General features: G+C 44.0%; 6 protein-coding genes, 1 long non-coding RNA gene and 1 pseudogene across 11 annotated transcripts in view; 1 reads left to right on the forward strand and 7 right to left on the reverse strand.

The window, feature by feature from the left end:
* chrnd (cholinergic receptor, nicotinic, delta (muscle)) overlaps positions 1-5333 on the reverse strand; it is an 11602-nt gene extending 6269 nt beyond the window's left edge. The window contains exons 1-2 of the mRNA XM_064949909.1: positions 5261-5333; positions 4401-4546 (exon numbers count right to left, since the gene is read on the reverse strand). Of these exons, the coding sequence (XP_064805981.1) occupies positions 4401-4546; positions 5261-5318 (204 nt within the window). The 5' untranslated portion in view covers positions 5319-5333. The remainder of the gene's footprint in view (positions 1-4400; positions 4547-5260) is intronic.
* A 6868-nt stretch (positions 5334-12201) lies between these two features.
* Positions 12202-15305, reverse strand: LOC135523188 (protein CIP2A homolog L-like; annotated as a pseudogene).
* Positions 15306-22316: 7011 nt separating this feature from the next.
* LOC135523189 (SH2 domain-containing protein 1B-like) lies at positions 22317-32217 on the reverse strand. The gene is made up of 4 exons (XM_064949910.1): positions 31773-32217; positions 23779-23842; positions 23527-23695; positions 22317-23392 (listed from the first exon to the last, which is right to left on the reverse strand). Exons 1-4 carry the CDS (start codon positions 31910-31912, stop codon positions 23352-23354), a joined length of 414 nt encoding a protein of 137 aa, XP_064805982.1. The 5' UTR covers positions 31913-32217; the 3' UTR covers positions 22317-23351.
* A 10858-nt stretch (positions 32218-43075) lies between these two features.
* LOC135522787 (lipase member H-like) lies at positions 43076-49096 on the forward strand. The gene is made up of 11 exons (XM_064949380.1): positions 43076-43332; positions 45354-45459; positions 45565-45847; positions 45954-46062; positions 46167-46268; positions 46396-46485; positions 46561-46728; positions 46872-46961; positions 47077-47185; positions 47269-47442; positions 48219-49096. The coding sequence occupies exons 1-11, from the start codon at positions 43281-43283 to the stop codon at positions 48301-48303; spliced, it is 1368 nt and encodes a 455-aa protein (XP_064805452.1). The 5' UTR covers positions 43076-43280; the 3' UTR covers positions 48304-49096.
* Positions 43481-46711, reverse strand: LOC135522788 (uncharacterized). The gene is made up of 3 exons (XR_010452724.1): positions 46543-46711; positions 44166-44224; positions 43481-43784 (listed from the first exon to the last, which is right to left on the reverse strand). It is a non-coding gene; the product is annotated as an uncharacterized LOC135522788 (long non-coding RNA).
* On the reverse strand, positions 48978-63759 carry LOC135522786 (BCLAF1 and THRAP3 family member 3-like). Its single transcript, XM_064949379.1, has 11 exons — positions 63583-63759; positions 62986-63030; positions 62120-62842; positions 60606-61682; positions 55474-55643; positions 55223-55328; positions 55038-55104; positions 54800-54933; positions 53850-53964; positions 53606-53720; positions 48978-51146 (listed from the first exon to the last, which is right to left on the reverse strand). The coding sequence occupies exons 2-11, from the start codon at positions 63018-63020 to the stop codon at positions 51133-51135; spliced, it is 2556 nt and encodes an 851-aa protein (XP_064805451.1). The 5' UTR covers positions 63021-63030; positions 63583-63759; the 3' UTR covers positions 48978-51132.
* Positions 63760-66245: 2486 nt separating this feature from the next.
* LOC135522789 (MAP7 domain-containing protein 2-like) lies at positions 66246-83639 on the reverse strand. Of its 5 annotated transcripts, XM_064949384.1 has the most exons (16): positions 83472-83639; positions 80349-80457; positions 78891-79010; positions 76550-76685; positions 74995-75084; positions 73622-73711; positions 73250-73368; positions 73042-73163; positions 71434-71630; positions 71055-71193; positions 69994-70174; positions 69577-69681; positions 69432-69489; positions 69046-69190; positions 68681-68970; positions 66246-68539 (listed from the first exon to the last, which is right to left on the reverse strand). In XM_064949384.1, exons 3-15 carry the CDS (start codon positions 78945-78947, stop codon positions 68688-68690), a joined length of 1722 nt encoding a protein of 573 aa, XP_064805456.1. In that variant the 5' UTR covers positions 78948-79010; positions 80349-80457; positions 83472-83639; the 3' UTR covers positions 66246-68539; positions 68681-68687. The 5 variants fall into 5 exon arrangements, with proteins under 5 accessions (XP_064805456.1, XP_064805455.1, XP_064805454.1 ...); XM_064949383.1 differs by lacking the exons at positions 78891-79010; positions 80349-80457; positions 83472-83639 and having other exon boundaries at positions 73250-73344; positions 76550-77064; XM_064949382.1 differs by lacking the exons at positions 78891-79010; positions 80349-80457; positions 83472-83639 and having other exon boundaries at positions 76550-77064.
* A 5677-nt stretch (positions 83640-89316) lies between these two features.
* LOC135521665 (eukaryotic translation initiation factor 1A, X-chromosomal-like) lies at positions 89317-95883 on the reverse strand. The gene is made up of 7 exons (XM_064947349.1): positions 95760-95883; positions 94392-94475; positions 91461-91564; positions 89920-89970; positions 89731-89812; positions 89417-89508; positions 89317-89322 (listed from the first exon to the last, which is right to left on the reverse strand). Exons 1-7 carry the CDS (start codon positions 95881-95883, stop codon positions 89317-89319), a joined length of 543 nt encoding a protein of 180 aa, XP_064803421.1.
* Positions 95884-108485: the final 12602 nt, after the last annotated feature.

Raw genomic sequence — 108485 nt, forward strand, 5'->3', positions numbered from 1 at the left:
AAACACGAGCAATGGACATTAGACCGGTGGAAATCTCTCTTTTGGTCTGATGAGTCCAAATTTGAGATTTTTGGTTCCAACCGCTGTGTCTTTGTGAGACGCAGAGTAGGTGAACGGATGATCTCCGTACTTGTGGTTCCCACTGTGAAGCATGGAGGAGGTGGTGTGATGGTGTAGGGGTGCTTTGCTGGTGACACTGTGTGTGGTTTATTTAGAATTCAAGGCATACTGAACTAGCATGGCTACCACAGCATTCTGCAGCGATAGGCCATCCCATCTTTTATTTATTGTTATTTCACCTTTATTTAAACAGGTAGGCTAGTCTCATTTGCAACTGCGAACTGGCCAAGATAAAGCGTAGCAATTCGACACATACAACAACACCGAGTTACACATGGAATAAACAAAACATACAGTCAATAATACAGTAGAACAAAAGAATACAAAAAGTCTATATACAGTGAGCGCAAATGAGGTAAGTTAAGGAAATAAATAGGCCATGGTGGCGAAGTAATTACAATATAGCAATTAAACACTGGAATGGTAGATCGGCAGAAGATGAATGTGCAGGTAGAGATACTGGGGTGCAAAGGAGCAAAATAAATAAATAAATACCAGTATGGGGATGAGGTAGGTAGATGGGCTGTTTACAGATAGGCTAAGTACAGGTGCAGTGATCTGTTAACTGTTCTGACAGCTGGTGCTTTAAGCCAGTGAGGGAGATGTGAGTCTCCAGCTTCAGAGATTTTTGCAATTCGTTCCAGTCATGGGCAGCAGAGAACTGGAAGGAAAGATGACCAAAGGAGGAATTGGCTTTGGGGGTGACCAGTGAGATATACCTGCTGGAGCGTGTGCTACGAGTGGTGCTGCTATGGTGACCAGTGAGCTGAGATAAGGCGGGGCTTTACCTAGCAGAGACTTGTAGATAACCTGTAGCCAGTGGGTTTGGCGACGAGTATGAAGCAAGGGCCAACCAACAAGAGCGTACAGGTCGCAATGGTGGGTAGTGTATGGGGCTTTGGTGACAAAACGGATGGCACTGTGATAGACTGCATCCAGTTTGTTGAGTAGAGTGTTGGAGGCTATTTTATAGATGACATCACCGAAGTCGAGGATCGGTAGGATGTTCAGTTTTACGAGGGTATGTTTGGCAGCATGAGTGAAGGATGCTTTGTTGCGATATAGGAAGCCGATTCTAGATTTAATTTTGTATTGGAGATGTGAGTCTGGAAGGAGAGTTTACAGTCTAACCAGACACCCAGGTATGTGTAGTTGTCCACGTATTCTAAGTCAGAGCCGTCCAGAGTAGTGATGCTGGACGGGTGAGCAGGTGCGGGCAGCGATCGATTGAAAAGCATGCATTTAGTTTTACTTGCGTTTAAGAGCAGTTGGAGGCCACTGAAGGAGAGTTGTATGGCATTGAAGCTCGTCTGGAGGTTAGTTAACACAGTGTCCAAGGAGGGGCCAGAAGTATACAGAATGGTGTCGTCTGCGTAGAGGTGGATCAGAGAATCACCAGCAGCAAGAGCAACATCATTGATGTATACATAAAAGAGAGTCGGCCCGAGAATTGAACCCTGTGGCACACCCATAGAGACTGTCCGAGGCAGTCAGGCCCTCCGATTTGACACACTGAGCTCTATCAGAGAAGTAGTTGGTAAACCAGGCGAGGCAATCATTTGAGAAACCAAGGCTGTCGAGTCTGCCAATAAGAATGTTGTGATTGACAGAGTCGAAAGCCTTAGCCAGGTCGATGAATATGGCTGCACAGTAATGTTTCTTATCGATGGTGGTTATGATGTCGTTTAGAACCTTGAGTGTGGCTGAGGTGCACTCATGACCAGCTCTGAAACCAGATTGCATAGCGGAGAAGGTATGGTGGGATTCGAAATGGTCAGTAATCTGTTTGTTAACGTGGCTTTCGAAGACCTTAGAAAGACAAGGTAGGATAGATATAGGTCTGTAGCAGTTTGGGTCTAAAGTGTTTACCCCCTTTGAAGAGGGGGATGACCGCGGCAGCTTTCCAATCTTTGGGAATCTCAGACGATACGAAAGAGAGGTTGAACAGGCTAGTAATAGGGGTTGCAACAATAGCACGAGCTCAGAAGATAGATGGGGGGCAATCAGTTTACATATAGTATCGAGGGCACAGCTGGGGGCAGAGGGAGGTCTATAGCAAGCGGCAACAGTGAGAGACTTGTTTCTGGAAAGGTAAATATTTAGAAGTAGAAGCTCAAATTGTTTGGATACAGACTTAGAAAGTAATACAGAACTCTGCAGGCTATCTTTGCAGTAGATTGCAACACCGCCCCCTTTGGCAGTTCTATCTTGGCGGACAACGTTATCGTTAGAAATGGAGATTTCAGGGTTTTTGGTGGTTTTTCTAAGCCAGGATTCAGACACGGCTAAGACATCTTAGGGAGTAGGCTTCTAATGTTAACATGCATGAAACCAAGGCTTTTACGTTTACAGAAGTCAACAAATGAGAGCACCTGGGGGGTGGGAGTGGAGCTAGGCAATGCAGGACCTGCATTAACCTCCACATCACCAGAGGAAAAGAGGAGAAGTAGGATAAGGGTATGGCTAAAGACTATACGAACTGGCCGTCTAGCACGTTCAGAACAGAGAGTAAAAGGAGCAGGTTTCTGGGCACGATAGCATAGATTCAAGGCATAGTGTACAGACAAAGGTAAGGTAGGATGTAAGTACATTGGAGGTAAACCTAGGCATTGAGTAATGAAGAGAGAGATATAGTCTCTAGAGATGTTTAAACCAGGTGATGTCATTGCATATGTAGGAGGTGGAACAACATGGTTGGTTAAGGCATATTGAGCAGGGCTAGAGGCTCTACAGTGAAATAAGACAGTAATCACTAACCAGGACAGTTCCAAGAAGCTCTAGGTAGCTAGCAGGCCGATATTGTAGCCCAGGAGTATGCTTCGGCGGTAGCACAGGAGCCCTGGCCGGGCTAGCTTCAAGCTAAATTGGTGCTTGCTCTGGGATGGAAACGCTAGCCAGGAGTAGTCATCCGGGATTGCGGTTAGCTAGTTGTGAAGATCCAGATGAAAATGTTCAGTTTGCGGTAGGAATCCGTGGATAAAAATAACAGGTCCGTTATGCTCTGGTTAGAGTCACATTGTTCGAACTGGCGAGAGCTTTCCGAGCTGAAGGTTAGCTGATGACCGCTGGCAATGGTTTGCTGACTGATATCTGGTAGTTAGCTGGCTAGCTTCAGTTGAGGGATTCCAGATCCGAAGTAAATATAAATACTTTAGGAAAAAAAAGCAGATCCACGCCACATTGGGTGAGGCTGGTTGCAGGAGAGTATTTAGATGATGAGGTTTAGCAAAATATTTTAAAGGATATGCGATGAAAAATACGTAAAACGATATATACAAGGGACACGACAGGACAAGGACGTCTGACTGCTACGCCATCTTGGATCATAAATTGGGTTGCACTTTGTGGTGTAACGAATGTATTTGGGAGAAGGAGAGGAGGACCAAAGTGCAGCGTGGTACGTATCCATTATACTTTTAATCCAGAATGAATACACGAACAAAAACAACAAAACAATAAACAAACAGTTCTGAAAGTTGCAACAAACACTAACCAGAAAATAACTACCCACCACCCATAGTGGGAAAACAGGCTGCCTAAGTATGGTTCTCATTCAGAGACAACGATCGACAGCTGCCTCTGATTGGGAACCATACCAGGCCAAACATAGAAATACAAAACCTAGACTACACAACATAGAATGCCCACCCCAACTCACGCCCTGACCAAACTCAAATAGAGACATACAAAAGGAACTACGGTCAGGATGTGACAAGTGGGACTCGCATTTGTTTTTCAACAGGACAATGACCCAACACACCTCCAGACCATGTAAGGGCTATTTGACCAAGAAAGAGAGTGATGGAGTGCGGAGGCAGATGACCTAGCGTCCGCAATCCCCCAAGCTCAACCCAATTGAGATGGTTGGGATGAGTTCGACCGCAGAGTGAAGGAAAAGCAACCAACAAGTGCTCAGCATAAGTGGAACTCCTTCAAGACTGTTGGAAAAGCATTCTGGGTGTAGCTGGTTGAGAGAATGCCAAGAGTGTGCAAAGCTGTCATCAAGTCAAAGGGGGGCTATTAGAAAATATATTTAGATTTGTTTAACGCTTTTTTGGTTGATGATTCCATATGTGTTATTTCATAGTTGTGATGTCTTCACTATTATTCTACAATGTAGAAAATAGTAAAAATAAAGAAAAAACCCTTGAATGAGTAGGTGTGTCCAAACTTTTGACTGGTACTGTACATCCATGAGGATCAGACTGGGCTATTAATAACACACACACATATACACACACACACAAACACATCGACACACACACACAGAGTGGTCATACCAGAGAGATGAGGTTAGAGAGTGTGAGGGCGATGTACACAACGACAGCTTCGCCCTGTTTTTCTACGGGCCGGAGGTCCTTGTTGTAAGCCTTCTCCTTGAACAGATGTTGAATCAACCGCTCTTCCTCATTCCTGGCCAAACACTCTGACACACACACACAGAAGTCAATGCACAGATACATTCATTACAGGCTTGGAACAGCAATATTCATAGTATTAAATAATAGGGTACTTGTATTAAAAAGCCCACATAGTAGCCTCAATCCAATGGAGAGTAGCCCTTTACTGCAGTCAAATGACCTAGTGGCCTCATGGGTTGAATATTATTCATACTTTTCATATTTAATAAACATAAATAAATCAAAGAAACAAAGAAAATCCAGTGTTTCTATGTCAGTTTTGTTATATTTCAGTCTTATGTGACATATAGTATATAAAGTGTAATATTGGGATGCAAACTCAAAATGTAATACATTTCAACTTTGTATGTGACATGGTACAGGTGTCTTCTTTGTTAAGCCCATAACCATGTGTGTGAGGTGTATACTTTTGTTTCATGGTAGATTTGTTTAAGACGACCAAGAAACACTGTGACTCTGATTTAGCCCACTGCAGTAAAAGGTTTTAAGAAGTCTTGGACATTGAACCAGTGTGTGTAGTAAATCACAGGCCTAATACTGGTCATAACTCACTTTTAGGCTACAATTAGGCATCGGCTACAGAAAACATAGTCCACTTTCAATAGAACATGTTGAAGGATAAACGTTATTTTGGGAATAAATAGTCCTAATTGAACAAAAACAATATATCCAAAATGCTCACAAGGAAAAAATAAAACGTTACACTTCAACGGACTTACCTGTTACAAGGACCGCGAACAGAACCAGGGCTCCCGGTCCCAATAAACGGCAGTTCATGGCTGTTCGGCACCGGACAGACTCTGGAACTTAAAAAAAGTTATCCATTCTCTCCTTGTGCTCGTGATGTGACCCCCGGAGCCATGAGTGGCGGGAACAGGTGGAGACAGGCCGGGGAAGGCATGCAATCCCCCACTTCCGCCACAGAGATACAGGATAGGGGGTAGGGTGTGTGAGAGACAGAAAGTATGTAAGGGGACACAGTACACGTATGAGCTTTGCTTCACTAATGTGCGGCCTTCCAGGCAATGAATTTACAGAAATGGTTCCTGCATTACAGATACATTCATTGAGGACTGCAGAATATAAAGAGCAATTACAGGCCTACTGGGTCCCTATACAGTACTGTAGGTGTTGGATGGGTAAGTTGGATGTGTATAAAACTCCTTCATTTTAATGTACCTCCCTGTTGAGCTTTGTCTACTACATAGGTCTGGACTTTGTCAGGTTCTGGTTGCTGGTTCAAACCCCACTCCAGTTGTTCCCACTACAGGAGAAATGTAGGAGTTTTGATCAAACAATGAATACACTGATCATCTGACCAGTCAATATTTATTTCAATATCAATACAGTGGACAGTAAAACAGCGACAGCCCACTGGGCACACACTGGTTGAATCAATGTTATTTCCACGCAATTCCAATGCAATTATATTGAACCAAAGTGGACTAGACATAGAATTTATGTCCGTGCCCAGTGGGAGGACTTGACATTAATGTCTTTAGACGCTTGTCCCACATGCAGAACAGATTTTTTACTTGGCCGAAAGCTGAAGTCACTTGTCCCAACAAGAACAAAAGGTATGTAACACTATTGGCTAAAAGGGTGACTGAAAATGAGTGAAGTACATAGGAGGGATCTGAAAACATATCTGTGCTTGCCCATAGAAGATGTTAAAAAAGTTCTAAATAAATAAATCAAAATACAGCTACACATTTGGGGAGGGATGAGAGGAATCATGATATTGAACAAAGATATTCAGGGAGTGGTTGAAATTTACACAATTGTTACCCAGAGGAAAATGTATGTTTTTTACATTTCAGTCAGGGGAGGGTTTAGTATTTTTTATTTAGTCCACAGGAGGGTCATGTCATTTGTAATCGATTAACAAACCTAACGCAATGGTACATCTAAGCTCTGGCAGTAGCACTAGGGGTGTGTCAGAAATATGTTTATCTATTTTCACAACCAATAATGATCAGCGCAGTGCTGGTGTAACCGGTGTTGCACCGCGGGAGCTCCTCTTTGTGTGTGATTGATACCAAAAGACGAGGACGTTGGAGGTCAGGTTGTTTTAACGTATCAGAGTTCTCTCTAAAGCCTCCAAATGAAATGACGAAACATTTGCAGAGCACAAATATATTCTGCCAATATCATCCTAAAAAGTACAATAACAATTGAATCTTGACAATACCATCCCATGAAATTCACAAAGTATTTTAAAAACTGTTACACTGGGTGGCACGAAAGGACTGGGTTTTGATGAAGAAGCAAGTTGTGGGTGTGTCGAGGGTTGGTCCCTCACATGCCAATCAGAACGTGCTCCATAGCTATACAGTACATGTGGATGCTTGAAGTTGTGTTTTATTATTGCCTTGGAAAAAACTCAAATTCCAATGTTATTCTGTTATAGTTTTTAAAATATCCAGATCCATCCCATCTTTGCTAAATATGTTAAATGTAACCTGTTCGCAGTCATCATTGTTCGAAGTATTTGGACTGGCTTCAGTGTAGAACTATATACATAGCATTAGCACTGATATAGGGGCTAGGCCTACTGTAAATTACATTATGGCTGAGCATGGACATGCCAAACATTGTCAATAAGCAAGTTAAAGAGATAATAATTCTAATCAAATTCTAAACACCACAACTTGTTTTAAATAGGCTATGCCTAAATACACTTCCAGGCACCATAATTGCTCCCTGTGGGCAATCATGGAGGATTTTAAACACATCTAAACTTTTCACAGTAGCTGGACGGATCCAATATAAAGCGAAAGGGAGAATGTCCACTCACCTTTATACTGCTCCCACATAAAAACAATTATATATTGGAACCAGAGATCGCGTTGCCACTTCTCCAGAAGTTGCATTGCATGTGTACCATGGATGTTCTCACCATAAAACCAGGACCATGTGGATCATTCTAATCAGTTTGGTTTTATTTTTATTAATAGACAAAAAACAAGCAATCTGTTATTTTTTTCCATCAACAACAACAATAAATAAATACATGTCAAATGTAATGATATAATAAAATCGGCAGGATAAAAAGACATGACGTATTGCTTTTGAACTAGAATTCATTATAGTAGGCCGAGTGTAAGGGAAGCCTATGGAGGCATTTGGGTTTTAAAAATGTGAAAGGAGAAACAAGCAATTGTTACAGGGAAAATAACTTCTAAATAAGAGGTTTACCGGTATTCACCGAGGTTCTCATCTGATGTCATCTTTTTGTTTTGATGGGCATATGTAGACTACAAGAGTACACCACATCAGTCACTGGCTTCATCAAAAAGTGCATCGACGACGTCGTCCCCGCAGTGACACTACGTACCCCCACCAGAAGCCATGGATTACAGGCAACATCCGCAATGAGCTAAAGGGTAGAGCTGCCACTTTCAATGAGCGGGACCCAGAAGCTTAAAAGAAATCCCGCTATGCCCGCCCGACGAACCATCAAGCTTGGCATCCAACCGCAAGGCGCTACAAAGGGTAGTGCTGACGACCCAGTACATCACTGGGACCGAGCTCCTTGCCTTCTAGGTGTTATATACCAGGTGGTGTCAGAGGAAGAACCTCAAAATTGTCAGACTCCAGCCACCCAAGTTATACCCTGTTCTCTCTGCTACCACACAGCAAGTAGTACCGATAGACCAAATCTGGAAGCAACAGGACCCTGAACAGCTTCTACCCCCAAGCCTGCTAAATAGTTAGTTTAATAGTTAGCAAAATAGCTACCAGGACAATCTGCATGGATCCTTTTTGCACAAACTTTGACTCGTCACATACACTGCTGCTACTGTTTACTTTCTGTCACTTTATTCCTAGGTTTATGCACATATCTACCTCCATGACCTCGTACCCCTGCACATCGACTATGTACAGTGTGAAAACGGCACACTTCCGCATTGTTGCGCTGCTTGTTGTGACTTGATACCTACCAAACTTTTCATTTTTTAAACTTTAAATAACCTTTTAAATCAAAACTCTGCATTTTACACATCTTCCAACATCTTAGTTTTTTCCTCGCTTAACTTTTTCACCCCAGACGGACGCTTTAGTACCAGGACACTGACAACCGAGCCTGGCTACCAAGAGCTCAACATACAACGCTCTCTATAGAACTACTAAAGGAAATAGCTTTTTTCCAGTGTGTGAGTGCGACTCCAGTTGTTGGACAGTACATGCTGTAACTGTATGTTGTGTATTCCCCACGACTACAGACACTGGGGATACGCCCGACACAGCTCTGAGGCTACACCAAACGTTAACACGCAGCCGGGCAGGTGCGTAGCAAGAAACAGCCGGCAACCTGCCACTGACAACTGACCCAGCCATCACCTGCCTCCCTTCTCTCTCGCTCTTCACATTCAACGAGACAGACAACACAATTGTGCGAGGTGCTGGTAGGGGCGGCCATGGAGGGTGCATCTAAGTCCCCGGCGGCGTGGCAAATGTTTGTTCCCTTGGACGGTCAGCTTTCAGCAGTGAAAACTCCTTTGAATCTGATGGTTACTCGCGGACTATTAAGTGTATAATCTGCGACATGTTCGCAGTAGTCACCGGGAAAGGTCAGATGTATACCTTCATTTGTGAAAAAAGGAATTGAACTTGATGCAGCTAAAGAAAGGATTATTATTCTTCATGAAGAAACACCTGGCCGTGCTGATTCTCCAGTTTCAACTGTTCTGCCTCGGCTATGGAATCCTGACCTGTTCACCGGACGTGCTACCTGTCCCAGACCTGCTGTTTCGGCTATGAAAAGCCAACTGACATTTACTCCTGAGGTGCTGAGCTGTTGCACCCTCGACAACTACTGTGATTATTATTATTTGACCATGCTGGTCATTTATGAACATTTGAACATCTTGGCCATGTTCTGTTATAATCTCCACCCGGCACTGCCAGAAGAGGCCACCACTCATAGCCTGGTTCCTCTCTAGGTTTCTTCCTAGGTTTTGGCCTTTCTACCTTTCTAGGGAGTTTTTCCTAGCCACCGTGCGTCTACACCTGCATTGCTTGCTGTTTGGGGTTTTAGGCTGGGTTTCTGTACAGCACTTTGAGATATAAGCTGATGTACGAAGGGCTATATAAATACATTTGATTTGATTTGAAATACAAACTTTGACCAAGCGCCTGAATAAGGATCGGCATCTTTAAATGATTACTATCAAAGAGAATCATAATGGGACTCCAGGTGAGCGTAAATGGCTGCTCATTGTTGGACTCCAGGTGAGCGTAAATGGCTGCTCATTGTTGGACTCCAGGTGAGCGTAAATGGCTGCTCATTATTGGACTCCGTAAATGGTGATTGTTGGACTCCAGGTGAGCGTAAATGGCTGCTCATTGTTGGACTCCAGGTGAGCGTAAATGGCTGCTCATTGTTGGACTCCAGGTGAGCGTAAATGGCTGCTCATTGTTGGACTCCAGGTGAGCGTAAATGGCTGCTCATTGTTGGACTCCAGGTGAGCGTAAATGGCTGCTCATTGTGGACTGGACTCCAGGTGAGCGTAAATGGCTGCTCATTGTTGGACTCCAGGTGAGCGTAAATGGCTGCTCATTGTTGGACTCCAGGTGAGCGTAAATGGCTGCTCATTGTTGGACTCCAGGTGAGCGTAAATGGCTGCTCATTGTTGGACTCCAGGTGAGCATAAATGGACGTGTGTCGGAACCAGAAAGAAGAAGAATCATTCTCGGCGCATCTGCCTTCTTCCCCCGATTCATGAAATCCATAATTTGCTAGATGACAGATGACATTCATATTCTGACAATTTCTGAAACTCACTTAGATAATACCTTTGATGATACAGTGGTAGCAATACATGGTTATAAGATCTACAGTGAAGACAGAAATGCCCAAGGCAGAGGTGTGGCTGTTTATATTTCTGTAAAGCTTAAGAGGATCTCGTGTTAAATGCTATTGAAGTAATATGGCTCCAGGTTAATTTGCCTCACCTAAAGCCCATTATTGTGGGAAGCTACTATAGATCACCAAGTGCTCACAGTCAGTATCTGGATAAAGTGTGAAATTCTTGATAATGTATGTGATATAAACAGAGAGGTACATTTTCTGGGTGATTAAAATTTTGACTTGCTTTCATCAGGCTGCCCATTCAAGAGAAAGCTTCAAACTGTAACTAATGCCTGCAAGCTGGTTCAGGTTATCAATCAACCTACCAGGGTAGTTACAAACAGCACAGGAATGAAATCATCAATCGATCACATCTTTACTAATGCTGCAGACATTTGTTTGAAAGCAGTATCCAGATCCATCAGATGTAGTGATCACAATATAGTAGCCATATCTAGGAAAACCAAAGATCTGAAGGATGGGCCTAATATAGTGTTTAAGAGCTCATACAATAAGTTTTGCAGTGATTCCCATTGTTGATATAAAGAATTGTTGGTCTGTGGTGTGTAATGATATACTTGGATGTATACCAGAACCTGAACTTACCACATTTATGGAATTGCTCACCCCAGTTACTAATAAGCATGCACACATTGAGAAAATGATTGTAGAAACTTAAATCCCTGTGGAATGATGAGGAATTTAAAAATGGGATGGTTGAGAGGGATGACGCGAAAGAAATGGCAAATAGGTCTGGCTGTACAACCGATTGGCAAACGTACTGCAAATTCAGAAATCATGTGACTAAACTGAATAAAAAGAAGAAGAAACTACACTATGAAACAAAGAGAAATGACAAAGAATGGTAGTAAAAAGCTTTGGAGAACCTTAAATGAAATTATGGGCAAAAAGGCAAACTCCGCTCCATCATTCATTGAATCAGATGGCTCATTCATCACAAAACCCACTGATATTGCCAACTACTTTAATGATTTTTTGGCAAGATTAGCAAATTTAGGCATGACATGCCAGCAACAAACGCTGACACTACACATCCAAGTATATCTGACCAAATTATGAAAGACAAGCATTGTAATTTTGAATTCTGTAAAGTAGGTGTGGAAGAGGTGAAAAAATGGTTGTCTATCAATAATGACAAACCACCGTCTGACAACTTGGATGGAAAATTATTGAGGATAATAGCGGATGATATTGCCACGCCTATTTGCCACATCTTCAATTTAAATCTACTAGAAAGTATGTGCCCTCAGGCCTGGAGGGAAGCAAAAGTTATTCCCCTTTTTACTGGCTCAAATAGCCAACCAATCAGCCTGTTACCAACCCTTTGTAAACTTTTGGAAGGAATTGTGTTTTACCAGATACAATGCTATTTTACAGTAAACAAGTTGACAACAGACTTTCAGCACGCTTATAGGGAAGGACATTCAACAAGCACAGCACTTACATTTTGTTAGAATTCAGTGCAGCTTTTGACATTATCGATCATAGTCTTGAGTAAAGCCAGTGTGTCTATGTATGCGGATGACTCAACTCTATACACGTCAGCTACCACAGCGACTGAAATGACTGCAACACTTAACAAAGAGCTGCAGTTAGTTTCAGAATGGGTGGCAAGGAATAAGTTAGTACGTACACATGGATTTTGTGTTGTAGATATGTGGTAGTAGAGTAGGGGCCTTGGCAGCAGCTAATGGGGATCCATAATAAATACAAATAGCCAAGATATTTATTATTACTTTTATCATTACATGTTATTACTTTTCTATATTTTCTTTCTCTCTACATTGTTGGGAAGGGCCCGTAAGTAAGCATTTCACTGTTAGTCTACACCTGTTGTTTACAAAGCATGTGACAAATAACATTTGATTTAATTGTGCTTGTTTATGTTTGTGTTCAGTCCCTCACGCCAGTGAAGGAAAGTCTGGGAGAGGCGTGGCCTCAAACAGTAGACAAAGCCCGGTCTGAACATGTTCTTAGTGATTGAACGTGAGAGCCAGAGAGAGGATTGTGACCATCCTCTGGTCCTACAGGGAGAGAGATTTAACGTGTCAATCATTTAGCTCAGCTCCACAGGTGTGTGTGTGTACCTGAAGTATTCTGTAGAAGCTGGTCTCCATGTCTTTCACATTCTGTCTCAGTTTACTCATCAACTCCAGAGTCTTCAACACCGTCTCACCACACACTTGACTGAAACACACACACACACATAATTTTGAGTCCATCTCTTTGGTATGAGAATGCCTGATGCCTGTGTTGATGCATTTGCAGTCGTGGCTGGTGAGGGGGTCATTGTTATGGCAACAGGAGAGCAGTATTTGAACCTGAGAGAGACAGACCTGGGAGCTCACCTGATGAGACACCATGCTACACACAATCCTCATTACACAGCAGTGGAAGAATTAAGGCTGATCACGCGCACACACGCGCGCACACACACACGCACAGACCAGTCCCCCCATGTAATTGATATTTAGTAGCAAGCTGCTGGTGTGTGTGGTGCGTATGCAGTGTGTTCTGAGCTGGCTGTCTGGTGTGGCTGGGTCCCGTCCCTGTTGTAGACCCAACTTCATTAGAACCAACAACTCAACGAAGCCCAACACACGCACACAACCTCAACCCAACCCCTCCTGAAGAGAAACACATAAGAAAGGACAAAGAAAAATCACTTTGTATGTACATACAGGAGTTATCAATGATTTAGACTGGATGATGAAGCTATGTAGATACAGGCTTCCACTTTTAGTTCTGTACGTCCATGTTGGGTTGCCGTGCCTCCAGTAGTTCAGTCAGCAGCTGCAGCGCCTGTAGACAGCATGACTCCTCCCCGTCAGCCAGAGAGCTGTAGCCATTGGATGAGAGCTAAGCCCGGCTCTGTTTTCTGGCCTGCATCTAGGCCCGCCCCCTGTCCGCGACTTGCAGCTCGGAGCCGTGGGGCGGCGGGACGGAACACGACCTCACACAGCAGAGACCTTAGGCCTAACCAACCACACAGAGCCAGGAGCAGCTCCAACACCTTGGCAGCAGAGTCCAGGTCTTTGATATGTAGCGGACCCAACACCTGGGACACGCACACTGAGAAGTGTTCATACCTACAGAGAGGAAGGAGAGACATAAACAACATCACTTTTATTGTTTTATTAAAGTGTGTGAGTGTGTGTTTGTGTGTGTACCTGGTCAGGTAGTCAGCTATCTTGGGGTTCCTCAGTAGGTCCACCAGTAGGTCAACAGAGTGGTTCCTGGTTAGGGTTCCGTCGCCATTGACGCCGTTGGGGCGGCAGCGTAGCCTAGTGGTTAGAGTGTTGGACTAGTAGCCGGAAGGTGTGTTGGGGTCTCCTGCCAGCTCCACTGAAGGTTGCAAGTTCAAACCCCCGAGCTGACAAGGTACAAATCTGTCGTTCTGCCCCTGAACAGGCAGTTAACCCACTGTTCCTAGGCCGTCATTGAAAATAAGAATTTGTTCTTAACTGACTTGCCTAGTTAAATAAAGGTAAAATAAAAAAAATAAATTGACGATGATGTTGAAGATCAGCTGGAATGTCAGGTGGATGTTCACAACCAGAACCAAAGATAGAGAAAACATTGGTATGTATGTGTGTGTTACCTACTCCCCCACCTCCTCATTGAGAGTGAGGCTGACCAGTATGGGGAAAGCTAACACCACCACTGTCAAAACTGTTGTCGGCCAGGAAGGTAGTCAGGGTACGGTAGAACGCCTTGACATTACTCCGTAGGAACCCACCCACACACAGGTTAATCAACGTACAGTAGAACTCCTTCACATTACAACATCAAAGAGTAGCGAGAAGGAAGAAGAGAGGATGAGTACTACAAAAAAAGAGAGAAAGGGTGGACAGGCAGTGGTAGAGAAGATGAAGAATGTTCCTCACCAGAGCTTTGATGTGAGTCTGTACCGACAGGTTGTAGTGACACAGGTTAGCCATCAGACCCAGGCACAGCATGGTGATGTGATCATTGTGCAACGGGCTGGAAGGGGGGGGACATAGGAGACTAAATGAATACTTTCATGTACAGATTCATATCTGCTATACTATAGAGTGGAAAAAGAGAGGAGGGGGAGGAGGAGGGAAAAGAGGAGAGGAGTCAAGAGGTTCTCACATGTTGGTCATGAGAAAGTCTGCGTTCATAGATTTAGTTGGCACAGTGGATTATCCGGGTGTTGTACATGAGCCTCTGTAGCACCTGTACACACACACACACACACACACAGAGAGTTACTACAGCAAAATCTGAACACATTACATCCTACAGCCATGTTCCTCACCAGAGCTTTAGCTTCGTGTAGCTTCATCGTTCTCCAAGACCAGGGTTCATGACCACTGGTTTAATCTATTTATGTCATTTTGGTGACTGTTGTCTTACCTGTAGTACCAACAGCTCCCTGGGAGTGCCACTGTGGTAGTGGATGATGGAGGCCAGAGTGCTGGTCAGGTTATAACTGCTCTGGAGAACATCTCTGCTTTCATCAACACAGGCTGGGAGAGAGAACACACACATCATAGTATAGCTTTAAGACAAGGTCAATCACTTGTCAAGACATTATAGGACAGAAATGCATTGGGAACTCATCAGAACCAAGTTGGACCAGTAGATAGATGATGGTTCCTGTGAGTGCAGGGATAGTGTTGGGGTCTCCTGCCAGCTCCACTGACACACTCACTGGGCAGCACCTGCCCGATGACAACAGACAACCGCACTGCAGTCCTGACAGCTCCTACACACCTTGATTCATATCTTCCATTTTGTGTGCTTCGCCACAGTGTAGACATGTTAAAACTGACCTCCACTTGTTTCTGCAGTAGGGCAGTGGTATGGGCCGTCCTATTGTCTCTGTACTGGTGGATGGCCAGCAGGAGAGACTTCAGACATGTTGTTATTTATGTTTTATTTAACTAGGCAAGTCAGTTAAGAACAAATTCTTATTTACAATGACGGCCACCGGTGAACAGTGGGTTAACTGCCTTGTTCAGGGGCAGAACGATAGATTTACCTTGTCAGCTGGGGATTCCATCCAGCAACCTTTCAGTTACTGACCCAAAGCTCTAACCACTAGGCTACCAGCAGCCCCAAAACAACAATCCTGACCTCAGTAGCAGATAGGATCAACTGGCTGTATGATACTATTCATCAGCTTAGCCAAAAAGTAGAGCTAGCTACATTTTTTTTTTTATCTAAGTGGCTGAGCTACAGCTGATAGCTAGCTTGCCAACTTGTTAGCTGACGTTAGCAAAAGGACTTTAGCTAGGAAAGGAGCACACATTTTTCAGACAAGACGATGCAAATTATAACATTGTGACAATTATTTAAGTAACTTAAACACACATACACCCATATATTCACTAATTTGCTAAGAAAATATATTGTACATTCAGTTAATTTAACTCTGTTCGCTTCTACTTCCTCACGCTTTTAATTTTGAATAGCGGAACAGTCCATGAGGTACAACTCTTTTTGCTTCTACTTCCTCCCGCTTTTAATTTTGAATAGCGGAACAGCCCATGAGGTACTGAAGATGGATCACAGCCCATTCGTGCAACCAAATGGTAATTGTCTAGACAAATTACACAAATGTATGTATTCTGCTACTAATAGAATGATATCAAACCAAAGTAAAGGGTTGTTTAAAAATAATTTAGATAACAATTTAAATAATTGCTGTAAAAAAGAAACCAGCCTTAGAACTATCATCACCCCCTAGTTTAGCACACTCTTTCAAGATTCTAAGTATTATGTAGGCAGGTGCCATGCAAGACATGACCGAAATGCGCAAACAAGGCAAGTCGGTGCCACGCTGTGCTGCTCGGTTTCCTTAATTAACTATAATAAGGATAAATCTAATTGTGGTAATGGAAAAATTCACTAATAAAAAAACACTTCCGTGTTTTCTATAAGGAATTCAAGCAGTACATTCTTTGTCACGTTCTGACCTTAGTTATTTTATTATGTCTTTGTTTTAGTATGGTCAGGGCGTGAGTTGGGTGGGTTGTCTATGTTCCTTTTTCTATGTTTTGGGATTTCTGTGTTTGGCCTGGTATGGTTCTCAATCACAGGCAGCTGTTTATCGTTGTCCCTGATTGAGAACCATATCAGTTGTTTCTCTTTGTTATTTTGTTATCTCCGTGTTCATTTTAATAAACATGGACACGTACCACGCTGTACCTTGGTCCTCACCTTCTTCCACCCACTACGGCGGTTACATTCTTCTAATAAGAAAGCTGCTAAAACAATCTATATGTGTGTATCTTTTAAGGTCATTATATAATCTGTCATTTTTTTCGTGGTATCCAATTGTTAGTAGTTACTGTCTTGTCTCTTCGCTACAACTCCCGTAGGTATACTTCTTGCATGTTTACTGTTTTTTCTATTTTTTTTCTGAATTTAAAAAAAAGAAAAAATTAAAGAAAAAAAAGATTAAAATAAAGTTGGTGCCACGCACTTCTATAGACCCCTTTCAATCAGCCACTAAAAAATGTCACTTTGGCTAGCTTTTGCTACAGCCTTATTCAATGAGCGTTAGCATTCTAGCTAACAATTGCTGCATACAAAATAATTATTTTGCAAATATCACAACCAAAATATAATATTAGAGACTGTTCAAGCAAGAATCAAAACATAATTGTAAGTGTATGAGAACCCTAAAGGGTTATTATGTTTAGAAGTAATATAAATGTAAATCTAGGCGAAGATGGCGATGGCTTTCTTACTGTCGCCAATAGTCTGCTAGCATCTGAGCATGAAGTCAGTGTGTTGTATACTGGAAAGGGGTCTATAGAGTGCCACATGAGTCATAATACCCATAAAACCTACCGGTCAATCAGGGAAATAGTTCCAATCATTTTTCCCATAGGGGATTTTAGAAACACTTCGAATAAGGGATGGGTTTCGTGTAGGCTTACCCTGATATGACATTTTGATAACTGTGTAAATCTCTCTAGGACAAGGTGACTTTTATCAATATTATAATGAAACAGCAGGGAACAGGTCTCGAACCCTCGACCTTCTAGCCCGAGGTCCGGCGCGATATCGACCGCATGCTTGTGCGGCAGAGTCGATTTCCGCGCTTATAAACCCAGGGTCGTTACACTATATTTGACTATATTATATTTGACTATATTTAACCCCCAAAAATGAAACGCTAATTATCTGCTAATGTGGCAATCATATATAACTACTAATGTCATGATGATCTGGACGAGATTGTCGAATCGAGGCAAAGGTAAGAATCTCTGGATTAACTATCTAATGTTAGCTAACTGTAGTAATGAATAAATTGGCTATATTTCTTTAGATGGACAACTCTGTGAATTGCCTTGTGCAAGTTTTAAATGGACTCAATACATGTGTGTCAGCTAGAGATGATGTGCAGCAGCTTGCAGGGATTTGTAGTTTTGCATGACGTCTACTTTAAAAGAGATTTACGTTATCAAAAAGTCACGCCAGGGTAAGCCTACACAAACACAGCACTTATTTGAAGTGTTTCTAATTCCTATATGGGAAAAATTAGTGATGTAAAAATTATTGGAACCATTTCCCTGTTTGACCGCTATGTTTAACGGGTTTTATGACACCACCACTGTGGGGCTTTATGGCTTGAGCAAAGACCGTACAATATGAAGAAAGGCTTAAAATTGCTTCTCCAATAGCAATCCCGCTTGTAAACCGTTGTCATGGCGACGTTGGCTAGCTAATGCTGCATTCAAATCAAATGGGAACTAGGAAATCTCCGACCTCCGACTTCAGTGAGTTCAAGACTACTGGGACTCAGTGAGTTCAAGACTACTGGGAACTTGCAAAAAAAAAAGAGCTCAGACTGGATTTTTTTTTTTGAAAGGTCATCCAACTCGTGCCTCTTTCCAGATCTCAGACTTTCCGACCTGAAGATCACTGACGTCATGATTTGACCACGTATTTTTCCGAGTTCCCAGTTGTCGTGAACGCACCATAAACTCATGCATAGAAAAACGTAATGGAGTCCAACAGTTGTCTTGCGCCGTACTGTCCATGTGCAGCCTGTCAATTCGATATCCTTTTTTGACAAAAATGAACACTCCACAGTATTTATGCAAGTAAAGTCATAATTGTTTTCTTTTTTTATCATGAAAGCTGTGATGGAAACAGGTATCCATAATAATTTCATTTTGTATACTAGCCTACCAGCACAGCCCACCTGCATTGTATCCGCAAGCTGTTGGCTAGAGCGCATGTGCCAAGTCCAGAGTAGACATTTGCTATTCAATTACAGTTTTTGTGACAGATCTATAGGTAGAGTTGAAAATGTGATGGAAACACATTGAACTTTAGAACTGTATTCGGTACATGAAAACTTAAGTGAAAATGTACATTTTGTGTGCACTATGTCATCGCACACTGACTTTTATCTGCAACAAGCGTGTTGGGTGGAAACACACCACTGGTGGAAAAATGTGCATATATTCTTTATGCAGATACTAGAATATTTGCATGAAAATCTGTCGCCAATTGGATGGAAACCTAGCTAGTTTGTCACTTTCACGAAGTTGGAGTAATAACATATTCAACTACTTATGACGATAGCTATGTTAACATGAATGTGCACAGAGAATTTTAGGTCAACATTTCGAAAGTTCGCATTGAAAATAGATGCAACAATTGCTTGCTAGGGTACGTCTCCATTGAACTATATTGTGTCAATAAATACAGCTGAAAGTCATGTCACTTATATAAAAAATATATAAAAATATTCAAAAACCTATAGAGGCAATTAAAAATGATTGAAGTGTTTCCATTACCCATTTAGACAAATTGCGCATTAATAAATTGGCGACAGCCTGATACGCCCTTCCACTGATCTGTTTTATGTCTCAGGTAGCCAACAAAAGCCAGCATGGATGGAATGCAATAATTGACTAATATTTGCCATATTCAAATAATGTTTTTTTAATGTATTGCCAAGGTCCATGGTGCCATGATGAAACTTTCACTCCTATAGATCTGAAATAATTGGAAGATGAAACTTGCCAGCCAACCAGAACAGCAAGGCAAAGCAATTCAGGCATTCTTGAAAGTTAGGACAATCCTTGTCCTGCAAAGAAACATTGTTTTTTATAGTTTAACAATGTTATTGTTAGCACTAGGCATTTAGAATTAAATATGGAGTGGAGTTTATAGTTACGCGATAACATTAAGTTCAAAAGAATTTGGCAATCAGAATTTATTAAACAAAAAAAAACACAGTTTCCATCATAATTTGTCGCAATAACGGAAGTTAGACAAAAGAAAATCTACCCCTGTCTAATGGATATCATCTTTGTCGAGCTATAGAAAATGTATCCTACAGTGCCTTCAGGTCTCTCCAGAGATGTTCGATCGGGTTCAAGTCTGGGCTCTGGCTGGGCCACTCAAGGACATTCAGTGACCACTCCTGCGTCGTCTTGGCTGTGTGATTAGGGTTGTTGTCCTGTTGGAAGGTGAACCTTCACCCCAGTTTGAGATCCTGAGCACTCTGGAGCAGGTTTTCATCAAAGATCTCTCTGTACTTTGCTTCGTTCATCTTTGCCTCGATCCTGACTAGTCTCCCAGTCCCTACCGCTGTCCAATCAATTGAAGTTAACACAGGTGAACTCCAATCAAGTTGTAGAAACATCTCAAGGATGATCAATGGAAACAGGATGCACCTGAGCTCAATTTCGAGTCTCATAGTAAAGGGTCCGAATACTTATGTAAATAAGATATTTCTAAAAACCTGTTTTCGCCATGTCATTATGGGGTATCGTGCGTAGATTGCTGAGGGAAATGTTTTATTTAATACATTTACAGTAAGGCTGTAACGTAACAAAATGTGGAAAAAGTCAAGGTGTCTGAATACTTTCTGAAGGCACTGTATATCTGCTGTTTCCATTATCCATGTCTCAATGAATTTTTTTGCTACATTGCTTTTGTTGAACAAACCTGGGTCAATGGAAACTTGCTTAATGGCTTGAATCTAGGTTGTGCCTTTAGAAAAAGGAACAACTAAGGAAGAATTCTTCACTTCTTTCATTGACTTCTCAAACCCCAAACCATTTGGTCTTTTTGCATGCATTTCCGGAAGTCTTGTGATGTTGCATACTTAGAAGCTCTGTGGTTTGTGCATTTCAGTTGGTCATGACATGGGTGGCCCAATTTGCATACAGGGGGGTGGAAACTGTGGTTGGACAGCATTGGAGTATTGTCGCGTCAGTAAACCCAGAAAAGTCAACAGGCCTGTAAATATCATTATTTGGTCAACCACGTGCAGCCATTTTCTTCTAATCTTATTTTCTTGTTTCCATTCTCAGTAGATAAATTCAGGCAAGAAACATTATTAGTGAGACATTTTATCTTTCACACAAAATGTTCCTATTGGCTTGGCAATATTTACACATAAGTAGATGGTAATTTCCATTAAGAAAAATTGGTGGGACTTGCTTCAACTCTTTACAAGTATTTTTGTGTTAGTGGAAGAAGTTTAAGCAGTTAAATATAGTCAAAGTTAAATTTAATAAAATAATTGGTCTGATTACTTTGATACACTACCCTATCAACCTTATTACTTTGGATTGTGGGGCAGTTTGAGCACATATTTCATCACAAATAACAACACTTTGACTACTACACTTTCAGACAGTCTCCTGCTAGAGTACCACAGTATAGGCAAACTGTAATAGTAGAGTACAGAAAACAAGGAGGCATTGTTGAAGTTTCAAAGAAATTAATCAACTTTATCTCAAGAATTTATCCCTTACTTCAAACATATGTTAATTATTAATCAAATGATAAATCTGTTAAAAGATAGTTATTACTGGATAGATAAATAAATGGATAGATAAATAATGGGATGGAGGGTTGAAGAGATGAAAGGAGGTTAAGTTGGACTGATTGGTATGATAAAGGAATGAATGTATGGTTGAAGGTTAGGATGGTGTGTGTGTCTGTCTGTTTTTATCTACAAGGCATTGTTGGGAAAAGTGTTTAAGGTAATTGATTATTCATGTCAAAAGTCACAATATTTACTCATTGTCTCATGCTTAGAATGTGGTCTCCAATTGTTATCATTTGAAAGTTCCATGGAAGTTAGCAAAATTAGTTAGAAGTAGACCAAGATGTCATACCCTCAATTTTTTTTTGTCTAAGTTATGGGGAAATTGATCAAAGTAGCGGACTTGTGTCAAAAGCTACATTGTTTACAGTGAATATTGAAGTCATGATTTTAGAATGTTGAGGAAATGCCATGGAAGTGGATGGAGGACAAAAAGAAGCCCAAAAAGTTCAATAGTTTAAAAAGTATAAAATATTTATAAAGTCAAATATTGTAAGCAACTCAATGCAGACAAGTCCGCATGTTATAAAGTTTGAACGGCGTTTTCTAGCCAAAACGGTGTAAGAGGAGTAGCGTGCAGAATAATTATAAGAAGAAGATGAGTCGCAAGTCCCACCTAATTAATTAATATATATTTGGTTATCAGGGGAGTATTCATTACGCATATTCTGTTGCAAAATGTTTTGCATGCTGCAAAGTGTTTTGCAATAGAAACCGTTTCTCGACACAAACCATTTTGCAACGATAAAAGAGAGTGCATATTGGACAAATTCAGGTAGGTCTATTCCCGTTTCGCTCCGTTTGCCTCCATTAAGTTTTTAGACGGTAAACGGTTTCCATTGCAAGACGTAATGATTACACCCCAGTGTCCTCTGTTCCAGGGAAGGCTGAAAGTGAAACACACTGTCTACAGCAGGGGACCTTGCAGAGAGGTGAGAAAACAAGTGTGACAAAAACAAGTGGATGTGTGTGAGCATGAGTGTGTATGTCTACGTAGCCCAGACTGAGTAGTCTTATCCAGAGTAGGCCTAAATCTTTACAAGTAAATAAACTCTATTCGGAATGCCATAGTGACAAAAATATATTAATGTTTCTATGGGATGTTTCACACACTCCATATGTGCACTGATAGTATTCACTCACAAGATGATATATACATATTATACATACACTGACTCTCACAAACCCACATACATTTAGATACACTACATTCGCACAACACATACACGCATACTGACGCCACACACACACATATGCTGCTCTGTTCTTTATTTCACTCTTATTATTATCTATCCCGATGCCTAGTCACTTTACGCTGCCTTTATGTACATATCTACCTCAAAAACCTTGTACTTCTATACATTGATATGGTACTGATACTGGTACTCCCTGTTACCCCACTCTCTGAAGGTGTCTCCGGGAGAGTGGATTATGCAAAAAACTCATTTCCAATTCACACATGCGTATTAATACACACCTGTAGATGTGTAAGACAGGACAAATATAAGCACCCAACAAAATATTATTTTTATGATATAGCTTCATTCGTGTTTTTTTCTTCCTCTTGTGTTACTATATATTTTATAGTATATAAATATATTTTAAAAAATTGACTCAGCATAGTAGGAAAGGGCTCATAAGCAAGCATTTCACAGTAAGTCTACACACATTGTATTCCATGCATGTGACAAATAAAATTAGATTTGAACTTCCACTTCAACAACCAGACAAACACTATTCTCTCTGACAATCTTCTGTATCCATAGCACACAGAACAGCACACAACACATTGCATAAGGAAGGGGCGGACTGAGACCAAAAATCAGCCCTGGCATTTCTAACACCAGCCCATTTTTTTCCTTAGAGGCCCCAATTACAGTATTAGCCAGATAATGATAATTTACCTAAAAAGAAGAAATGAATTAGACAGGCCCTATGGGTTAACATTTGACCAGCTCATCTGGCATTTCGAGCAAATGGCAGATGACCAATCCGCCCATGGCATCAGGATTTAAAAAAAAAAATAAAAACCTGCCTGCGGGCACCACACCTAGATATTTACAGGCTCATAGATGATGTAGGTCAGGGGTGTGCTGCTGAATCAAGAGGGCAGGACAACAACGTAGTCTGATGCATCCACATCTAGACAAGAGAGGGATAGAGAAAGGACAAGTAGTGAGTGGGTATTTAAGGATGATAACGATCTGGACATCTGATAAAGGTCTGAAAAAAGTCAGTGACAGATGGAAGTGAAACTAACAGACAGTGTTACTTACTTTCATAATCAGGCACCTCGTCGATGACATTGGGGGCGGGAAGTTGTAGCAGTGTCTTCCGCTTGACTGAGTGGCGCAGATGCTGAGCCAATCCCTGCCCCCGACGCTTATAATGGCGGACCAGCTCCTTTAACGTCTTAAAGAATTTCTCCTCTACACCAGACGCTGTCTACACACAGACAGACAGACCATCAGAAACACATACAAACGTAAGCGCACACACACACACACACACACACACACAGGGTGTACCTGCAGGGTGTAGCTTCCAGTGTGGGTCTGGAGGATTCTGTAGGTATACACCACCTTCTTTTTACTGCAGAAACACAACACACAAATAGAGCAGCAGTCAAACGTTTGAACACCTACTCATTCAAGGGGTTTTCTTTATTTTTTGCTATTTTCTACATTGTAGAATAATGGTGAAGACAAACTATGAAATAACACATATGGAATCATATAGTAAACAAAAAAGTGCTAAACAAATCAAAATATATTTTATATTTGAGATTCTTCAAAGTAGCCACCCTTTGCCTTGATGTCAGCTTTGCACACTCTTGGCATTCTAACAACCAGCTTCATCTGGAATGCTTTTCCAACAGTCTTGAAGGAGTTCCCACATATGCTGAGCACTTGTTGGCTGCTTTTCCTTCACTCTGTGGTCCAACTCATCCCAAACCATCTCAATTGGTTTGAGATCGGGTGATTGATTGTGGAGGCCAGGTCATCTGATGCAGCACTCCATCGCTCTCTTTCTTGGTCAAATAGCCCTTACACAGCCTGGAGGTGTGTTGGGTCAATGTCCTGTTTGAAAAACAAATGATAGTCCCACTAAGTGCAAACCAGATGGGATGGCGTATCGCTGCAGAACGTGCCTTGAATTCTAAATAAATCACAGACAGTGTCACCAGCAAAGCACCTTCCTACTACATGCTTCATGGTGAGAACCACACATGCGGAGATCATCTGTTCAAGTACTATGCGTCTCAAAGACACGGTGGTTGGAACCAATAATCTCTAATTTTGTCACGCCCTGACCTTAGAGAGCCGTTTTATTTCTCTATTTGGTTAGGTCAGGGTGTGATTTGGGTGGGCATTCTATGTTTTCTATTTCTTTGTTTTTGGCAGCTATCGTTGTCTCTGATTGGGAATCATACTTAGGCAGCCCTTTTCCCACCTAATGTTGTGGGTAATTATTTATTTTCTGTGTGTGTTTGTGTGCGCCACGGTTGCATCACGTTCGGGTTTCTGTTTACCTGATTTTTTGTGTGAAAGTTTCACTTTATTAAAAGATGTGGAATTACATGCACGTTGCACCTTGGCTCATCTATGACAGGGAGTTTGAAGACAGTGAACGTGACAAATTTGGACTCATCAGACCAAAGGACAGATTTCCACCGATCTAATGTCCATTGCTCGTGTTTCTTGGCCCAAGCAAGTCTCTTCTTCTTATTGGTGTCCTTTAGTAGTGGTTTCTTTGCAGCAATTCGACCATGAAGGCCTGATTCACGTAGTCTCCTCTGAACAGTTGATGTTGAGATTGTCTGTTACTTGAACTCAGTGGACTGCAATTTCTGAGGCTGGTAAATCTAATGAACTTTTCCTCTGCAGCAGAAGTACCTCTGGGCCTTCCTTTCCTGTTGCGGTCCTCATTAGAGCCAGTTTCATCATAGCGCTTGATGGCTTTTGCGTAATGACTGACCATGTCTTAAAGTAATGATGGACTGTCATTTCTCTTTGCTTATTTTAGCTGTTCTTGCCATAATATGGACTTGGTGTAGCGATGTGCGCTGAGAGTCGGGAAGAAAGTACAGTGAGTGAATATTTAATAAAGAAACGGAACATAATACAAAACAAGAAACACTAACAGCATACAGACATGAAACAGAAACAACATCTGGGGAATGAACCAAAGGGAGTGACACAAATCGGGCAGGTAATTAAGGAGGTGATGGAGTCCAGGTGAGTGTCATTAGGTGCTGATGCACGTGACAGGTGTGCAAACAGCAGACTGGTGACCTAGAGTCCAGAGAGGGAGCACACGTGACACTTGGTATTTTACCAAATAGAGCTATCTTCTGTATACAAACTCTGACTTGTCATAACACAACTGATTGGCTCAAATGCACTAATTAGGAAAGAAATTCCATAAATTAACTTTTAATAAGGCACACCTGATAATTGAAATGCAATTCCAGCTGACTACCTCATGAAGCTGGCTGAGAGAATGCTAAGAGTGTGCAACGCTGTCATCAAGGCAAAGGGTGGCTACATTGAAGAATCTCAAATATAACATATTTTTTTATTTGTTTAACACTTTTTTGGTTAGTAGATGATTCCGTATTTGTTATTTCATAGTTCTGATGTCTTCACTATTATTCTACAATGTAGAAAATAGTACAAATATCAGGGCACCATCAGTACAGAGCTTGCTCAGGATTGGCAGTAGGCAGGTGTGAGTGCATCTGCACGCACAGTGAGGCAAAGACTTTTGGAGGATGGCCTGGTGTCAAGAAGGGCAGCAAAGAAGTCACTTCTCTCCAGGAAAAACATTTGGGACAGACTGATATTCTGCAAAAGGTACAGCGACTGGACTGCTGAAAAGTTATTTTCTCTGCTGAATCTCTGCTTATTTTCAATAACTGCAGTTGGTCAACTGCCTGTTCAGATGAAGAACAACAGATTTTTACCTTGTCCGCTCGGGATTTGAACTTGCAACCTTCCGGTTACTAGTCCAACACTCTAACCACTAGGCTACCCTGCCGCCCCTTTTCCAGCATGATGGACCACCTTGCCATAAGGCAAAAGTGATAACTAAGTGGCTCGGGGAACGAAACATATATACACTGCTCAAAAAATAAAGGGAACACTAAAATAACACATCCTAGATCTGAATGAATGAAATATTCTTATTAAATACTTTTTTCTTTACATAGTTGAATGTGCTGACAACAAAATCACACAAACATTATCAATGGAAATCAAATTTATCAACCCATGGAGGTCTGGATTTGGCTGATCCAACTTTGATGTAATGTCCTTAAAACAAGTCAAAATGAGGCTCAGTAGTGTGTGTGGCCTCCACGTGCCTGTATGACCTCCCTACAACGCCTGGGCATGCTCCTGATGAGGTGGCAGATGGTCTCCTGAGGGATCTCCTCCCAGACCTGGACTAAAGCATCCGCCAACTCCTGGACAGTCTGTGGTGCAACGTGGCGTTGGTGGATGGAGCGAGACATGATGTCCCAGATGTGCTGAATTGGATTCAGGTCTGGGGAATGGGCGGGCCAGCCCATAGCATCAATGCCTTCCTCTTGCAGGAACTGCTGACACCCTCCAGCCACATGGCCAACCGCACCAGGGCCAACCACACCAACATATGGTCTCACAAGGGGTCTGAGGATCTCATCTCGGTACCTAATGGCAGTCAGGCTACCTCTGGCGAGCACATGGAGGGCTGTGCGGCCCCCAAAAGAAATGCCACCCCACACCATGACTGACCCACCGCCAAACCGGTAATGCTGGAGGATGTTGCAGGCAGCAGAACGTTCTCCACGGCGTCTCCAGACTCTGTCACGTCTGTCACATGTGCTCAGTATGAACCTGCTTTCATCTGTGAAGAGCACAGGGCGCCAGTGGCGAATTTGCCAATCTTGGTGTTCTTTGGCAAATGCCAAACGTCCGGCACGGTGTTGGGCTGTAAGCACAACCCCCACCTGTGGACGTCGGGCCCTCATACCACCCTCATGGTCCTGCTGCTGGGTTGTTGCCCTCCTACGGCCTAATCCACATCTCCTGATGTACTGGCCTGTCTCCTGGTAGCGCCTCCATGCTCTGGACACTACGCTGACAGACACAGCAAACCTTCTTGCCACAGCTCGCATTGATGTCCCATCCTGGATGAGCTGCACTGAGCCACTTGTGTGGGTTGTAGACTCCGTCTCATGCTACCACTAGAGTGAAAGCACCGCGAGCATTCAAAAGTGACCAAAACATCAGCCAGGAAGAATAGGAACTGAGAAGTGGTCTGTGGTCACCACCTGCAGAACCACTCCTTTATTGGGGGTGTCTTGCTAATTGCCTATAATTTCCATTTCACAGAAGTGTGATTGACTTGGACTTACATTGTGTTGTTTAAGTGTTCCCTTTATTTTTTTGAGCAGTGTATTTTGGGTCCATGGCCAGGAAACTCCCCAGACCTTTGTCCCATTGAGAACTTGTGGTTAATCCTCAAGAGGCTGGTGGACAAACAAAAACCCACAAATTCTGACAAACTCCAAGCATTGATTATGCAAGAATGGGCTGCCATCAGCCAGGATGTGACTCAGATGTTAATTGACAGCATGCCAGTGCAGATTCCAGAGGTCTTGAAAAAGAAGGGTCAACACAAATGATTCAAATATTGACTCCTTGCATCAACTTCATGTAATTATCAATAAAAGCCTTTGAAACTTATGAAATGCTTGTAATTATACTTCAGTATTTCATAGTAACATCTGACAAAAATATCTAAAGATACTGAGGCAGCAGGCTTTGTGAAAATTAATATTTGTGTTATTCTCAAAACTTTTGGCCATGACTGTACATGGCCAAAAGTAGGTGGAAATCCCTTCAAATTTGACCCACACCCATTGCTGACAGGTGTACAAAATCGAGCACACAGCCATACAATCTCCAGAGACAAACACTGGCAGTAGATATATAGCAATAAAATCTGTACCATAGAATAAGAACAAGTTAGAGGAAAAACTAAAAGAACTGGAGGAACTTATTCAAGAAAGAAGATATTATAACAAAGCGAACTGGATGGAATATGGGGAAAAATGCACCAAATTATTTTTAAATCTTCAACATAGCAATACTCACACAAATAATTGACTGAAACGTGTTACAAATGACGGAGTCACCCATGTTCACCAAATTACATATTGAAAGAAGCAAAGTAAGCAAAGTACTTTAAGCATATGTTTTCCTTTCATCTCCACTAGCCAAAGTTAATTGTAAAGATTTTTTTTAATAATGTAAAATTAACAGCTATACAGAATGAATCATGTGAATGCCAAATTACAGTGGAGGAACTTCTTGATAAAATTAAAGTATTTAAGTCTGGGAAAAGTCTAAGGATGGATGGCATACCGGTTGAGGGCTACCAAACCTTTTCTGATGTACTCAGAGGACCATTATTAGCATGTTTTAACCATTCCTATAAAAATGGTATATTATTAGATACTCAACTAGGTCTGATTTCATTATTACTGAAACAGGACCCAAGTGGTAAATATAAAGATCCAGTCCATTTAAACAATTGGAGGCCCCTTACACTTCAATGTTGTGATGCAAAAAAATCTAGAAACATTTATAGTGCATAGAATTAAAAAGGTATAGTCGTATATTATTCATCCTAATCAGACAGGTTTTTTTACATGGACAATAAATTGGAGATAATATAAGACAAGTACTGGAAACAGTAGAACACTATGAAAAATCTGTGAAACATTGCCTGGTATTCATAGCTGACTTTAAAAAGGCTTTTGATAAAGTACGACTGGAATTTATATATGAATTCCTGGATAATTTCAATTTTGGAAAATCTCTTATACAATGGGTTAAAGTTATATATATAGTAACCCTAGGTGTAAAATAGTAAATAATGTATATTTCTCAGAAAGTATTAAACTGTCAAGAGGAGTAAAACAAGGTTGTCTACTATCGGCATATCTATTTATTATGACATCAAAATGTTATCTATTAAAATCAGATCCAATAATACTATCAAGGGCCTAGAAATCCAGTGCTTAAAAAAGGTGTTTTCTTTTAAATCCACAATTTGGATCCCTCCACAGCCTCATAGAGGATCTAAATACATTTGCTAACCTTTCTGGATACAATCAAATTATAATAAATGTACCATATTGCGTATTGGATCAATAAAAAAATCTAACTTTTACATTACCGTATAGTTTACCAATAAAATGGTCTGATGGTGAAATGCGCATACTCAGTGTTCATACCCCGAAAGAAAAAAATGCTCTCACTACAATACATTTTTATAGTAAGTTAGCAAAATAAATAAGATCTTGCTACCATGGAAAGGAAAATACCTGCCCATTTGTGGACAAATCACCATGATAACTCTTTAGTCATATCCCCGTTTACCTATTTGCTTATGGCCTTGCCTACACCTAGCAAACAGTTTTTTGAATTAAATGAGTAAAAAATATTCCATTTTATTTGGAATGGCAAGGCAGACAAAATTAAACGGGACTATTGATACCCATGTCACACTTGTAGCTAACAAAAAATATATGTAAATATATGCTCTATTGTAAATATATGTATCTATGTCTATGTAAATATATGTGTAACAGTATAAATTTTAAACCGTCCCCTCGCCCATACCCAGGAGCGAACCAGGGACATTCTGCACACATCAACAACAGTCACCCACGAAGCGTCGTTACCCATCGCTCCACAAAAGCCGCGGCCATTGCAGAGCAAGGGGAACTACTACTTCAAGGTCTCAGAGGAAGTGACGTCACCGATTGAAACGCTATTTAGCGCACCGCTAACTAAACTAGCCGTTTCACATCCGTTACATACGCTCTATTAAAAATGACAACCAACTAATTGCAGCATTACTGCAAAAATGGAAGAGGCAAGTGGAAGGGGGAGAAAGTAAGGCAGTTGTCTGTCTGCCCTACATTAAAGAGCAAAATTGGTTAAAGAAATTTGTGATAAATAAAAAAGTATACCAGCTTATACCACTAAAAACAAACAAAAGATAACTATTGTAATATATACTGTATCCGTAAAATGTATATAGTATATATAAGCTGGAAGTAGAAGCTTAGTGTTGTTGTCCACTAGTTTACTCCAATTAGGGGAGTGGTGGCAGGGTTAGGGGAAAATAATATAGGACTTTTTTTTCTTAAAAAAAAATAATATTTTAATATATTTACAGAAAAAATATATGGGAGATTGGAAATGATGGAGACAATTACAATTACATACATTGTGGAAGCCACAATCTATATGTAACAAAATAAAATAATAAAAAATAGAATGACTTTCAACATGGCACCGTTATAGGATGCCACCTTTCCAACAAGTCAGTTCATCAAATTTCTGCCCTGCTTGAGCTGCCTGGTCAACTGTAAGTGCTGTTATTGTGAAGCTGTTATTGCCTCTGGAAGCAACGTCAGCACAATAACTGTTCATTGGGAGTTTCATGAAATGGGTTTCCTGGCCAATCAGCCACACACAAGCCTAAGATCCCCATGATCAATGCGAAGCGTCGGCTGGAGTGGTGTAAAGCTCACCGCCATTGGGATCTGGAGCAGTGGAAACGCATTCTCTGGAGTGATGAATCACGCTTCACCATCTGGCAGTCCGGTGGATGAATCTTGGTTTGGCAGATGCCAGGAGAACATTACCTGCCCGAATCCATAGTGCCAACTATAAAGTTTGATGGAGGAAGAATAATGGTCTGTGGCTGTTTTTCATGGTTTAGGGTAGGCCCCTTAGTTCCAGTGCAGTGAAATCTTAATGCTACAGAATACAATGACCTTCTAGACAATTCTGTGCTTCCAACTCTGTGGCAACAGTTTGGGAAAGGTTCTTTCCTGTTTCAGCATGACAATGCACCCATGCACAAAGTGAGGTCCATACAGAAATGGTTTGTTGAGATCGATGTGGAAGAACTTGACTGACCTGCACAGATCTCTGACCTCAACTCCATTGAACACCTTTGGGATGAATTGGAATGCTGACTGTGAGACAGGCCTAAACACCCAACATTAGTGCCCAACTTCACTAATGCTCTTCTGGATGAATGGAAGCAAGTCCCTGCAGCAATGTTTCAACATCTAGTGGAAAGCCTTCCAAGAAGAGTGGACGCTGTTATAGCAGCAAAGGGGGGAACAACTCCATATTAATGTCCATGTTTGACGAGCAGGTGTCCACATACAATTAGCCATGGAGGGTAGGGGGCTGTACTGATCATCAAGTGTGTAATGTGTAAGGTTAATTGTTACCCTTCTTCCTCACTCATTTTTTTTATAGATGTCACAGGGGTTCCTGGCTTTCTCCAATGAGTACTAACTAGTGTTCCCTAAAGCACCAAACCACCCTGCAATATTAAAACTAGGATGGATTCTATAAAGCATTTATAAAATGCTTGGATGATGGATTGATGTACATTAAACGTCCTACATTTCTGTAAAAAGAACAAGGAGTGTAATACTCACTAGACACACAGACACATGGCTCCTTGGATTGTTTCGCTGTCTCTGATGAGGTAGGCTCCATCCTTCCCCTTCTTCCCCAGCAGATCCTCACAGTCCAGTTTACTGATTGCCCCGTGGTACATCAATGGAGGCGATTCCATTGTAACTATCCCAACAGCGGGGCAACGGGGTCAACACCCTCCCTCTCTACCGCTCTTCCTGTATCAGTCCAGGCCTGGTCCTCCCACTCTCCTCAGTCAGTCCTCACCTCTTCTTTTGATACTCTTCCCTGCTTCTTCACTCCACTCTTCTCTTTCTCGTCTGTCCTCTCCTCTCCCTGTGTTCTCTGTCTCCTCACCACAGAGAGAAGCTAGCAGAGGTAGCGTTGGTAAAGTTACTCTCTGATAATCAATCAACCAATCTCTCCATAATCTGCAGTGAGAGCAGAGACAGACACAGACAGAGAACACTCTTCAAAGGTTCAATATCTCACAGACCCTCTTTCAAACACGCCTCTGCGGCCGCACGATCACAGGAAGTGTGTGTGAGAGAGAGAGAGAGAGAGAGAGAGAGAGAGAGAGAGAGAGAAAAAAAGGGCAACCAGTGAAGAACAAACACCATTGTGAATACAACCATATTTATGTTTATTTATTTTCCCTTTTGTACTTTAACTATTTGCACATAATATGACATTTGAAATGTCTTTATTGTTTTGGAAATGTTTACTGTTAATTTTGATTGTTTATTCCACTTTTGTTTATTATTTACTTCACTTGCTTTGGCAATGTTAACATATGTTTACAATGCCAATAAAGCCCCTTGAATTGAATTCAAAACTGAATTGAGAAAGAGAGAGACATACCCTAACCCTCTTCCTCACCTTAACTTAATTATTCTAACCTGTTATGTTAATTCTCCTAACCTACCACCAGGTTAGATAATCAGTGTTGCTGCTAGTCACTCTCGAAATAACTCAGTTGCTGGACAGTAGCTCATACTTCGTTTTCCAATGTTTACAGACTGATTAACCTACTTCTATTCAACCAGAGTCAGAATGCCCCGTAACCAGTGTTGGGGGTAACACGTTACTTTTATGAGTAACAGAGTAATGTAACAAGTAACATTATTACAGTTACTTTTTCAAACAACTTGTGCGGAAAAGGATACTGATAGCCGAAAAGTTCAACTGGCACAATCATCAGGTTGTGTGTGTGTGTGTGTGTGTGTGTGTGTGTGTGTGTGTGTGTGTGTGTGTGTGTGTGTGTGTGTGTGTGTGTGTGTGTGTGTGTGTGTGTGTGTGTGTTTGTGTTTACAAAAAATAACTGTAACCAATTGCATTACCAGCAAAAATATTGTAATCAGATTACATATACTTTCTGTTTTCTCAATGACATTCAATTTTGTATTAAAATAAGTGCAAGTTTATGTTTATTCCACCTGAGCTAGTCTGACCACAAGTCAGAGAGCACTATATGATGACACCCCAAATGTGTTTGATGGATCCTTTGGTTAATTGGTTAATCCAAAAGTTATATGACTGATTCCAATTTTGTGCAGGTAAAGGTGTGTGTGTGTTGGGGGGGATTCATAAACATGCGCTGAATACAACAGGTGAAACACTTACTTACAAGCCCTTAACCAAAGATGCAATTTTAAGAAAAAGACACCCCCCCCAAAAAAAAAGTAAAAAATAATTCAAGAGCAGCAGTAAAATAACAATAGTGAGACTATATACAGGGGGTACTGGTACAGAGTCAATGTGCACGGGCACCGGTTAGTCGGGGTAATTGGGGTAATATGTACATGTAGGTAGAGTTATTAAAATGACTATGCATAGATAATAAACAGAGTAGCAGCAGCGTAAAAGAGGGGGGTGTGCAAATAGTCTGGGTAGCCATTTGATTAGATGTTCAGGAGTCTAATGGCTTGGGGGTAGAAGCTGTTGAGAAGCCTCTTGGATCTAGACTTGGCGCTCCGGTACCACTTGCCATACGATAGCAGAGAGAATGAATCAATCAATCAAATTAATTTATAAAGCCCTTTATACATCTGCCAATGTCACAAAGTGCTATACAGAAACCCAGCCTAAAACCCCAAACTGTCACATGGGATTACGCTGGAGAGACGAAGCAGGTACGGGGAGTCAAACATTTAGTATAGAACGGACATGGAACGAGACAGGAACAGCATCAGCAAACGAGTAACACAGAAAAAACAAACAATTAATCCAGCAGCAGGGAACAGAGCAGGGGAACTGACAAATATAGGGGTGGTAATAAACAGGTGATGAGTGAGTCCAGGGGAGTTCAATACCGCTGATGCGTGTGACGAGGGAAGGCAGGTGTGCATAATAGATGGCAGGAGTGCGTGATGCAGGGCAGCCTGGCGCCCTCTAGCGTCAGGTGCGGGAAGAGCGGGAGCAGACGTGACAGTACCCCCCCTCTAGGGGCGCCACCCGGCATCCCACCTGGGCGAACCGGCCGAGACATGGGCGCTGGGCAAGCCGGTTGGGGCATAGAAGCCCAACGAACCGGCAGGAGCGTGGGAGCCTGGCGAGCCGACTCAGGCATGGAGGCAAGACGCTTGTCGATCCCGCTGCAGAGAGGGAGCCCAAAGATCCGGTGGAGTGTGACGTGGGATGGAAACCTGACGAGGAAGGCAGGTGTGCGTAATAGATGGCAGGAGTGAGTGATGCAGGGCAGCCTGGCGCCCTGAGCCGCCGGGGGGGGGGGGCTTTTCCCCCCCAAGGGGCACCACCCGGCGTCCCACGTGGGTGAACTCGCCGAGACATGGGCGCTGGGCAAGCCGGTTGGGGCGTGGAAGACCAACGAACTGGCAGGAGCCCTCAAGCGCCAGGGGGGGAAGAGCGGGAGCAGACGTGACACGAACAGCAAGCAATGCAGATGTAGAAGCACAGTGGCCAGGAAGAACTCCCTAGAAAGGAAGGAATCTAGGAAGACAACTAGAGAGAAACCAGTCTCTGAAAGGTGGCAAGTCCTCTTCTGGCTGTGCCGGGTGGAGATTGTAACAGTGCATGGCCAAGATGTTCAAACGTTCATAGATGACCAGCAGGATAAAATAATATAATCACAGTGGTTGTAGAGTGTGCAACAGGTCAGCACTTCAGGAGTAAATGTCAGTTGGCTATTCAAAGCCGAGCATTCAGAGTTCAAGACAGCAGGTTCCGTAGAGAGAGGGTTGAAAACAGTAGGTCCGCGACAGGGTAACACGTCCGGTGAATAGGTCAGGGTTCCATAGCCACAGACAGAACAGTTGAAACTGGAGGAGCAGCACGACCGGGTGGGAGAGAGAGAGAATTAGAAGGAGCATACTGAAATTCACACAGGACACCGGATAAGACAGGAGAAATACTCCAGATATAACAGACTGACACTAGCCCCCCGACACACAAACAATTGGTGCATAAATACTGGTGGCTGAGACAGGAGAGGTCGGGAGACACTGTGGCCCCTTCCGACGATACCCCGGACAGGGCCAACCAGGCAGGATATAACCCCACCCAATTTGTCAAAGCACAGCCACCACACCACTAGAGGGATATCTTCAAACCACCAATTTACTACCCTGAGACAAGGCTGAGCATAGCCCTTGAAGATCTTCCCCACGGCACGAACCTGAGGGGGCGCCAACACAGTCAGGAAGATCACGTCAGTGACTCAACCCATTCAAGTGACGCCTTCACACGTCTGGGCCAGACTACACTCAATTATAGGACCTACTGAAGAGATGAGTCTTCAATAAAGACTTAAAGGTTGAGACCGAGTCTGTGTCTCTCACATGGATAGGCAAACCATTCCATAAAAATGGAGCTCTATGGGAGAAAGCCCTGCCTCCAGCTGTTTGCTTAGAAATTCTAGGGACAGTAAGGAGGCCTGCGTCTTGTGACCATAGCGTACTTGTAGGTATGTATGGCAGGACCAAATCGGAGAGAGAGGGAAAAGCAAGCCCATGTTATTCTTTATAGGTTAGCAGTAAAACCTTGATATCAGCCCTAGCCTTAACAGGAAGCCAGTGTAGGGAGGCTAGGACATATGCAGAGCCTTGGTCTGACGCCATTAAAAGGCAATTTACCACCTTCATGAGTGCAGTCTCAGTGCTATTATGGGGTCTAAAACCAGAATGAAGTGTTTCATATACATTGTTTGTCTTCAGGAAGGCAGTGAGTTGCTGCGCAACAGCTTTTTCTAACAGTTATGAGAGGAATGGGAGATTCAACATAGGCCGATAGTATTTTTATATTTTCTGTGTCAAGGTTTGGCTTTTTCAAGAGAGGCTTTATTACTACCACTTTTAGTGAGTTTGGTTCACAGCCGGTGGATAGAGAGCCGTTTATTATGTTCAACATAGGAGGACCAAACATAGGAAGCAGCTCTTTCAGTAGTTTAGTTGGAATAAGGTCCATTATGCAGCTTGAAGGTTTAGAGGCGATGACTATTTTCATCAATGTGTCAAGAGATATAGTATAAAAAACTTGAGTGTCTCCCTTGATCCTAGATGCTGGCAGTGTTATGCAGACTCAAGACAACCAAGCTTTGGAAAAATATGCAGATTTAAAGAGGATTCCATCATTTGCTTTCTAATGATCATAATCTTTTCTTCAGAGGTACATGAATTAATCACTGCTGAAGTGAAAGCCATCCTCTCTTGGGGAATGCTGCTTTTTAGTTAGCTTTGCGACAGTATCAAAAATATATTTCCGATTTTTCTTATTCTCCTCAATTAAGCTGGAAAAATAGGATGATCGAACAGCAGGCTCTTCGATACTGCATGGTACTGTCTTTCCAAGCTAGTCGGAAGACTTCCAGTTTGGTGTAGCGCCATTTCCGTTTCAATTATCTGGAAGCTTGCTTCAGGGCTTGAGTATTTTCTGTATACCAGGGAGCTAGTTTCTTATGACAAATGTTTTTTGTTTTTAGGGGTGCGACTGCATCTAGGGTATTACGCAAGGTCACATTTATTTCCCCAGTTAGGTGGTTAACCGATTTTTGTACTCTGACATCCTTGGGTAGGTGGAGGGAGTCTGGAAGGGCATCAACAGTAGGAATCTTTGGGTTATCCGAGAATTTATAGCCCAGCTTTTGATGATCCTTGGTTGGGGTCTAAGCAGATTGTTTGTTGCGATTGCAAACGTAATAAAATGGTGGTCCAATAGTCCAGGATCATAAGGAAAAACATTAAGATCCACAATATTTGTTCCACGAGACAAAACTAGGTCCAGAGTATGAGTGTGGCAGTGTCTAGGTCCGGAGACATATTGGACAAAACCAACTGAGTCGATGATGGCTCCGAAAGCCTTTTGGAGTGGGTTTGTGGACTTTTCCATGTGAATATTAAAGTCACCGAAAATTTGAATTTTATCCGTCATGACTTCAACGTGCGTTGAAGATGTCGTTCCCATAGCAACGATTAAAACATTTCCTAACCAGAAACCGTGGATTGATGGCAGCATTTGCGTGAAACTGAAAGCGCGAACCACTGCTTTTAATCAGGGCAATGTGTCTGGTAACATGACCGAGTACAAAGAGTGCAGCTATTCCCTCCGCAAGGCTATCAAACAAGCTAAGCGTCAGTATAGAGACAAAGTAGAATCTCAATTCAACGGCTCAGACACAAGAGGCATGTGGCAGGGTCTACAGTCAATCACGGACTACAGGAAGAAATCCAGCCCAGTCACGGACCAGGATGTCTTGCTCCCAGGCAGACTAAATAACTTTTTTGCCCGCTTTGAGGACAATACAGTGCCACTGACACGGCCTGCAACGGAAACATGCGGTCTCTCCTTCACTGCAGCCGAGGTGAGTAAAACATTTAAACGTGTTAACCCTCGCAAGGCTGCAGGCCCAGACGGCATCCCCAGCCACGCCCTCAGAGCATGCGCAGACCAGCTGGCTGGTGTGTTTACGGACATATTCAATCAATCCCTATACCAGTCTGCTGTTCCCACATGCTTCAAGAGGGCCACCATTGTTCCCGTTCCCAAGAAAGCTAAGGTAACTGAGCTAAACGACTACCGCCCCGTAGCACTCACTTCCGTCATCATGAAGTGCTTTGAGAGGCTAGTCAAGGACCATATCACATCCACCCTACCTGACACCCTAGACCCACTCCAATTTGCTTACCGCCCAAATAGGTCCACAGACGATGCAATCTCAACCACACTGCACACTGCCCTAACCCATCTGGACAAGAGGAATACCTATGTGAGAATTCTGTTCATCGACTACAGCTCGGCATTCAACACCATAGTACCCTCCAAGCTCGTCATCAAGCTCAAGACCCTGGGTCTCGACCCCGCCCTGTGCAACTGGGTACTGGACTTCCTAACGGGCCGCCCCCAGGTGGTGAGGGTAGGTAACAACATCTCCTCCCCGCTGATCCTCAACACTGGAGCCCCACAAGGGTGCGTTCTGAGCCCTCTCCTGTACTCCCTGTTCACCCACGACTGCGTGGCCACGCACGCCTCCAACTCAATCATCAAGTTTGTGGACGACACAACAGTGGTAGGCTTGATTACCAACAACGACGAGACGGCCTACAGGGAGGAGGTGAGGGCCCTCGGAGTGTGGTGTCAGGAAAATAACCTCACACTCAACGTCAACAAAACTAAGGAGATGATTGTGGACTTCAGGAAACAGCAGAGGGAACACCCCCCTATCCACATCGATGGAACAGCAGTGGAGAGAGTAGCAAGTTTTAAGTTCCTCGGCATACACATCACAGACAAACTGAATTGGTCCAGCAAAAGGTGGCGCTACAAAGTATTAACTTAAGGGGGCTGAATAATTTTGCACGCCCAATTTTTCAGTTTTCGATTTGTTAAAAAAGTTTGAAATATCCAATAAATGTCGTTCCACTTCATGATTGTGTCCCACTTGTTGTTGATTCTTCACAAAAAAATACAGTTTTATATCTTTATGTTTGAAGCCTGAAATGTGGCAAAAGGTCGCAAAGTTCAAGGGGGCCGAATACTTTCGCAAGGCACTGTATCTTCAACCACCAACTTAATATCCTAAGACAAGGCCGAATATAGCCCACAAAGATCTCCCTCAGGGCACGAACCTGAGGGGGGGCGCCAACATGGACAGGGAGATCACATCAGGGACTCAACTCATTCAAGTGACGCACCCCTCCTAGGAACGGCATGGAAGAGGACCAGTAAGACAGTGACTTAGCCCCCGTAACAGGGTTAGAGGCAGTGAATTCCAGTGGAGAGAGAACCCTATTACGGGGCCTGAGTCACTGAATTACTGGTCCTCTTCCATGCCTTCCCTCGGAGGGGTGCGTCACTTGAGTGGGTTGAGTCACTGACGTGATCTTCCTGTCTGGGTTGCCTCCCCCTCTTGGGTTGTGTCGTGGCGGAGATCTTTGTGGGCTATACTCGGCCTTGTCTCAGGATGGTAAATTGGTGGTTGAAGATATCCCTCTATTGGTGAGGGGGCTGTGCTTTTGCAAAGTGGGTGGGTTTATATCCTGCCTGTCTGGCCCTGTCCGGGGGTATCATTGGATGGGGCCACAGTGTCTCCTGACCCCTCCTGTCTCAGCCTCCAGTATTTATTCTGTTGGGGGGCTAGGGTCAGTCTGTTGTATCTGGAGTATTTCTCCTGTCTTATCCGGTGTCCTGTGTGAATTTAAGTATGCTCTCTCTAATTCTCTCTTTCTTTCTTTCTCTCTCTCGGAGGACCTGAGCCCTAGGGCCATGCCTCAGGACTACCTGGCATGATGACTCCTTGTTGTCCCCAGTCCACCTGGCCATGCTGCTGCTCCAGTTTCAACTGTTCTGCCTGTGGCTATGGAATCCTGACCTGTTCACTGTGATTACTATTATTTGACCATGCTGGTCATCTATGAACATTTGAACATCTTGGTCATGTTCTGTTATAATCTCCACCCGGCACAGGCAGAAGAGGACTGGCCACCCCTCAAAGCCTGGTTCCTCTCTAGGTTTCTTCCTAGTTGCTGGCCTTTCTAGGGAGTCTTTCCTAGCCACTGTGCTTCTACACCTGCATTGCTAGCTGTTTGGGGTTTTAGGCTGGGTTTCTGTACAGCACTTTGATATATCAGCTGATGTAAGAAGGGCTTTATAAATACATTTGAAATACAGTTGAATAAAACGCTCATCGTAAATAAGGATATTTAGCACGCCAACAACCACTCATTCGGATTTAAAATCACATTTAATTTTCTCACAAATAGTTTAATATTTAATCATATACGTTTTACAACATTTAGATGTAAACCTGACAACTGGAACGTATACATTTTTTAGAGTTACTGATTTTGACATGATTGTTTTTAAGTAGTTCCCACCATTTTCTCACATTATTTAGGTTAGAATTATTGTTTCAATGTCTAACCTTTTGATGTTACAGTATTGCAAAATCTCTCTCTGTGGTAATAACATTTTTAACTTCCATTTCTGCAGAGTGGGAGAGAGAGTTCCTGCAAGGTATTTACGACTCTGTTGTTAAGTCATAAAACTCTGGTGGGAGGGAGGGTCTGTCTATCTGTCAGCTCTGTGCGGAGCTGATCTGGCGCCCATGATCCTCATCCAAGAGGGAAAGTCATGACAATACAATACCCCATAATGACAAAGCGAAAATAGTTTTTTTGAAAATGTTGCAAGCATGGGTTAGACCACTGAGCTACAGCCTAGTCTTCAAATCTGAGACCAGCACCACCTTGGTCTTCCCATTCACCACAGGACTGGATCAGCCCACTGAGATTATTATTTCAAAAATGACATTAGAAAATGTTGTACATATATAATATAATCATGTTGATAGATCATATCATGTTGTTATGTAGTGCAGAGATGGGCAACTTTGATGGAGGTGGGGGCCAACAAAAATCAGAACTGATCATGATGGGCTGCAGTGGCTCGCAGGTCTGCGTACCCACATCCACCCATGCAATCAGAGCTGGATCTTTCGGGGGTCCTAACTTTATAACTAATTTCCTGCAACTCTACAAATTTTGCCATAGGGTGGAGAGAAGTGTTTGTAGTTTTTAAAACGATATCTGAGTGAGAGTGACTAACAAAATCAATGGGGGCCACCCGGTCGGTATTTTGACCATGATTACTACAAGTTTAGATAGCTAGCCACTGTACTAATTTACTAATCTAAAAATATTTAGCTGACATGGGCTAATTGAGTTACTGTAAGTGACTGACATAACAAGAGAAAAGCTGCTGATGCAAAACCACATAAAAAATGTCACCTTGTGTATTGCACTGTTCTAACTCTCAACAGCAAGTTGAGACCCCAACTGAGTCCCCCCCCCCAAATAAATGGAAATGGAATCACGGCCTACAAAAGGGGTGGGTGATGTTATAGGGTGAACTACAACACACAAACACACCGTTTGTTTGAGTGGTTATCTCATGCTCTAGTTCCCCAGAGAGGTTAATATTCTGAGAGGTTTAATCTCTGATTACCTAATCACCTAATGATACTAATCACTGACTAACTAACCATAGAACATCCACTGAGGTTAGAGGTTAGCCTCGCTATGACCTGCTGGATAACTCTCTGACCTGTGTGTGTGTGTATCCGTGTCTCTGACCAGGGCTGACCAGATGGTAAGATCTTGAAGGAAGGCCGGTAGGCCCATAGACCAACCACTTAGCCAGTCTATGGTAAGTAAGCATTTAAATGTTAGTCTACAGCTTCTGTTTACGAAGCATGTGACAAATGCATTTGATTCGACACACACAGTCGCCTACAATCTCTCTGTCTACAGTGTTATCCAGTCATAGCCAGATGACAGAGTGGCCTCAGCCTGGCTCTTCACCAGGGTTATCTTAATCCAGAAGGTAAACAGAATGACCTGGTAGTGGCCTCAGCCTGGCTCTTCACCTAGAGAATGATCAGGACCTGACTCTTCAACTGGAGAATAATCAGGACCTGGCTCCCCACCTGGAGAATGATCAGGACCTGGCTCCCCACCTAGAGAATGATCAGGACCTGACTCTTCACCTAGAGAATGATCAGGACCTGGCTCCCCACCTGGATAATGATCAGGACCTGACAATTCAACTGGAAAATGATCTGGTCCTGGCTCCCCACCTGGAGAATGATCAGGACCTGACTCTTCACCTAGAGAATGATCAGGACTTGGCTCCCCACCTGGATAATGATCAGGACCTGACAATTCAACTGGAGAATGATCAGGATCTGACCCTTCACCTGGAAAATGATCTGGTCCTAGCTCCTCACCTGGAGAATGATCAGGACCTGGCTCCCCACCTGGAGAATCAAGGTCCTCAGGAGAGTAGCTCTTCAGGAGGAATGCTGGCTGACCCTGCCCTAAACTTGGTGGTCTAAGACTCCATAGACCAACCGCTTACCCAGTCCATGGTCCAGATCATCGCCCCCCAAAGTCTACAGAATTAACAGAAGGCCACTGCATTGGCCCCTGAACTAAACCATCTCAACTGGTATTAGCCTGCACAATTGAAGTTCAACTAGATGGGAAACTTTGAACCAGGCAGCAATGGGACATACAATAAGTATTTATAAGTATACATTACAAATGTGTAAGTATACATGTCCTGCAGCCTGGACCGTTAAGAAAAATTCTCAGAGGTAACCAGGGAAATGGGCAGGGTTGGACAGCTTCTGATTTGTTGCTTTTGATGCCTCTGCCCTGTACTCTGCCTTTAAATTATATGTATTTAAAGCCCATACTGTACTTTTAATGCTGTAGTCAGTAAATAGTGGGTATAGGCAGGGCTGGTTAGTGTTACCACAGCTCTGATGCTATTAATAACCCTGCTCATGTGGAACTCCATAGGGAGATGCTCCTGTCAGAACACAGCTGCCCCAGAGAGCACTCCTGCCTGGTGCCGGCCAACGACAACCAGGTCCTCACATGTATGGGAGAGTTGCGATTGATGGAATTGAGTACATAGAGGCAGATTGTATGAGAGAGGGATGGAGAGAATAGAGAATAGAGCATAAAGGAGAGGCAAGGAAGGAGAGATGGAGAAAGACTGATTAGGAGGTACATGGTGACTCAGTGGAAACAGAGGAGAATAATAGTAAGTGTCATGTCTCGAGCCTTCTCTTTCCCCTCTTGCAGTACAAGTCAATAATGCTATATTAGCACTAAATATTACCAAAGACAAAAAAGTATAGGATACAGTAGGAATAAAGAAATACGGTTAGAATGACTATTATATACTGATGTATTTCGTCTCTCTCCTTCCATCGATCCTTCTCCTCTGTGTACAGTGAGATGTGTAATGAGTGGGGTGTTGTTGGCAGTGTGTTTGTATTTTGTTGGCAGTGAGCGTGTTGCTCTACTCAAGAGTTTTATTGGTTCACCCAGATACCAACACACCTAGTCACCTCAACACCTCTCTCTCTGCTCTGGTCAGTTAGCTCTTCCCTCCCCTGCTCCCTCCCTCCCGCTCTCTGTATTACTAAGAGCTCCCATTCTTTCCTCTCTCAGACAAACCTCCCTCTAGTATCTCCCTCCTTCTTTCCCTCTGTCTTGGTTCTAAGGATGTTACTCTGGCAACTCCTCGGTTTGGTGGGCTCCCTCATGCTCTGTAAAGGTAAGATTCATATTTCCATGATCAAAGTGTGTGTGTGGGTGTTGAGCTAGTTGTGTGAGGTCTGCCTGTTCTGACCCTATCACCCCTCTATCCCACAGTTTACAGAGAGAGAAAAGTGTTGTTTTCTGTCTCACATCTGTTAGCACAGTGTTTCTCCAACCTCTCCCCCGGGACTTCCAGCCGTTCCATGTATTTCATCTATTCCACAGCTAGCACACCTGATTCAACTTGTCAACTAATCATCAAGCCCTTGACTAGGTGAAACAGAGCTGAAAAAGCTAAAAAAAATAATATAAAAAAATAATAATAATTAAAACACAGCACACTGCTGCTCATGTTCCCAGGTGATTTTATTATAAGAATGTTTTTGACACGTAGGTCTTCATCAGGCATCCACATCCCAGGTTGGGGTGGAAGGTCCTATATATATGGGCAGTACTCAGTGACACTTCCTGAAACAGGAGGTACAAATATATAACATAAGTGCACAATATCAACATTGTGCACAATATCAACATTCATCAAAATATATGACCATACACCAGGAATGTGATCAATATTTACAGTAAAAATATATACACACACACAGAATATTCAATTTGGGTGAAAAAGTACACAAATCATTTGAACATTTTGGAACTATAAAAATGGTTTTAAGTCGAATTAAGGACAAGAAGAGACTGTGGATGCAGAAAGATTCCCTTTGAAGAAGTTTCCTCTCCGTCTTCCTCCCCTCCATGACATCTTGACCATTTCTATTCCAATGTATCTCAGAGAACTAACAGGATGTCCAGCTTGTACAAAATGAACAGCAACGGTTTTTTTTGTCTCACCTGTCCGTATATGCGGCGGTGCTCACTGATCCGCGTCTTAATGCTTCTACGGCTTTTCCCTATGTCAGACAGACCACAGGGACATTTCAACATGTAAACAACATTGGTGGGCATGTAGGTGATCAGGCCTTTGATCTTAAATCTTAGTCCTGTGCGGGTGTGGTTAAATGAGTCACATTTCTACATGAAACTGCATTGAGCACATTGTCCACATTTGGAATTAGTTCAGAGCTACAACAAATTTGTTAAAACAACGGGGGTCGCTGAGGAGTTTTGAGAACCACGGTGTTAGCAGACTCCAGGTTTCAGACACCATTCTACACTCCCTCCAGAACAGACTCAAATAACTGGCATGTATGTGCCTTCTCTTCCCCAACTATCCCTGAGTGGAGAAATTAGTGTGCAGTGTGTGTGCATGGACGTACGTGTGTGTGTGTGTACTTCTGTGAGGTCACGGGTCATGAATTGAGGACAGGAAGATTGTTGAGAAAGGGGATTGGGGCCACAGAGGAAGATAGAAAGCTGTGACAGGATGAGCTGCTTTTTTATAGCACCGTGATCCAATTGAGAGTAACAGCAGAGGACAATCCGCTAATTAGAGAGCATGGATCACCACTAAAGCCGCTAGCATGACACTGGGAGCTAGCCTACATGCTAACACTAATAACCTGTGGTTTGAACGTTAACATGCTACATGCTAATGCTACCGAATCATGACACTCAATGCTACATGGTAAAACTCATGATGCAGTCTTGTGGTTAATGCTACATGGTAAAAGGCTAAAGCCCCTAGCGCCATACAGTCAAAGCCTGGCTGCAGTCATGGAGGGACACTACAGTATCACAAAGCAAAACAAACCACAGAGGAGGATAATTTTCCAGAGCAAGGTTCAGACCGGCACCTTTAACCTTTCACCTGTGACAAAGAACAGTGGCTAGGGGAGGGGGAGAAAGTGAGACAGAATGGTAGGGGTAAAGAGGTCAGAGTTAGGCCAGTGCTTATCTATCTTTTATAAATGCAAATCTTCGGTATTCACTCTGTCTTCATTCACCAGCTGTCTGCTCATGTTTAAATGCATAAGGAAAAAAGAATGTGTTGGGGTTCACAGTAAGATCAGAGAATGACCTGATGCTGACCTAGCAGGGTATCAATGAGCACATGTACACATCCTCCCCTTCTCTCCCCAGGCCAGAAGAATGGTGTAGGTGAACTGTGTGATGACTTTACAGACCTGGACTTCCATGAGTGCTTCCTTGGGACCACCCTGAATGTTAAGCTGCTGCTCTACACCAAGTAGGTTAGAGTGTGTGTGTGAACATGAATGTGTGTGTCTGCGGTTCGGTTAAAAAGTAAAAATGACACATTTTCCACATAAAAGCATTCCCCTCCTTCCACTAGGTCTAACCTGCGCTGCGGCAGAGAGGTGAACCACCACCACCTGTCCTACCAGCCACTCTTCAACTTCTCCCTGCCCACGGCCTTCGTCATCCATGGCTACAGGCCCACTGGGGCCCCTCCGGTCTGGGTGGATCACATCGTCCAGCTGCTGTCTGAGCAGGAGGACATGAACATCCTGGTGGTGGACTGGAACAGAGGAGCTGCTAACCTTAACTACTTCACTGCTGTGGCCAACACCCGACAGGCTGCCAACAACCTCACCGGCTTCATACTCAGCATGCAGGTGTGTGTGTGTGTGGGGGGGATATTGCTTGTTTTCTGTGACTCATTAATCAGTTGTTCTATGAGTCTTGTGTCAATGTTGCTAATTGTTCACTGTGTGTGTTTAGGAGGAGGGAGCGCCTCTGAGTTCAATCCACCTGATCGGGGTGAGTCTAGGAGCTCACCTAGCTGGGTTTGTAGGAGCAAACCTGAAGGGCAAGATTGGCCGCATTACAGGTAAGAGAGAGAGACTGTTTGTGACTGAAAAGCTACTATTTGATTGATTGACTTAATTTATTGATGCATTAATGAAATGTATTAATTGATTCATTGTTGTCCAGGTCTGGACCCAGCAGGGCCCATGTTCACTGGAGCGACTGCTGAGGAGAGACTAGACCCTTCAGATGCCATGTTTGTAGACGTACTACACACTGACATGAACTGCAAGTACTGACATGCTGTGTGTTTGTGTGGGGGGGCGAGGGATTCTTTAGGTGTTTTTTGTGATAAGTGTAATTTCATGTCCTTTATTATCTGTAACTTTGGGATCTTCCTATTTGTTTCATGTAGCGTTTGGTCTCAGAGGTCAACATGGCCATATTGACTACTATGCCAACGGAGGATCTGATCAGCCAGGCTGCCCCAAGACCATCTTCTCAGGTGAGACTAACACACACACACACACACACACACACCATAACTAATGTTATAACTCACAGCTTTTCTCTTTCGTAGGGAAGTCGTATTTCGTGTGTGACCACCAGCGCTCTGTGTTCCTTTACCTGTGTGCTCTCAACCGGACCTGCAGCCTCACAGGCTACCCTTGCTCCTCCTACAGCGACTTCCTGGATGGGCGGTGTCTGCAGTGTGAAGCCTTTAAGCCCGCCCCCTGTCCCATGCTAGGTGAAAGGACAACCTTCCAACTAAACCCAGAATCTCACTCAATCTGTAAACATGGGAAAATTTGTTTGTCATCAAATCTTCTATCAAGTAGTTTGATTGCCATACCAACCATCCTGAATGATGTATCCATGGTTACCCCGCAGGTTACGACATCAGCAGGTGGAGGGATACTCTGTTGCGATTGGGTCAGACCAAGGCCTATTTCACCACCACTGCCACATTACCTTATCAAAGTAAGTCCCACACCCCCCACTATCAATCAGTGATTAACATACATAATGCTTCTATAGCAGTGATTTCTCAAATATGAATTGTGTGTGTATAACAGTGTGTGTCCTGTGTGTGTAGAGACCAGCTACAGGGTGGACATGGTGACATGGAACCAGTACCTGCGCTGGGGAGTCGTCATCCTCAGACTACACAGTGGCAGGAACTTCAGTGAGGCACGCATAGACCGGTAAGTCTCACACACACAGATACATGACAGTAAGACCTCTAATTCTCTATCCCACTTACCCTCTCCATTCCTCTCCTCCACAGTAAGCGGTTCAAGTTTGAGCAGTATACCTCCACACGTCTGTTGGTCCAGTTTGATGAGGACCTGCAGCCCGTCCAGAAGATATCCCTCCGCATCGCAAGCGGCAATATGATAGGCCCTCGCTACAAAATCAGACTACTCCACATCCGCCTCACCCCCCTGGAGCAACCCGACAGGTGAGACCCCCCCACACACACACTTTTCCCTTCTGCCTCTCTCCCCAGTCATCCTCCCTCCCTCCTCTCTCCCCAGTCATCCTCCCTCCCTCCCTCCCTCCCGTCTTCCTCCCTCCCTCCCTCCCTCCTCTCTCCCCAGTCATCCTCCCTCCCTCCCTCCTCTCTCCCCAGTCATCCTCCCTCCCTCCCTCCTCTCCCCAGTCATCCTCCCTCCCTCCTCCGTCATCCTCCCTCCCTCCTCCCTCCCCAGTCATCCTCCCTCCCTCCTCAGTCATCCTCCCTCCCTCCCCAGTCATCCTCCCTCCCTCCCCAGTCATCCTCCCTCCCTCCTCCCTCCCCAGTCATCCTCCCTCCCTCCTCCCTCCCCAGTCATCCTCACTCCCTCCTCTCCCCAGTCATCCTCACTCCCTCCTCTCCCCAGTCATCCTCCCTCCCTCCTCAGTCATCCTCCCTCCCTCCTCCGTCATCCTCCCTCCCTCCTCCCTCCCTCCTCCCTCCCCAGTCATCCTCCCTCCCTCCTCAGTCATCCTCCCTCCCTCCCCAGTCATCCTCCCTCCCTCCCCAGTCATCCTCCCTCCCTCCTCCCTCCCCAGTCATCCTCACTCCCTCCTCCCTCCCCAGTCATCCTCACTCCCTCCTCTCCCCAGTCATCCTCACTCCCTCCTCTCCCCAGTCATCCTCACTCCCTCCTCTCCCCAGTCATCCTCACTCCCTCCTCTCCCCAGTCATCCTCCCTCCCGCCTATCTCTAACTATACCTCTCTCTCATCCCTCCAGCCCGCTGATGTGTCGCTATGACATCATCATGGAGGAGAATATTGAGGTGGCGTTCCGCCCGCTGCCCTGCGACCCTCGCCTCTGAGCCATCCCCGGAGACCGCTCCCCTCACACACGCAGAACCAAAAGGGGCAGAAAGTTGACCGCATTCACCCTCACACTGCCCGTCTTGTCTAGCCAAGCTGCGGGATTACAGGCTTTGGCATACCAGGGGTGTCAAACTCATTCCATGGGGGGCCTAGTGTCTGCTGTTTAGGTCTTGAATTCTTACAAAATCAGTGACCTTAATTCAAGGGAGGAGCGAATACCCGCAGACACTCGGCCCTCCGTAGAACAAGTTTGACACGTCATAGAAGGTGGAGACTAGGTGGAGCCATCACCATGTTTCTGACTGCTGTCCAGTTCTTTCAGATGATTTCAGAGGGCCTTCCAATTGTTCTTTGGGAGGACAACAGAACACTGGTGGATCATACAGACATTATTGAAGTCATTAATAATGATGCTGCTCAGTGGGATTTATCTTATGAGGGTTTTTTGGACTGCTCTCGCTCTCTGCCTTACGAAGGATGGTCATGTTGCTATGACATTTCTGTATGTTAATGCAGACAGAGGGCATTCATAACCTGCTATAGCCAGTCATAAGCTCTTATAACTTCAGTGTAGCACCTGATTTGTGTGGGAGTCAGCATCTTGTCCATTTGTATTGCAACTCTGTCATTACTGAGCAGCTGAAAAGAAAAAGACTTGAAATAATGGAAATTGATTAAAAAGTCAAGATGTTTTTATTGTGTAAAAGTCTATGGTACTGTGGTGTAAAGACATTTTTTATGGACTTTGTATTTCTACCTACATTTGAAATAAATGCTGTGTGCGTTTCACTGTGATCGTCTGACTGGATTCTCTGCCAGATCCCATATCACCCCTGCTTGCTCTTGTGGGGTTAAAGGTTAAGGCCTGCCTGTGTTTCTGCTAAGCACTATCCCAACTTGATATCCACCTGTAGAGCTGGGCATCCTCTTCCCCAGTCAGCTCTGGTTAGTCCAGCGGGGCATCAATCCACGGTCAGTCTCCACTGACCATAGAATAGCAGTCTGACCTATCTGTAACTACCTAAAAATTTGGCCTCGGTGGAAGTAGGCACCTGTTAAATATCAGCAAGGATCACCTCAGTACCTGACCTTAGGCGCTCACACACAGGTGTACAGGTGAGAGCAGTGGGGAATACCTAGTATTAATACAGGTAATGACCAAATTGTCTGTAGTCATGTAAGATGCATTTTTACTACTACGCTCAAGAGGGACTTTTACTACCTTACACTAACACGCTTGCCAACATGGTTTTTGAAGTAATCTATTTGATTTTTTCCCCCCTTCTGTAAGCAATGCATACAGCCAACAAAAAGCAGCGTTCACTTACTCAGAATATACTTTATGAATGAAAGGACCAATGAATGAATTTGGTGGCTCCTCACTAACAGGATGTTCCCCTTCTGGCTCAGGGTCCTCCCCCCCTGCATTATGACATCACTTCCCCACAACACTACTTTGTCAGGAGACTTTACATGTTCTGTTGGCCAGTGTCAGTACAGGTGTAGGTCAGATAATGGAAAAGGTGCCAGGTAATCAAGCAGCAGAAAATAAGAGATGCCGGTTCTAAGGTCAGGCTGTCTACGTGTGTTATAATATACTCCACATACTTTTCACATGACCAAAAGTATGTGGACACCTGCTCATCGAACATCTCATTACAAAATCATGGGCATTAATATAGAGTTGGTCCTCCCTTTGCTGCTATAACAGCCTCCATTCTTCTGGGAAGGCTTTCCACTAGATGTTGCTGTGGGGACTTGCTTCCATTTAGCCACAGGAGCATTAGTGAGGTTGGGCACTGATATTGGGCGATTAGGCATGTTCTAATTCATCCCAAAGGTGTTCGATGGGGTTGAGGTCAGGGCTCTGTGCAGGCCAGTCAAGTTCTTCCACACCGATCGACAAAGCATATCTGTATGGACCTTGCTTTGTGCACAGGGGCATCATCATGCTGAAATAGGGAAGGGCCTTCCCCAAACTGTTGCCACAAAGTTGGAAGCACAGAATCATATAGAATGTCATTGCATGCAGTAGCGTTAAGAACTAAGGAGCCTCGCCTGAACCATGAAAAACAGCCCCTGACCATTATTCCTCTTCCAAAGTTTACATTTGGCAGTAGGCATTTGGCCAGGTAGGGTTCTCCTGGCATCCTCCAAACCCAGATTCCTCCGTAGGGCTGCCAGATGATGAAGCATGATTCATCACTCCAGAGAACGCATTTCCACTGCTCCAGAGTCCAATGGCGGAGAGCATTACACCTCTCCAGCCGACGCTTGGCATTGCACATGGTGATCTTAGGCTTGTGTGCAGCTGCTTGACCACGGAAACCCATTTCATGAAGCTCCCGACAAACAGTTCTCGTGCTGACATTGCGTCCAGAGGCAGTTTGGAACTCTGTAATGAGTGTTACAACTGAGGACAGACGGTTCTGTGAGCTTGTGTGGCCTACCACTTCACGGCTGAGCCGTTGTTGCGCCAAGACGTTTTCACTTCATAATAACAGCACTTACTTGACCGGGGCAGCTCTAGCAGGGCAGAAATTTGACAAACTGACTTGTTGGAAAATGTGGCATTCTATGACAGTGCCATATTGAAAGTCACTGAGCTCCTCAATAAGGTAATTCTACTACCATTGTTTGTCTATGGAGATTGCATGGCTGCGTGCTCGACTTTATTCACCCGTCAGCTACAGGTGTGGCTGAAATAGCTGAATCTACTAATTTGAAGGGGTGTCCACATACGTTTGTATATACAGTTGGCCTGGTCACTCCTCTGAGCTCAACGGCTAACCTCACATAACTCCAGGCTACATCCAAGAGTCCATTCACCAGTTGGCACCTGAGAGGGCGAGAAAGAGAAATTAATACAGGTGTTAAGTTAAAAACTACGCTATGGTTGTAATGGTCCCATTAGTGGACAAGATGACTGGCTAAATGGGAGGATTTGATTCGCTCAGGGTCAGACATGGAAATTAATGAGATCTAGGAACCAGATGAACAGACTAACAATGTAACCAGACAGGAAGGTAAACAGAGTCAAGACCCTGATGTAGGAATTACATAGTCAATCAATCAACCAACCAACCAGTGATCGATTGAGGTCACTTAACATGGTTGGGAAGTTCTGCTTGTCTGAACAGGTCTGTGTGTTATAACAGTCTAACTTCTGTGTCCTTTTGAGTACTTTTGTGAAACATCACAGTTGAAAAATATATGGCAAATAGAAATCCAAAATGGATGGTGTTGAGCGATAGATGGGAGGGGTTGAATGGAGCTGAAGAGGTGGGACTAATAACAAGATGAAATAGCACAGTTACAAATAGAAATCAAACTGGATGGACATCAGAAATAAAGGAAGGACTAAAAACAAAACAAAATATAACTATTGTAAGATAGATTGTAAAATGTGTGTAATATGTAGAAACTGAAGGTAGAAGCCTAAATGTTATTGTTTATTAGTTTACTCCAGTTGGGGGAAGGGTGGTAGGGTTTGTGGGGAATAATAAAGGTATATTCTTTAAAAAAGTATGTATGTCAGTTAAGGTATGTATGTATATATACACTGCTCAAAGAAATAAAGGGAACACTAAAATAACACATCCTAGATCTGAATGAATGAAATATTCTTATTAAATACTTTTTCTTTACGCAGTTGAATGTGCTGACAACAAAATCACAAAAATTATCGATGGGAATCAAAATTATCAACCCATGGAGGTCTGGATTTGGAGTCACATTCAAAATTAAAGTGGAAAACCACACTACAGGCTGATCCAACTTTGATGTAATGTCCTTAAAACAAGTCAAAATGAGGCTCAGTAGTGTGTGTGGCCTCCACGTGCCTGTATGACCTCCCTACAACGACTGGGCATGTTCCTGATGAGGTGGCAGATGGTCTCCTGAGGGATCTCCTCCCAGACCTGGACTAAAGCATCCGCCAACTCCTGGACAGTCTGTGGTGCAACGTGGCGTTGGTGGATGGAGCGAGACATGATGTCCCAGATGTGCTCAATTGGATTCAGGTCTGGGGAAACAGGCGGGCCAGTCCATAGCATCAATGCCTTCCTCTTGCAGGAACTGCTGACACACTCCAGCCATATGAGGTCTAGCATTGTTTTGCATTAGGAGGAACCCAGGGCCAACCGCACCAGCATGGTCTCACAAGGGGTCTGAGGATCTCATCTCGGTACCCAAAGGCAGTCAGGCTACCTCTGGCGAGCACATGGAGGGCTGTGCGGCCCCCCAAAGAAATACCACCCCACACCATGACTGACCCACCGCCAAACCGGTCATGCTGGAGTATGTTGCAGGCAGCAGAACGTTCTCCAAGGCGTCTCCAGACTCTGTCACGTCTGTCACATGTGCTCAGTGTGAACCTGCTTTCATCTGTGAAGATCACAGGGCGCCAGTGTCGAATTTGCTAATCTTGGTGTTCTCTGGCAAATGCCAAACGTCCTGCACGGTGTTGGGCTGTAAGCACAACCCCCACCTGTGGACGTCGGGCCCTCATACCATCCTCATGGAGTCTGTTTCTGACCGTTTGAGCAGACACATGCACATTTGTGGCCTGCTGGAGGTCATTTCGCAAGGCTATGGCAGTGCTCCTCCTTGCACAAAGGCAGAGGTAGCGGTCCTGCTGCTGGGTTGTTGCCCTCCTACGGCCTCCTCCACGTCTCCTGATGTACTGGCCTGTCTCCTGGTAGCGCCTCCATGCTCTGGACACAGCAAACCTTCTTGCCACAGCTCGCATTGATGTTCCATCCTGGATGAGCTGCACTACCTGAGCCACTTGTCTGGGTTGTATACTAAGTCTCATGCTACCACTAGAGTGAAAGCACCGCCAGCATTCAAAAGTGACCAAAACATCAGCCAGGAAGCAGAGGAACTGAGAAGTGGTCTGTGGACACCACCTGCAGAACCACCCCTTTATTGGGGGTGTCTTGCTAATTGCCTATAATTTCCACCTGTTGTCTATTCCATTTGCACAACAGCATGTGAAATTTATTGTCAATCAGTGTTGCTTCCTAGGTGGACAGTTTGATTTCACAGAAGTGTGATTGACTTGGAGTTACATTGTGTTCCCTTTATTTTTTTGAGCAGTGTATATATGAATATGTACAGGTGTGTGTGTGTGTATACCAAAAAACGATATGGGGGATTGGAAATGATGCAGACAATTACATTACTGCTTCCATCAATCTTTCTGCAATATTAAGCTGTTCCACAAAGAAAAAAAGAAAAAGCTTGTGTCTTTGTTTTGAACTCACTATATATTTATGTTTTGGGGTGCTTACTGACCGTTAATATTGCGGTTCTGTTGCCTTATTGGTCCCAGATGGTTGCCGGGGAGATTAGGAGACCGGTTGTTCCGCCGCTGGCCGCCCATGTTTTGTCTAATTATGCCTCCTCTCCTCTGAGCCCGAGAGTTAGCGCAAGAGAGAGAGAGAAGTCAGAAGCCTAAGAGATATTTCAGAGAAAGATACAGATCCTTTCCACTGTTCCACCTACTAAATGTGAACACATACATGCACACAGTTCTCACCATTTCTCCAGGCCACCTCCCTCCTCTCTGTGGTAGGCCTGGCCAGCCTGAAGAGAAGCCATCCTCTTCCTCCTGAACCTCCTCTTCCCCACTACCATACTCCTCATGAAGGTCACTGTGACAGAGGGTGTGAGAGGGCGGGAGAATGACGAGACCGTGAAGTGTAAAAACGCACCCTTCCTCTACTTCTTGAGGTCATCACTGATCTGACAGATTGGGTGAACACAAGGATCCATAGATCAGTGATAACTCCAAAAAAGGAATCATTTTCGTACTCAAACAAGGCAACTGTAGACATGCCGTCCCCCATGAATGACGCAGCCCCCCGGCCAATTAGTGACAATTCAAACTAGAATATACTGATAGTAACAAAACATCTGCCCGTTTTAGCGCCACCGTGTGGTCGACATTAAAGTTCTTGCACATGTTGAGTCTTGACAGTGTTTGCAACCTGTTGTGACTGATTTATATGCAGCGGCCATGTTGTTTTAGGTACTAGTCTGGAAAATATTTGTCCATAGATGCCACATACTGTATCAAGTTTCATGCAGATCGTTCATTCGGTGTCAGCGTAGCGTTTTAAGTGTTTTTCACAAAATTCAAAATGGGGGAAAATCCATCATGGCAAACTTGGGACCTATGTACCGAATTGTATGACTTTAGGTCAAATGAGGTGAGGGGCGTGACCTTTTAAAGTTTGCATTTTCAATCGCTTATTATAGTGCCACCATCTGGCCAGTCAGTGTAATTTTGTAAATGTCAGATCTCTATGGCAAGACGCATCATTCACTCAAGTTGTTAAAATCACAACAGTGCAGTCTGAAAAATCTTGTGACGAATGTACGAGCGTACTATAGTAAAAAGACAGATCCACTGTCCGCTTCCCGATTTCATTGTGGAGGACCACAAACCCCATCATGGCTTCACTGTGTTTTAGTGTGTAGTAGTACCTCCCAGCGACCAGGGGGCGCTGTGAGAGCCTGCCTCCAGGGATGGTGATCTTCACCCCTTCCAGCCGCTCCTGTCTCCTCCTCTCCAGGTCATGTCTCAGGTCTCCTGGGTCACTCACCGCCTGCTGCTGCTTCTGATCTCACACACACACATTAATACACCATCAATAAATCCATCAGCCAATGAATCCATCCATCGACATATCAATCATTCCCCATTTAAAAACATGCATTGTACCTGCATGCGGCCAACTTTGGAGAAGAGAGGTTCCATGTCAGGCTCTGACAGACTCATGTTGAACCGCCTAGTGAGGAGAGAAGGAATAAAATATAGATACAGTTTATAAACAGCACATTGAAGACTTAAAACAAAAGCCATGGCTCTTAGAGTCTCATCACCATGGTACCCAGGCGTGTGTGTACCTATTCAGAGTAGGCCTCTCTTCCTCCTGCTCCTCCTCAGGCAGACCATCTTGGGCGCCACAGAAACGCTCGGTCAGCTTTACACTATCACCCCTAAAGTAATGTTCTGGAGAGGGGGAGAGAGAAATATCTTTAGGTTCTGTTTAAATGTGTGTGAAGGAGCGTCTATGGGCTGTGCATGTGAGTACAAGTGACTGTGTGCACGCACATATTTGTGTTGGGTATAGTATTTCTGCATTTCGCGTCCTAACCTTTGACCTGGTGCACCAGGGTGATGATCTCCTGGGCAAAAGTCCCAGAGTGCATTGTGGACTCCCGGTAAGTCCCAGAATGCTCTAGCATGGGTAGGAAGTCGAGGCGCTGGCGGCCCACATTGACCAGATCCAACGACAGCTGGCGGTCTGAAGAGTAGCACAGCTGGCTGTCGGGTAGATGAGAGCGAGATGAGCAATGGAGAGGAAAAAAGCAGTAGTCCCTTTACCCTCTTGGATCAGGCCTGAAAACCAGGGCTTAACTGTATTGGACAATCAAGGCTAATTAATAATAGTACTAGTAGCTGGTTAAATAGAGCGTGTACAGCTGTAGCGGGTTAATGGAGCATGTACAGCTGTAGCGGGCTAATGGAGCGTGTACTGCTGTAGCTGGATAATGGAGCGTGTACAGCTGTAGCGGGTTAATGGAGCGTGTACAGCTGTAGCGGGTTAATGGAGCGTGTACAGCTGTAGCGGGTTAATGGAGCGTGTACAGCTGTAGCTGGATAATGGAGCGTGTACCGCTGTAGCGGGTTAATGGAGCGTGTACCGCTGTAGCGGGTTAATGGAGCGTGTACAGCTGTAGCTGGTTAATGGAGCGTGTACAGCTGTCGCTGGATAATGGAGCGTGTACAGCTGTAGCTGGATAATGGAGCGTGTACTGCTGTAGCTGGATAATGGAGCGTGTACAGCTGTAGCTGGATAATGGAGCGTGTACAGCTGTAGCTGGATAATGGAGCGTGTACAGCTGTAGCGGGTTAATGGAGCGTGTACGGCTGTAGCTGGTTAATGGAGCGTGTACAGCTGTCGCTGGATAATGGAGCGTGTACAGCTGTAGCTGGATAATGGAGCGTGTACTGCTGTAGCTGGATAATGGAGCGTGTACTGCTGTAGCTGGATAATGGAGCGTGTACAGCTGTAGCTGGATAATGGAGCGTGTACAGCTGTAGCTGGATAATGGAGCGTGTACAGCTGTAGCGGGTTAATGGAGCGTGTACCGCTGTAGCGGGTTAATGGAGCGTGTACAGCTGTCGCTGGATAATGGAGCGTGTACAGCTGTAGCTGGATAATGGAGCGTGTACTGCTGTAGCTGGATAATGGAGCGTGTACAGCTGTAGCTGGATAATGGAGCGTGTACAGCTGTAGCTGGATAATGGAGCGTGTACAGCTGTAGCGGGTTAATGGAGCGTGTACCGCTGTAGCTGGATAATGGAGCGTGTACCGCTGTAGCTGGATAATGGAGCGTGTACCGCTGTAGCTGGATAATGGAGCGTGTACCGCTGTAGCTGGATAATGGAGCGTGTACAGCTGTAGCGGGTTAATGGAGCGTGTACAGCTGTCGCTGGATAATGGAGCGTGTACAGCTGTCGCTGGTTAATGGAGCGTGTACAGCTGTCGCTGGATAATGGAGCGTGTACAGCTGTCGCTGGATAATGGAGCGTGTACAGCTGTAGCTGGTTAATGGAGCGTGTACAGCTGTAGCTGGATAATGGAGCGTGTACAGCTGTCGCTGGATAATGGAGCGTGTACAGCTGTCGCTGGATAATGGAGCGTGTACAGCTGTCGCTGGTTAATGGAGCGTGTACAGCTGTAGCTGGTTAATGGAGCGTGTACAGCTGTAGCTGGTTAATGGAGCGTGTACAGCTGTAGCTGGTTAATGGAGCGTGTACTGCTGTAGCTGGTTAATGGAGCGTGTACTGCTGTAGCTGGTTAATGGAGCGTGTACTACTGTAGCTGGTTAATGGAGCGTGTACTGCTGTAGCTGGTTAATGGAGCGTGTACTGCTGTAGCTGGTTAATGGAGCATGTACTGCTGTAGCTGGTTAATGGAGCGTGTACTGCTGTAGCTGGTTAATGGAGCGTGTACTGCTGTAGCTGGTTAATGGAGCGTATACTGCTGTAGCTGGTTAATGGAGCGTGTACTGCTGTAGCTGGTTACTGGAACATGTGGAAAGGGTGTGATTTAAGTAACAACTGTAGTTTGGGACAGCAGTCATTTGTTCTTAATTACATTTGCTGTAGGGAGTTAAGCGGTTATCTGCTGGATCTCTTACATAAATATAATATAGCTTAATATTGTACTGAACAACCTTACCTTGACCAAAGTATCTGTAAAACACACTATACTTACCTTTACATTGTAAAGCTTTAGGAAAAATGGCTGATTAAGTACACCATCTACAAGAGCTGTTGGTTTGAATTATTTTTAAGTCCAAATAAGGCCTATAGGAGTTTGAAACACAACAGGAAAAGAGACATTTCTCATCTGCAGGGATGTATTAGCGAAACGCTGAATGTCAGTTGAGATAACGGGTGGTAACGTAAATGCTTATGCTATAAGCGTAAAAGGTGTGTAAATCGCCCTGCAAAAAAATGTAAAAGTGAACAGCATTTAACCTCGACTATATCCCTTACTACTTCCTGTGCCAGTGTGAGGTCGTGTAAAGGACACTGGCATGGGTCAAAGGTGAAAGTTCATGCTTCTTCCATTTTTTTCACTCTGCATTTCTCGTCAATCAACTTCTGGATGTTAGCCTCTTGGAGAAGAAACGTTCTTAGAGCTTGATGATTCTTACTGCATGAGAAGTCCACGAGTACCACTGTCAATAGTGGTGGTACAGTTAGTGGAATAGCTTCTAAGGGTCAAACCAAAAGCTTTATTTTCACATGTTAAGCCCCAACGTCGTTTTCACTCTTCATCGTGGTGGTTATCGGCAGACATTCATCAAGCACTGCTTTTCTGACCGGACATCATCCTGATCATCACCAGACCTTCACATTGCCTTCTGCTCTTCTCCACTCTTGCTTGTGTCTACTTGTTGGTCACCCAAGCCTTCATTTCATGCAGAAGGTAGATTACGCAAAGTGTTTAATGACTGTGCTTCTCTATCCACTGCCTTGGATTCTCCCTTGTCTGTTCACCTCCCTATGAGTTAAGCTGTAGCATCCAGTCTTTACTTGTCGTCATGCATCAAGCGGTGAACCCTGGTCTGGTAGAACTCAAAGCGAGTTGTAGTATGAACCGGTTGCTTTAAGGCCAACATCGTTACTTTGGATTGTCCTTCAGAGATGAGATCAACTCAGTGCTGTGCTTTCACTTTCTTTGAGTGGACAGTTCTGTTAAAAGGAGAGCAGATTGAAACACACGGTGGTCAAAAAAGCCAAGTAGATAAGAGGCCAGGCATCCGAGGATCTGTGGCGTAAACGTTATGGGAATGTTGGATCGATTTTGGCCTCAGAATTAAAGGTTTTGTGATGCAGTGGTTGCATCGAGTCCCTGTCTATTATTAAGATAACCATTTCTCAAACTCCTTTAGGCTTTGACACTCAAGAGCATCATGGTTGATGAGGGTGAGCAATACCAGGCTTGAGGTCGCTTAAAGTCTTTGGAAAGCTTCACAGTGGGAATGAGTCCATCTCGCATGAACCACTTTGGATGAAGAAAGAAAATTGTCAGAGAAAAAAACCTGCCCCTTTAACAGATAAAGTATAATGATCCTCTAGGAGCCTGCGGGATACAATACACACTCAATGATGGAAAGAACATGTTGACTTACCTTTAAACATTGATCTGAATGAAAGACAAAAGTTGAAACTATTTAACTGTCTTGACTAGAGCTGGTGTTTTGGTGTATGATCTTGCAGAACATGAGAAGGGGAACTGCTTATCGCAGTGACTAACACTGAAACACTGTGCTTCTGAAATAAGTCATTTCACAGGGGTCTTTCTCTGATTAGCTGATCAAGAGTTCCCGGGTGGCACAGCGGTCTGAGGCACTGCATCTCAGTGGTAGAGGCGTGACAACCATGTTCGATCCCAGGCTGTATCACAACTGGCCATGGTCAGAAGTCCTATAGTGCGGCACAGAATTGGCTCAGCATCGTCCGGGTTGGGGAGGGTGTAAACGGACTTGCCTAGTTAAATAAAAGGTAAAAAAAAGAAGAAAAAAAAGAGCTGATCATTCCAAGTGTTTCAAGGCATTGAAAACAAACATGGTGTTTCCAAATGGATGTTCCTGAAGTTCAGGGCACTTTCCCCGCCCAAATGGTCTTCAGTCAGCCCCAGACCAAGAAATTGATCCGGCCATGCAGTGGGTCAGTGACTGACATCTTATCAGGCTCACCAACACAATATGTATATGGGCAATCCTTCACTATAACAGGGAGATGCTTCTGCAGTTAGCGCAGTTCGGTTAGCAGCAAGACCTTTCCATTTTGTCCAGTAAGCTGTAGAGTGAGTAGCAGAAAGGTCTTCTCCACTCCTCTTCATCCAGTCTTAACCTCCCAGAGGTCCTTCAGCACGTTACACCATGCAGGCTCCTTGCTCTGTATAATTCCCTTGTGCTTGTTAATATCATTTCAGTTGTGCAGGATGAGATGGGTCTGATGACAGTAAATCTTTGCAAACACACAGCTGGTGTCTCTTCACACGTCAGCTGGTTGGTCTCTTGGTTGTCAGGGCTGCTCTTAGGGAAGTTGCAACCACTCCCTTTGTGAGTTGCCAATCATGTTGAATTGGATGAAAGGGGGATTTCTGAAGAAATGATGAGGAAAACCTCTGCCTTGAGCAGTGCGAGAAGTAGAATTTCAGGTCCATTAGGTTATTCAGCCGATAGGTAGCCTTCTACTCAGAAGCTGGCCTTCTTCTGTACCATCGCTGTTCTCTATTGTTGTGAAGCTGGTCTGACATTTTCTGCTCCTCTGGATGAGCAAGGAACACATTTTTCAGGAGATCCAGAATTTGTTCTTAACTGCATGCTCGGAGTTGCTGTCAAGAATTGATTCCACCTTCATATAACGCATTTGAGAATGTGACGGACAACAATGTGAAATGGCCACTCTGCTGAAAGAAGGCTTTGGCAATTCTCCATGTTTATCACTGAGTGATGCCCCACACCATGAAGGATTAGTTTGACCTAGGTATAGAAATTGCATCCCATCACAGTAGAATACTTTCCTTGTAGAATCCTTGCTTTGTACAATCGAGACATCAGTTTGACGAATCTTTCCTCCTCTAGCTGTCAATATTCTCAGGGCTTCTGACTATGTCTTCCTGCAGTCGAAAGCAAGCGCTAAAAAGAAGCATGACCTTTCACCCTTGACCCCTAAACGTTGCTGCCCGAAACACCTTACCTGTTCTGGCCCATTGTGCGCTTCATGTCCACTTTGATGGTGAGTGTCTCCTCCTTGCCGGCGCCTATGCGAGGCATTGCCATGTCGTTCTGCTGCTGGTTCCAGTTGGGGTTGAGATCTCTAAGCTGAGGTTTCCTGGGTCCCATCCTGCACCGTGCCGGTGGCCAGCCTCCTCGTGGCCCTTGTCCCCGGTCCTGCTCCCAACGGGGCTCCATGTCGCTCTCTTCTGCCCAACCGGGCTCCTCCTCTCTGGGCTCCATGTCCCAGTCATCTCCCCTGGGTTGGTACCTCTGGTGCTCCGGAGGGGAGTGCTGGGAGTTGGCACCCCGTTGTTGGTACCCCTGCTGTCCCTGGAGGAGAGGCTGGGGTTGGTTCCTGGAGGGCCCCATCTGTCTCTTGCCACCCCGGGCTGGGGCCTCCCTTGCCCCACAGAATGTACTGTTTCTGGCCTTGGGATCCGTGGGACTACCTCTATCCTGGAAGCCTATAGGCCTGGCTCTCCCCTGACGGTTAGGGCTTCTTTTGGACTCATGTATAGGCCCCCTCCTATCTTCATGGACAGGGCCCCTTTTGGACTCATGTATAGGCCCCCTCCTATCTTCATGGACAGGGCCCCTTTTGGACTCATGTATAGGCCCCCTCCTATCTTCATGGACAGGGCCCCTTTTGGACTCATGTATAGGCCCCCTCCTATCTTCATGGACAGGGCCCCTTTTGGACTCCCGTATAGGCCCCCTCCTCTCATGTGCAGGCTGGCGCCTGGCATCCTCTCTAGTATTGGACCTGCTGCCTGACTTCCTGAACCGCTCCTCAGAGGCTCGGACCCGGTTGTGATGATGACTGAATCGGTCGTGGCTGTGGCTCCGGTTGCGGTCGGGGCCCCTGTGGTTGTGGTACGGTTCTGGCCCGCCGCTGTTCATAATACCATGTTCATGCTCCACGATGAGGGCTTTAGGCCCCCGGCCATTGTGGCCCCCTAGGGGGCCACTGCGCCCCAGTGGCCTCCCTCCTCCGTACCCTTCCCGGGGCCTCTCCAACGAGGGGCGGCGCTCCCTAAACTCTGTCTCCCTCCCGTACCTGTGTCGACATAAAGAGCAGGTGACATGGTTCAGCACTGACAGATGACATACAATTACGCCGACTACAGCTAATAGTTGGATTGATTTGTAATGTAGCTTTTGATTTATTTAGGAAAAAATGTATTATAGGAATAGAATTTAAGGGCCAATAGATCACAGGCTCGCACAGCCTCTAGATTGCAGCGGGTAATAATAGTAACGTTTTCAACTATGTCATGTACTTAAGTGGTTCTCGAGGATCACAGAGACAACAACATGCGATGCATTTTAAGCCATGCAATTAAATCTACAACTCCTATCTCGCTACACTATTGCAGAAGGGACATATTAGCAGTGTGAAGTTTGCACTTAGAAAAACAGGAAGCTGGGTTCTCCTCTCCAATTTTCTTCAGGCTTTTGGCCATAAAACTCCAGCGGAACACTGTTCAAATTTACCCAGGATTCACCGGTTCAACAGTTTCCCTCCGGTTCCGGTCAGAGATGGTGCTCCACTCTCTTTGCATGTCGTCTCTCTTCCTGTCTCTATAGGAACCGGGAGAATCTCCACCCTCACCCCTCCTCTCCCACTTCCCCCCGCCCTGAACCCTCTCCCTGGGGCTGCGGTCCCTGGACCTCCCCTGGCTCTGGTCCCCCTCTTCTCTCCTCCAACCTGCAGAGGGCGCTCTCTGGTGGTGGCTAGGACTGTAGTGAGTGTGCTGCGGGGCCAGTGATGGCAGCCTCTCTCTGGGTAGCCTCTGCGGGGAGGGGGGCAGCTTTACTTCACATCTTTGGAATTCTTCTTTCACTCTTCCTCTGCCACCCCCTCCTCCATCATGGGGGGAGAGCCTCCTGCGCTCGGCGTAGCCCAGCTCGTGGGGGGGCGGTTGGGTCCTGCAATGGTGGAAGTCCTCTGGGGGGAGGTGTTGGTCAGGCCCGTGGAGACGTGGGGAAATAGGTCTTCTGTGGCCCTTTGGCCGAAGGCTCCCTCTAGGCATAGGTCTTCTGTGGCCATCTGGGTGGATCTCGTCCATGAAGCGGACCCACTGGTCCTCGTGAGACTCTCCAGGGTTGCGGTTCTCTTCCCAGGGCAGCCTGCCCAGGTCAGCCAGAACCTGCTGGGGGTCGAAGTCTGGGTCGTCCCAGGGGAACCTCCGGGCATCTTGCCTCCGTGGACTGCCTCTGTAATAACACAAAAAACAATAATACATTTTAATTGTAAAGCACACTTCATACAGTGTGCTGAGTTGAGCCAACATTGTGAAGGAAATGTATTGACCCACACACTGGACTAGCACGTCAAATGAAGTGTGCAAGGTATTCACCTGTGAGAATAATGTGGCGATCGTGGCCTTGACATTCTCTCCACCCTGAGAAATCAGTGGAGAAAGAGTATGAATGAGTAACATACTGAGATAGTGAAATGACCACCACAAACCGTTCCCTAGCCGTGACACCATACACCATCATCAGATGTGTTTACATTTTGGCAGTTGATACAGCAAGATAATACCACCAAGACTCCGGTTATGAGTCTCCTTCTTTCCCATGTTGCTTAACTTAGGGCAGGCAACAAAGGGCTTGAAATGTACAACACTCGCATTAACACAAGCATTTCGCTACACTCGCATTAACATCTGCTAACCATGGGTATGTGACCAATAAAATTTGATTTGACCAAAGCCACGTTACGCTAGCTATCTAGACCAGGCTAAAAACCAACTTGCTACGAAGAAAACCACTGGGGACGATGAGAGCAGCTCAAAATATACCTTCTTTTTTTTACAGTGCAGTGGTTTACTGAAGACACAAATAGCTAAACATCTGAATGGTTAATTGGGGACCATGTTGTCGTTGTAGCCAACTAGCTAGCTAACTAGCATCGCTAATATTGCAATGTAGTAAGCTAGCATGGCACTTACCCGATTGCACGTTTCTGTCGAAATGAGAAGATACGAACACCAAAACACCAGTCTCGCACACACGATTACACTACTAGCTAGACAGAAGTAATACGTAGTTATGTTACGTTTGATACCGGAGCACCGATGTATGCGTCGAAATCGCTAAGCTGCAGATAGAACAATGAGACAGATATTTCACCGGATGTATAACTGTGAAGCATCCGCTTGGCGTTTTGAGAGGACGCCAACTGGCGGGTGTTGTGCCGAAAATCCCCCCACATTGCTGCGACTTGCTTGCTAGTTGAGATATCTGCTCTTCACTCAGTTGTCCGTTTAAACTACATTTCACTGATCTTAGTAGCAGAAATCATTTTTGTCTGCAGTTTTCGGTTTGTCGATTTGTTTCAAGTGTATGTGGCGGTTCTATCTTGTATGGCGCCCTGGGCGAACCCCCCGTTCCGTATTGTATTAGTCTATAAATAAATCTCTTTGCCAAAATTCGTCAGCTCTCCCTTGTCTTATTCGACTAGTATTTTGAAAGCACAATGATAATAATTCAGCCATAGTTGTTCGACTCTAGCCACAAAATTAAGGAAATTAGAAGGGGTGGATTTTCTGCACAACACCTGTTCCGACAGTGGGAGAATGTGAAAGCGATAGATTTTGACAGACATTCCCACTTTCTCATCCATGAAACATTTGATTTCGATACATTTTTCTTGTTGCCAAATCTAAAATATGTTTTGAACAAAGTTTCTATTTTTTTACCATTGCAAACGTTTTTAAGAATCACGTTGTTTAGGACAAGGTAGGCATTCCCTGGCGAAAATATGCAGATAATGCTAGAACGCGTCAATATAATATTGCTAGCTCGTGCTTGTTCTGCCCACTATGACTCATTTGCTCCCGTTGGAAATGACAAGCAGTGGGTCTATCTTAGTTAGTTGTAAAACATTTTAGGTTAGCAGTGTATTGATTCCTGTAGCGCTTTTTCTTCCATTGGGTTTAACGGCGGTTGGCATCCAACGTTAATGGCGCATTACCGACAACAGCTTTAGCTTTATTATTTATTTAACTAGGCAAGTCAGTTAAGAACAAATGAGTGTTTACAATAACGGCCTAACCCGACCAAACCCTAATGACGCTGGGCCAATTGTGCACCGCACTATGGGACTCCCAATCACGGCCGGTTGTGATACAGTCTGGAATCAAACCTGGGCCTGTAGTAGACACCTCTAGCACTGAGATGCAGTTTCTTAGACCGCTGCGCAACTCGGGAGCCCCAACTGGATGGGGTAAGGAACGATAAACAAAGAAGCGGGCAATGGAGAAAAACGACATCATACAAAATACAGAAAATAGACACGTCAACAAACAAAACCCATCCCACTTCTTCAATTACAGTCCATTCCAAACTACATTCCTACACAGGCTCAGGGGCATGTAATGGCGGAACATTCACTGACAGGATTTCTCGCAAGGCCTCGGCTGTGAAATCATGATGACCCCAAAAACGTTAAGCAGCATTCAATTCCAATTTTTGCAGACTTCTTATTCGCTTGTGCTGTAGTTTACGACCATTGCGATAAATAATACAGAAGCACGTGATCAATGACGTCCAAAACGTCTTATTTCAAGTCACCTTTGCACACAAAACATCCATTACGTTTTTCAAGTAATTGTCTTAGAGGCCGTTTTTTTCCATCACGCAAAGTGCTCGTGTGCAGGCATTATGCGCGCTTTTAAAACGGATCTAGGAACATGGCAACAGCCAGAAACGCTGTATGCGAATGTGAGTAGATTACATTGAAAACAACGTGCTCATAACTCCAAAAACATCAACAGCACATCTGCCTTTGACACTGGAAGTAAGCGTGAATGTTTCCAGAAACTCTATGCAAGTTGTTTCTTCATAGCCCAAGACTAGGGGTGTACTCATTACAGAAACCGTTTAAGAAGCAAAGAGCAAAACAAGAGTTTTTATTGGACCAATTCTGGTAGGGCCTGTCCGATTTCGTTCACTTTCCTTCTGTTAAATAAACATTTTCTAACAGAATCAGGCAGAATGAATACACACTAGGTGTGTCCCATAAAGATACTTTACCTAGAAATAACCTGTTTTTGCATGGACATTGCCATTGAGGGCTTCCACCATTTTCTAAAGTAGTCAACAGGGGGTGGTGATTCCTATGGGTTGGGAGGGATCAGCCAATGATCAGAACATTGGCTTTTTCTTCAAATTGGGTTAACTGGTTTGAACATGGCTTTAAGCTATATCACTGCCAATCGAGTGGCCACAGTCAATTAATGACACACACTATTTGGTCCAGCGCTGCAGGTGGCAGTAAATCACCATTATAAGCTTTATGCTTTTTCCAAACACAATCGAAGAAGAAAATGTACTGGAGATGGCCTCAATGGCGCTGCCAGTGCTCTCACAGATCTAATAATGGGAAAGATACAAAGATGAGTCGTCTAACTAAGTCTATGGTGTGTCCCGTATAATTTCGAAATAAACCTCACTGTAAAATAATTTATTTTTCACAAGACATATTTCCTTCCATTACTCTATTCTATATCCCATATCTTTCTAAATATGTTTTACATCAAGGTGTACCATGTGAGACGGACCAATGCAGAGGTATCTGTTTGTGCCATTGATTGATAAACAAAGTCCCAAACATGGCTTGATGATGTTTTATTGTTGTTTTTCAGCAGTTAGAACCATGCACCACATCTACAGTTATATATTCCGCCAAGCTGCAGTGACATCTGTGTTCAGTGACATTTAGTGAATAATATTCTGACCTTAAGTCTTAAGTTTAACTACATTATCCCTTAGGATACAATGAATGTTAACAGCCTCTGAAAGCATGAGATAATGAGTACAGAAAGAGAGAGGAAGAGAGATGGACGGAAATACATGTTAACTAAATCAAGAGTCCGATGCACTGAAGACAGCAAAGATAAGTGGACATTCCAGGCCTTTGCCTACTCTAGTCCAGTAATTGAGATACAGCATCATTATTACAGCCATTAATGCACACAATTCAGAGTGTTCCCCCTCACAGGGTTAGCTGGGTCATGAGGAATGATTGACACCTTACACTGCCCTTCAGGGGGAACTGAAACAGAGATGGAATCAGCGAGGAGAGGGAGCGCACATGCTGAGCTACACCTTACCCCAGAGCAAAGCATAGGCAAGAGTTACAGTAGGACCCGAACCAGACAGTTACAGTACAGCGAGAATGTATGATTATAGAATTCACAGCAGTAGTAGACAGCAGACTGTGAATTGTCCTCTGTAGTGAGATAAATCTCTATGAGGTAAAGCCACAGTCATAGTGAATATAGCGGTTGCACACCAGAGTCTGTTACAGAGTTGACTGACTGAGTGAGTACACAGACTGGTGAGATACTGTAGGACAGGGTTCTCCAACTTTAGTGCTAGAGAACTACTTGCCTGGCTATGCAGGCTTTTGTTTCAGCCCTGTCCCAAACCCACTTGATTCAACTAATCACCGTCTTCAGTATGAACCAAGATCAGTGGAATCAGGTGTGAACGAAAGCCTGCACACGCAGTAGCCCTCCAGGACTGCAGGTGAAGACCCCTGCTGTAGGTTGACTGGTAGTTGCAGCATAAACAGTCCAGTTCAGAGCAGAGGCAAGATAAGGAGAGCAGTGTTTCCAAAGCAGAGATGAGTGTTTTCAGAGCTGTTACACAACCACACCGTGCACACTAACTACACCACAGCTAGCGTACACACAGCGAGCCAAAAACACGCCACATCTTTTCAATATCCCCCAACCCTGTAAATAGCTAAAAAATATGACACCATTCACAGTTTTCATTTGTTTTTGCAGAGATTATATTCAGAGATGCTCCAGTCTTCCACATGTGTTTTGATGCACCACCGTGGAGCGGTGGTGGACAAAAGCATATCAACTGAGGCCAGACTTTTGTCTTACTATATCATCCACATCTGTAGATGAGTAGGTTTCTCCAGTTGCAGGAGGTTAACATATCTAGACTGGCTAGCTGAGTTCTAAGAACCAATAGTAGTCGAATGGACTCCTGAGTCCTGGCAAACAGTAGTGCAGCACATCAGTGGTGGTGGGATATAACCTTCCACCACTAGAAACACTGACAGACAGAAACTCCAAACAAAGTCGTTACAACCTGACGTTGTAACGACTGTTGCCACTAACCACTGATACAGGGTCAAACTATATTTTAATCTCCCCAATAGTTAGTTATTGAGGGTTAGAAAGATCTGTTCCTAGATCTGTGGTTAGGGGCAACTTCTACCTAGAGCTAGTTAACAGCTGTGTGACTATAGTATATACAGGAGGAGGAGAGGTGTTCTCCAATGAAGTTGCTACAGGGTCACATGATCAGTGTTAACCACATAATTAATGCTACAGGAGGATAACACAACCATACTATTACATCATCCTCCTCTCAACACTGACACACCTTTATGCACAATATCATACAGCCAGGACACAGAGAAAAAGCTTTACTTTACCGGGAGAGTATTAACTGTGTGTACATGTCAGTGTGTTTGAAGGGGGAATTCAGCGGTAGATATGTCGAGGAGGTTGGTGGCACCTTAATTGGGGAGAATGGCTCATGGTAATGACTGGAGCGGCATTAGTGGAATGGTACCGAATACGTCAGGCACATGGTTTCAAGGTGTTTGATGCCGTTCCCGGACATTATTATGAGCCGTCCTCCCCTCAGCAGCCTCCTGTGGTTGAGTTGTATAGATGAGGGCGAGCCATACATTGAGCGGTTGTTGTTCTCTGTGGAAGCCGGGGGTGCATGGGGAGGGTCTCTCCCCTAAAGAGGGGTGAGGGCGGAGGTGCAAGGAGCTGGTCTCTCTCTGATGGGGGAAGCAGGAGGAGAGGAGAGACCCCCTTGCTGCTCCTAGCTCCTCTTTGCACCCAACAGCTAGTTGTCCTACCCAACGCCCTGGAGGAAGAGGAGAATGAATATTAGAGCAGAGCTGTACAGTGTGTGTTCGTTTGTGAGTTTTTAAAATTTAACCAGGCATGTCAGTTTAGAACAAATTCTTATTTACAATGACGGCCTTCCCCGGGCCAAACCTGTTACCTGGTTACTAGATGTCTAGTTTGCCAGGGCTAAGGTTGTGGAGAAGTTGGGCAGAGCTTGGGGAGGAGCTAGTGAAGGAGGAGGGGTTATAATCCTGTATCAGCAGGTTCTTGTTGAGGTCTCCCAGGGCTGCAGCACTGCCGGCCTGCAGCATGGGGTAAAGGGACGTTTCTGGCTGGGCGGTGAGATCCAGGAGGTGCTCAAGGGTTTGGGTGTTACTCATGCTGTTTAACCCATCGCTGATGGGAGAGAACTCTTGAACGCTACCCAACTCATCCCTGGACACTGGACTGGGGAGACACACAGTATGAAAAATGAGTGTTAAGAATTGGGGACCTGTGTGTGTGTGTGTGTGTGCAGCTCACCTGACGTCCATAGACTGCACCCCGTCAGACAGCTCGTCCCCTCCACAGCTCTTACTCTCCAGGGGTCCCAGCGTGATGATGGGGGACTCTTCCTGATCCAACTCCCTGACATGTCCTGCCTGGCCCCCGTTCACGTCACACACACCTGAGAGAGAGGAGGGGGTTAGTCACACCATATTAATAGTAGCTCAAAACCTTAATGCATTAATGGTCAAGAGTCATATATACTGTAAGGCAAACAATACAACCCAACATACCCTCCTCTCCACCACATGGGGGAGCTGTAACCCTGACCGGTTCACTGTCTGCTGAGTCACCCTGCAGACAGTACACCCTGTGTATGTGTGTGTGTGTGTGTGTGTGCGCACGCTCTTGTTTGTATATACCTGGGCATAAGGAGTCCGTCTCACTCTTACGTGTCCTCTTCATGATCTCCTCAATCCGCTGTGGACAAACACACACACAGGAGTTTAGGAAAACAGCTTAAATGTCAGCGTTCGGGGGAGGGGGGAGGGGGGTAGGTGTGCTAACCTTCTTCCTCTGCAGTCTCTCCTGCTCCTCCTGTACCTGCAACAGTTCTCTCTCCTGCCTCTTCCTATCTGTCTCCCTGTGAGCACGCAGACACGCCTCCTCTCTCTGCACACAAACACAAGGAAAACATTAATGCCCTGAACTGATAAGAACTAAGGAAGCTGTGGGTCAGACATAATGTGGGGTCAGATTGCATGAGATCAGCAGAAGTAGGGAGGTTATTCAAGGCTAAAAGCACAATGTATCAGACAGACCAATATATATATAAACCACATGGATTTGAAACGGCTACCAACATGGTCTTGGAGATATGTATATTTTTATTGACTATCTGTCATTAGACATCTTAGACAGGCCTACATGCTGCAGTAATGCCTCTTTGGTTTGACATTTAACCCCTGAGACTTAACCCCTGACCTCTCGGTCCAGCTGATCCTGCATGTCTTTCCAACGTCTCTCCTTTGTCCTTCTCTCCTCGTCCTCTCTGGTCTTCCTCTCCTCTTCCCATCTCTCTCTCTCCTCCTCCGCTTGTTGCGCCTCTCTTGCCTGCCGCTCCAGTGCCTCCTGCTCTCTCCTCTGCTCCTCCTCCGCTCTCAGCCTACACACACACACACACACTCAGTGAGAAAACGCACACACCTTATACACTCTAAATACCCACTTCCTTCTTGCCAGATGCTCTATACCAAGGATCATCAACTAAATTCAGCTGCGGGACGATTTCTTTCTGGAGTGGATGGTCAGGGGGCCGGAACATCATTTCAAATAATTTGTTGTCCACAAATTGGCCACAAGATATAATATCTGGCTAAAACATATTCATTTCAAACCTTGCTTACATTTATATACAATCACATATATATTTCTATTATGTGTTGAAATATTTTGGAACAGTTTTCCAAAATTACAATCACTTGGAGATGATTTGCTGGTGTTTTGACATTCTTTAATGTCCTACAAAAAATAGTTTGTTTGCTTTTTTGCTCAGAAAACATTGGGAGGCAAATAAAATCACCCGCAGCCTAAATTCAGGCCACCAATTGGGGAGCACTGCTCTATTCAAATACTCCACATGGGCTTCCCGATTGACGCAGCAGTCTAAGGCACTGCATCGCAGTGTTTGAGGCGTAACTACAGACCCGGGTTCGATCCCAGGCTGTGTCACAGCCGGCCATGACTGGGACGCCAATGATGCGACGCACAATTGGCCCAGCGTTTCCCAGGTTAGGGAAGGGTTTGGCGGCCGGGATTTCCTTGTCCCATTGCACTCTAGCGACTCCTTCCGGGTTAAGCGAGCAGTATGTCAAGAAGCAGTGCGGCTTGGCCAGATTTTGTTTCGGAGAATGCGTGGCTCTCGAAATTCGCCTCTCCCAAGTCCGTAGGGGAGTTGCAGCGATGGGACAAGACTGTAACTACCAATTGGATATCACGAATATTGGGGAGAACAAAAATAAAACAAAAATACTCCACACACACACCTCTCCTCCTCCTGTCGTAGTTTGTCCTCCTGTTCTTTCTGTATTCTGGCCAGACGACGCCTCTCAGCCAACAGTCTAGAAGCCTCCTCCGCATCCAATGTCCCGGCAACGTTCCTGCCTGTGGGCGTACCTGGAGACTCTGAGAGGAGAAGGAGGGAAGCAGTGGGGGAGAGAGACAGAGATGACTTGGGGTACAGCAGACACTGATGAAAGCAGTTCTCTGAAGCGTTCTGTTCTCTCCTCTCGTCTAGGGTGGCTCAGGTTACAGACCTCTCTCTCCATCCACCTCGCTCTCCTCTCAAGGGCAGAGCATATCAGTGGTGAATTCTGAGCTCACTGATCATCTCCCTAACTGCTCAAACACGCACACACACCTTACCTGCCGCAAGGTCTCTGCTGGAGGACTTGGAGGTCTTCTTCTCTGGTGTGTCCAGCTTAGAGGACTTCCTCTCTAGGTTTCCATGACCCCTGGCCTCCTGGTTGCCCTCGGTTATCGGGGTTCGCTGGCGGAGGGGGGAGGGAGGATACTGTCCCGGAGAGCAGGGGGACTGGGCGCGACTCTTAGTTGACCTCACCCTGTAATAACAATCAACTTTCATTCAGTGGTGAGTATTCATGGGTGCCAAGGGAAGCCAGGCTTCCCCAAATATTTCACCAATAAAAACAATACATTTCGAATCTGAATCTCACCGGAGAAATCATCCAAGTGAGGGAAACAGTGCCCCTCTGTCTCAGTATGTATAGCCCATGTATCTGATGTTGTCTAGACCAAAAGAGTATAACATTTTGCTGCAGTAGCATTTGATTGATTGATGCCTTCCTTGATAAAAAACATTAGAAAATAATTAGCCAATCAGCATTGAGCTGAGCTCAACTGTGGGTTGTCCTGGTGCAGAAAAACACCCCAAGGGAGGCCAGTGTGGATTTGGCTTCACCCCAATCCTAAGCAAAACTTCCTAAGCAAAACATAATTTTCAATGTGTTTCTGGTCTGCTTGTGTTGACGTCCTGCAGTAGCTATCTTGCTAAATTGTCCCTTTCCTAAGCCATGGATGGAGATGTGGATTTGGATTGTGGTTTTGACTTAATCCTCTGTACAGGCCAATGATTATGACGGTGATTCTGATCTAACCATAAATTAACATGTTGTGCCACTGGCCTGCTGATTGAAGTTCAATATGTAGCCTAATAGACTCACGTTAACTAGCTAGCAAACTTAGCTGGTTCATTGTTGCCCATGCCAGGAAGTTAGGCTAGCAAATATTTTAGCTAGGTAGCCTATGAAAATAAAAAAATAAAAGTATACTGTTTGACAAAGCCATAGAACATAGACCGTTTCGCCAACACACATGTGCATACACACGGAGAGAAATCAGTACCATGGACAGCCACATGATATTTAGAAACATCGTTTGGACTAAATTGTTTTTGGTATTTTTAAGTTTTCAGTGTATTAAACTAAGCATATATAGCCTTGTTGATGTTTAAATTTAAATTGTGCTTGAATAGTGGAGGCAGTGCTCCTGATGTCTTTGTGCTGACTTGCGGTAACTCTGTGGTTCTAAATCAGTAGTTGTTTAGTAAACTGTCGAAAACATTAACATGCTTGACCAAGCTGCAGGTCATATAACTGTTTGTTTCATGCATTATTTGCTTTGTGGACGTCACCGGACAGATGTTGCTCTCTGGTTTTTGATGAAACAAATATATGTGTAGTTGACTTGTCTTTTTGCTGTGACGACCTTATTGTATATCATGGTGGCGTATGAACAAATAACACAATTATCACAATATAGGTTGTATTATGGCTTTTTTTACTGGCTTGGCTTGCTCAGGGATTTTACCCAGGAACCCTTACTGCTTTAATTGAACCTTTCATACAACCTTGCAGTACTTAACAATAAGCACAATAACAAGGTCAGCAACGGCCCACAACACTCCCACAATGTTCAGGTAACCTATGTGTGTGCAACTGCATGTTTCTGTACCTTTTGGGCGTGCCCAGTCCTTTGCTCTGGGCTCTGGGGGAGGAGCTTCTGGTCGGAGTGGTCGGAGATTCAAGGCGTCTCATTGAAGAGTCAGTCAGACAGGGGGCGAGGCCTCTCTCTGTCTAAAAACACAACAGAAGAAGTCAGGTTTTGCTCAGAATTCTAATGTGGTAATATAAATGCATGTACAAACACACATGGTACCGACTGTGGGTGTTTTGGGGGTCTTGTCCTCCGGGGGCCCATTACTGGTCTTCCTGGTGGGGGAACCTTTGTAGGCCGGCCGCTGGGGGCTAGGGGACGCTAAACGAGGGGACACACCACACACTGCATAGTCATAGGGCAAACAAAGAGACGGACAACAAAGAAACACACCAACAGAGGGGTGCAGAGAAATACATAAAAGAGAGTCATATTATATACTGTTGCTTGGCAACACTAGACACACGTCCTCATGAATCGACTCTCACACCCACACACACACACACACACACACACACACACACACACACACACACACACACACACACACACACACACACACACACACGCACAGACACACGTGGGTGCACACACACACCTCTATCTGGTGAGTGCAGGGAGGCTGAAGAGTTGGAGAGCCGTTTGGTGATTGGCTGGTCCGAGGAGGGCGGTGTCAAGAAGTCACACACTGCAGCGAGATGCATGATGGGAGAAAGAGTCAGACGTTCCACCCCATAGGGACATGAAGAGGTACGAGTCATCTTTAACCACTAATACTAAATTCACATTATCTACCCTCATCCTTGATGTGTGAACTCATTCACTTCCGCTCATGGGGAAGGTTAGGAATGGGCTGAAATATGGTGGAAAGTCTTAATTGCTTACACCAATCTTCACGAGAGAGAGATGAGTGCACACTTCAGGGAGGTAGGTAGAGAAAATAGCTAAGGTCAGATATGTCTATCTGTGATTAGGGCCAACTTGTACCTGGAGCAATAGTGACACAAATCACATTACACCCAAATACGAGACACACAACACGCTTTACAAACACATACCATGAGAACACTCCAACTAAAATGTCACTTCGGTTAGTGAACAGACCATTCAACCAATAAAACACAACACACTCACTATCTAAAACACACAACTATGCCACAAATTCACATACACCAAACCATCAATCCCATCAAACACACACTGATTGGGCTTCAGTTTGACTTCAGTCTTGTATATTAAGAGACTAATGCATGTTCCATATTTACATGGATACACAAGGATACACAGACCGTCTAGCACAAAGGAGAGAGGAGGGTTTTAACCAGACTGCTGCATATCATATAAAGTGTGTGTGTTTGGTTAGACTGCTACAGGGGCAGTCTGCTACAGATCCTGATGGGGGGGGGGGGGGTAGTTGGACCCCCTACTGTGAACACTGTATGTGCATCACCAAGCATCGCCATAGGCCAGACAGACAGGAAGTACATAAACTTTTTGTTCTGATTGGGCAAGGAGGGGGGGCTGACGGACCCCAAAGACCAAAGGGAGACAACAAACACACACACACACACACACACACACACACACACACACACACACACACACACACACACACACACACACACACACACACACACACACACACACACAGACATTTACTTGATGTGTGAAGAACACAACCATAACCATATTCACAAACACTCCCATGCAGGAAGGCAGCAGAACTCACTGCAAAACACATAGCATACCAATGAGATGGGACATAGGCTACTTGGGCCAAAATATTTAAAAAATGTGAATACGGACAATAGAATACAATGTCATATTTTATTGCCCAGAAGGGGGAATAACGGTCTTGCACTGGCAACACAAAGCACAACATGCATGCAGCCACACAACAACAGCACATGTCCGGTATATACACACACATGCAGGCAGCGGATCACCCTAAGGGTGTCAGGTGGTCTGTACCGTTCCTGGATTGGTTGGGGCTGGCAGCTGAGGCGGGATGATGAGGCAGAGCTGAGCCAATAGCATGAGAGGGCGGGGTCTTAGGGTGACCTGGTAGCAGGTGTGTCAGAGCGGAGAAAGCAAAGCGTTACACACGCACCTGGGCATAACAATCATACACACACATCCGAGTGTTGAATTTATACTCACTTATGTACTGCGTACACAGACCTACGTGGCGCATTTGTATACACGCACACACCTATGAGTCTCTGACACACGTACGCGGTGCACTGCAGTCAGACTGGAGCTGTGTAATCTGATATCCTGCATGATGCAGCATCAACTGATCTCAGTTCAGATCTATCGTCCATCCGCTGGTTATCACCCCAGTGAAATATAGTCATGTTTTGATCAGTAATTGAAGAAGAATATAATGGGTGCTGATACTCCAGGCTTTACCAGCGTTTGTACTCTAGAGACGCTATTCTGTAGGATTCTATAAGGTATTGTTGAAGAATATGGTAGCCTGTGTATTCTATAAGAGGGGCCGATTCTCCACTTCATCCTAGGCCTGATGGGGTGTGTGAATAATTGATTGCATTATGAATGCGTCACAGAGTCTGGTTACTGCTCCAGTACTGCTCACTGATGGGAGCGTCATCGCTGAAAACAAATAAATGCACGCACGCACTCACACACACATACCATGAAAATACACAGATAAAGATACAAATGCAATTGCAAATCCTATAATACCCGTAGCCTTAACAGTGCCATAACATCAGGCCTAGACATATGACAAGGGGTGTGTGTGTAGAGAGAGAGAGACAGACACTAATGCAACAATGGATGTTAACATACGCAGTAAATATCGCGTCAATGTGTGTGTGTGTGATTAGATACGTATTTCAGGCCCCTCCCAGGAATCAGGCCTGTTTCCCAATGCACGCAAACACACACACTACTGAGGGAGTGTAGCAGCATTTCACAGAAACAGAGATATGCCCAACACACACAAGATTCCTCAGCAAAACTCACACCTGTAACAGCAGGGTAAACGACAGTGACACAGACAGAATTCTCTTATCATCACAGAGTAATGTTATGAGCCATAATACTATTGGCCCACACACACACACAGCAGCCTCTCCCAAGCTGATGAGTTTAAGACAAAGCGTTGTCCTCCCCTGCATTGCAGCCTCCACACCCTTTTCCTCTTTCTGTCCTCCCCCTCTCTCTCTCTGGTCTCTGTCCTCCCTCTCTCACCCCTCGTTTCTCTCCTTATTGTCCCTTATCTCTCATTCACCTGCCCCCATTATCTTTATCTTCATCCATCCATCTCTCCCCTCTCTTCTCTAGTTTCCTTTTCCGTGTAGCTGTCCTAAACTGTCCCCACCCTTTCCCCCATCCTGAACACATCCCATCAACCCCTCTCCTCTCTCTCTTCCTTTGTCCCCCCTCACACACACACGTCATCCCATACCTCCTAAACCTCCATACCTCCTGTCAATCTCTCCCCTCCCCCTCCCGGTCTCTCCCATGCCCCCACCCTCCTCCTCCACAGTGTACTCACCCTCTCCCCCTCCAGGCGGTCCTCCCCAGGTCCAGCGTTTAGGCCTGTTCTCCATAGAGTCTCTGCTGTCCTCCCCCATCGGTCTCTCCCTCTCTCCCCCTCTCTCCCGTCTTCTCACCAAGGCCTCCAGTCTCTCCTGTTCGTTACGTTCCAAAACGGGGAAAAATAGACACTCTCTCACAGAGCCATCGCTACGACGACGAACACCCGGTGATGCACATGGAGACGGCTGCGCCATGGTTACCAGAGCAACTGCAGCCTCGCCACTTTTTCTCTCCTCCAAGTGTGTCAGTTCGTTCAATCACTCACACTGTATGCTGCTCACTGGTAAATATACCAGAGTCTCAGACTCGCTATCTATCCCTCTCTATCTATCCCTGTCTCCACCGGTGTCTGCTGCTCCCTCTAGGTAGCTCTGTTTCTCTCTCTCTTGCTCTGTCACTCTCTCTCCCTCCCCTCACTTGTTCACTCCACCCTTTCTCTCTCTGCTCACCTCTTTCTCCCTAGATTCTCTCTCCTTCCCCTCCCTTTTTTCTCTCTCTTCCCACTCCCCTTTTGCCCCCCCCCCCTCTAATAACTGATTCTATTTGAGGAAGCATTTAGCCAGCTAGAGGGACAACATATAACCTCTACTCCGTTCCCCTCTGTTGACGACACCCAACTGAGTGCACACAGACACGTCATAGGGACATATACACACACAGAGGGTACTCTATGGTACTGACACAGGTTGCATTTGTCACATCGCAGATGCTCTTTTTTCCTTTGTTTTCTCCACTCTTTTCCTTTGTTTTCTCTACTCTTTTCCTTTGTATTCTCCACTCTTTTCCTTTGTTTTCTCTACTCTTTTCCTTTGTATTCTCCACTCTTTTCCTTTGTATTCTCCACTCTTTTCCTTTGTATTCTCCACTCTCTTCCTTTGTATTCTCCACTCTCTTCCTTTGTATTCTCCACTCTCTTCCTTTGTATTCTCCACTCTCTTCCTTTGTATTCTCCACTCTTTTCCTTTGTATTCTCCACTCACTCCCTCCTTTCCTCCAACCCTCCCTCCATCGTTCCATCTATCCCTCCTTCCTTCTTCATCTGCTCAGTGACTGTATTTCTCTGGTGGGTTAACTCCTGCATGTCTGGACTACTGAGATCTACAGCAGAGAGAGAGAGAGAGAGACAGAGGCTCTGATGTCATTTACCAGACACACACACACACACACACTCTCATTTCAATCAATCTCCTATACATATTTCAATTCACATGCATTGCATGAGCTGCTGTAAATCTTATGTACAAGTTGTTGGGTATCTTAAGTATGTTGGGGGAAAGGCTGCAGTATTCTCTGTGAGGAAGGGAAAGCCCCACCTCAGATTGGGAGAGAAAGAGGGACTCGCACACACCACTGCAGGAGAGGAGAAGGGGAGGAGGGAGGGATGGGTGAGGGGGATGAAGATCAATAAGAGAGAAGAAAAGAGAGAGATAGCAATAAAGAGATCCAGAGAGATAGAGGGAAGCCGAGGGTGGGGGAGAGGGAGAAAGAGGCAGACGGGGAGGAGAGGTAGAGAGAGGGGAAAGAGAGAGAGTCATCTGAGGTGATAGCGGACAATATCGCTAAGGCAACCCAGAACCCGACCGGTGCCAGGACTAAAATAGAACCTCCACAGAGTTCTACAGCAGAACACACACACACCTAAATAACCAGAGACAGAGTTCTACAGAAGAACACACACACACCTAAATAACCAGAGACAGAGTTCTACAGAAGAACACACACACACCTAAATAACCAGAGACAGAGTTCTACAGAAGAACACACACACACCTAAATAACCAGAGACAGAGTTCTACAGCAGAACACACACACACCTAAATAACCAGAGACAGATTAATCAACAGTGTTTTTTATCAATATATTAACTCATATTGTTTACATATCTAATTGATAATTCTGCAGTAATCAACCAACATCAATTCTATAGGCTACCACTGGCCTCATATCCTATCACATCCTATTGTATCATATGGAAACTCTATCTGGTCCTACACATAATCAAATATTCATATCCATGTGCGTGTGACAGATATATATCATGTATTGTCTGATTCCAGGAAATGACACATGATACGTCAACGATGACATCATGGTGCAGCCACAGAGACCGTCCAATCATTAATCTATTAACATAAACGGGAGAGTCTGTCTGCAATGATGGGCTGTCACCCAATCAATTTCAAATCATCAGTTGAGATGTTCACCTTTAAAGCAAAGAGGTAAACAGGGTGTGGGGGAGTTGGAAGGAGTCGTTGAGGACAAAAATAACGAGGGTGCATAGTAGTTTGACCTCTGACCTTCTCCTCCTCTTCCTGCTGTTGTCTCCTCTCCTCTCTTTTTTTCTGCTCCTCCATCCTCCTCCCTCTGAAAAACGCTCCAGCTGCTGCTCTTTATCACGCAGGAACTCTCCTAGGTCTCTACACACACACACACACACACACACACACACACACACACACAGTTCATATTGGTTTATTGAATGTGTGTGTGACTCATACCCTGACTCTTCTCTGTCTCCTCCCTCTCACTAGCTGCACTCTGTCCATCCGCGGTGACCCTTACACACAAGGACGAGAGAAGATAGAGAGTCAGTGAGCACATAGAAGGCAATTATGAACAGAAGAGAAACTCAGAGCAGGTGTTTCATACTTATTTAACATCAGTGGAGAGGTTGAAGTATACTGTTGCTGAATGAACAACGAACTACAGTAGATCAGCCAGTATTAGAGGTAGCTACACAGACGCGGATAGCATTTTAGTCCAGGAGTAGGTAGCTTAGCTTGGTCTCTGTTAAGAAACAGATAAGTATGATGCTACAGGTGGCTTACTTGCTGGACAGTTGCGATTGGATGACAGGCGAGAAGGGGATATGTGCCCATTGGTGAGTGGCCTTGTCCTGCTGATGTAAGGCAAGGTCATGACTACTCATTGGAGGGTAGAATCAGTACCACACTTTACACACACACAGACGCCAGAGCTAATGCTTAGGCTTTTGCTCAGTGGGCTCACACAGTCGATCTTTACACGCGCATGTGACAAGGGTACGATTCCATAGAAATATATTTTCTAAGTTTGATTTCCGGTCAGTAAGACATCAAATTTCCCTAGATGATTCCTGACCCTGTCTGTGTGTAAGGGGGAAGAGACACACATCCAGCTGACCTGGGGGTCATCCCTCCATGTCAGGGTCAGACAGAAAGCTCTATAAACCTGCTGTCAATCTGTTGTAGCTAGAGGTCAGAGGTCAGGGCATTGTGTGTGGTTTATGTCTACCTATCTGAAACACTGTCAATCAACATATAAACTACGAAACAAGAGGAGCAGGAGGGTCTTGTCTATGCTCAAACACACACATACAGAGAGATGCACACTTACTATATATGCAGACTATATGCACACAGCACGCAATGAGCTAGTGTTTTTTTACTTTCATAAGATATGTAAATGCATGCAGAGTCAGATCTGCCCCACAGCTTATGTTAAGAGATAACTCACACACTTTTAACATCAAGACATCCAAACATTTGCTAAACACTCCCTGTGTCAGGTGAGTTATAGTAACATTCTCTACTCACAAACATACTGATTCTATAATCAATACAGACATATTTCATTTCAATTTAAAGCATTTAGTCTACAGCAAAAGAAGAGCAATTTAATAGAGAAAAAAAGTATCCCCTAATAATATTGTTATCCCAAGACTAGTCTCAAAACACCCGCCTGTAACTCCTGAGCCCTCAACATCATCATCTCACCTGTCACCTCGTGCTGAGCACCGGGTGTGACTGTGGTCATCTCTGTTCCCTCCACTCCTGTCCCTGTGTCTGTTCCTGTGTTTGGATGCCTCCCGATTCCTGCCGGCCGCTGCAGAACAGCAGTAACAAATCAAATCAGCCTGAATGCGACTGCAGCAAAACCGTACGGAGAGAGATACATGGCAGAGAAACAGAGTTTTAGAGTGGAGGGATGCCAAAAAGAGAGACACTAACAGGAGAAGTGAATATTTGACTGTCTTCGAATGGAATTGAAGTCCCGCCGTTTGATGAACTTGACCTCTTTTTATTTTTAATTAGCTTATTTTTGCTAATGACAGTTTAATCCATATTGGCTTGGTTTGTCTATGAGTTTAAGTCACAGAAGAGCACACGTACCAGGCATGCACCCGAAAGCACTGCATTACGTCATTATTTACATCAGAGTGTACGTCTGGTCAGTGGTCTGTCTCTCTCTCTCTCTCACACACACACACACACACACACACACACACACACACACACACACACACACACACACACACACACACACACACACACACACACACACACACACACACACACACACAGCCTTCCAGAGGTTTATTCATAGACTAAAAATAGAGCCGAGGAAACATCAAATAACAACAAGCTGTTAGAATCAGCAGAAGGGTCTATGATAAAGATGTTGGGGAAAATACTCCCATAATGGAGAACATGAAAGGGTTGAGAGAGAACAACTGACAAGAAAGAAGCCAAAGGGCAGACAGGCTTTAGGCCCTGGTGTAGGGCTAGAGAGAATGGTACAATTGTGGCCCACGATTCAGGGAGTTCCTGCATGTAGGCATTCCTTAATCTGCAGGAATCCCTCTCTATACTTCTATTGGTCCATTTTGAAGCTAGTCAAGCAGGAGGTGGGGTGTTCCAGTACAGTACGTTGCATAATGTTGGATGCCAACTGCCGATAAACCCCACAGAATATGAAGAAGAGGCGAAGGCAACAACGGTAGAAAGTGTCCTCCCCCCGCCTGTCGGGCACCATTTTCGCACAATTCTGTTAATGATGGCGAGGGCAGGCAGGAGCAAAGGACACTGTCTACTGGTGTGTCCCGCTGTAGGCTAGCTAGCAGGAAGAATTCCTGTACAGGGGAGGCTGGAGCAAAGGACACTGTCTACTGGGGTGTCCCGCTGTAGGCTAGCTAGCAGGAAGAATTTCTGTACAGGGGAGGCTGGAGCAAAGGACACTGTCTACTGGGGTGTCCCGCTGTAGGCTAGCTAGCAGGAAGAATTCCTGTACAGGGGAGGCTGGAGCAAAGGACACTGTCTACTGGGGTGTCCCGCTGTAGGCTAGCTAGCAGGAAGAATTTCTGTACAGGGGAGGCTGGAGCAAAGGACACTGTCTACTGGGGTGTCCCGCTGTAGGCTAGCTAGCAGGATGAATTCCTGTACAGGGGAGGCTGGAGCAAAGGACACTGTCTACTGGGGTGTCCCGCTGTAGGCTAGCTAGCAGGAAGAATTTCTGTACAGGAGAGGCTGGAGCAAAGGACACTGTCTACTGGGGTGTCCCGCTGTAGGCTAGCTAGCAGGAAGAATTTCTGTACAGGAGAGGCTGGAGCAAAGGACACTGTCTACTGGGGTGTCCCGCTGTAGGCTAGCTAGCAGGAAGAATTTCTGTACAGGGGAGGCTGGAGCAAAGGACACTGTCTACTGGGGTGTCCCGCTGTAGGCTAGCTAGCAGGAAGAATTCCTGTACAGGAGAGGCTGGAGCAAAGGACACTGTCTACTGGGGTGTCCCGCTGTAGGCTAGCTAGCAGGAAGAATTCCTGTACAGGGGAGACGGGGGCATAAAACTCAGATAATACTTATATTTCTCTTTTTACCAACATTCAAAAGTGTCACACAAGCATGAAGATGTAGTTCTCAAAGCAGGTATTTATGCAGCAACCAATGAGATGCTTGAGGCAGGGGGCGTTCATGAAGGAGCAGGAATGCTCACAAGCAAAAACACCCCAATTGCAGCTGCAATCACACACTCCTGGGGCTAAAGGCAAACAGGGGCCACATGCATGGTTATGCCTGCAGAGGCTGTTGCGGCACAAAGTTTGGCTCCATAAAAATATTTATGGAGCCCTGTGGTCGTTGGGAAAACATGTGCTGAAAATTAAAACATGTAGCAATAGCCTGGGCTTAATGCACTAGATGTGTTTTTATATGTGACCATTGACTTATAATTACATTACCCAGGCTGGCTATTATAGTCCCCTATGTAGTCGTTTGGTCACGGTGCTGCAATTGACCATTTCTGGGGTGGGATTAATTTAAATGCAATTTACAGGTTCTTTCAGACTTCCGTTTCACGCAGAAATCGGATTATCCCTTCTTTCCAATGTTTTAGGCTAATAATGGTCATGAAAACGCACACAACATTTTTACCAAGGTCTGATTTCCTATAGAAAACGTGATGCGCAAGAGCTGCAGGGTATATAACACCGGCAGTATATCGAGGCAATTGGGTCTCATAGGGGTGTGTCATTCGGAACAGCGACACCAATTAAACGTTCACACATGCGCGTGTCAGATCCTATCTGTTAGCGACACCAATTAAACGTTCACACATGCGCGTGTCAGATCCTATCTGTTGCCCTGGATAAAGAAAAGGAGACAAGGCATCTGCCATTTTGAGAAAGGGTTTGTTCACGCTACATTTCTGAAGCAGAAATAGTATAAGATGGAGAGAAGTTAGAGTGAACAGATATCCAGCCGAGTAGGCCTACAGCTTGACTTAATTTGGCTCAGTATTGTGAAACGTGTCAAATATGTATATTCTATTCTCTCCTGCTGCATCATCCCAACTCTGACCGTGACGAAAGGGTCCGCATATATAGGCTCTGTTTGCCCCTAGGCGAAGCGATATGGAACCCCGTTTGGGTCTTTGTGTGTCCAAAAAGATACGTCAAATAACACTATTTGACCAATCAGGACCTGAATGACTGCACGTCACATAATTTAACACGTTCATGATTTTTTACGTAGTTGTTACACATGGATTACGCTTTCACTCGTGTTACATATGTCACAGCGAATCACCGATATGTATGCTATGATGCTGGTAAAGTTTTGACGCACCTGTCGCCCGAGCGCAGACACACCTCCCCAAACTCTGGACAGTGCTGGTCATGAAAAAAAAAGCTAGCTGATGGATGCAAACAATGTTCTTCCCCAAAAACAGTTTTAGCTAAATATCTAGCTAGGTGCCATCATCTAAAATACTCCTAATTAATAAGACCGTTTGTATTTGAATAATGGTGGTCGGACCCACCTATGTGAAGCTAGCCACAATAAGTATTACACACAGGCGGAATTTGCTGTTTGCCTTCAAAATAAAAGTACACAATTCAAAGTGATACAAATTAATACAGATAGTGGAATCATGCCATAATGGAATAGATAATGCCAAACGAGTTTGGAATGTTCTTATATAAATTTTAAAAAAGACAATCATTTCTTAATTAGAAAACAATCTGTTTAAATCAACTGGATGTATTAGACTTTAGAATTGCATTGGGGGCATACTTATTTCACTGTACAGCCTTACCTATGGATTGTGGATCAATGACATGGAGTATCAGTCTACACAGTGACACCCACAGAACATTAACGTCGTAGCTCTTATTGTGGGACATTGAAACCACTGAATTGAGCCACATTTGTATTGAACACTATTCCGTAAGGAAAAACAATACAATGTGGATGTTTTGGAGCTTGATAACTCAAGGACTTTGGGGGGAAAAAGCACTTGGGTACTGAGTAGACTGATACCCCATTTCATTGATCCCCAATCCTTAGGTAAGGCTGTACAGCACAACATGAATGTCAATACACACAATAGGCTGACTGGAGAGTTGATTTCACACAGTCACAGTCCTGCAATAAGAGCCAGGATACTAAAATAAACACTTCACAGTTCTGTTCTGTGGATTTCACCCAGTAGACTGATACCCCATTTCATTGCTCCACATTCCAAACTTGTTCAACATTATCTAGTCTAAATATGTCATGATTCCACCAATTGTAACCTTCTGCATCATTTTTAAATAGGGACTTTTATTTTGAAGACAACACGCAAATTCCACTATTGTGGCTAACTTCACAACACACATCCCGGTCTGGCCAAGCCATACTAGCCAGATGAAGATAGCTGGCTGCTTATAACAGTTAGTTTTGGGCAACAGGGTTAAGTAGCTGACTAGCCAGTTATTTCAATAGGAGAACAACAAGTGGCAACCTAGCTAATACTTACGCACATGGATTCCTAAATCATTGCTAAGAATATTGAAAATGACTGCAGTTTCTACTGGTCATTGTTTTCAGGCTGATTGCTTTTGTGCTAGCTAGGTACCATGCTAAAGCTAGCTACCACAGAAGTTGTTAATAACATCTGTATCAAAGATATTTGCAAACATTTTTGATCCTGTTCGTTTGATCTTGATCTAATGTCAAAACAAAGATGTTTTCTCATTCGGTTTAACAAATAATACCTTATTACCAATGCAGTATTGGATATCTTTGACAGCGCTACTGATCAAAATGGTTTTTAATCATTTATTTTTAAATTGAACCATTATTTAACAAGGCAAGTCAGTTAAGAACACATTTTTATTTCAATGACGGCCTACCCTGGGCCAATTGTTCGCTGCCCTATGGGACTCCCAATCATGGCAGGATGTAATGCAGCCTGGAATCGAACCAGGGACTACAGTGATGCCTTAGACCGCTGCTCCACTCAGGAGCCCCATGGTGGCGCTTGTCAAATAAAAGCTTATTGTATCTGTATGGACATGCAAAGACTCAAACAGCATTCCATAAAACGAACACCTGTGCTCGCATACTTAAATAAAATACAAAAATTCTCCCTAAAGACCTTTGCTTGAAAAACAAAAAACAGCCATATTACTGTTTGTCCCTTTTGAGCAACCATAGCAACAACATCACCAGAAACACTTCCTCAAAATAGTCCAAATGTATCTAAGATAAATCAAGAAATCTGTAATTAATTTCTACGTTTTCTCAGGAGTTCTTAGATGTATAATTGTGCGACTAAGATGCTTGGTGCAGTATTTCTCAAGTGAAAAAAAATGTGCATGATAACTTGTCATCTCATTGGCTGCATTCCAAACACTTAAGACACACCCTCTCCCCTCAGCCATCAAATTAAGTGGACACTTCTGATGACATATCATGACGTCTGATGAGTATACACTTGCAGAAATTCGTCACTCGTTAGTCCCGTGATGATTGTGTTTTCAGTCACCGGTAGCTTGTGGGTGCTTTTGTAACAGATGTGAAACGGCTAGCTAGTCAGCGGTGGTGCGCGCTAAATAGCGTTTCAATCAGTGATGTCACTTGCTCTGAGACCTTGAAGTAGTGGTTCCCCTTGCTCTGCAAGGGCCACGGCTTTTGTGAAGCGATGGGTAACGATGCTTCGTGGGTGACTGTTGTACTATAATATTAATTAACTATAATATACGCCTACTGTATGATAGCTAACAAAATAATTAGCTAACTAACGTTAGCCTACCTAGCTACTTCTGAAGGACAATTTTTTATTTCTACAATTTCCAAAAGTTAACCAAACAAAAACAGAATTACTTTTATGAGACGTGTTTATGCATTAGTAGCACAATTTCTAACTTGTGTATTTTATTTAACTAGGCAAGTCAGTTACGAACAAATTCTTATTTACAATGACGGCCTACCAAAAGGCCTTAACTCGTTATCAACAAAAATTATTTTCAAATATACCAAATTCATCAACACAGTAGGCCTAAATATCACAACTTAAACATAGCCTACTTACTTACTTACTCAGTTGGATCAAGGACATCTTGGTAATTCTTTTCATCATCTAAGGAAACTATCTGGGGCAAACACTCGAAAATCGCTTCTGCTGAATGTCTGTGTCGCCTCTGAGCTAACAAATACCGTGCTAGTCTCTCAGTCTATGAACGATCACTGCTATCTGGATTCCTTGGGACATCCTTACCCTGAATGCTAAACTAACACTAAACTTAACCAATTTACATTTACACTTGATAGGAGGTAGGGACATCCCAAGAATGCAGAATAGCAAGGACCCTCTGGGAAAGCCTATGAACTCCTCTATTCGACTGAAAGTTGTGGACACAACTCTTATTGGCTTTCTGATGTAAGCTACTGAGAACTGGTAACAACACAGTCTGTGATTGGCTAACATGTAGATCTACAGCGAGATGAGATAACAAACCACGAGGTGTTGAAGACAAGACAGATTACCTATAGATTGGACAATCTTTTCTAGGCCATTAGCGATAACAGGGAATACACAAGCCATAGGCTAAACTCGGAGGCTACTTCGGCATGTCGGCTTGCACGGGGAAAACGGTAAGTTTCTAACATTTATGGTTGAGATTGAATTAATATAAATATCCACCGTATGACTTTCATTAACACGCAGACGTTAGTACGGTGTTGATATGACGACGTGTTAGTTGACGCTACACGCAGGCGTCACGCAGACGTTAGTACGGTGTTGATATGACGACGTGTTAGTTGACGCTACACGCAGGCGTCACGCAGACGTTAGTACGGTGTTGATATGACGACGTGTTAGTTGACGCTACACGCAGGCGTCACGCAGACGTTAGTACGGTATTGATATGACGACGTGTTAGTTAACGCTACACGCAGGCATCACGCAGACGTTAGTACGGTGTTGATATGACGACGTGTTAGTTGACGCTACACGCAGGCGTCACGCAGACGTTAGTACGGTGTTGATATGACCACGTGTTAGTTGACGCTACACGCAGGCGTCACGCAGACGTTAGTACGGTGTTGATATGACGACATGTTAGTTGACGCTACACGCAGGCTTCACGCAGACATTAGTAAGGCAGCCACACGGTGGCCTAGGCTTTATTAAGTCTCTTATCACCCCCCATACCACCCAGGACCTCTGCTGAACTAGCTCAAGTGAATGCCCTCCCGAAGCATTTTACCAGTCGCGCCACGCCAAAAGCCAGCTACTCCGCTGCACAAGTGGACACTTCTGGCTGAGGAGTCAATTTCACACATCTCCATATGCTACATACAAACTTTACAAATATAAAGACCAACAAGAATGTTCAATTCAAAAAAACAAACCTGTATTACAGAAACATCTTTGTATTACTACGTCATTGTGTAATATTATTAATGTAATAACCACGTGGATAAGGTTTATACAAGGTTTATATAAGGTTTGAATGTGGCGCCACCGTCTGGTTCATACAAACAAGCACAGGTTAACGTCTTTCTCAGGGAAGACCTTTTTTGATTTATTTAACTAGGCAAGTCAGTTAAGAACAAATTCTTATTTACAACAAAGGCCAAACCCTCTCCTAACCCTGATGACATTGGTCCATTTGTGTGCCACCCTAAGATCATGTCAAGCCCATGGAATTAAGTTATTTATTGGAAATCCCTATAGTGAGCCATCAGACATCATAGTACATTATAGCTCAACACAAGCACTGGCAGTAGTGTTCAAGACAGACACAGTCCAGTGATATTTATCTAGGCTAGTCCCATACACCGTGTGTGTTGTTGCCAACTCCTCTATCGATGCCAAGTCTTGCATGACATCTTAGGCATGACAGTAAAGGAACAGAGGAATTGACTAGGGCAGCAACAGGCACGTTGATTGTCATGAATCTTGCCCTGGGGGAAGAACTGAGCGATTTCCACTAGATCATGGATAGGCAACTCCAGTCCTCAGGAGCCTGATTGGTGTCACAGCTAAAATACCTGACTCCAATAAATCATCTAATCATGATCTTCAGTTTAGAATGCAATTAGTTCAATCTGCCATGTATGCTAAGGATGGAGAAAAATAGTGACACCACTCCGGCCGACGAGGACTGGAGTTGCCCATCCCTGCACTAAATGCAAAGTAAAAATGGTCTATATCGTAAAAATGTATGAAAACAAAACAGTGCTTTTTGGTCTTAATTGAAGGTTTGAGTCAGGCATTAGGGTTATGAATTTGTGGCTGTGCCAGCTAGTGACCACTGTAGTGCTGCCTCCACAGCAATATTCATAAATTCCAACCTGCGCAACACTAGAGCACCAGGCTAGGTAGCAGCTAGCTGTTTTCTCTGACAGACAGGGAGGTGTCACAAAGCAGGACCAAGGAGATAACAGATAAATAACATTCTATAATATTCTAAAATAATTCTTTCTTTTTTTTTTTTAATAAATATTTTCTAGAAATAGGCATGGAATAATTGATGAGACAACCCATATTCAAGAATATCTTAGGAAAATAACCCCATCTAAAAACATTTTTTTGAATTACCTTAAACCGAGTGAGGCTTTGTGACATCCCTCTGGTAGTGGATCAAATCAAGCATAAAACCAACAGACAAACAAACAAACAAACATGGGTAAACAATAGAAAAACAGAAGGGGAGGTAGAGCCTTCAATTAGGCTTTGATCAATACAAACAAATCGTTCTGTAATTGCAAAATATCATCGGAATACAATATCTAATTAAACAAACATTTCAAAGGATACAGAGGCAACTTCAGGGTTAATGTGTTTCGTAATAAATAAATAAATAATCCTAACTAATATAAAGAGCAATGTTCACTTTCAACTACAATGATACAGACCGCAAGACCAAACATAAAATGGTTTATCTTTTTATTGCGAATCCAGAGATTCTGTACTTGTAAGTAAATTCCACTCTGCGTGAAATTGATATAAATACATTAAAAATATAATGCAAGAGATTGTGAGTAGCTGCAGTCATGGTATCAATGAGAAATTGGGAGGGTCAACCTTGAAATTTGGTGTGTGTGTGTGTGTGTGTGTGTGTGTGGGGTACAGAAGTCCTGTGTTGATTTTCAGCGAAAAGGGGAAAATCGAACCATACCCTCTGGTAGAAGGTCCTTAGATCTGAAGGAAGAGAGGGGGAAAGGAGAAGAGGGAATTAAAACACTTCTAAATTTAAACTTTCAGAAAGCAATACAAATATAGATTTAGCACCTACATCGTCAATGTCCTCGTCATCATCTCCAATGTCATCGAACTGGATGTCTTCATCCTCCCCAGGACCGAAGGTGTCGGTCTCGTTGATCTTGGCTAAGAGAGGGAGGACATAGAAAGGGGAGGTATCGGAGAGTGAACAGGGAAGTGCAAACAAAACAGAAATTGGACAAGAAAGAGCAGTCAACAGTGGCTGTCATGGTCTGTGTGCCTCAATCATTTCAACTAGCTTCCTTTCCTCGTTTCCTCTCCTACATGACCACTATACAAACATCATTAGCTGTTACCGTAGGGACAGCTACTCTTCCTGGTACTCACCGTGCTCCGGCAGTTCTCCGTAAGCCTTCAGACTTCTGGCCTCATCTGCATTGTACACCAGGATCACATCAGCTTTGTTGTCCTATAGGGGAGAGAGAGAGAAACCCAAACCTCTGTTTATGATACAGTGACAAACAAACAGACTCACACCCTACAACAACTGCAGTGGTATGTTTCTGGTCATCTCACCTGGTAATCTCTCAATCCTACCAGGATGATATCTGACGTGTTAATCCACACCTGAAAGAAGAGAGGAGAGAAATGCAAAAATGCTTTTGAGGAATTATTCAGATGAATGGATAACAATCTAAAGGTTTGGTTAAAATACAGTGCATTTGGAAAGTATTCAGACCCCTTGACTTTTTCCACATTTTGTTAAATTAGCCTTATTCTAAAATGGATTAAATACATTTCCCCCCCTCCCTCAATCTACACACAATACCCCATAATATCAAAGCAAACAGGTTTTTAGAATGAGTTAATAAACTAAAAATAAGAAACAAAAATACATTATTTACATAAGTATTCAGACCCTTTGCTATGAGACTAAATAAATTGAGCTCAGGTGCATCCTGTTTCCTTTGATTATTCTTGAGATGTTTCTACAACTTGATTGGAGTCCGCCTGTGGTAAATTCAATTGATTGAACATGATTTGGAAAGGCACACACCTGTTTATATAAAAGTTCCCACAGTTGACAGTGCATGTCAGAGCCAAAACCAAGCCATGAGGTAGTTTGTAGGGCTCAGAGACAGGATTATGTCCAGGCACAGATCTGGGGAAGGGTACCAAAACATGTCTGCAGCATTGAAGGTCCCCAAAAACACAGTGGCCTCCATCATTCTTAAATGGAAGAAGTTTGGAACCACCAAGACTCTTCCTAGAGCTTGTCGCCCGGCCAAACAGAGCAATCGGGGGAGAAGGGCCTTGGTCAGGGAGGTGACCAAGAACCCGGTGGTCATTGACAGAGCTCCAGAGTTCCTCTGTGGAGATGGGAGAACCTTCCAGAACAGTCTTTGCAGCACTCCACCAAATCAGGCCTTTATGGTAGAGTGGTCAGAGGGAAACCACTCCTCAGTAAAAGGCACGGCAGCCCGCTTGGAGTTTGCCAAAAGGCACCTAAAGGACTCTCAGACCATGAGAAACAAGATTCTCTGGTATAAAGAAACCAAGGTTGAACTATTTGGCCTGAATGCCAAGCGTCATGCCGAGCCAGAGCTCGGACTTGAACCCAATCAAACATCTCTGGAGAGACCTGACAACAGCTGTGCAGTGATGCTCCCCTCCAACCTGAGAGAACTTAAGAGGATCTGCAAAGAATGGGAGAAACTCCCCAAATATAGGTGTGCCAAGCTTGTAGCGTCATACCAAAGAAGACTTGAGGCTTTAATCGCTGCAAAAAGGTGCTTCAACAAAGTACTGAGTAAAGGGTCTGAATGTCATATTTAAATGTTTTATATTTGTAATAAATTAGCAAACATTTCTAAACCGGATTTTGCTTTTTCATTATGGGGTATTGTGTGTAGATTGAGGCTGTAATGTAAAATGTGGAAAAGGTCAAGGGGTCTGAATACTTAACAAAAACACAAATTAAATTCATTAGATACACTGTATGGACTCAAGTGTAACAGTTGACAGTCCATAGTGAAAAAAGCTTTGAGTCGGCATCAGTCAGGGTTTCCTCTGTTTCAGTGTGATCGGGGGGGTGTGTGTGTGAGTGTGTGTGTGACCTTTTGCCGGAGTTTTCCTCGGATGTGGCAGAGCCGCTTCACTCCGTCAAAACACATGGCTTCCAACCTCCCATTACCCAACATCTTAATCACCTGGGCATACTCTACAGGAGAGAGAAAGACTCTACAGCACCGGAGAGGGACTCACCTACATACACTATGTACTCAACAGCACCGGAGAGGGAATCACCTACATACACTATGTACTCTACAGCACCGGAGAGGGACACACCTACATACACTATGTACTCTACAGCACCGGAGAGGGACACACCTACATACACTATGTACTCTACAGCACCGGAGAGGGACACACCTACATACACTATGTACTCTACAGCACCGGAGAGGGACACACCTACATACACTATGTACTCTACAGCACCGGAGAGGGACTCACCTACATACACTATGTACTCTACAGCACCGGAGAGGGACTCACCTACATACACTATGTACTCTACAGCACCGGAGAGGGACACACCTACATACACTATGTACTCTACAGCACCGGAGAGGGACTCACCTACATACACTATGTACTCTACAGCACCGGAGAGGGACACACCTACATACACTATGTACTCTACAGCACCGGAGAGGGACTCACCTACATACACTATGTACTCTACAGCACCCGAGAGGGACACACCTACATACACTATGTACTCAACAGCACCGGAGAGGGACACACCTACATACACTATGTACTCTACAGCACCGGAGAGGGACACACCTACATACACTATGTACTCTACAGCACCGGAGAGGGACTCACCTACATACACTATGTACTCTACAGCACCCGAGAGGGACACACCTACATACACTATGTACTCTACAGCACCGGAGAGGGACACACCTACAGTTGAATTTGGAAGTTTGCAGACGCTTAGGTTGGAGTCATTAAAAAATAACTTGTTTTTCAACCACTCCACACATTTCTTGTTAACAAACTATAGTTTTGGCAAGTCGGTTAGGACATCTACTTTGTGGATGACAAGTCATTTTCGCAACAATTATTTACAGACAGATTATTTCACTGTATCACAATTCCAGTCGGTCAGAAGTTTACATACACTGAGTTGACTGTGCCTTTAGACAGCTTGGAAAATTCCAGAAAATTATGTCTTGGCTTTAGAAGCTTAGAGGCTATTTGACATTTGAGTCAATTGGAGGTGTACCTGTGGATGTATTTCAAGGCCTACCTTCAAACGCAGTGCCTCTTTGCTTGACATCATGGGAAAATCAAAAGAAATCAGCAAAGACCTCAGAAAACAATAATAGACCTCCACAAGTCTAGTTTACCCTTGGGAGCAATTTCCAAACGCCTGAAGGTACCACGTTCATGTGTACAAGCAATATAACGCAAGTATAAACACCATGGGACCACACAGCCGTCATACCGCTCAGGAAGGAGATGCGTTCTGTCTCCTAGAGATGAATGTACTTTGGTGCGAAAAGTGCAAATCAATGTTGGAACAACAGCAAAGGACCTTGTGAAGATGCTGGAGGAAACAGGTACAAAAGTATCTATATCCACAGTAAAACAAGTCCTATATCGACATAACCTGAAAGGCCACTCAGCAAGGAAGAAGCCACTGCTCCAAAACCGCCATATAAAAGCCAGATTACGGTTTGCATCTGCACATGGGGACACTTCTTGGAGAAATGTCCTCTGGTATGATGAAACAAAAATAGAACTGGTTGGCCATAATGACCATTGTTATGTTTGGAGGAAAAAAGGGGAGGCGTGCAAGCCGAAGAACACCATCCCAACCGTGAAGGACAGGGGTGGCAGCATCATGTTGTGGGGGTGCTTTACTGCAGGAGGGACTGATGCACTTCACAAAAGAGATGGCTCATGAGGAAGGAAAATGATGTGTATATATTGAAGCAACATCTCAAGACATCAGTCAGGAAGTTAATGCTTGGTCACGAATGGGTCTTCCAAATGGACAATTACCCCAAGCATACTTCCAAAGTTGTGGCAAAATGGCTTAAGAACAACAAAGTCAAGGTATTGTAGTGTCCATCACAAAGCCCTGATCTCAATCCCATAGAACATTTGTGGGCAGAACTGAAAAAGTTTTTGCGAGCAAGGAGGCCTACAAACCTGACTCAGTTACACCAGCTCTGTCAGGAGGAGTGGGCCAAAATTCAACCAACTTATTGTGGGAAGCTTGTGGAAGGCTACACAAAATGTTTGACCCAAGTTAAACAATGTAAAGGCAATGCTACCAAATACTAATTGGTTGTATGTAAACTTCTGACCCACTGGGAATGTGATGAAAGAAATAAAAGCTGAAATAAATCGTTCTCTACTATTATTCTGACATTTCACATTCTTAAAATAAAGTGGTGATCCTAACTGACCTAAGACAGGGAATTTTTACTAGGATTAAATGTCAGGTATTGTGAAAAACTGAGTTTAAATGTATTTTCTAAGGCGCATGTAAGCTTCCGACTTCAACTATGTACTCTACAGCACAGGAGAGAGGGGTACACTGCTCCCACTGAATATAGACATGCTGATCATTACGTTTGAATGACAACACCTTCAATGCAATACGTCTGCTCTAAAACAGGGCTCTAGTTCTATCTGCAATCCAGAACCCTGGACAAAAGAGAGCTGCATATTCAATCTAGAACACTGTTAGGAGCAGGTAAGGTATTCTACACAGGGAAGAGACTGGCAGTTGTTATTTTACAACATTAAAAATGACTCTTATTTTAGAGCTGGTGTAGGTGCAGGCTTTTTCTTCAGCCAAAGCAGTAACACACCAACTAATCAACCAATCATGTCTTGAACAAAGAATTGGTTTGTTTAATCAGCCATGTTACTGCTTTGCTGGAGCAAAAACCTACACCTCACACAAGCCCTGGCAGAGACCCCTGCACTCCCCCATCACCCTCACTCCCTCCACTCACCCTTCCCATCCTCTTTGAACACCAGCTCTCTCTTCTCTGGCTCGTTCTCATTCTTTCCACGTCTACGATTCTTTCCTCCCTTACCTGGGACAGAGAGAAAGAAATTCCGTCAGACCACTTTTAGTCATTTAGCAGACACTCTCATCCGGACTGTATGAAGTGCCTTCAGAATATATTCACAGCCCTCAACTTCTTCCACATTTTGTTGTGTTATAGCCTGAAGAAAAAAAATATATAAAGTAAATTGAGATTGTGTCACTGGCCTACACACACACACACACACACACACACACACACACACACACACACACACACACACACACACACACACACACACACACACACACACACACACACACACACACACACACACACACACACACATCAGAGTGGAATAATGTTTTTAGACATTTTTACAAATTAATAGAAAATGTTTCGCTGAAAAGGTCTTAGGTCTAAGTTTGCAACCCCAACAGTGCAGAGTTAAAGACGAGGAATAAACTAGAAATAGTGGCACGAGGCCTTCTGAGTGGCGCAGTGGTCTAATACACTGCATCGCAGTGCTAGCTGTGTCACTACAGATTCTGGGTTTGAGTCCAGGCTCTGTCGCAGCTGGCCACGACGGGAGACCCATGGGGTGGCTCACAATTGGCCCAGCGTCATACGGGTTAGGGGAGGGTTTGGGCGGCAGGGATGTCCTTGTCCCATCGTGCACTAGTAACTCCTGTGGCAGGCCGGACACAGTGCACACTGACACGATAGCCAGGTGTATGGTGTTTCCTCCGACACATTGGTGTGGCTGGCTTCTGGGATAAGTAGGCATTGTGTCAAGAAGCAGTGCTGCTTGGTTGGGTTGTGTTTTGACTCCCGAGGCCGTACAGGAGTTGCAGCGATGAGACAAGACTAACTACCAATTGGATACATCGAAATTGGAGAGAGAAAATGGGTAAAAAAAGGTATCGATAAAAATAAATAGTGGCATGAGGAATAAATACAGTGAATAACATGCCATCTATATATGGGGAGTAGAAAACAACATGGCTATATACAGGGAGTACCAGTACCGAGTCGATGTGCAGGAGTACGAGGTAATTGAGGTAGCTGTGTACTGTACATATACAGAAGCCACTCTTGCGTTGTCTTGGCTGTGTGCTTAGGGTCATTGTCCTGTTGGAAGGTGAACCGTCGCCCTAATCTGAGGTCCTGAGCACTCTGGAGCAGGTTCCCATCAAGGATCTCTATACTTTGCTCCGTTCATCTTTCACTTGATCCGGACTAGTCTCCCAGTCCCTGTTGCTGAAAAACATCCCCACAGCATGATAATGCCACCACAATGCTTCACTGTAGAGATGCTGCCAGGTTGCCTACAGATGTGACTCTTAACATTCAGGTCAAAGCATTCAATCTTGGTTTCATCAGACCAGATAATCTTTTTTCTCATGGTCTGAGAGTCCTTTAGGTGCCTTTTGGAAAACTCCAAGTGGGCCGTCATGTCCCTTTTACTGAGAAGAGGCTTCCGTCTGGCCACTCTACCATAAAGGCATGATTGGTGGAGTGCTGCAGAGATGGGAGAACCTTCCAGAAGGACAACCATTTCCACAGAGGAACTCTGGAGCTCTGTCAGAGTGACCATCGGGTTCTTGGTCACCTCCCTGACCAAGGCCCTTCTGTGTTCTTGGACTTTCAATGCTGTTCAGAAATGTTTAGGTACCCTTCCCCAGATCTGTGCCTCAACACAATCCTGTCCAATCATTTAAATTTACCACAGGTGGATTCCAATCAAGGTAGAAACATCAAGGATGATCAATCAATGTTTTCGCTTTGTCATTATGGGGTATTGTGTGTAGTATGCTGACTATTTTTATTTATTTAATCCTTTTTAGATTAACAGTAATATAAAATGTGGGGGAAAAAGACCATAGCAGCAGCGTATTTGGTGAGTAGGAAAGTGTGTGCGAGTGTGGCGCATCAATGTGTGTGTGTGTGTGTGTGTGTGTGTGTGTGTGTGTGTGTGTGTGTGTGTGTGTGTGTGTGTGTGTGTGTGTGCGTGTGTGTGTGTGTGTGTGTGTGTGTGTGTGTGTGTGTGTGTGTGTGTGTGTGTGTGTATCTAGTGTGTGCGGTGTCAGTGTAAGTAGAGTCCAGTGTGAGTCCATAGGGTCAGTGCAAAAAAAAAATGGTCAATGCAGGTAGTCCGGGAAGCTATTTGATTATCTATTTAGCAGTAGTTTTTAGAAGTCTTATGGCTTGGGGTTAGAAGCTGTTTAGGGTTCTGCTGATTCTAGACTTGATGCATTGATACCAGCTTGCCGTGCAGTAGCAGGGAGAACATTCTCTGGCTTGGGTGGCTAAAGTCTGACAATTTTTGGGGCATTCCTCTGACACCGCCTGGTATAGAGGTCCTGGTTGGCAGGGAGCTCGAAAACAGTGATGGACTGGGCCATATGCACAACCCTCTTTAGCACCTTACTGTAGGAAGCCAAGAAGTTGCCATATCAAGCAGTGATGCAGCCAATAGAGATTCTCTCGATTGTGCAGCCTTAGAACTTTGAGGACTGAGGGCCCATGACACATTTTTTCAGCCTCCTGAGGGGGAAGAGCTGTTGTCGTGCCCTCTTCACGACCATGACAGATCGTTAGTGAGGTGGACACCGAGGAACTTGAAGCTCTCAACACATTCCACGATCAGCTCTTACTGGTGTTGCCAGGTCTCTGACCTACTCCCTATAGGCGGTGTCATTGTCGTCAGTGGTCAGGCCCACCACCATTGTGTTGTCAGCAAACTTAATGGTGTTGGAGTCACACGGCCACACAGTTGATGGTGAACAGGGAGCACAGGAGAGGACTAAGCACGCAACTCTGAGGTGCCCCCGTGTTGAGGGTCTGCGTGGCAGATTTGTTGTTGGCTATGCTCACTACCTGTGGGCAGCCCATCAGGAAGTGCAGGATCCAGTTGCAGATGGAGGTGTTCAATCCTAAGGACCCTCGCTTAGTGATGAGCTTCGAGGGCACTATGCTGTTGAACGCTGAGCTGTGGTCAATGAACAGCATTCTCACGTAGGTGTTACTTTTGTCCAAGTGGGAAAGGGCAGTGTGGAGCGCAATAGAAATTGCATCTGTGGATCTTTTGGGGCTGTATGCAAATTGGAGTGGGTCCAGGGTGTTTGGGAGGATGGGGTTGATGTGAGCCATGACCAGCCTTTCAAAGCATTTCAGGGCTACAGATGTGAGTGATACTGGGCGCTAGTCATTTAGACAGATTACCTTGGCGTTCTTGGCACAGGGACTATGGTAGTCTGCTTAAAACATGTAGGTATTACAGACTGGGTCAGGGAGTAGTCAGTTTAGACACCAACTGGTAATCCGTATGTCCCTATGGCCTTGTGAATGTTAACCTGTTTTACTTCTTATGGTATAGGGGACGCTTGCATCCCACTTGGTCAAAAGCCAGGGAAAATGCAGCGCGGCAAATTCAAATAAAATTATATCAAAATCAAACTTTCATTAAATCACACATGTAAGCTACTAAATTAAAGCTACACTCGTTGTGAATCTAGCCAAAATGTCAGATTTTAAAAAGGCTTTTCTGCGAAAAAGAAGCTATTATCTGATGATAGCACAACAGTAAACAAAGAGTAGCATATTTCAACCCTGCAGGCGCTACACAAAACGCAGAAATAAAATATAAAACATGCCTTACCTTTGACGAGCTTCTTTTGTTGGCACTCCAATATGTCCCATAAACATCACAATTGGTCCTTAATAATCGATCAAATTGAAGACGGGTCTATCTGTTTTCAATAGAGGACGAGAGGAAACTAACGCTACTTTTCAAGTCTTGCGCAACTCTCTACAGTGTTACCCATTTCCTAGATGGCCGTACTTCTTCATTGCACAAAGGAATAACCTCAACCAAATTCCAAAGACCGGTGACATCCAGTGGAAGTGGTAGGAACTGAAAACAAGTGCCTAAGAAATATCATTTCCCAATGAGAACTCACTGAACAGACAGACCTCAATTTTTTTTCATATTCTGAACGGTTAGTCCTCTGGGTTTTGCCTGCTACATAAGTTCTGTTATACTCACAGACATGATTCAAACAGTTTTCGAAACTTCAGAGTGTTTTCTATCCAAATCTACTAATAATATGCATTTCTTATATTCTTGGCATGAGTAGCAGGAAGTTGAAATTGGGCACGCTATTTATCCAAAAGTGAAAATGCTGCCCCCTATACCTTAAGAAGTTTTAAAGGGCTTACTCACATCAGCTACTGAGAGCTTGATCACACAGTAGTCCAGAACAGCTGGTGCTCTCACGCATGGTTCAGTGTTGCTTGCCTCGAAACGAGCATAGAAGGCATTTGGCTCGTCTGGTATGCTAGCGTCACTGGGCAGCTCGTGGCTAGTCTTCCCTTTGTTGTTTGTAATAGTTTGCAATCCCTGCCACATCTGACGAGCGTCGGAGCCAGTGTAGTAGGATTCGATCTTAGTCCTGTACTGACACTTTGCCCATTTGATTGTGTTGTCGCAGGGCATGGCAGGATTTCTTATAATCGTCGAGGTTAGTGTTCCACTTTGCGCAAAGGGTAGCCTAGTGGTTAGAGCGTTGGACTAGTAACCGAAAGGTTGCAAGTTTGAATCCCCGAGCTGACAAGGTACAAATCTGTCGTTCTGCCCCTGAACAGGCAGTTAACCCACTGTTCCTAGGCCGTCATTGAAAATAAGAATTTGTTCTTAACTGACTTGCCTAGTTAAATAAAGGTAAAAAAAATAAAAATAATAGTTCAGATGTTGCCTGTAATCCATGCCTTCTGGTTAGGATATGTACATACGGTCACTGTGGGAATGACGTAGTCAATGCACTTACTAATAGGGGCATCAACCGTCATTGTAACCACTCATTACGAAGTGGTAGGCTGTCACTGTAAATAACAACTTGTTCTTAACTGACTTGCCTATTTAAATAAAAAGTTGAATAGTATTTTATTTGTTTAAACAATGAATGAAGCTGGTGACAAACTCCTCAATGCCATCAGATGAATCCCTAAACATATTCCTGTCTGTGCTAGCTAAACAGTCCTGTAGCATAGCATCTGCTTCATCAGACCACTTCTGAATTGAGTGCGTCACAGGTACTTCCTGTTTGAGTTTTTGCTTGTACGCAGGAATCAGGAAGATAAAGTTATGGTCTGATTTGGAGGGCGAGGGAGACCTTTGTATGAGTCTGTGTAATAGTGTTTAACATTATATTTTAATTACTACCTCATCTCTGTTCCCCACACATACAGATAATTGTAAGGTCCCTCAGTCGAGAAGTGAATTTCAAACACAAATTCAACCACAAAGACCAGGGAGGTTTTCCACTACCTCGCAGAAGTGCACATATTGGTAGATGGGTTTAAAAAAAAAGCAGATGTGAAATATCCCTTTGAGCACGGTGAAGTTATTAATGACACTTTGGATGGTGTATCAATACACCCAGTCACTACAAATATACAGACGCCCCTCCTAACTCAGTTGTCGGAGAGGAAGGAAACTAGAGGTCGACTGATTAAATCGGAATGGCCGATTTTAATTAGGTCCGATCTCAAGTTTTCATAACAATCGGTAATCTGCATTTTTGGACACCAATCATGGCCGATTACATGGCACTCCACGAGGAGACTGCGTGGCAGGCTGACTACCTGTTATGCGAGTGCAGCAAGGAGCCAAGGTAAGATGCTAGGTAGCATTAAACGTATCTTAGAAAAAACAATCAATCTTAACATAATCACTAGTTAACTCACATGGTTGATGACATTACTAGTTTATCTAGCTTGTCCTGCATATCTAGCGAATCCCCGAGCTGGCAAGGTACAAATCTGTCGTTCTGCCCCTGAACAGGCAGTTAACCCACTGTTCCTAGGCCGTCATTGAAAATAAGAATTTGTTCTTAACTGACTTGCCTAGTAAAATAAAGGTAAAATTGCATATAATCGATGCGGTGCCTGTTAATATATCATTGAATCATAGCCTACTTCAACAAACGGGTGATTTAACAAGCGCATACGCGGAAAAAGCACTGTTGTTGCATCAATGTGCACCTGACCATAAACATCGACGCCTTTCTTAAAATCAATACACAAGTATATATTTTTAAACCTGCATATTTAGTTAATATTGCCTGCTAACATGAATTTCTTTTAACTAGGGAAATTGTGTCACTTCTCTTGCATTCTGTGCAACAGAGTCAGGCTATATGCAGCAGTTTGGGCTGCCTGGCTCGTTGCGAACTGTGCCGACTATTTCTTCCTAACAAAGACAGCCAACTTCGCCAAACAGGGGATGATTTAACAAAAGCATATTTGCGAAAAAAGCATAATGGTTGCACGAATGTACCTAACCATAAACATCAATGACTTTCTTAAAATCAAAACACAGAACTATATATTTTTAAACCTGCATATTTAGTTAAAGAAATTCATGTTAACAAAGAATAAACGTTTTGTTTTCGAAATGATCATTTCCGGATTTGACCATATTAATGACCTAAAGCTCGTATTTCTGTGTGTTATGTTATAATTAAGTCTATGATTTGATATTTGAAAGAGCAGTCTGACTGAGCGGTGGTAGGCAGCAGCAGGCTCGTAAGCATTCATTCAAATAGCACTTTCGTGCATTTGCCAGCAGCTCTTCCCTGTGCTTCAAGCATTGAGCGGTTTATGACTTCAAGCCTATCAACTCCCGAGATTAGGCTGGTGTAACCTATGAAATGGCTAGCTAGTTAGCGGGGTGTGCGCTAATAGCGTTCAAACGTCACTCGCGCTGAGACTTGGAGTAGTTTTTCCCCTTGCTCTGCAAGGTCCGCTGCTTTTGTGGAGCGATGGGTAACTGTTGTTGATGTGTTCCTGGTTCGAGCCCAGGTAGGGGCGAGAAGAGGGACAGAAGCTATATTGTTACACTGGCAATACTGAATTGCCTATAAGAACATCCAATAGTCAAAGGTTAATGAAATACAAATGGTATAGAGAAAGTCCTATAATTCCTAAAATAACCTCAACCTAAAACTTCTTACCTGGGAATATTGAACTCACCTTAAAAGGAACCACCTGCTTTCATATGTTATCATGTTCTGAGCAAGGAACTTAAACGTTAGCTTTTTATACATGGCACATATTGAACTTTTACTTTCTTCTCCAACACTTTGATTTTGCATTATTTAAACCAAATTAAACATGTTTCATTATTTATTTGAGGCTAAATTGATTTGATTGATGTATTATATTAAGTTAAAATAAAGGTGTTCATTCAGTATTGTTGTAAATTGTCATTATTACAAATAAATAAATAAAAATAAAATGTCCGATTAATCGGTATGGGATTTTTTGGTCCTCCAATAATCGGTATCAGCGTTGAAAAATCATAATCGGTCAACCTCTAAAGGAAACCGCTCAGGGATTTCACCATGAGGCCAATGGTGACTTTAAAACAGTTTGAGTTCAATGGCTGCGATAGGAGAAACTGAGGACAGATCAACAACATTATAGTTATTCCACAATACTGTCTGTTTATTGAAAGAAATGTTCTTTCTATATGTGAAAATAACATGGTTCAGTCTGCTTTCCAACAGACACTGGGAGACAAATTCACCTTTCAGCAGACAATAACCTAAAACACAAGGCCAAATATACACTGTTGCTTACCAAGTTGACAAATCAAATCAAATCAAATTTTATTTGTCACATACACATGGTTAGCAGATGTTAATGTGAGTGTAGCGAAATGCTTGTGCTTCCAGTTCCGACAATGCAGTAATAACCAACAAGTAATCTAACTAACAATTCCAAAACTAATTTCTTATACACAGTGCAAGGGGATAAAGATTATGTACATAAAGATATGAATGAGTGATGGTGCAGAGCAGCATAGGCAAGATACAGTAGATGGTATCGAGTACAGTATATACATATGAGATGAGTATGTAAACAAAGTGGCATAGTTAAAGTGGCTAGTGATACATGTATTACATAAGGATGAAGTAGATGATAGAGTACAGTATATACTATACATATGAGAAGAATAATGTAGGGTATGTTAACATTATATTAGGTAGCATTGTTTAAAGTGGCTAGTGATATATTTTACATCCTTCCCATCAATTCCCATTATTGAAGTGGCTGGAGTTGAGTCAGTGTGTTGGCAGCAGCCACTCAATGTTAGTGGTTGCTGTTTAACAGTCTGATGGCCTTGAGATAGAAGCTGTTTTTCAGTCTCTCGGTCCCAGCTTTGATGCACCTGTACTGACCTCGCCTTCTGGATGATAGCGGGGTGAACAGGCAGTGGCTCGGGTGGGTGTTGTCCTTGATGATCTTTATGGCCTTCCTGTAACATCGGGTGGTGTAGTTGTCCTGGAGGGCAGGTAGTTTGCCCCCGGTGATACGTTGTGCAGACCTCACTACCCTCTGGAGAGCCTTACGGTTGTGGGCGGAGCAGTTACCGTACCAAGCGGTGATACAGCCCGCCAGGATGCTCTCGTTTGTGCATCTGTAGAAGTTTGTGAGAGCTTTTGGTGACAAGCCGAATTTCTTCAGCCTCCTGAGGTTGAAGAGGCGCTGCTGCGCCTTCTTCACGATGCTGTCTGTGTGAGTGGACAAATTCAGATTCTGTGATGTGTATGCCGAGGAACTTAAAACTTACTACCCTCTCCACTGCTGTTCCATCGATGTGGATAGGGGGGTGTTCCCTCTGCTGTTTCCTGAAGTCCACAATCATCTCCTTAGTTTTGTTGACGTTGAGTGTGAGGTTGAATGTTTCTAAGTGGGCTAGTTACAGTTTTGAGTTGCTTACCAAGACGACATTGAATGTTTCTAAGTGCGTTACACCAAGGCCTGTACTCTGGAGCGGGATCGATTTGGAGGTGGAGGATCTGTATGGTCTGGGGCGGTGTGTTACAGTTTTGATTTAAAAATCTGCTTTCTATTGCAAGACTTGAAAATGGCTATTTAGCAATGGTCAAGGACCAACTTGACAGAGCTTCAAGAATTTTAAGAAGAAAAATGTGCAAATCTCAGAGACTAACCCAGAAAGACATTATTAAGGCTGTAACAACAAACTCAATAAATGTGCATTTCTAATAACATGTTGTTTTAACTTTGTCATTTTGGGGTATTGTGTGTAGTTGGTGAGAAAATAAGCAACATTTGATCAACTTTGAATTCAGGCTGTAACAACTAAATGTGGAATAAGTCAAGAGGTATGAATACTTTCTGAAGGTCCTGGAAGTGTATTTAACTACAGTAGCTATGTAAGGTAAAGGTATTGAGTTTCCCCTTGACCTGTGATTATTGAGCCCAATAGCTAGCTAACCTAAATAAACTCAGCAAAATAAAGAAACGTCCCTGTTTCAGGACCCTGTCTTTCAAAGATAATTCAAGTAACTTCACATATCTTCATTGTAAAGGGTTTAAACACGGTTTCCCATGCTTGTTCATTGAACAATAAATAAATAATGAGCATGCACCTGTGGAACGGTGGTTAAGACACTAACAGCTTACAATTAAAGGTCACAGTTATGAAAATGTAGAGCACAAAAGAGGCCTTTCCAATGACTGTGAAAAACACCAAAATAAAGATGCCCAGGGTCCCTACTCATCTGAGTGAATGTGCCTTAGGCATGCTGTAAGGAGGCATGAGGACTGCAGATGTGGCCAGGGCAATAAATTGCAATGTCTGTACAGTAAGACACCGAATATAGCACTACAGTGAGACAGGACGGACAGCTGATCGTCCTCGCAGTGACAGACCATGTGTAACAACACCTGCACAGGATCAGTACATCCGAACATTACACCTACGGGACAGGTACAGGGCAGCAACAACAACTGCCCGAGTTACACCAGGAACGCACAATCCCTCCATCAGTGCTCACACTGTCCGCAATAAACTGAGGCTGGACTGAGGGCGTGTAGGCCTGTTGTAAGGCAGGTCCTCACCAGTCATCACTGGCAACAACGTCGCCTATAGGCACAAACCCACCGTCGCTGGACTAGACAGGACTGGCAAAAAGTGCTCCTCACTGACGAGTCGTGGTTTTGTCTCACCATGGGTGATGGTCAGATTCACGTTTATCGTCGAAGGAATGAGCGTTACACCGAGGCCTGTAATCTGGAGCGGGATCGATTTGGAGGTGGAGGATCTGTATGGTCTGGGGCGGTGTGTCACAGAATCATTGGAATGAGTTTGTTGTCATTGCAGGCAATCTCAACGCTGTGCATTTCTGGGAAGACGTCCCCCTCCCTCATGGGGTACCCTTCTTGCAAGCTCATCTTGACATGACCCTCCAGCGTGACAATGCCACCAGCCATACTGCTCGTTCTATGCGTGATTTCCTGCAAGACAGGAATGTCAGTGTTCTGCCATGCCCAGCGAAGAGCCCGGATCTCAATCCCATTGAGCATGTCTGGGACCTGTTGGATTGGAGGGTGAGGGCTATGGCCCTTCCCCCCAGAAATGTCCGGGAACTTGCAGGTGCCTTGGTGGAAGAGTGAGGTAACATCTCACAGCAAGAACTGGAAAATCTGGTGCAGTCCATGAGGAGGAGATACACTGCTGTACTTAATGCAGCGGGTGGCCACACCAGATACTGACTGTTACTTTTGATTTTGACCCCCTCTTTGTTCAGGGACACATTATTCCATTTATCTTAGTCACATGTCTGTGGAACTTGTTCAGTTTGTCTCAGTTGTTGAATCTTGTTATGTTCATACAAATATTTACACATGTTAAGTTTGCTGAAAATAAACGCAGTTGACAGTGAGGGCTTTACTACTTTTTCTTTTGCTGAGTTTACCATTTTAGGCTGTGATGTGAACCCCACATTCCTCTCCCCCTGTATCATAATCTACAAGAGGAACATGTGTTATAGCAACATGTGACGATGTTTTACAGGAATACAGACCGCAGATAAGCCATATGGCCTACTACAGCCAGTACTTGAAACCTTCCTGTTAAATTTCTTCAGGCAAGTGTAACCAGTTGACTGGGGTGTGAGTGGGTGTTGTAAACGTAACGTTATTTACCATCTAAATGTCTGTGTTAGTATCGTGAGTGATGAGCAACCCGGTTAACTTAGTTAGCTAAACGACAGAATTATATTAATTTGCTCCATTTAAAAAATACAATATAGCGAGCTGCCTGCTGTAAACTTCACCTAGCTAGGTTGTACGTAGCATTACTTTTGAACATGAACTCTAGCTAGTTACTGGTTAACTAGACATTATGCTGGTTAGCTAGCTAAACTAGAAGGTTACGGTCTTTGATTCAATTGTGTCACGTTTTCAATGCGTGTAGCTCGTCAGAGATGCCGGACAGAGATACCCACACTTTACGGGAAAAGACGGCAATTCTAACGCTTTGTTCTTGGGCATATTTTTTACAGCTCAGATCTTCTTTTCGTCCCGTGGTGATGTGTTGTTGCTTACTGTTGTATGAACAATATTGAATAAGAAAAACTGGCCAATTTCTCCCTACAGAATTCACGTAAAACCAATTCACCGCTGGTGTACCGGTAAACGCATGTCATTTCCTACAGAATTCTAAAGTTTTATTTACACATGGTGAAACAGCAAACCACTGAGAGAACTGGAGCTATGCCAGCACAGTTGATTTAAATAATATTTTGTGCTAGCTAGCTACTGTCTTTCTTTGATTATATCAGTTTCGGAAGGGGCAATAATAGTACACGTTTAAATTGTATTATGCTAATTTGAAAATATATGTGTAAATGTAGAATGGGCGAACTTTCCTGGCAATGTGAATGTACCAGACACAGTGGAAACATATGGAATGTATCTTACTAATATTTGAACATATTCATACGCTGGAACTGTGTACGTGTTTAGAATAATCAAGCCAATCAATTCAATGTACATTTTATGTATTAATACATTTGAGGGAAATAATATAGCCTCGAGTAAATGGTCGTTCAGTAGAAACACTCCACTACAGTAGGTGGCGACCGTGCGCCTATTCTGTTACAAAAACATAAGAAGTTGCAACATAGCTATTTTTGCAATCCATTAATTAGCATTTTAGTACCTGGAAAATATGATTGTACACATATTCACCACTGTTCAAACGGCATAGAAAGATAGAGAGAATGTGTAAGTCCACGTGCGGATATTAATTATTGACTTAACACTGTAGACAGCTTAGCTAACTTGGTTGTTGTTGCTAACAGTTGGCTAGCAAAGAGCACAACAATCTGGGTCAGTGGTGACGACAAAATGAGTAGCTAAAATGTATATCAAATTTGGCTCTATTTCATGAGAAAATAACTGGCTAAAGAAAAGCACAAAATGGAAATCCATAGATGCATTGTTAGAGGATGCGCCAATAAATCGGACGCAATTATTCATTACAGTTTACCAGAGGAACCACAGAGACGTCAACAGTGGCTACAGTTTATTAATGAAAGCAACTCTGGAGAGAATATTCCAGTTGTGTCCCGTTTATGTGGCGACCACTTTACAGAAGAGTGCTTCACAAAACTTGATCTCGGTTTCACCACGAGGTTAATATTAAATCTTGATGCAGTCCCAACGATTTATTCCACTGATAAAACATCGGCGTATCGGCAACACACAGTGAGTATATTTGCGCTAAGAGGCTAGCCTACAACTTTGTAAATCTGTATGTGTTTTATGAAACTTAACTAATGTAACATTGGATCCAACCTAAACTTGTGTAGGCTACTGCATCAAATACAGTATTCTACAGGCTAGTAAGTTAATCAGACAATCTACTATAGGCTAGTAAGAATACTATATGCTAGTAAATTAACAGTATATTATAGGCTGGTAAGTTAAATATTGTATACTATAGGCGAATAAGTTAAAGATGTACTCTCAAATTTTTGTATAATTTCAGCCAGTAGTTTTTAAAGTGGTGCTCATAAGCCAAAATTGGCCCCGTTTTTTGCATACAACGTCATCCATTCGTGTGATATGTTAAGAATTTTGTCATTTCTATGATATCATATGATTTTTTTCATTAGTGTGATCTGTTACGAATCCAATTAGTGCAATGGGTTACGAATTTGTTGTGATTAAGATCCCGGAGTGCATCTTTAATCAAGAGAGTATACTGAAAAGGTTATAGATCTTTTCCATGTACAAGGACCCATGAGCACTAACATGTGAAGTTCAAAGGATAGGCCCCCACCAGAGAGCAAAGCTGACACTATTTCCACGTAATTCCAGTCCTATAAGTGGAAATTGTCTTTTAGGTTCTATCTCCGAAAGAATGACGCATACAGCCAGCTTGGCTATGGCTGGTTCTGGAGCTGGATTTGTCATAAGCATGTAGAGAACTTTGCCACAGATGGATAGGGGAAACCACTAAGTTGGACTTGGCCATCTATTGACATCTTCCATAGATTGCCGTCGCAAATTCTCCATAGAAAGAATAAGATGAAGCTCTGGTAATATGGATAGCCTGAACCGTTCGGACTTGACACATTTTTCTACATTGTAATGGGCACAGTGCAACCTTTGGTAGGCTCGTGAAGCCATGGTTCTCACAGCTAGGGGAAGTGAAATGACAGGCTACAATGACTTTGCTCATGATGTACGCCGCAAATTCTATGTAACACCTTGAGCGCATCGGACACAAACCATAATCTTTCACGGGTGCCTTTTCATTATTCACTGAACAGAAATAGAAACACAACATGTGAAGTGTTGGTCCCATGTTTCATGAGCTGAAATAAAAGTTCCCAGAAATGTTCTATACTCACAAAAAGTGGATTTATCTCAAATTTTGAGCACAAATTTGCTTACACCCCTGTTAGTGAGCATTTCTCCTTTGCCAAAATAATCCATCCACCTGACCGATGTGGAATATCAAGAAGCTGATTAAACAGCATGATATTTACACAGGTGCACCTTGTGCTGGGGACATTAAAAGGCCACTCAAATTTGCAGTTTTGTCACACAACACAATGCCACAGATGTCTAAAGTTTTGAGGGGTCTGCAATTGGTATACTGAGTGCAGGAATGTCCACCAGAGCTGTTGCCAGAGAATGTAATGTTAATTTCTCTACCATAAGCCACCTCCA

Source organism: Oncorhynchus masou, chromosome 30, assembly GCF_036934945.1.
Source record: "Oncorhynchus masou masou isolate Uvic2021 chromosome 30, UVic_Omas_1.1, whole genome shotgun sequence".
Classification (NCBI taxonomy): Eukaryota; Metazoa; Chordata; class Actinopteri; order Salmoniformes; family Salmonidae; genus Oncorhynchus; species Oncorhynchus masou.

Excerpts from the sequence above, each read along its gene's own strand:
- LOC135523189 (XM_064949910.1), bottom strand. The coding sequence starts at position 31,912 with ATGGAATCGCCTCCATTGATGTACCACGGGGCAATCAGTAAACTGGAC. Across the intron at positions 23,843-31,772 it reads GCCATGTGTCTGTGTGTCTA|TAAAAAGAAGGTGGTGTATA; the intron begins GTGAGTATTACA and ends GTGTTTCTGCAG. Across the intron at positions 23,393-23,526 it reads CGAGGTGCCTGATTATGAAA|ATGTGGATGCATCAGACTAC; the intron begins GTAAGTAACACT and ends TCTCTTGTCTAG.
- LOC135522787 (XM_064949380.1), top strand. The coding sequence starts at position 43,281 with ATGTTACTCTGGCAACTCCTCGGTTTGGTGGGCTCCCTCATGCTCTGT. Across the intron at positions 45,460-45,564 it reads AAGCTGCTGCTCTACACCAA|GTCTAACCTGCGCTGCGGCA; the intron begins GTAGGTTAGAGT and ends TCCTTCCACTAG. Across the intron at positions 47,443-48,218 it reads CCCCTGGAGCAACCCGACAG|CCCGCTGATGTGTCGCTATG; the intron begins GTGAGACCCCCC and ends TCATCCCTCCAG.
- LOC135522786 (XM_064949379.1), bottom strand. The coding sequence starts at position 63,020 with ATGTCAAGGCCACGATCGCCACATTATTCTCACAG. Across the intron at positions 55,329-55,473 it reads CCTGGTGCACCAGGTCAAAG|AACATTACTTTAGGGGTGAT; the intron begins GTTAGGACGCGA and ends CCCCCTCTCCAG. Across the intron at positions 53,965-54,799 it reads CGCCCCCTGGTCGCTGGGAG|TGACCTTCATGAGGAGTATG; the intron begins GTACTACTACAC and ends CCTCTGTCACAG.
- LOC135522789 (XM_064949382.1), bottom strand. The coding sequence starts at position 76,787 with ATGGCGCAGCCGTCTCCATGTGCATCACCGGGTGTTCGTCGTCGTAGC. Across the intron at positions 75,085-76,549 it reads ACCGCCTGGAGGGGGAGAGG|GTCACCCTAAGACCCCGCCC; the intron begins GTGAGTACACTG and ends ACCTGCTACCAG. Across the intron at positions 73,369-73,621 it reads CCTGCACTCACCAGATAGAG|TGTGTGGTGTGTCCCCTCGT; the intron begins GTGTGTGTGTGC and ends ATGACTATGCAG.
- LOC135521665 (XM_064947349.1), bottom strand. The coding sequence starts at position 95,883 with ATGACGGCCCACTTGGAGTTTTCCAAAAGGCACCTAAAGGACTCTCAG. Across the intron at positions 91,565-94,391 it reads GTTCAAAGAGGATGGGAAGG|AGTATGCCCAGGTGATTAAG; the intron begins GTGAGTGGAGGG and ends TCTCTCCTGTAG. Across the intron at positions 89,509-89,730 it reads CGGAGAACTGCCGGAGCACG|CCAAGATCAACGAGACCGAC; the intron begins GTGAGTACCAGG and ends TCCCTCTCTTAG.